The following is a 127,482-nucleotide window of genomic DNA, read 5'->3' on the forward strand; positions in this document are numbered from 1 at the left end:
AAAGGGCTGAGAGCCAGTCAAATGAAAACAGCATACCTCTAAAACTATAACTTCAATAAACGAGAAAAATTGATCAACAGAAATTATCTGTGTGCTTGTTTTGTAACTCAGTTTTAAATTTGAAACTGTCCTAGCCTGGGACACAGGCTTGCTTTCTGGAAGGTAATCTATTTGGGAGCAGGAGTTAGGGATGGAGGAATGAAACAGGGAATGAGGGAGAGCAAATACAAGGACCCATTCTTGTGTTAGCCACCCAGTGGATGAATGGTACTCATGCCACAGGACTTTCTCAAGAACCTATGAAATCCCAGGACCACCCACCCCAAAGGATAAAAGGGGAAGGCATTCATCCACAGACTCCTCATTAGTCAAAGATGGTCCACACCTTTAGATCATGCAGTTGTGAGTGTAGGTGTCCCAGCTTGCAACATCAGAGAAGCTCTGGAGCAGGAGACAAGAGGTCCATGGCAAGGTCTTGAGGAGAGACACTGCCAGGTAACATCCACCTGAATCTGATACAACCTCTTAGCTTAAGTAAAAGGTGGGGCTGAGAACACGTAAAGTGGCATCTGACAGGTGTCCAATATAAAGCCATTATCGGCATTTTGATGTACACCTGCCCAAACACAAATTTCTAAGAACGTAATTCATTCATTCGTTCATTCACGCATAAACCCATTCAACAGACTTTTATTGATCATCAACCATGTGCCCGTCATTGTGTTGAATATGGGGAACAGAACAGTGACAAGACACATACGGTTTTTTTGCTCTCTTGGAGCTTACAGTCTGTTTGGGGGAGTTGTGCATTATCAGATATTTACTGAATTACAGTTGTGATATCTGTTATGAAGGAGAAGTATAGGGTGACATTTTCTACTCATGAGGATCAAGGAAGGCTTCCCTGAGGAAGTGTCGTTTAAGCTCAAATTTGCAGAAGTGGGGGTGAAAAAAGCAAAGCAGGGAAGGAAAGAGTAACTAGCAAGTGCGTTGGAGACAAAAGAAGAGCATGAACAAATACCCTATGGTAGAAAAACTTCAGCTGTCCTAAGAGTAAAGAGAGAAAGCCAGTGGGCCTGGAATGTGGTGGGCGAGGACATGTGGGTGTAAGTCGAGGCAGGAGAGATGGACAATGAGCCAGATCATGCTGGGCTTGATAGGTCAGAAAAATGATTTATACTTTATCCTAAGGTCAATGGGAATCTACTGAAGGGTTTTGAATAAGGGAACAATATGATCAGATTTACTTTTTTTTTTTTTTAACCTAAATTGAGATGTACTGAGAAATATAAACAGCAGAAGCTCATAAATATCACACAGGTATTAAAAAGGAGTGCAGTCTGTAATCACCACATAACTGTAGAGATATAAACAGGATTGTTGATGGAGTGGGAACAGTGTGGGGGATACGGGGACCCTGGAGTCTGGAGAGGCATGTGTAGTTCACCTTTTTGTTTGTTTTTAAGGATTAGATGTTCATCTGATTTGATGCCAAGGCAGCATTTCAGTAAGCTGGGATAAAATCCCCATATAAAACTTTCCCCTTTCTTCAAAAGCTTCAAGAGAAATTTTCTCCTCAAGTCTAACCTCATATGTGGGTGGGGTTGGGGACCACCTACAGGTGTGATTCGAGAGATGCTAAAAGACCACTCCTCCTGTTCAGTGTAAACTTTCTCCGTCCTCCACCAGTGCCTAACATTCTACCATCACAATTTTATTCAGCTAGATTTTCAATTGCCAAATATGCTAGGAAAGAGTAATCCACTGTCTTCTTGGGACTGAGCTGGTCTGATTGCATTTTCTCAGGGATGGGAAGGTTCAAAGCTTTTTGAAACCACTGGCCATGCAAGGGCATGGAGGGGCCATGAGACTGGGTAGATTACAGAGGGTGAACGTGCATGGAACCCAGTCTCCTTTTTTGACATCATCATTTTGTCCTGGGTTGGCCCTGAGACCAGGTGGTATGTATGATATGGATATATGTATATGTGTATGGATTTGTACAGTAAAGATATATTGGTGCACTTAGGAAATATCTTGACTTTATAACATGAAAAGAAATAATAGTAAGGAACACAGGCCCTGGGATTAGACCAGCCTGAATCCAGATCATAAGCTTTGTAACCCTGGGAAAGTTATAGCACCTACCTTATGGGGTGGTTGGGAGGGTTCAATTAAATGATCCATGTAAAGTCTTAATGCTGGTCCATGGCATACAGCAAGTACTTCATAAATGTTGCTGTTATTAAGATTATGTGCATCCTTATGCATGTGTGTGTGTGTACATGCATGTATGTGCAGATGTGGGTATGTAAGAGAGATAGAGGATAAAACGAGACAGAGAAGGAAGGGGAAAATTGCCAACCCTGCAGCAAGACCTCCAGCACTGGAATGGCCCTTTCTAGAGGGGAGGGAACTTCAGGGCGGCCCACAGAGGACAGTGGCTCAGCTTTACTAAGTGGGAAACAGAATCAAGGGACAGCAAAGGGCCTCAAATGATAATGGGCTTCCTTATGGGACAGAATCAAGAGTGGAAATTCATTGAAGGAGACAGGCAAGCAGAATGGAATGTGATGTTATAAAGCTCAAAAGGGAGATATTTTTAAAAGAGTTGAAAGTGGTCTCTAAAATTGACATGGATCAAAATTAGCACTGAGTGCTCAGAGGACAGAAAATTTCACCTGCTCCTGCCTCTAGTTCTCTCTTGTTGTGAGCTTCATGCATGCTTGATTTTTCAGAACTGACATGGAAGAACTTTGAGAAACATGTAAATCACTGCAGTGTTTTTGGACCTCTTAGTCCCCTCTTAAGACTTTCCCAGGGAGCTGTATCTAAGTGCTCTCTGCATAATAAAGAACAGTCATCCTTATGATGAGAGAGAATACACACGTACTAAGAAAAGGAACACCCAGTTTCTAGTCCCAGTTCTGCCCCCAACTCACTGAGCAACTTGATCTCTTGATCTCTCTGGCACAGCTGTCTCACCTGCAAGAGAAGTTGATTGGTCAATTTTGGTCATTATCTTTTGACTTCCTGCCATCCTAGATGGGGTTTAGCTGCCTTGAACCACAACTCCTCCTCTTAAAGTCATACCACCCATGGTGTGGTGGTGAAGAGCACACACCACCTGCCTTCTGCAGGCCGTGACTTCTAGGATGAGTTATTTACCCTCTCTGTGTCTCAGTTTCCTCATCTGTGAAATGAAGGTAAAGAAGAGTTTAGTGTATCCTCGAGTTGTTAAAAGAGTTAAATGGGTTAATATAGGTAAGGCATTTAGAACAGTGTTTGGCACAGAGAAGAGCTACCCTGGTGTTAGGTAGTATTATTGAATACCTTTGTAACTTTACATGAAATGTATTATCGATTAAAAAAAAAACAGGCATTATTTGAGGATATGAAAAGACTACAGTAGCTAGTAGGCAGGAGGAGAGCTAGGGACCATTGCTTTTCCTTGTTTAAAAAGGTCCTTCTGTACTTTGATTTTTCAAGTATGTGTGTGTACATGATTTTTTTTTTAAGAGATTGAGCCAAAAGATCGCTAAAGTCTTTCTCATCTCTAAATTCAGGGATTGACTATGATTTTTAAGAAACAGTATTTTCTAGGTGGCCAGCTTATCCTTGCTATCATAGCTACCATGAAAATGTTTGTCCTTCCCAGGATATCCTTACAAAGGTTGAAAATACACACAATCGCCTTGGCATGTTTATAACTGAGCAGGTTTCAATTCTTGGGTAGGAGAGAAAATGGGAAAGAAAAACATATAAATTTTGTAAATACTTGGCCTTCGGGGCTGGCTTACATTTCACCTCTTACAATCTTTTCCCAGTTACATAAAGGAAAGATCGGTAGCCCAGTGTGAACTCAGAGAGGAGCGTGGCTGGTAGGCGAATGCCCGGTGGCGAAAGTGTTAACAGGGCGATCCCTCCAAATGAGTAAGACTCTGAGTTGTTAAAGTTTTCAAAGCGTTGGCCGCCGCGGCACTTGGGGGAAAAGGAAGCCGCGGAAGCCCGCTGGAGGGAGCAGCGCGCCCCTGCTGAGCGGAGGAGGAGCCAAGCTGAACTCGGCAGAGGGTACAAGCACGAGGTTAGTGGCCCCCGTGTTAGGAGAGGAGTCTCAGGAAGGCAAGGCGCCATCTATCACCCTCGTGGGTCATGTCTGCCCTGCTTACTAGTGAGGGACAGCTGACTTCTTTCCAGGAGACTTTTCTAACTGGGGACTTCTTTTCAGACATCCAAAAGGACAGTTTCTGGAACAAGGCTTGTCTGCAGAACACACACTCACACACACACACACACACACACACACACACACACACACACACACACACACACACACACACACACACACACACACACACACACACACACACACACACACACACACACACACACACTTCCCCTTTACAGGTTGTGTCCACAACCCAGAATTTCTATCCGCTTCAGTTGAAACCAAGAACAATTGTCAAAGTAACTAAGCAGGCTGCACGACTTCACCTTGTGGGAGGAATATTGTCTCTGAGACTAAGATAAACAGGGTGAGGAGGCAAGAAGAAAAAAGAAGAAAGGAAAAGAAAAAAAAGCTTCCAAGTACTGTGGACTGTGTAGTTAAGGCAAAACAAATTTTTTTAAACGGGTTTCTAGTAGAAATTTTTCTTGTACATTGCTAGAACAAAATAGTGGAGGAAGATCTATTTTGCAGGAAACAATTCACATCTGCATGAGATTCTACCTAAACGTATCTGCATGTAATGCAGATAATAGATAAGTTAAATCGGGGCAAAGGAGGAGGAGGAGACAGTTTCACAGAAACTACATTCTAAGGGGGCTTTGATTTGGGACTTGAGACTGACTGTCCGATGCTTTCCCCAGGCAGGGTGAAGGACCCCTTCCAGCCTTGCTGGTAGGGAGGAGCGGGCCGGTTTTGTCTCCCTGCTCCCGCCCTCCACACAGGGCAATGAGCAGTCAGTCCCTGTGCTGAACGTTCCCTCTGATCCTTGCAGCAAGCAGAGTGGAGTCGTATACCTGCTAGCACTGAATCAGAATGAGTCATTTGAAACTTGGGTGCCAGAACAAAGTACTTGCAAACTGCCTTATGAGGCACTGCCTCAATGTAGGTGGGATATACCTCTCGGAGCAGTCACATTTTTTCCGTTCCTTCTTTTCTCCTTCAAACAGGCAGGAAATCTGACGCTCCCAAGAGACCGACTCTGCCCCCTTGACTCAGCTGCCCCTACGATGTGGACCCTGCGTCCCCAGATCCGGACTGGAGTTTTAAAATAAAATGGATGATTTGACGTTACTTGATCTTCTGGAGTGCCCTGTGTGCTTTGAAAAGCTTGATGTCACAGCCAAAGTCCTCCCTTGCCAGCACACCTTCTGCAAACCATGTCTACAGAGGATTTTCAAGGCCCACAAGGAGCTGCGGTGCCCTGAATGCAGGACCCTGGTGTTTTGCAGCATCGAGGCGCTGCCAGCAAACCTGCTGCTCGTGCGTCTTCTGGATGGCGTGCGCTCAGGCCACAGCTCCGGCAGAGGGGGCTCCTTCCGCAGGTCCGGCTTGCTGACCTCGCAGGACGGCAGGAAAAGCAGGACCCACCCCAGAGGTCTGCAAGCCAGTCCTTTCCGGCTGGTGCCCAATATCAGAATCCACATGGATGGGGTAAGAAAGATCTTATTTCCTAATATCATGTCCACTTGGAGGTTGGATTTGTGTCTCTCCCGGGAGCTAAGGATTACCTTCTTTTGGCTAGATTTCAGAGTACCGCTGATAAGATTCTGTGGGAAGTAATCATTTACTGAAACATGATGGAATTCCGAGCCTATCTAATTCGTCCAGGAATTTTCCTTAGAACTGTTAAAACGTCCTAGGCTCTCCTTACTTCTTACCCAGAAGGTAGTTGAATAAGGAAAGCTTTTTAGATTATACTTTGAGTCTTCTACTTCTGCTTTTCTGAGGCCAAACCAGTCCGTGGGAAAAAGAGAGAAAACAAATCCATTTGATTGTTGCTTTTGAGATCGCTGAGAAGTTTCCACATGTCAGGTTTTGTTTGAATTTTACCCAAATCCGTCTTCCCACCCCCAGTCATAAAGCGCTCTTATGAAAATGCTCATTCATAATCTGTTCAAAGCTTTCAAGATACTTGATGCTGGAGATCGTGAGGGAGGGAAGCGTCTATGTGGGTGGACTGATTGATGGCAAAGGCTAGCCCACAAAGTGCAACAGATGTGTGCAGGAGCCCTGCAGATGTGTCTTACTTTACAAAATGAATAAAACACATAGAAAATACACATCAGAGACTTCAGACCCAGACCCAGTCTCCAGCTGCACAAATCACCCAGTAATGCTTTTCCTGTCCAGATAATGTGAATTTCTCTGTCCAGTCCTGCAAGCACACCCTGAGGATTTTATCTGACCTGGAGGTGAGCTGTGTTGTGGGATGTATATAAGGGCATGTCTGGAGAGAAGGACATGGTCCTTGTGAGTCTGGCAGGATTATTTGCACTGTCACCCCTGGAGTGAGTGTGCCCAAGTGGACACAGAAAGCTGTGGCTTGGGTCAGCATCATACTTAGGAAGTCAAAGCTGCTTTCTTTGAAGTCTTACCTAAAGAAGGTTTTAGTACCGGCAGCAGGATCCCATGACTCCCGGCTGTGAAGAGCAGTAGCGGGTGGGAGGATCTTGCACGGACCCCTTCCCCACTCAGGAGAGGAGGCTTGTAATGTGCATTCAGAACAATTTTCTGAAATTTTCCTTCCAAGAACTCTCTCTTCCTTGAGTTCACTGCGCCTTTAAGCCTCCCATGTGGTAGGAGCATGTGTAAACATTCAAAAATGAGAGCGGGAAGAAGCAGGACACTGGTGTGATTTCCTCAGTGCAGAATTTTTATGGCTGTTGTGCTTGTGTGTGTGAACACATTCCAGCAAAGGGCTTGGCATTCCTCTTTAAGTCTCTCCATTAGCCCTAGTCTAGTCATTAATCAGAATCCACAGGCCTGGAAAAGGTGGAGTGGGGGTGGGAGAGCAAGCTTTTCTCAAACATGCCTTGTCTATCTCTGGGTCAGCAAAGCCCCCTCGAATTTCTGAGACCCCGCGGCCTCTCCCCTCCCACACCCTGCAATAGTCGGACTCACCCTTCAGTAGAGTATCATCACTCACTAAGGAAACATGGCCAGACCAGGAGGAGGCAAGTTCCTTATCAGCATCAAACAGTTTTGTTCAGGTTTTCCTCTTTTCGACATGGCTGTGTTGCTAAGAAAAGGTAGCAAAAAACCGATCCACAGCTACCAAGTTTTTGAACCAGAGAGATGTCCCAGACCCTCCTGGCACAGGGAATTGAGATGTAAGAAATAGCCATTAAGATAACTGGGGGTCCCCACTCTTCTGTGGGGTTTTGTAACATCAGACTGAGGTGCCAGGGATGCATCTGTGCCCATCCTTCAAGCTGCTCCAGACTGAGTCCTATCATGTCACAGAACCAAGCCCTAAGGGCTCTTGCTTTCAGGCAGGCCTGGGTTAGTAAAGACGCTCTGCAAAAGAGCAGAGCTGGCAGCCTCCCCCACTGCTCCTGTTACCTTCATTTCCTGAGCTATCCTTTCTTGATGTGGCCCATCTCATTTCCTTTGGGCCTTTCTCCATGGGGATATGAGCAAACCCATTCCTGTACGTAAACATGGCTGTCATTCTGCAACCTGCCTCGACTCTCAAAAATATAATTATCTTTCCTGTATGTGTGAAAACAACGATGCATCCCTCAGTTGAGAAAACTGAAGATTGTTTGGATATCACCCTCTGGTCTGAATCAGAGGAATAGACTTGCATCCTCAGTCAAATTTTCCTGAGTCACTTGCTCTCTCTGCCTTGGTTTATCCAATCTAGTCAACAGCTAGTAATACTTGCTACCCACCCTCCTCCAAATAGTGTGAAAATTATCTTTGCAACATATTCGTATCACTTCAGAAAACATCTGCTATGTAAATGCAAAGCATCATCATTATCATTCATTTAAACTTGCTGTATGACTTTGGGCAAGCCACTTAAGTTTGCTGGGTCTCAACTTAAAATGCTGTAAAATAAGAAAATGTATTGCAAAAACAGAGAGCCACTGTGAGGCTTAACCAATTAGTGTGTGCAAAGCACTGTGAGAGCTTTAGATGAAAGGCATTTTTGGAAGATCATTATCATAGTAAATATTATTATTGACTGTTTATTGTACCCTGCCATGCATGAGGCATTCTACGAAACACAGAAGAAGTGATAGAGAGCCCTTGCAGGAGAGTGTAATAGGTATTATTATTGAACTTGAATTTGTGATGAATCCAGAACAGGATAATACTAAATATAAAGTACTCCCCTAAGAGGACATAAATAACCTGTTGTCACAGGTACCATTTCGTAAAACACCTCTTTCAGAGGACTCACTGATAACCTGGCACTCTGAAAGAGTTCATTTTTAACTTCCTGTCTAGGAGCTTTTTAAATCTGAAGTCTGTTCTGCTCACCAGGCTCATCTAAAAAACAAGTTCATCGAGCTCTTTTTGTTGGTTCGATGGATCTTGTGCCAGCCAGTATGCTAGGGTGGAACCAACAGTCACACCTTGTGGTGCCAGCCGGAGAGACAGAAAAAATAGCCCATTGTGCCTACACGCCTAAAACCCTCCCAAGCTGATTGTGTAAAAAGAAAACTTGAGAAACAGCTGTAGGTTTTTACAGCATGCAATTATTTCAAACCAACAGGTAAGATCAACCAACTCCTGGAGGGCCCCTGGTTGTGCAAATCCCACTGGTTCTTATTTTTCCCCATAATGTAGTCAAACCAAAGGACTTTGCAAGCCTTCAAAAGGATTATGGGTTCCCAAGTAGCTGATTTCTCTCTTCTCACTTCATTACACTTTAATAATATTTCTGAATTAGGATGAGCAATAAAGCAGAGAAACAGAATTTGCAGGATTAGGTTTGAGAAATACCAAAATTCAAATCCTGATTCTGCCCCTCAGTAGAGTATGGGTGAGTCACTCAAACCTCAGGGCCTCCAATTCCCCATCTGTAAATCAGAGATAATAGCAGCACCTTCCTCAGAGGGTTGTTGTGAAGAATAAATGAGATGATTCATATCCCTTAATTCTTAGCGCAGTGAATGGTTCATATTAAGTGCTCAATAAGTGTTAGCTGTGATTGTTATTGAAATGACTCAACACTTTCTACTCTAAATTACACACACTTTTTAAATTTTATATATATATTTTTTAATCAAAGCATAAATTATTTTACATATTTTTAGGGTAAAAATTGACTATCAATAGTTGCGTACAATATGTGATGGTCAAATCAGGATAGTTAGCTTATTCATCATTACAATATGTAATTATTCTTTGTGTCTGTTAACCAATTCCTCATTAATTTCTTATTAATCCCCCTTCCCCTCACTCTCCCCTTTCCACTTCTAGTGACTATAGTTCTGTTCTCTCTTTCTAAAAGTTCAGTCTATTACTGTGATTTTTGTTTCTTTCTCTCTCTTATTGTGTATTCGTTTATTTATTTACTCAGCTCCCACTTATGAGTGAGGGCATGCAATATTTGTCTTGCTGCACCTAGGTTGTTTCACTTAACATAATTTTCTCCAAGCTTGGCAGTTCTGTCTGTAGCTGTTTGAGGAAACTCCATACCATTTTCCATGATGGCTGCACCAATTTACAGTCCCATCAGCAGTGTAGGAGGATTCTCCTTTCTCCACATCCTCACCAGCAGGTGTTATTCTCTATCATTTTGATAATAGCCAGTCTAACTGGGGTGAGGTGATATCTCAAAGTGGTTTTGATTTGCATTCCCCTGATGATTAATGATGTTGAACATTTTTCATATACCTGTTGGCCATTTGTATGTCCTCCTTTGAGAGACATCTATTTTACCCCCCTGTTAATCAAGCACCATCCAGAGATAGTCCTTGGTACCCTGATTTCTGGCATGTTTTGTTTGCCTCCAGTGATTTGTGGCTGTGATTCAGATGCATGATTCTTCCCAGCATGTACTGGCTTTGCAGCTCACTTCCAAAACCCTTAAGGAGCTATGAGTTGAGTCTAGGAGAAGACTTCCTAACTAATTTCACTTCTTCAAATAACAACTTGAAAGGAAAACCATACATAGGGTAAGAACCCAGTTCACTTCTCCAGCATCATCGCTTCTTCATTAACTTTATGTCTTTCCTTTTTTCTGTCTCTCACTTTATTCCCCAACACAAATGCTGCCACCCTGGTTCTTGCAGGGCTGGACTTTCTCCCTGTATTGTTCAGCATCATGCCAATCACACACATTCCTGTTTACTTACCCACGTATCAGCAAGAACACACCTGCCACCTCCAGCACACAGACCAGGTGGCTTTGTCCTAGAAACTTTTTCAGCTGGTGTTAAAAGCAACCTAGGGGAAAAAATGAGGTCAGAAAGCACATCAGGGTATTAAGGATGGGTAGAAACCAGAAGGTGGTCCAGCCCCTTTCCTGGGTCTCAGATGTAGTGTCCTGTGACAGAGCTATGATAACAGATGATGGTTCTTGCTAAATTTGCAAGGGGATTAAGATCATCCCAGTCCCCTGAAAACAGCAGGTAGGTGCCACCTGGGATAGCAAGGACCATATGTGGCAGGTGGAGGCAGATATAAAGGTAGGAGCTGAGGTTTAGAAGTCAGGAAACCCAGATGGTTCTCCAGCTTCACACACATTTGCAAATGTTTTAAAAAACCGAATGGCCACAAATTGGCACTGCTCTCAACCTCTCTCAATGCACCTCTTTCCTAGTTGCAATCCACTCCATTTTATTGCTTGCTATAGTCTTTAAGGATTCATGTTCAAATGGAGCTGGGATTCAATCATTTGTTAGCTGTGAGACATTAGGCAAGTCATTTAACCTCTCTGATCCTCAGTTTCCATATTTGTATAATGGAGATAATAATAGTATATGTACACAATGGGACTTCAAAAAGTTTGTGGAAAAGTGGAATTAAAAGATAAAAATATAAATTTTTTATTTATCAACATAGGCTCCACCAAGTTCAAGACACTTTTGTAAGCAACAATACCAGCCATTTAATCCATTCCTAAAGATCTTAGGGTCCTGGGAATTTAACCATGTCAATGCAGTCTTTTTACACGATTAACTGAAGAAAAATGGGTGCCTTAAAATATTTTTTTAAGATTATGAAACAGAAAAAAATCACAAGTATCAAAATCAGGACTGTAAAGTGGATGCCTAATGATTTCCCATCAAAATTCTCACAAAATTATCTTTGTTTGATAAGAAGAATGAGCAGGAACATTGTCATGGTGGAGAAGGATTCTCTGGCATAGCTTTCACAGGCATTTTCTGCTAAAGCTTTGGCTAATTTTCTCAAAACACCCTCATAATAAGCAGATGTTATCGTTCTTTGGCCCTCCAGAAAATCAACAAGCAAAATGCCTTGAACATCCCCAAACTACTGTTTCCGTGATCTTTTCTCTTGACTGGTCCACTTTTGCTTTGACTGGACACTTCCACCTCCTGGTAGCCATGGCTTTAATTGTGCTTTGTCTTCAGGATCGTACTGGTAAAGCCGTGCTTCTGTTACAATTCTTCCAAGAAATGCCTCAGGATCTTGATCCCACTTGTTTAAAATTCCATTGAGAACTCCGCTCTTGACTGCAGCTGGTCTGGGCACAACAGTTTGGGCACCCATCAATTAGAAAGGTTGCCCAGCTGTAATTTTTCAGTCAGAATTGTGTAAGCTGAACCAATTGAGATGTCCATGGTGTTGCCTATTGTTTCTGTTGTTAATCATTGGTCCTCTTCAGTTAGGGCATGAACAAGATTAAATTTTCCACACAAATTGATGTTGGATGGTCTGCTGCTGGAGGCTTCACAGTCAACATCATTTCACCCCTTCTTAAAACGAGTGATATGTTTGTAAACTGTTGATTTATTTGGGATATTGTCTCCATATACTTTTTGTAAAACATCAGTGATTTCACCATTCTTCCACCCAAGCTTTGCCATAAACTTGATGTTTGTTCTTGCTTTAATTTTAGCAGAATTCATGTTGCTCTGATAGGGGCTCTTTTCAAATTGATATCTTATCCTTCTTAGTGCCTCAAACTAGATCCTGTTCAAAAGTGTTATAACAAGTTAGTACAAGTTTATTTTGGTGCAAAAATGTTTGAAATCCATGCATAGTTTTTCATAATATGCATTTTTCATGAACTTTTTGAAGACCCCTCATATCATAAGGCTATTGTGAGATTAAAATGAGATAATGTATGTAAGGAGCTTAGCACAAGGGTCTGGTACATAGTAGATGCTAATAAATGTTGGCAACAGTAAATAATAAAACAGTGACAATGGGGGGGGCGGTTAGGGGGAAGTAAAGGGCCACACAAAAAAATGTTTACATTATGTAATGATAAAATAAAAAATTAAGTTAAATTTTAAAAAACCAGTAACAATAGAAGAGGAAGTCTACTGGTATTGGAGTTCTTTGCACATACACATAAATATGCAGATATTCCCATTAAAAAATTAAGGAAAGGCGATCACAAAAGGAAGGGGAATTCTTGAAAACACAGAACTGTAAAGATAGAAAACAGATCAGTGGTTGCCAGGGATTATGGGTTGGGGGAGGACGTAACTATGCAGTGCTACATGAGGGAGTTTTGTGGGGGTGATGGAACTGTTCTGAATCCTGGTGGTGGCACTTAAATGAATCTATATATGTGTTAAAAAATTATAGAAATATAAACTAGGAGGAAAAAAAAGTCAATTTTACTGTATGATCATTTTTAAAATAGTATATTTAAAAAGGAAAGGGAACTCTTGTACATTTCTTTTGGTCTCTGCCTGATTTTCACCTGGCCCACTCTGATCTCCTTTCACCTCTATGTGTATTGGGTCAGTGCTATTTCTGAGAGGGACTTTGCTATCACTTAAATGATCAGGGTAATTATTGCAGGTGGACACCTCCCTATTTTAGCCAGCTGTCTGCTTATTACCTGATTCAGTTTTCTCATCAGTTAAAGGTGTCTGGCCAAACAGTGGACAAACATAACAGCTCATTCCCCACAGATGGCCTAAGTTCTGAGCAGATGGGTGGGGCACTTACTCAACCTCGATTATCTGATTATGATTACCCGCCACGTGCTCAGGGGCATGTTACCTAAGGGATTAGCCAATGCGTACTTTCGTGTTGTTAGGAAAGGCTGCCCACCCACATGTCCCTTCACACTGTAAAGGGATTTTGGAGAGAAGGAAAGTGCTTGTTCAGCCCTTGACTCCTGGAGAGCATCCTCACCTGGGCACCACTGCATCACTTCGGTCTTAGCTGGGACCAGCTCAAATACAACTCTAGTCAGTTTTTTCTTCCTTTCTTCCTCCTTCTTTTCGTTCATGCCTGTGCCTTAGACCGGCCCTTCACTAGTTGTTTTCTGTGAGCTCTTAATAGATGTTCCACAAAGCTGCAGGGTCAGACAAACCTGAGATTAAAACAAACCTAAACATTTTTTCTGCAGGACTTTTAGTAACTTTTAGCATGCTAATGAATTGTGAACCACTAAGTGGGAGATTATATAAGAAACGTTTCCCAGATTTCTATGACATTACAGCCCCCACTCCTCCCTCTTATTATTACTTTAGTAATGTTAATTGTCTATGGAACAAAATTTGGGAAATATCTCAGACTTAGTATGTTCAGTTATAATGCAAAATATATATATACGTATTATTGAAACGTAGTTGATTGCACATATCTGTGGGGTACAGAGTTGAATATCAATATTTGTGTGCAACATGTGATGCTCAAATCAGAATAATTAGTATATTCAACAAAATACAATGTAATCATTTTTCATGGCTCTTTACCAATTTCTGCCTTCCTCCCCTTCAGTTCTAGTCTCTCCTTTTGAAAGGTCAACGTATTATTGTGATTGTTGTATTTTCTTTCTTTTTTTATTTATTTGCTTTTTTTTTTTTTTTTTTTTTCAGTTCCCACTTATGGGAGCATGTGGTATTTCTTTTTCTGTGTCTGGCTTATTTCACTTAACATAATTTTCTCTAAGTTCATCCATGTTGCTATGAATGGCAGGATTTCATCCTTTTTATGGCAAAGTCGTATTCCATTGTGTATATAATCACATTTTCCTTATCCAATCATCCAAAATGATGGACATTTAGGTTGGTTCCAACTCTTGGCTACTGTGTAAATAGAACTTCAATAAACATGGGAGTGCAGGTATCCCTTCAACATAATGAGTTTCATTTCTTTGGGTATATATACCCAGCAGTCAGATTGCTGGATTGCATGGCAGTTCTTTTTGTAGTTGTTTGAGGAGGAAAAGATATTTTCAGAAAACTATTTGAATCTACTATCACCACCCTCTGCAGGATTTATTTAGTTCCTATCAGTTTCCAGCTATCAGCACTATGGCAACCTATACAGCAAATGAAGATTCTCACCTTCGCATTGCTTTCTTTCTAATGGAAAGACTAGTTGGCTTTCCAACTAGTCAGTATACATGTATACAAACAAACATATACACATGTAGACATATATATCAACATTAGGGATATTGGCCCTGATTTTAAGGTATTATCTATTACAAGAGTTATTGTCTATTTAGTTATAGTTCTTAAGGGGAAAAAGAAACACTACCATGTTACATGCCCACTGTAAGATACATCCAATTTTAGACATGTTAAGATGTAAATTAAAAAGTATCTTACTAAAGAGTACATATTGTTTTATCCTATTTATATTAAATTCTAGAAAAGACAAAACTATAAATTGTAGTGATTTGGGGGATAATGGAAATATTTCATGTGATGGCATAAAGGTTTATCAAAATATGTCAAAGTGAACATTTAAAATTCATGCATTTCGGGCAACCAAAGGAAAAATAAATAAATGGGATTATTTTCAAACTAAAGAGCTTCTGCACAGCAAAAGAAACAATTAACAGAGTTAAAAGACAACCAACAGAGTGGGAGAAAATATTTGCAAAATATACATCTGACAAAGGATTAATATCCAAGATATACAAGGAACTGAAACAACTTTACAACAAAAAACCAAGCAACCCAATTAAAAAATGGGCAAAAGAGCTAAATAGGCATTTCTCAAAGGAAGATATACAAATGGCCAACAGACACATGAAAAAATGCTCAACATCACTCAGCATTTGGGAAATCAAAACCACACTGAGATACCATATCACCCCAGTTAGGATGGCTAATATCCAAAAGACTGTGAACCATAAATGCTGGCGAGGTTGCAGAGAAAAAGGAACTCTCATACATTGTTGGTGGGACTGCAAAATGGTGCAGCCTCTATGGAAAGTGGTATGGAGGTTCCTCAAACAATTGCAGATAGATCTACCATATGACCCAGCTATCCCACTGTTGGGAATATATCCAGAGGAATGGAAATCATCAAGTCGAAGGTATACCTGTTCCCCAATGTTCATCACAGCACTGTTTACAATAGCCAAGAGTTGGAACCAGCCCAAATGTCCATCATCAGATGAGTGGATACGGAAAATGTGGTACATCTACACAATGGAATACTACTCAGCTATAAAAACGAATGAAATACTGCCATTTGCAGCAAAATGGATGGACCTAGAGAGAATTATATTAAGTGAAACAAGTCAGGCACAGAAAGAGAAATATCACGTGTTCTCACTTACTTGTGGGAGCTAAAAATAAATAAATAATACACAAATAAACTGGAGGGGGAGGGAAGAAGACACAACAATTACAATTCCTTGAATTTAATACGACAAGCAAACAGATATGAGGTTGTTGGGAGGGAGCGGGGAGAGGGAGGAGGGAGGGAGGTTTCGGTAACTGGCCACAATAATCAACCACATTGTATATTGACAAAATAAAATTAAATTTAAAAAAAGAAACAAACCAACAAAATGCACGCATATATAAAAACAAGAACAAACACTGTAAAGACCCTAAATACTCATCAATATTAAATTGGATAAATAAAAAATAAAAATAAATAAAATTTGTGCATTTTTGGTATGTGAATTACAACCTAATAAAGTTAATTAAGACATCTTAGACTCAAGAAATAATGGTGTATGAGAATGTCAGGTGTGAAGGTGGTTCATTTTGAGGGAAGTAAAGCTTAATCAATAAAATGAAACTTCCTGGAGGGGGGGGGAAGGTGGTGTTTTAAAGGTCAGGAAGGATGTGGTCCAGGGATAAAGAGGCAGGGTCTGTTCTTGGCATGTGGCTGCTGGGAAAGGCAGGACAGGGCAGAGATATCTTGAATTAGGATGGAAGTTGGAGGAGAGGGAGGAGGAAACAGATGGAGAAGACACAGGATGACTGGATACCTCTAGGAAGACTCATATCAGTTGCTTTCTCTTCAGCAATCCTCATGCCAAACTGATTCCATGCCATCATGTGGCCTATCAGCTGTATCTACAGCAGCTAGATGGATCCAGTGCAGCCAAGCAAGGCACCTCTGCTGCAAGCAGGTGGCTGAGCTTACTGGGTAACTCCATGTCCCTGGCAAACAGAGCCATTCTTTCCCATTGAAATGGTCAGGTTACCTGATAAGCCTAGCATGTATGAATGACAGCCAGAGCATCCAAACAAGTGGTAGAACACAGGCAAGGAAGGATGAGTCCACTTACCATGAGCAATTTGGGTCTGCGTGAGCCCCCAGTGTCACACTGCTCCAGATTCCCAGCTCAGAAGCTAGAGCACTCACCAAACTGTTCCTAAGTGCCTGCTACGTGCCAGGCTCTGTCTTGAAACCTCACACCAGGGACACTCTTAGGCTCAGACTCCAGGACTCAAATAATAGCTGAGTTCATCTCAGATCTCTGTCATTTCTCCAATCTTTTTTCCAAGCACAAAGAGAACAGTCAGCTCATCTTATCTCTCAGTGCTGTGTTCTGAGCACCCAGCCCACAGCCTGGCCCATATGAAGAACACCAAAATATTTTTTGCATGGAAGAGTAAGTAGACACATTCATGTCTGTGGTAGACTTCATGGAATCATGGAGTAACTCCTGAGGATGCAGAAAAGAACCCTCATGAATAAGCCATTACAGAGCTATGTGGGGAATGAGCATCTCACTGTATTAGGCGTCAAGTCATGTGGTGACCGAAATTGCCTCGGTGTGAATCACCTTATTAAAAACCTTTTTGGGTGACAAACATCACTCTCCAGAAAACACAGTGAGCCAGTTCAAAATCAGTTAATTCATAAATTACTGTCCCTAAGAAGGAAGGGAATGCTACCCCACATATGGCTACATGCCTGCATCATACACAAATGTCATGTGTTCCTTTGATCTTGGGAGAAACACTGTATTTTGAATTGTCACTTAGTCACCAGGACACAGTGACAGAAAGGAAGAGGCTCTAAAAGACTTTGCCACTGAGTTATGAGGAGTTGACCTGGTCTGATATAAAGGGAAGACAGCATTTCAGATAGGAACCGGGCCCCTGGAGCTCTCACGCTGCCAAAACCCTAATTTCATTATTTTTTAAACAATTATATTTTTTATTGTATTAAAATCTATATACTATAAAATCGACCTTTTTAGCTTTTTGTAAGCAGACAGTTCAGGGGCATTAAATACATTCACGTTGTTGTGAACCATCACCACCATTCATCTCCAGAACTTTTTCATCAGCCCAAACCGAAATTCTGCACCCATTAAATAATAACTCTCCATTCTCTCTTCCCTCCAGCCCCTGGGACATGTACATGTATTTTTAAAACTCTTTCTGAATAAGAGGAATTGGTGTTTTAGTATCATTTTACAAATATGTATTCCAATTTTCTGCTGCTTCTGACCTTAGACTTCCAGTGACATAAGTAAACACGATCATGTTGTGATTCAGAGCCAAGGTTCTCTGTTCATGTGCACCGTCTGTGTGCTTCTGGGCAGTTACTTAGCAACCCTAAGCATCGTCGCTATAAAATGGAAATAGTTAGGCTCACCTCACGGAGTTATTGGGAGGATTTAATAAGAAGATACCTTTAAAATGCTTAGCACAAGGCCTGGCACCAAATAAGCTCCTACTAAGGTTAACTGTCTGTGTGTACTCATCCAGATAGTCTTATCTCTTGAAGTGATATCACGTTCACCACAGTTGGACTGGTAGTTCCCTGCACTGTAGACATGGGGACAATAGGGATCATGGCATCATTTGGAGGATAAATCAAAATAATTCATATAAAGCTCTTAGCACAGGGCTAGCCACATAGTAAGCTTGGTGATAATAAATGCCAGACATTGTTATTATTATTTCCCAGGTCTCATTCATTCCACAGACATGTTGAATGAGCCTTTGATGGGGAAGACCCTTTGCCTGGGCTCCAGTGAAGAACAAAAGGGAATGAGACATGATTCTTGTCCTCAAAGAGCTCATAGGCTTTGGGGAGAGACAGCCACATATACTAATAAAAACAATGCAGTTAATAAATCTTAAAATAAATGTGTTCACAACGTGTTAAGAGAGCACAGATGAGAGACTTGTCAACTCTACCAACAGAGTAGATGTATGGAGGACTCACTATGTGTGCGTCATTCACTGGGCTAAGCACTTTTACCTACAGGATCTCATAGAACCCACTGAGATGGGTGCTACTGGTATCTCTACTTTACACATAAGAGGTTTGTGCTCAATAATTAACAAAACAAAATAGGATAGTATGATTACAGATCAAAATTTAGCATTCCTGCCTTTGTGGGGAGTGCTCAGGGAAGTTATTGAGGTTGCACTTTTTTAAACTTCAGATGTTCTGATTCATAATCCTCCAGGCACGACACTGAGGACTTCAAACCTCACAATGCACTGAGAAGCACATACGTTGGGTAGCGAGTCCTGGCCTCATGGTCCCGAAGTTGCTGGCTTTGGAAAATGTGCCTTTCAGGCACCTTTTGCATGCACAGCATGGAGGGCCAAAAGAGGAGGTGAGAGAACTTGGATCATTCACTTTTACCCTTCCTAGAAAGGTCAGTAGGGGAACTTTAGCTTGGAGGCAGGAGAAATAAGGCAAATAATCCAGCGGTGTCTGAAGTAGGCCACCTGAGCTGAGGACATCAGCCAAACTGCCCGTGTGAGGGATGGCACAAATGAAACTATCCACCTCATCAGGCAGCTGCCGCCATGTGGCTGAGGGCAACCCACGCTCAGAGGAATGAGGGTGTCTTCATTCCTCTGCGAAGTCAGCCTCTCGCCTCCACAGCAAGTGTCAGGCTGTGCAGGACTGTCTTTCCTACTGGACTTAAGCTCCATAGGTAAGGAAGTATCTTCCCCTCCTCTGTACCTGAAATGCAACCAGCTTTTACTAAATATTTTAATTATCAAATGTGTAACTTTCACTGTATTGCAAGAAACTGTGGTTAGATTTACCAGCCTTATGCTCAGGAGCGCCTGGTATCTTCTCCTGTGGCTAGAGGACAGGAGGTACACCAGATATTTGGTCCCCAGTATCCCTTCCAGCCCATGTCCTCTTGACAAGAGTGTTTCTTGACTTAAGGCCAGATGTGTTAGGAACAGCACACAGGTGCTTGCATGGGATTCAGAGGTAATTAGGAGGTAAAAAAGAAGTCAAACCAGAATGGAGCCAGATACCAAGGAGAAGACCAACTGACTGGCATGCTGAAGCCTTCTGAGCAGGTTGCCCTGGTTTTTGCAGAATTAAGAATTATATCGCTGTATGCATAAAAGTATTTTAATTGGTTGCCAAGGCAATGTGGCAGAATTGTTGGGCATGGAGCAGGAATAGAACTCTGCAGGGCTGCGTTCAGGAAAGGTGTTTGTCTGTGATATTAATGATCTGCCTGGACAGGAGAAAGGCAAGGTGCAATGAGTCCTATTTGGAACTTTTGCTTAATAAACAGGAACAGCAGAGAGAGGGAGGGGCAGAAGAGAAAACTTCCCTTCCCGGCTCTCCGGAGAAGCAGGAGAGCTCATCTTCCAGATTCCAAATTTCTCCCTGGAGTGGTAATTTCCCATAGATGAGGGAAACCCAAGTAGATTGGTTCTGTGCTTAAAGGAAGGAGAAATAGGGAGAGACAAGAATGGAAGGAGGTAGCAGTGTTCTCTTTCTCTTGAGAGATTATGAAATAATTAAGGGTGTAGGGGCCTATACTTTAACAGAAAAAAACAAACATTTCTCATCTCCTCCTTTTATTTCTCTTTGCATTAAAAAGGAAAATAATTTGCAATTAAACATGTTTTTATTGCATTGGTTTTGTTTTCTGAAGCTTTTGAAAGACTGGGATTTTTTCACAACCATAAAACTTTGCGGTTGAGAAGGATCTTGGGTTTTCAACCTCCTCCCATTCCAGTTACTATCCAGGGTCTGGAGAATGAAGCAAACTTAATCAGGTGGAGTGTTTATTCTGAATGCTTGGGCAAGGAGAGAGGGACCAGGAAAGAAAGAAGCCAGAGAGGAGGTGGATCTAGTTGTTAATCTCCACCTTCATAACTAGTACCATCTGGGAGCACATGCCGGACACTGTGAAAAATAAACATGGTTTCCTTTCATCCTCCCAACAATTCTTGGAGGTCTGAGGTGTTTTCCTATTTCAAAGATGAGGAAATTGCCAGGAAGTGCAGAAATCAGGACTTGAACCAGGTCTGTCTGAATCCAAGAACTGGCCTCTATCCAGATCAGTCAAGGGGTCCAAGACGAGTGTTGTGTTCCCTGGGAACCCTGTGGAGCTTTGCACTGTCTCCCGTTGTTGGCTGGTTCCTGTTGGCACCAAATCGCTGTTCTAATGTTGTTGATAAGCTACATCTTATCTGGGTACTGCTTGGTCAAAAATGTAAGAGTTTCAATAATAAAAATGACTCTAGGCAAATAGAGAGGGAGATGAGAGGGGAAAATTGGGTGAGAGAAAAGAGGAGGGTAAAGAAGGAGAAAGGCAGAAAAAGTACATGTGAGATCTATCAGCACCGCACTCTCCCGAGTGAGCCACGGGCCGGCCCCCAACATGTGAGATCTAGACAGGAGAAACAACAACCAGGGAAGAAGGAGAAAAGGGAGAAAAGGCAATCAGAAATCAAATGGGCAGGGGAGGGATATTTGGGGAGATATTTTATCAGGAGATATTACAAGCTCTGGTCCAGAACTGGTCTGTTTTCCTGAAATGTAAACAGAGTCAGAACAAAATATTTATGTTCCATTTCTTTCAGAAATCCTTCATCTAGATAGGCAAAACAGTCCATTCTCGGTGGGGGGAAACGGAGCCTGAAATTTAGGAAATTCAGCTTCCAATCCTTTGAGCTATCTTAACTGAAAACCAAACATGTAACATGAAATGAATCTGAGAGCTTAACAAATCTTAGCAATTATTATGGTTATGGGAAAAGTCCCAAATTCTCTGAGTCTCAAGATTCCAACATTCCCAATTTGAAATCTGCCATCTTCATATTTTACAGAGTATGCAGAGGATTCAGAAGTATTTGCATTTGTGTTTTTAAGGGGAAAATATAAATTTAAAGGTTTTCAGAAAAATACCTGCCACTTTTGAGCCCTGACAGTCTTCAAGGGCCTGTGCTAAATACCTAACCTGCAAAAGCTCATTTAACCAACAGAGCAACAGATCAGGAAGCTGAGGCTCAGGAGTACTGGGTAGCTTGCCCAAAGTTAGCCACGTAGACTGACTGCAAGCCCACATTCTTCACCATCACATTATGCTGGTTCATCTTGCAGCACAGTAGCTCTGCCTCCCTTATGCAAAGAGTATGCACAGCACATATCTTTTTTGACTTATTAACATGGCAGTAGTAAATTTCTCTCAGGTCATGGTACCAGTTGAAATCTTGCCACTCCAAAACTACACGGTACCAACCTCACATGCAGGGACTGAGTGAGTCTTCTAATTCCTTTGTATTCTAGAATCTCGCCTCTGAAAGAAAGTCTTCCAAGCCAGCCAACCACCTCTCCTATGCTTCGGTGTGCTCTTTGACTTCCCACAGAGAGACCCACACAACAGGTTCAAATCTCCAGTGTAGGGGAGCTTTCTGCACCTGAATGCACTCTATTCCTTCCACTGCTGGGCAGCAATATTAGGAAAGTCTTCTTGAAATTGAACCAGATGAAACACATCAGTCCCCTCTTCCATGGGAACCTACAGCTCTTTGAAGGCAATTCAGGAGCATTGCATCTTATTTTAATAGCTTATTTCTAATCTTATTTTCTCCAGGCTGACATGCTTCACTAAGTTTACCCAGTAAGCTGGTTTTAAATATTCCTACGCCAGGTGGCAAGGTAAAGAAATAGTGAAGAGTGGGCCTCCGAAGTCATAAGAGCTGGTTTCAAATTCCAGTTCTACCTCTCATTAGCTGTGTGGTTGGGAATAAGTCAATTACCCTCCCTGATCCTCAATCTGTTGCTCAATGATGGGGATATCATACAACCTACCCCATCCATTGGCTCTGAAGATTAATTGACACACTCAAGGACTGACTCGTAAATACACTTAGCATATGTTAATGATTTTTGTTATTATTTAGTAATATTATTGCCACTCTTCCTGCACAGGTATCCATTTTATTCCACTGAGAGCACCTGGTCCAGGGTCTAGTTGCTTTCTGTTTAAACCACCCACAAATAAGCATACTGGGGCTTTGTGCAATATGACATCTCTGAAGTATCTCCTTGCTTGAGTTTCAGATCTTTCCAGAAAGAATTGCCACATTCCTGGCGAATCTCTCTTGGGATTCCTTCCCTGTAAAGAGCCTCTAGCCATAACAAACCTTGTTAAAACAACACCATAACAGGAATGCTACTCTTAAAAGCACTATAGAAAAAAGTCTTTTTTTTTTTTCTTCTCTAAGTTCTGGAGAGTATATTTCACATTTTGTGGGTGCATGGTAGGCTACAGATACAAACTGTACTCAGCATAAGGAAGAAATTCTGCATTTCAATAATAGCCACTAGTATTTATTCATTACACAAATATATATGGAGTACTTACTAGTATTAGACACTAGACTAGGCATTAGGATAGATCTATGAACATGATAGACAATTAATGTACACTCTAGTGGGATAGATAAAAAAAAAAAAAAAAAAAAACATGGTCTTACTTGGGTTCTTGCCAGAAGCAGACCCCAAGATGAGGACTGACTGCTCATAGATTATCTGGGAGATGTAAGGACTCTAGCCGGGGAGGGAGGACACCATATAGGGCAGAGACAGTGGCCAATAAACGCGTTATGAAGCCAGCCACCACAGTGGGCGACTGAAGCTTAGTCCTTTGGGAATACTCTGAAAAACAGGGTAAAACTCAGACCTCAGAATTATACTAGCCAAGAAGTGAGAGATCTGGGATATTTTTACCCCCATACCTGTTAGTCATTAGAGCTGCCCCCAGGAACAGAGTAGGTTCTAGAAGCTGAAGGGAAAGCTTCCAACAAAATTGCAGGTGCTGGCTATTGAAAGTGAAGCTGAATTGCACAGAAATGGTAAAGGGCTCTGAAGAGATGTGGGCATAGCACCAACAGCATCACATACACACACATATGCGTGCGCATGCACACACGCGCACACCCCAAATAACCAAAATAATGACAAATCATGATCAGTGTCTGCTGTATAAACTGACTATAGACAAGGGTATGAACCAGAGGATAAAAGGGAAGACCTCCGATCGGGGTGATCAGAGAAGTCCTCTCCGAGGGAGGCATTTGTGCTGATGCCTGAAGGCTGAGATGAAGGCATCCCTGTGAAGAGCAGAGAACTGGCTTCCAGGTAGGGAGAACTTGTTGAGCCTGTTCCGAGTAGGCAAAGAGAACTTGGTGGGTCCTGAGTTCCAGGAATTGAGCGAAGACCCATATGGCTGAGGGGTGATAAGAAAATGAGGTGAGAGGCACGAGAAAGGGCTGCAGAGGAAGGTCTAGAGGGAATAGGAGGCCATGGTAATGGTGGGGGGCTGAATCCTAGAAGCAATGGGAAGGATTGAAGCAGGGAATCACCTGACTTGATTTTCAGTTCAAAATATCACTTTGGCTCCTATGTGGAAAATAAATTTCTGGGGAACAGAATGGAAGCAGAAGACCAATTCTGTTTTTGTTAGTGGGTGGCCTGGACTAAGACCGTGACAGTGATGGAGAGAAGTGGATGGATTTAGGAGCAGATTTGGAAGTAGAAACAGCAGAACTTGCCACAAATTGGACATGCAAATAGGACCTTTTTGTGCCACTAACCTTACTGAAAATTCATTATGCTAAGCACTTCCATTGAATTCTTGCAGCCTCTGTGTAGGCAGGTACTACTATCTTCATCCCCATTTTACAGGTAAGGAAACTAAGGCCCAGAAAGATTAACTTGCTCAAGGTCATACAGAGTAAGAGACAAAGCTGGATTCGACTAAAACTGATGCTCTAAAGCTGCTATATTATAGCATTAAAACTGAGAAAGGTGGGGATCCGCCTGTCACTCCTTCTGAATGTGCATCTCACTGTTCACTTCAACGTGTTCACTTGCAGGATGTTATCAGGCAGAGGGAAAATCGCAAGCATTAAAACCAAAAAACCTATGTTTGAATCCAACTCTTTCATTTGTTCACTGTCACTAAAATTCTCTGAGCCTCAGTTTCCTCCTCGGTAAAGTCATAACACCTACTTCAAATAGCTTTTCTAAACATTAAATGGAACTCTGTAAAGCTGAATCACTAGGTTGTCCCAGAGTCAATTCAAACAACCTCCCTGGGTGCCTCCACCTGGGAGCATAATGGGGGTGAAGTCAGGCTCACATCCCTGGGAGCTGGTACAGTAGACTTGGCTCTAAAACTCAGGGACAGGTTTCCTTCCAAGGGCAACTCATCCAAGCAAATTCTTCTCATAACTCTGCCTAAGGCCTGATCTGAATTGGGTATTGCATCAAAAGCACTCCTAAACCAAGTTATCACAGGCTTTCTTTTCAAATGTCACCTAATGAGGAATCATAGAACAAAGGTGCTGAGAGCTAAAAAGGGCCATAAAGAACACCTGGTCCGAAGTCCTATTATACAAATGTGGAGTGTAAACTTAGCGAGAAGAATGGACTTTCCAAGATCACTCCGTCTGCCAGTGAACAGACCAAGAACTAAACTCCAGCTCCCTGACTTTCAGTCCAAGCACTTTGTATTTTACCAAACTGCCTTGCATCTTGCTTAGGCCATTGTAATTAGTTTGCTGGGCTTGGGCCAGAGGCCTCCAAACTAGATCTCAGCGTAAAGAATTCCATTAGAAACATGAACCCATCCAGATCATGTGTGGTGTTTTGCGATGTGACCTGCTGAGGCACTTGTGGACCTCTGGTGTTCACCTGCAATTTGGTTTGAAAAGCAGATAAGCATTTACATGGTCTCACAGTTTATGACAATTTTGAGCCTCCAAAGGTAATTTCCAAAGACCGGGGACAAGCTATACTGAGAGACACAGAATAAAACTAAGGCAGAAATAAAAACATTTACCTTTTGTAAATGTAATACAAAAGGTATTAAAAAGGCAAACATGGAATTGGCAGCACGTGCCTACAACCTCAAGGATGTCGTTATCTAAAAGCACTTTTTGTGCAACCATTTGCCCAATCCCAACAACTATTTTGGTTTTGTTTTTTAACATTTTAAATTATTTCCAAAGAATAAAAAATGATTACTGCGTCAAAGGGGATGAGCATTTTTGAGACTCCTGATACATAATTTGCTTTCATCTGTGTTTACCAGAACTCTTTTAATTGCAAGTGACAGAAACTACCTCAAACTAGTTCAAACAAAAGTGGGAACTTGTTAGTTCATAGGGTCACAGCTGGTTTCAGGGCCTCTAGGACCCAGATAGTTCTGGCAGATGGCTCTCCTCTGCCTTGAATACATTTCTTTGCATATGTCGCCTCATTCTCTCCATTTGCTGATGGCATTCTCCAGGTTGTGGAGGGAAGAAGGGGAAGCCTCCAGGGTTCTTAGTTGCAAACAATAGAATCCACTACAAGAAAAATATTTAAGCAGAGGCAGAATTAATAAAAAGGATATTAGGCAGTTCACAGAACTTCTGGGAGGACTGGAAAGCCTGATTTGAGGTCACCCTGCCAGGACCAATACCCTAGATGACCAAGTGCTGGCTTCCAGATCTGACCCTGTTGGCACTGAACACAAGGCCACCCCTGGCCCAGTCCCTATTGCTGCAGTTGGAGGTCAACCTGCTTTAGCCTCCACCACTGGCACACAGAGGTGGCGAGAGGTCTTCTGTGGTCCTTTCTTTGGGTCACTAACTCCCAATGTGATACTCAAGTAAGGTACATCTAATTGGCAAAGCCTAGATCCTTGGCTGAAAGCCACACTGAAAAAGCTGGCATTTTCAACTTCTCAAGTTTGAAACAGGTTTTGTCACTCACCAAAACTTGTAAGGTGAGTGAGTTCTCAAACATGGAAAGGGGTTCAGATGCAGGGTATTAAAAATAACCACAAATATGTCCTACAAGAAACGTGGTAACAGAGAGCTCAGACTTCCATAGTTCCAGCTCCACCACCCCAGAAAAGAAGTTAATTCACTTTCAGCATCACGTAATTCAATACCTGGCACTTCGTAAACATCTGTTTGACTTAAATGATCCAGAAGCTTAACAAATGAGGCCTGATTCTAAGCCCTAAGACACCGTTGTGTCTACTACTGACAAAACTAAGATGGAATTAAAGTCCTATGTCCCCCTAGGTGCCTTATGTGTAAAATATCTGTTCCCTGAACTTTTGTTTAAAATGGGCAGGTTAACCTACCTCACTTGTGTTTAACTTTTATGGCTGTCTAATTTCTTTTTGGGGGGGTGGAGGGGAGGGAAATAATATTTCTGAAAAATGAAAACCAGACATTTTTACCATTAGAAATCTACTGAAATAGAAAATGTGATTCTTACATAGGAAGAATATTAACAGGATGTAAAATTGCTATTGGCACTTAAAGATACATTAGCAGGGTCAAAACTGGGATCAAAAAGAACCCAGGAGGCAAGGCAGCTTGCAAATACAATTCTCAGTTTCACTGAATAAAAGGGCAGGAAACTAAAATACAATACCTCAAAGAGCTTTCACAGGTAGTGTGAGATTTGATAGCAGCAAGCAACAGATGGAAATTTTTATACAGATGCTGAAATTAGTTTTGCTAACACTTACTCCTACAGTGAACGGCCACCCAGCCTTGACTCTTGCAAAGTAGCCTGTGGAAATAAAACAAAGATGGCAAACTGATAACATTCTTGAAGATAGTGGATTTTTCAGGAGCTGCTGCATTTCAGCATTTTTTTTTTTTTTTTTTTTTTTTTGCCTCATGTCAATTCCAAAAAGTTTGTAGTAGGGGGAAATCCTGAGGTGGTCATCTTTAGTTGTCACTTAAGGCAGTCTCCACTATTTAGTAATAGAAGTAAGGATGTGGGGACTCATTTGAATCTTCTCATTTCTCAGAAAGGTACATTCTTTCTTTGACTCTTCTCTAACCACTGCTTCTTTCTGGCCTGGGGGGAGGAAGAGAGCTAAGGAGACTGTTATCATCTCAGATATGAATGGAGTAACTAACACTCATAGCATTCTAGGTGCAGGTAGGGAACTATTTCAGGATTCCTTGGAATGAAAGCACTAAAATACCTAAAATATAGGACATAATCACGGTAAATAGTGGTTAAAAGAACTTTAGATTAGATGTGAAAAATAGAAGTCTGGGCAGCCATGTACTATAACTATAGTGGTTTTATCATTTTAACTCAAGTAGCAGATTGAGGCTATTAATTCAGCAAGAAAGAAAAATTGGCCAAGCCAGATGTTAGCCTAAAGTGTCAATTTTTATTAATACTGATTAGACCAAATTATCCAGGAAAATTTCCCTGTGTCAACACAGTGTATCTGCTTTGTATGGGAGGACATTTTCAGCTGCAATTTGCAAAATTTCTTCTCAAACTGGCTTAAACAAAACAAAACCAAAAAAAAAAAAAAGGAGGAGGAAGAGGAGTAGGAGGGGTATTTAGAAGATTGGTAGTTTCACGGAGATTTGAAAGTGGACCTTAGGCACAGCAGAATCCATGGCTTCACAGTCATCTGGATTCTGTATCTTTCTCTCAGTTGCTTTCTTCATTCTCAGGCAAGTTCTTTCCAGGGGCAAGATCCTGGCAGCCAAAGCGTACATCTTAATCTTAGAGAAATTGAGGGTGTTCTCCGTGACAGCTCTGCCAAGGAGACTTCAATTAGCTTACCTCGGGTCCTGTGTGCCATTCTGAGCAATCTCTGTGGATGGGGTGTGAGGAATACTCTGACTGGTCCTGTCTAGGTCATGTGGCCACCCCTGAAACCAGAGGGCTGCACAGGATCAGCTCACGGACACCACAAGGACTGAGCAGAATTACCAGGGAATAAAAGAGAGCTGGTTCACAAAGGAAGAGATCCTGTGCAGACAAATGTCTCAATAAGAATACATTTAAGTCCTAATTATATTTTTACATTTATTAACATTTTATACATGGGAGTTCAAAGCAAAAAGGAACCAAAATTCAAAGTACATCCCAATGCTTTATTATTTCTCTTAACCCTTTGACTTTTTACCCAACCTCTTCATCACCCCACAAATCAGTCTACCAAAGTCCTGCCCACAGTTTTTAAGGTTCTGTTTGAATGCTGCCTCTTTAGAAAATGTTAGCTGGTCCCCGTCTGAGATTCTGTCTCCCTCTTCGGTCCTGTAGTGCTCACCTAGCACTTCCTTCTCCGGCCTATGTCTTGTATTTGTGTGGCTTTGCTTTATGCCTCCCCACGCCACCCCACCCCCAGATTATAAACTCAGAAAACACTTAAAGACAATAAGAGACAGAGAAGAAGGTAGAAAAGGGGCTGTCTGAGTCAAGATGCCCTTTGGACTTAGTTCCTCCTCCGCTATAACACTTACCTCCCTACACTGACATTTATTTCTTGTCTGTTTCTCCTTCTGGACTCAGAGTTTCTTTAGGGAAACAACTCTGTATGGTTCAACTATTCCTTTTTTTTTTTTTTTTTTTGTAGCTTGCACAAAATAAATACTGGATCCACGGAGGGATGGATGAATTCATGGCTTTATGGAGTTAGTTGTAGTTTCTAACGTAAACTTCACCCTTGTCCCAGTAATAAAGAGCTCTAAAGAATGCAGGGATTAAGATCAGCTGCATGAGCAATCAAAAATGTTATACTGGAAGGTATCATAACCTTATTGAAAACACATGGAACACAATACATATAAATTATTGCACAAGAGAATTTGTTTTAATATAATAAACTACTGTTTTATTTGGCCAATTAGACACCCAAGTTCCTGCCACCATCATTTGTAACTGGTTACCAAGACCCCTGAAGACAGGGAGCTGGGTTGAATTATCATTAGGTACCCTTCCACAACCCCATCCCTCAGCTCTTTGATTTCTTGGAATTACCCTTGCTTTGGTTTTTTATTGCTGTTTCTTCATATCACCAAAAAGTCCATAAACTACACATACTTAAGTTATACTGACAGCAAAAACAAGAGGTGAGCAGGCTGTAGAGACTTGCCCCGGGTACATTTTGACTGTGGATCTAATTGATCCACCACAGTGGTCCCCTGGGTTCTCATGAAGCATGCTGCAGTAGAAAGCCATTTTCTTGTACCTTCTAAGAATAATTAAATGAAATGAAACTCATATTTTGAAGCTTGTATTATTTCTGACAAGGCTATTCAAAAAGCAAAAACTAGAAGAATCGTATTTCAGCTACCAACTGCAGTTCTTCGGTTTTCCTTCTAGAAATGGCACTGTCTGGGTTTGTCAATAGTGTTTACCGTCAGGCTATGCCTGATTCTGTAGACAGCCATCAAGGGAATGGTGCTGTGAGTGCACTTGGTGAGCTGGAACTACACGAGACCCAAGTAAATGATCAATTGACATGCTGTGTTAAAAATCATCTTAAAACTGTTCTGAGCCATCGTCATTTTTTGCTGTCCAGAGCCATCATTTTTCTGTTAAACTAAGAGAAGAAAAAGAAAGTAGAAGTTCAACTGTATTCATTTCCACCAACATTGCCTTTTGCACAGAGAGCATTAAACTGGGCATTGTGAAGTTTTCAAAGTTGACAAGAACTAAGATAATTAATGTTTACAATAACTACTCTCAGCCTCATTCATCCTTTCAACAAATATTTATCTATCAGCCACCATATGCCAGACAGATGACTAGGCTATGGATATACAATGGAGAAAAATGTAGATACTAGAAAAAAAATTCTTTTAAGAAAAAAGAACAAAAAATTTAAATATTAATAAAATAGACAACTAAATTAATATTAATTAATTAACTAAAATGTACATGCCATTTCTGCTCTCGTGGAGTGTGAAATCTCATCAGAGAGATGTTAAGTAGTAAAACACTCGAATCAATATATAATTTTAAAGTGTGATTGGTAATGAGAAGAAAAAGGCCTGAAAGCTCTGACCTATTTGAGGAGGGATATTTTGGACAGTATTTGAGGAAGAAGGAATTAAAATGAGGATCAGGGTTCAAAAAAGGTACTTCCTAAAGGAGTGAAGGATAAGTAGTGATAAGCCAACTGAAGCATTGGGCAAGAGTGATGTCGGTGGTAGGGTCTGGGGGTCCTGATCGTCAGCCTCAACCTACCCAGTCCTCCTACCAGGTTCTTGACTCAGCCACAGGAAAGAATTCAAGGGCAGAGTCATCATAGACAGTGAGAACAAGTTTAATATAACAGGTAAGAAATACAGGTTCCATGGAGAGAATGCAGCGTGTTCCAGAGACTGAGCAGGGCCCACACCAAGTTTAACACAAAAGTAAGTTCAGCACAGACATCAAGTCTAACACAAAAGCAAGAAAAACATACTTAAAGGTAAGTACAAAGTGCAGGCTGGCTCAAGAGACGAGCAGCCAGCTACTGAAAGCAAGCTAGATACAAAGCAAAGCATACATGCCTGAGCCAGTGAAGTGCAGTGCAGGTTGCCTCCAGGAAAGTGAGCAGCTTTCATACTTACTCCATCTAATGAATATTCAATTAAGGGGGTGGTTTCCAGTTATGTAGCATTTAGTCTTGCACGTGCTCAGTCATTCTCTTCCTGGAGCATGTTCATTGGTCAGATCCTACCACATGCACCAGGCATATTCAAGAATATTCTGTGCTCTGTATTGAGCATGCCCTGCCACTGGATTTGCATAAGCCAGCCCGCCGGATCTCATTTTCCTCATGTTGGTGCTGAAAATAGGTCTACCTGGCAACAGTAACTTTCCTCAAGGGAAGAGCTCAGAGGAGGGGGCCTGAGACCTGCAGGAGTTGGTGAAAACCCAGAGGTGTGTCCTGAAACCAGAGCCCAGGGAAACTGAGCACCTCCTATATCAAGAATATTTGAGGCAAAAGGAGCAGTAGCTGGTGCAAGAAGAGTCTTGAGGAGGAGAGACTGAACTGTCAGAGGACATGACCTCAGGCCTTCTAAAAAGAGGCAGGAGGGTCCCGGGGGAGGGGGAAGGGAGACAGAGACCCATTAGATTTTAAGGACAATGGTAAGCCACTTAAAAGTTTTAAATGGAAATGGTATGAGCCAATTTACATTTTCTAAAATCATTGTGGCTGCCTTGATGAGAAGTATTGGGCAAGGACAAGGTGGAAATGGGGAGACCTATCGGGAGAACATGGCAAAGACTGGTGCTGGTGGCAGTGGAGACAGACAGAGGTGACATATTTGAGATCTGTTTCAGATACTCCCTTCCCTCAACTGTAAATGTAGAATCAATAACACCTATATCCTGGGTTGTGAGAATAAAGGAAGACAATGTACATAATGAGTTTGTAACCATGACATATCATAAATGCTCAGTAAATGTTAGCTATTGTAGTTTTTGTTATTTTCAGGCCAATGTGAATCATACGAATAAAAACTCACTTCTTTTCTGTATCAAGAACCCTGTAAACAGAGGTTTTAGTTCACAAGAATTAAAATATGCACTGTATATCCAGCATGGCACCAAATGCCACACTGGGGAAACGCAAGAGAAAGATGAGATGTGGGTCTGGCACTCAGAACAATCCAAATCGAATGGGTGGAAATAAAGAGATAATATGAATATTCACATTACAACAGAAGTAATTACCTTATAAATAGGGACTCAAAGACCCTTCAAAGGAATAAGAACTCTTTAGCCTTTATAATTTAGGTGAGGTATGAATTGAAGACTCTTTAAGGCTCCTGTTTAGACAACTGCTTCAAAACAATAGCTTTGTGTGAAGAAAAGCCTCCAAAAGTTTAAGTAAACTCTAAATCGCTGTCAGTTGACTCCTCCAATTTGCCCATTTATGAATCCTGCCCAAGTCAGTCTCTGACCATTAACCGAGCACTGAAAGCAGTCTATTAACTCCATCAGTGAAACAAAGATGCCTCCAGAAAAAAAAGTTTTCAGTAGCCAAAAAGGAAGTAAATATTTATTTTTGTTCCTGCTGTGTTCCAGATCCCATGAGATGGATATTATTCCTCTGCTTATTGTAGAGCTAAGGCTAAGGCCACAGAAACCTGGAACCCCTTCACAAACCCTTCACATGCAGATCTATGAGCTAGGTAACAGGAAAAAGTTCCTTGGAGCCGTGGTTGAAGAAAGAATAATCTTTAATCAGCACACACATATCTAAGAGCTAGGCAGTCCAAAGAGAAACTAAGCAGCTGCCAGCAAAGTAAACATGCTTTATTTTTAGATGGGAGCTCTCCCCACCAGCAGTTCAGAGCTGTTGCTCCACACACACTGAAGAACACACAAGAATAGCAACAAGCTAAAAGTACCTGGAGTGCATGTGCACTAACTCCACCCCCACACAACTTTTTTACAAAGAATGTGCTGCGCCACCCCAACCTGACCTGAGGCAAGGGGGCCTTATTAAACTACTCTATTTTCCTCACAGCTTCTAAACAGGAAACTGAGTCTCAGTGAGGTTGCAGAGATTATAAGAAGTAGAGTAATGTTATAGGAGAGATTATAAATGGGATTTGAACCCCCCTAACACCAGGGTGTAGAGACTTGACCACTCTGTGTGACTGTATCTTTTCTAGTCAACAATCAGAACACTTAGAAACTAAGTTTATGGTGAATTATTTCTCTAGAAAAGATCTTCTTAACTTTACTTTCAGGGGACTCATGGATTCCTGACACTATAAAAAACTGTATGGATGTTTGCCTATAAGCAATTTCCCGAAAGAGTCCATAGCCTTCATCAGATTCTCAAGAAGGTTTATGACCCCAAAATGTTAAAACATTGGCCTACTCTATCAAAATTTAAAATGTGTATACTTATTGATTTAATAATCTCACTTATGAAATATCACTGAAGTGCTTAAAAATATTTGTGCATGGATGCTCAAACATTGCAGCATTGTTTATAAACGAAAGCACTGGAAACAACCCGAAAGCCCATCAGTAGGGACTTAATTAAATAAACAATGACATATCTATGCAACAGAATATTACAGCCATTTAAAAAAATTAGGTAGCTATAAATATTCTAATAAAATGTGTCCACAAAGTACAGCTAAATAAAGAAAGCAGGTGCAGAACATATTTACACATTTTTGTTAAAAATTATGTTTACATATACATGTGTGGGTTTATATGTGCATCGAAAAAAATTCAGAACATAATTCTACAATAGAAATATAATATGAGCTACATATATAATTTTAAATTTTTAGTAGCCACATGAAAAAAGTAAAACAAAGTTGAAATTAATATTAATGATATGTTGCATTTAGTCCAAAATACCACGATATTATTATTTCAACAAGTAATCAATATAAAAACTATTTTTTAATATAAAAGTCTATTAGTGAGATATTTTACATTCTTTTCTCATACTAAGTCTTTAAGATTCAGTGTGTATTTTTCATTTACAGCACATTATAATTCTGACTAGCCACATTTTAAGTGTTCCATAGCCACATGTTCCAAGCAGCTACCATATTGGACACTGTAGTCTAGAAGCATACACATCAATTTGTGGACACAGGTTGTCTTGACAAGGGAGTGGGATTAGAAGAGAAAGCAAAGGAAACATTTACATATTCTTTATACTTTCCATAGTGTCTAGATTTCTTTATAAAGGACATATATTTCTTCTTTACTTTTAAAATATATAATTTTAAAGAACTGTTAGGAGCAGCATACAGGTATCTGAATTTTGTTCCCCGGTGCCACCAGATAACCCACCCAGGCTAGAACTTACTTGATATCAGGGGTTCACAGCCAAGGGTGTGTCAGTACATACATGCTGCTGCCAAGCAGACAAAGCAAGCCATCAAGTATTTATTTAAAATATGCAGTGTGAGCTGGACCCCATAGAGGTTATGGAAAAGCAGGAGGAACAATTCCTGTCCTTGAGTTTAGAATTGTACTGGAAGAAAAGACTTATTTATGAAAAAACAGAGGAAAAAACTCAAGGCTAAACGTTATCACCAAAAAGACAGTATAGGGCTGACAGTGCAATGCGAAGTCAAAGAAAGGGGAGTTAGTGGAAAGTAAAAGGTCAGGAAGGAGGGGAAGGAGGGAGGGACAGAACAAAAGATGTCCTCTATGGGCATACTGGCGCAGGCAGACTCTGGATTCCCCTTCGTCACTGACTGGTGACAGAAAAGTGATGGAGGGTACATTCCAACACCCCCTGATTCTCTACCTGGTGTATGTAGCAGCTACAGAGGTGAGAGGGCAAAGCAGGTTGGAGGAAGGGGGGAATCCAAGCCTCAAGTTGGCAAAGAATACCAGGTAAATCGGGGTTGGGGTGGTCAGTACACACTCTAACGTGGGCATGTTCCCAGGATTGCAGGTGACCTCAGTCAGAAGGTAGCGTTGTACGTCATGACTACATCCTCCCAAAACTCTGCATCATTTTCTCCCCACTCTTTTAACCTGAAAATTCTCTGCTTTCCCAAGAAAGAAGAGATTCAGGTGCAAATTAAATCTATTCATATTGCCTACTAATGGCAGCTAATCGTGACCAAGTACTTACTCACATTAGCTGTACATGCATTAATTTACTTAATCCTCACAAAAAGCTTTGGCAGATGTACCAGTATAATTGCATTTTAGAGACCAGGAAACTGAGGCTCAGGAACATTAAATAGCTTGCTTGCCAGATTCCCACTGCCACTAAGGGCTGGAGCTGGTTTTGATAACCTGGACCTAAACCAATGCTCTTGACCACTATGCTATATCTGCTTTCCTTCCTTGTGTATTGACAGCGCCCTGTCTTACCTTAGTAAAACTGAAGAGACAATCAGTAAAAGAAAAGGAAATGTTATTTCTAATCCCAGGCCAATGGAAACTACATGAGTTCAGAGCTGTGAGGATTTTTTTTAAGAAGGAAGTGAACGTTATAGACTTGTTCTATATCAGAAATTGTTCTGATAATTTCTGAACATGTAATTTTCACTGACGTGGTTACAGATGCAATTTGGTCTCCACGTTATTCTCAGAACAACTGAAAAAAAAGGAGGGGGGAGCAATCTCTTTATGAAACTTTGAGTCATTTGGGGGTCATAAGGAATAGTAAAGGCACCTTGTTCCAAGGATTTCCAAGCCTAAATAGACTCTAGTTTTGAGGTTTCCTTAGCATTGGGCTGGTTCTCCTCTGACCACAGCTCTACTCTCTCTTGCAAGAACACAGAAATTCAGCCCAAAGCAACCTATGAATAGTGCCTGTGCAGCCGCATCTGAACTTGAGAACTCTGCCACATTCGTTCCATCTCCAAACTGAGCCTTTGGGCTTGGGAACTTTTCCTACCCACCAAAAGCTGACCGGCTGGCTGGCTTTATTGACTTTATTGTGAGTAAATGAAGCATGAAGCCAACAAACAAGAGTCTGCCTTTCTCCCTCCCCCTGGACACAGACCTCAGAAGGTGCCTGTTCTAGTTACAGGAGCTGGTTGAGGGAAGAGGGGAAGGGACCAGCACATGTGGGGCTCCCCACATGGGCCATTTCACCTCCATAATGACTGTACAAGTGGGGATTATTATTTCCACTTGGCAGATGTGGAAACTGAAGCTTAAAACAGGCAGGTTATTTTTCCAAGGTCTTCCAGCTGGCAAATGGCTCCAAAGTCTGTGTTTATTCCTCAATACTGTGCTGCTTTCTAGGATGGGAAAGGCCAGACAGAAATATAAATCATTCAGACAAAAGTAAAAATAAAGGAATTGCAGTCATTCCATCAGTCAGTCTGCAAGGATTGATAAGGAGGCCAGCCATGGCCTTCCATGTGCTAAGTGTTACGGCAGGTGCAGAAGAAAAAAACTTGTGGATCTTAGGTGACCCTAGCAGAGTGTAGATAAACAAGGTTATCACCTCTGGAATGGCCAGACTAAAATAAAGCCACAAGGTGAAGACGAAAGATGAAACATCAGGTTTGGAATAGTCAAGAAGTAATAATAATGATGGTAGTGGCTAACAGTTTATGAGCATTTACCAGGTTCTGTGCATGGTATATAAACCATCTCACTTTGTCCCACAACAGCCAAATGAGGTTGGTGTTATTATCATTCCTGTTTTAAAGAGGAGGAAACTGGGCCAAGGTCAGCTACCTGGAAATGGAAAAGATGGGATGTGAATCCAAATCTTTCTCTCTTCAAAGAATATGCTTCTTGGGACACAGGGTCATATAGATTTTGTTCGAATCTTCACTGTACTACTCACTCTCTAATGACACTGGGCATGTTATTTAACTTAGCTTAGCATCAAATTCATCTGGAAAATAAAAATAAAATAAACCTTTGACATGAAATTTTTAAAAAGAAAGAAAGGAAAAGAAAGGTTGTGCTCTTAACTATAGGAGGAGGAGAGGACAGAATATTCCAGCATCCCATCAGAATGGAAAGGCTCTGTCTCTGCTCTTCAGGACAGATTGGGTTGCCACCTGCTGAGGGAGTGAGTACAGAAGCAAAGGCATTAGAAAGACGTGCTCCCACTATGCCCCCCTCCACACACACACACTACTGCCCTACTCCTTGTATATCAGGCTCCAGGGTGCCAGTGACTGCCCAGAGCCATAGGAGGGACAGTGGACTGGAATTGACATCCTCTACCAAACTGAGCACTGCCTCAAGAGGTGAGTGTCACAGGAAGTACAAGTGTCTGTTGGACCATCACCCCAGATGTGGACATCTGCTCTGTAGTTGCTCCTATATCCGTTGTACCTTTCCAGGAGATACAGGGGCTGCTTAGATTATCTTTACCCCTGATGGTCTGGCATCATGGCAAATCACATGGCCTATTTGATAGAAGGATTTTGAGGGTAAGTGGGGCCAAGTGGAGCTGGGGCTGGCAGAGTACAATACTGTGATTCTAGTCTGAGCTCCATGGGAGCAGGACGTTGTCCTATTCGCTGCTGTATTCACAGTCCCAGGCACACAAGTAGACACAAGAGATACAACAGGTGCCAAGGTAGGAAACTTGCCCTTAAGAAACTCGTGGTCCAGTGCACTGAGGCAGACATGTAAGTATGTTATGAAAATGCAGCGTACTGAGGGCTATGACTGGGGAAGTAAAGAGTCCCGTGGAGAGACACCTGACCTGTGCTTGGGAGTCAGGAAAGCCTCTCTGGAATAAGTGACATCTCAACTGGGGCTTGAAAGATGAGTAAGAGTTAGCCAGTTGAAAAAATGACAAAGAGGTTTCAGAGCAGAGGAGCAGCAAGTGCAAAGCCTCTGAGGCAAGAGAGAACTCAGAAAGCAGAGGAAGAAAGAGGAACGGTGAAGCTGAAGAAGTTGACAGTGGCCTTTAAGCCATGTTAAGAAGCCTACTCTTTATCTTGGGGGGAGTTGGAAGACTGCTGAAGAGTTCTGAGCAGAAAAAATGACTCATTTAGTAACTGGGCATTACCAACATTATCTATCCACGCCATCTAGGAAAGACAATGGATCTGAAACCAATTGAGTTTCTCTCCAAAATAAGTCTTTTGAGTCTCTTTCACTCTTTCAAGCTTTTTGTACATATGTGGTAGTTGTTGAAATGTCCCAAAACAGGTTTATCCTTTTACGAAGGATGAGAAATTACTGAAATCTCTGTTGGCCCTTATAGAAGGAAAGAGATAGTTCTTCCTTTACACCATAAAAATAACTGCAGCTTCCCTAGGTCTTTCTCTGAGGGTACTTGAATCTATTCAACTCAACTCAATCTGTTCTCTGGCTTTTTGTTTGTTTGTTTTTGTTTTTGACCTTAAGACAAAATTGCCCCTCCTAAATACTTTAGCAAGGGATATATGAAAGTGGTTCTACTGCATTTTCTACTTATGACATGTATGTGGTAATTACAGAAGTTGTGAAGTAGCAGTAGGAAAGGGGAGAGAAAGACTTGGAAAAGTAGGCATATTCATTTTCTGTGCTGTGTAACAAATTACCATAAATTCAGAGGCATGAAACATCACGCATCTATGATGTCACAGTATCTGTGGATCAGAAGTTCAACACAACATAGCTGGATCCTCTGCAATCAAGGGGTTGGCCAGGTCAGGGTTCTCATCTGGAACCTCAACTGAGGAAGGGTTCACTTCCAAGCTCACTCAGAGTACAGTCAGAATTCATTTCCTTGTGTCCATAACACTGAGGACCGAGGCTACTTGCTAGCTGTTGGCTGGAGGCCACCTTCAGCTCCTAAAGACTGTCCTCAGTTCCTTGCCATATGGACCTTTTAACATGGCCACTTACTAATACAAAGCCAGCAAGGGAGGGAGTCTCTAGCAGGATGGAGTCTCATGTAACATGACCTAATTACAGGGTAGTGATATCTCCTCACCTTTGTCATGTTCCATTGGTTAGAAATAATACCTCTACACTCAAGGGGAAGGGATTACACAAAGGCCTGAACACCTTTGTGCATGGTGGGGTTCATGGGGGCCACATTAGAGTTTCTGCTACAGATGGATAAGGAAGGGAAGGAAAAAAAAAAGAGCAAGGAGAAGAAAAGAAAAAATAGGAAAAAGGAAAATGTCTCCATGTATATATAGCATTTATTAACCATGTATTATGTACAAGGTACTGCACCAATTACCTTCACATGCATTTTATTATTTAATCTTCCTCCAAACCCTGTGTGATAAGTGTTACTACTATGACCATTTTGCAAAATAGAAAAACCAGGATTCAGAGAAGTAAAGCAAGTTTCCCAAGGTCACACAGTGTAAAAAGTAAAACCAGGATTCAAACTTGTTTCTGTTAGACTCCATAGCACAAGTTTTAACTATCATGCTATAGTTTAAGAGGGGTAGGGGAAGGAGAGAATAGGAGAATAAAAGAGAGAAGGAGAAATAAGAGCGAACAGAGCTTCTAAATATATGCAAATTTGTTCCTAAAAGAGCTGGCAATCAATAAGGAAACCTGTAGGTCTATGATATATTGAATTGGTTTCAGGAGAATGACCCAATTAAAAAAAAAAAAAAACAATCTTGAACTGAAGCCAGTAGGACCACAGATGAGTCTCATACTTCGGAATCCTTTTCTGGCCCACCTGAGATTTTCAGAACCTAGAGCCAAACACTATAGCCAAGCTGTGTCCAGAACCTTGGAGACTCCTGGCTCATCAGGCAGCCTCCTACACGCATATTCTGGCAAACTTCTTTGGGAGCACATCTGGGCCCAGGCAGCCAGGCTGGGCCCTAGGCTTGTTTTTCACAGCTCATTTGCAATGTCCCGTTCTATTCCTGGACACTCTGTTCTTCCCAGCTGACACTGGAGCTCAGTTTCCCAATAGCCACTTTAATGAGATGGCTCCAAAAGTGCTACTGAGCTTCAGTCCTCAGAAGCCAGTGTTTTCCAACACGTTCTCTAAGAAGGATGGCTGAACATGGCACATCTCTGATTCCTCTTTTAGTTGACCAAGTCCCTTGGGGCAGGAGGGCATACTTGTTTATAGTGGACTCCACAGCCCAAGCTTTAACTACTATGCTATACTGTAAGAGGGATGGGTAAAGGAGAGAAGGGAGCAGCTGTGGGCACCATGGGAAGCCTCCTCGTGCAGAAACAAGGTGACCCACAGCAATGGGAGAGAAAGGCAGGTATCTGGAAATCAGATCCCTCTCGTACCAACTCAGGGCAGGCAGGTCAGCTAGTCCCAAACCCTACTCCAGCTGCTGCACTATTTGACTTGACAAAGCCACTGGCTGGCTTCCTCTGTACGCTTCCAGTCCACCTACCCAGGAGAGATGAGCAAAACCATTGATCCTGTGATTCACAGTCAACCCTGCTAGAATCTAACCAAGCAATAAACTTGTACTGAGTTCAGACTTTACCCAGGGACAATGGAGCCTCAGTAGAGAGTCAAAGGAAACAGAAGACATTGTATTCTCACACCTGGGGCAGCGCCTGATGCTATCATTTGCTAGCTGTGGGACTGTAGACAAATCCCTGCTCTGTGCCTCATATGTCTCTTATCTACAGAGGGAAGATAATAAGAAATCCTACCTCATTGATGGTTGAAAGGCTTAGACGAGATACTACATTAGGACATAGTACTAACTGACCAATAAATGTTACACGTAGTAGGCACTGGAGGAATGAATGGTGTTGCCTTTTTTGCAAAGCTTGAAATCTGCTGTGAATAGCATATACCAGTACCTCACCATACAGCTCACATACGGTAGTGACAGGTTACATACACACCAACAAAGAACATTCCTTTGCATATGGTGGGTTTTTAGTAAATATTTGTGGAACATTAATTGACCTGGAATATTAAGCAACTGCAATAGAGAAGCCACGTCACATAATGCTACATAGAGAGGGATAATTAATAAATGCAGGATACTGCAGAGGACAGAGGCCAGGCTTTACCCTCAGACTCCACCACTTATTTATCAGCTGTGTGACCTTAGGCAGGTTACTTTGACTCCCTGAGCTTCAATTTCTTCAACCATAAAATGGCAGTAATACTGTTGTATTTGCCTCACAGGCTGGTTGTAAGGATTGAATGAGATATTGCACCTCAGTGCACTTTAGGCCAGTTCCTGACCCACAACAAACACTCAACAAGTAATGACTTTTATTAGCTACTTTACAGACTAATAGAGTTAAGAAGGAAAACAAAATGGGATTTTCTGAATGCACTTGCCTAAAGGCTAAAACAGTAACTGCTTGGAAACCACCTTAGAGCAGTTTCACTCTCCAAGTTGAGAGAGAGAGTGCCTCATTCAAGTGCCTGATTGGGAATGTGAATAATCTAGTTCTAACTAGAAAACTCAGTGAGAAATGGAAGGTATTAGTTACTGACTGATAAAATATCTGAGCTGGATAGAATCTTAGACCATGTTGACCAGAGGCAATTCCATCACTGTCACATAGTTAGCCCAGGCAAGACGAGGACGTCAAACAGAATCTCGCACCCCTAAGCCATCTAGTTGACAGCTAGGCTCTATACCCAGTTATCCGAAAGGTTCTCTCAGTTATAGGTCATTTGAAACCATCTAGAGCTGACCCACTGTGTGATCTTGGGCAAGTCCTATCATCTCAATTAGAGCCTGTGATTAAAGCATGCTGGAACAGAAAGACCCTCTAAGATTCACCCACTCACCGCTTTCCCGAGTCTGATTTATGCCCCTATTGTCGATACGCACACTGGGCAAAGTAAGAACTTGTTACTGTGATGTGCATATGTGTCATAACAGCAGCACACAACCTAGGCTGGCCCACACCCTCATCGCATTTGCAGATGAGAAAAATGAGTCTTGGTGAAGGTCACCTGGCCAGTTAGAGGGCAAGCAATGGGCAAGCTGGGGCCAGAGCCCTTGTCTTCTCCTAGCCTGGGCTTTTTTTCTTAGACCAAACTACCTCCTGCACATGCTATAACAAAAAAGACAAGATAAGCTAATGGTTGCCCATCACCTGCACTGTGTTCTTTTGCCCAGCATCTACACTTTGCTATTTGCCCACATACTAAAAGGAAGACAACAGTTATTAAACACCAAGTATATGCAGTATTGATGTCTTGCTTATGTTAAATTCTCATCACACACCTACAGTAATAAAAGCTAGTATTTATTGAGTACTTACTATGTGCCAGCCACATCTCTAGGGGCTTTACATGTATTTGTACAAGGTACCCAGCCAAGGAGGTACACTGGAGGCTGAATTCAGCTCTGCTTACTAAGTTCTGAAATGGGGCCACATCAGCACTGTGGCATGAGTGCTTCTTTGTCGAACTCATCTGCCCAAAGAGATGCCCTTTCCAAATATACACAAGGCATGCATGGATGTGCAGTGGAAGCCTTCCAGCATCTCCATATGGCTGGTTCTATTACCATGAACTTGCCAAGATGTCACATCTAGCTAGTGGTAGAGGAAGGATTTGAACCCAGGTGTCTGGCCCTGAGCCCCTATTTGGCCTTCCTGAGTGCAGCTAGAGATAGGCCATAATGTTACATACACATACACCTTGAGGACAGAAATTCTCACTGCCACGTTCACGGAACCAGCTTGTGTCTAGAACAGCATCAGCATACACAGGCAATCAGTACATTTTGTTGACTGACTCCCATTTTACAGATGAGGAAACTGAGTGTTAAAGAGGTTAAATGACTTGTTTAAGGTCACATGGATAGGAGGATACAGAACTGGGATTTGAATGCAAGTGGATGACTTGAACATCCTTATTCTTTCCACAATAACATTCTGTCACTCATAAGCATTTGTTGAGTTTATTAAACACTAATTCCGTGCTCAGGAATGTAGGCTATACGGATTTCTAAGATTTAGTCCCTACTCTCAAAAAACTGGGATTCCGATTGTCTGCAAGAATCCATGCTCCTCGAATCACATTCCCTGATTCCCTGAATCAGAGCAAGTCCAAATGGTACATTTTAAGGGAAGGATGCCTTTTCTGTCTCCCAAATCCGAGACTATAAAAGTGGCCACTAAAGTCCATTGACTTGGTCTGTTTCCTCATACAGCATAGGCTGGGTGTATTCACACAACATTGTTGCAGGGAATAAGTTAAATCTGTGCAGACATGGGGTAGCCAACTCCCCATTGTGGCTTCTCTAGAGTCCTTTGCCGCAGTGTCCTCAGGTGAGTTTTTATATATATCTCCATGCTTTTCTGCTTTCTCCTCCATCTGAGGGTTTTGCAAAAAAATCTAGAAAACTAGATTGGAAAACTAGATTGAGCTTCTAAAAGCAGCAATCATTTCAGTAAATAAACATGTTCTGATTAGGAACATTAATTCAGGGTTTACCTCATTTTCCTTCCTGCTTTTGTTTTCTGTAATATTTAGAAGACAGGAGGTAGTTAGAAGAGAAAGGTGGTAAAAAAACAAACAAACAAACAAAAAAACCCTCTAAATTCATTAGTTGAATTCCAAAGGACTGTGTGAGCAATCTCATAATAATCCTACATCAATACGAAAGAAGTTGTAACTAGTTCACTTAGGGTAATTATAGGGCAGCTTTCTGCCAGGTTTTAAAGATAGACTTTGAAATGTTTCTTTTTTCATTTGCCTCCTGCTGTGTATGGGGAGAGGCTCAGGCTCCTGGGATACCCGCCAGAACTAAACGGGGGCCAACTGGAGAGAGAGGCACCAAGATCTGGTTCCTGTTTTCCTGCTGGGAACATAGATATCCTACCAAAATGGTCTCCTGTGCAAAACTCAGGGCCTAGAATCTAAATCCTGTCAGAGAAGAATTGATAAAGCTATGACCCTAAGTGAGATTATGACAAGGCATTTAGCAGAAGTTTCAGATTTTGCACCAGACAATGGTTTTTAAAATGTGGTCCCCAGACTGGTCCCACCCCAAACCTACTGCACAAGAACTCTGGGAGTAGGTCCCAAGCGATCTGTGTTTCAGTAAGCTCTCCAGGTGATTTCAAGGCACCCTGAAATTTGCAAATCACTGCTCTAGAGACATGATGTTGAAGAGCCTGTCCAGGAGATAAAAGTAACTTTTAAAGAGGGATTTATTCAAAGAAAGCATATCTACATATACCCACTCAAGACCTTTGGAACTGGGCAGAACCAGGCTCTGCCACTCACCAGCCATGGGGCCTCAGAGAAGTTGCTTAACTGCTCTAAGCAGTGGTGTGCTGGTGACTGTTAACAAGTGGCTCTCTAGAGAAAATATAGTGTTTGCTTGTTTTCATGGTGTAAATACTCCCATCGTGGCTACTTTCAAGCTATCAACATGATGTCAGCCAACTTAAAAAATTCATGGAAACTCAACAATTGTCTCTCATAAGCCTTGGGAAGCTGGCACCTGCACACCACTGACTCTATTACTCAATTTCCTCATCTGTTAAATAGATGATTAACAGTATTTACCTCATAGGAGTTGTTGGAAGGTTGAAGTGAGGAAATAGTGATGGCAGACCATTACTGAGTACTTAGGTCTGCCAGGCACTTAATATGCATTATCTCATTGAATTCTCATAATCATGAGATGGGTACTATTATTCCTTCCATATCATATGCGAGAAAACTGAGCTGAAGTAACTGGTCCAAAGTCACACAACTAGCAAGTGGGAGAATCTGAATTTGACTCCAGAGCCTGCCCACAGAGACATGTGTATAGAGCTCTCAGCACAATGCTTGGCACAGGGTAATGCTCAGTAAGTGGTAGCTAGTATCAGGATATAAATGAATTTCCTAAACACTCTCCACTTTGGAAGTAAGAATGAACAGTTTGTGCTGGATGCAACATCTCAGTCGCTGAAGACACACCCATTTTCTTCCAGGAGAAAGGTCCAGGTTGCCCCATGAGAGAGCCAGCTGTCAGTTATTCATGTTACTAGATGATGAGATGTAGCTAATGAACAACCTCTGTGATCTCAGCAAGTCAGACTCATTTTAGCAGTTTTAAGCTCCTCCCCTCCCCAGATCAATTAGGTGTATGTTTTTCCAGGTTTTATCAGTGCTTATATACCAATATGTGTATACACACACATGCATAGCTTTCTATTGGCTCATAGTATACCTATGTTTTTTTTGGCAATGTGCTTTTTTAAACTAAGAATATATCATGGCTCTTTCCCATGGCAATCCATACCAAAGAACTCATTCTCTTGAAAGCTGCTTAGCATTCTACAATAGTTATTTACCACCAGTTATTTAACCATTACATGACCGAAGGACATTTAAGGCTATTTCCAGTTTTCCACTATTATAAGCAATCCTGCAGCCGCGATCTTTTACATATATTCTTGCCTTTGTCAGTAGGGGAAATTCTTAAAACTAGGATTCCTAGGTCAAAGGGAACACAGAGTTAAATATTGACCAATGTACCCAAATAGCTTCTCAGTGTGAAATTTTAAGTTCCCAATATTCAAGAAAGAAGGTGTCTGTCTGCTCATACATTGGTATTCCCTGACGAGTTTTTTAAACATTTTTATTATGAAAATTTTAAAATAGAGAAAATAATAGTAAACCCCTATGTACCCATCCCCCAGCTTCCACTGTTATCAATATAAAACCAATCTTATTTCATCTATACCCCATTCACTTTTTCCATCTACTAGATTAAGGCAAAATACTCATATCTGTAAACACTTGACTATGTACCTTTAAAAGATAAAGATTCTATTTTTTAATATAACCTCAATACTATTATCACATCTAAAAATACCTTGATATAATCAAATATCCAATGAATGTTCAAATTTCCCCAATTACCTCATAATTTTTTAATAGTTGGTTTGTTTGAATCAAGATCCACCAAGGTCCCCACACTGCAGTTGGTTGATATGCCTCCTAGATATCTTAATCTCTAGATCCCCTCCCCTCCACCAACATACCTCCTCTTCTTTTTTTTCCCATGCAATATATTTATTAGATGGATTGGGTCATTTGCCTTGTAGTTTCCCACTTTCTGAATTTTTCCTATTGCATCTCTGTTGTGTTATTTCATATGTTCCTCAGTTCCTGTATTTCTTGTAACTGATAGATCTAGAGCTGTGCTGTCCAATACAGTAGCCACTAGCCACATGTGCCTACTCAAATTTAAACTTAAATTAATGAAAAGTAAACGAAATTTGAAATTAAGTTTCTCAGCCGCACTAACCACATGGCAAGTGCTCAATTACCACATGTTGGTAATGTCTACTGTACTAGACAGTACAGAATAGCATGTTTCCATCATGGCAGAAAGTTTTATCAGACAACAATGCTCTAGAGGCATCTTCAGATCTTCTCAGAATTGTTAAATTATTTTTTCTCATATATGCTCAAAGGCAAACATCCTGAGGTTTGTATTACCAGGCAGGCTCAGGTAATGCAAAGGAAGTAACTAATATGTGCCAGAGTCTACTCCTGCCTGTTTTAAGTGGCAGTGCCTGTGTTTATAGAAGATGATTAGGTATTTGTAAGAGTGCCTCAGGTATGTATGAGATTCTGTGGTGATAAAAGGTCAGCAGTTCCCTAGCATGCAAGCAACCCTGACTCTTTTCTGCCTCATCAGAGGGAAATTGAGGGAATCAGTGCTAATCTGTAATGCTCAGTCTTGCAATTATTATAGGATGAGTTGGTTCCAGGATATTCCTAAACATTCATCCTTTCATCAAGGTGCAGGTGCTTCTGGAGGCTTCTTCCTGACTGTGTCTTTGTCTTGGCATGTGTGTAATGAGCACATTTCATAGCACACCAAACAGGTTTTTCAGCCTGCTTCTGTGACACTTTGCAAAGCTCAGAGGAACCATGTCGAGACAGAGTAGATGAGGACCTGCAGCTAGCCAATGGAGAAGGCTGGCTGGCTGTGCATTCTAGCAGGAGCCTCCCCTGGTACCTGAGAAAATCTCAACCGGTCTGTGAGGAAATGGATGTTCAGGGGTTCTGAGAGGAGGTAGTATAGAAAATTTGGAGTTAGGAGACCGTCATTCATGGGTTTATTCATTCTAAAAATACTTATTGGGCCAGACATTGTGCTAGGCACTAGGATCAATGATGAGCTAGAAAAAAGTTTCTGACCTCATGAAGATTACAGTCTGATGGAGGAGGCAGATAAATAAACAAGCTATTTCAACACTGTTTGACAAATATCACAACAGGGTATTAGAGAGTGTTATAAAAGCATGTGGGAGAGATCCCTGACCCTGACATGGACATTCAGGGACATGACGTTTAAGCTGAGACCTAAAAGACAAGTATCAGCTGGGTAGGAGAGGGACAGAGTACAGTGTAGAAAGAATATTCTGAGAAGAATTTAAGATATGAGAGAGCATGAGACATTGCTGGTACAAAAAGATGTTCAGTTTGGCTGCAGTGGGCAGCATGAGAGGAGAATGGCCAGACATAAGAGTGGACAGGTAAGATCTGAGTAAATCCTCACTGCGTGAGCTGAGGCAAGTCATGTCTCCCGTGCCTCAGTTTCTTCTTCCATCAAATAGGCATAATAGTACTTACCACACAATGACATAGCAAAGTGACATAGCAAAGATATTTTGCAAATCATAACCTAAAATCCCAGTTGTTGAAAGGCAATGATACTAGTCTGGAGCAATCCTTCACCTCTGGAGCAGGTGTGACTTATACAGGGAGCTAGGTAGTGGTATGTTGGAACCAACTTCTACCAGCTTGCACGAGGCTATAGGCACATCTCCTCCCAGCACCACATTCAGTGATGTCACATTGGTGGCCAAGGTAGGAGTACTTACACCATGGAAATTTGCAAACACTGCAAACCAGAGCCTTGGTTTTTTGGGGGGTTTTTTGTTTTTGTTTTTGTTTTTGTTTTTGTTGTGTGTGTGTGTGTGTGTGTGTGTGTGTGTTTGAGAGCTGGTTTACGAGCATACCACTGACTGACGGTGAAAGAAATGAAAAGAGTAGGAACCTGGAGCAGCAGTTGTTAAAGATATCTACCTGCAGCAAAAAGCAAAAAAAAAAAAAAGACTTTGGCACAATTTTCGAATGAGTCAATAACTCTCTGCCATTAGAAACAGGCCCACCAAAGCTAGCCCTTAGGGACAAGAACAGGAGGGCCACTTCTTCATGCCAACCCATTCCCAGACATGCCAGAGGAGTGTCAGTGACACCCAGCTCATGGAACTGAGGTTGGAGCCTCTCAGATCAACAGCTGCTGAGAGCTGCTTTCTTTGGCTCACACGGCCAGCGATAAATTGGATTTCAATGTTCTGAATAGGCAGAAAAAGATACCTCCTTGCTCATTCCTGATCCCTTTGCTGGAGCTGCCAGCTGGCATTTTTCGTCACTCATCATGGTTGTGTGCAGTGGAGATTATACACAGAGTGGGAAAGAAAAGTCTGCAACAAGTGGGAGTCTACAAGGCAAGTACCCATTGGAAAAACTGAGCTATAGATGTAGCTCGAAGCATATTTTATTTTATTTTTTTTTTTTTATTTATTTTTTTTTTTTTCTTTTTGTTTTTTTTTTTTTTTTTTTTAATTTTATTTTGTCGATATACATTGTAGCTGATTAATGCTCCCCATCACCAAAACCTCCCTCCCTTCTCCCTCCCCCCCAACCATGTCCTTTCTGTTTGTTTGTTGTATCAACTTCAAATAATTGTGGTTGTTATATCTTCTTCCCCCCCCCCCCGGTTTGTGTGTGTATGTGTGTATGTGTGTGTGTGAATTTATATATTAATTTTTAGCTCCCACCAATAAGTGAGAACATGTGGTGTTTCTCTTTCTGTGCCTGACTTGTTTCACTTAATATAATTCTCTCGAGGTCCATCCATGTTGTTGCAAATGGCAGTATTTCATTCGTTTTTATAGCTGAGTAGTATTCCATTGTGTAGATGTACCACATTTTCCGTATCCACTCATCTGATGATGGGCATTTGGGCTGGTTCCAACTCTTGGCTATTGTAAAGAGTGCTGCGATAAACATTGGGGAACAGGTATACCTTCGACTTGATGATTTCCATTCCTCTGGGTATATTCCCAACAGTGGGATGGCTGGGTCGTATGGTAGATCTATCTGCAATTGTTTAAGGAACCTCCATACCATTTTCCATAGAGGCTGCACCATTTTGCAGTCCCACCAACAATGTATGAGAGTTCCTTTTTCTCCGCAGCCTCGCCAGCATTTATCGTTCATAGTCTTTTGGATTTTAGCCATCCTAACTGGGGTTAGATGGTATCTCAATGTGGTTTTGATTTGCATTTCCCGGATGCTGAGTGATGTTGAGCATTTTTTCATATGTCTGCTGGCCATTTGGATATCTTCCTTAGAGAAATGCCTACTTAGCTCTTTTGCCCATTTTTTAATTGGGTTGCTTGTTTTCTTCTTGTAAAGTTGTTTGAGTTCCTTATATATTCTGGATATTAATCCTTTGTCAGATGTATATTTTGCAAATATTTTCTCCCACTCTGTTGGTTGTCTTTTAACTCTGTTAATTGTTTCTTTTGCTGTGCAGAAGCTTTTTAGTTTGATATAATCCCATTTGTTTATTTTTCCTTTGGTTGCCCGTGCTTTTGGGGTCGTATTCATGAAGTCTGTGCCCAGTCCTATTTCCTGAAGTGTTTCCCCTATGTTTTCTTTAAGAAGTTTTATTGTCTCAGGGTGTATATTTAAATCCTTAATCCATTTTGAGTTGATTTTAGTATACGGTGAGAGGTATGGATCTAGTTTCATTCTCCTGCATATCGATATCCAGTTATCCCAGCACCACTTGCTGAAGAGGCAGTCCCTTCCCCAGTGAATAGGCTTGGTGCCTTTGTCAAAGATCAGATGGCAGTAAGTGTGTGGGTTGATTTCTGGATTCTCTATTCTATTCCATTGGTCAGTGTGTCTGTTTTTATGCCAGTACCATACTGTTTTGGTTATTATAGCTTTGTAGTATAGCTTAAAGTCAGGTAGTGTTATGCCTCCAGCTTTATTTTTTTTGCTGAGCATTGCTTTGGCTATTCGTGGTCTTTTATTGTTCCATATAAATGTCTGAATAGTTTTTTCCATTTCTGAGAAAAATGTCTTTGGAATTTTGATGGGGATTGCATTGAATTTGTATATCACTTTGGGTAGTATGGACATTTTCACTATGTTGATTCTTCCAATCCAAGAGCATGGAATATCTTTCCATCTTCTTGTATCCTCTCTAATTTCTCTCAGCAGTGGTTTGTAGTTCTCATTATAGAGATTTTTCACCTCCTTGGTTAACTCAATTCCTAAGTATTTTATTTTTTTGGTGGCTATTGTAAATGGGCAGGCTTTCTTGATTTCTCCTTCTGCATGTTCACTATTGGAGAAAAGAAATGCTACTGATTTTTGTGTGTTGATTTTGTATCCTGCTACTGTGCTGAAATCATTTATCAATTCCAAGAGTTTTTTTGTAGAGGTTTTAGGCTGTTCGATATATAGGATCATGTCATCTGCAAACAGGGACAGTTTGACTTCATCTTTTCCAATCTGGATGCCCTTTATTTCCTTCTCTTCTCTGATTGCTCTGGCTAGTACTTCCAACACTATGTTGAATAGGAGTGGTGAGAGTGGGCATCCTTGTCTAGTGCCTGTTCTTAAAGGAAAAGCTTTCAGCTTTTCCCCATTCAGGATGATATTGGCAGTGGGTTTGGCATATATGGCTTTAATTATGTTGAGATACTTTCCCTCTATACCTAACTTATAGAGGGTCTTTGTCATGAATGAGTGCTGAACTTTATCAAATGCTTTTTCAGCATCTATAGAGATGATCATATGGTCCTTGTGTTTGAGTTTATTAATATGGTGTATCACATTTATTGATTTGCGTATGTTGAACCAACCTTGCATCCCTGGGATGAATCCCACTTGATCGTGCTGAATAATTTTTCGTATGTGTTGCTGTATTCTGTTTGCTAGTATTTTAGTGAGGATTTTTGCATCTATATTCATCAAGGATATCGGCCTGTAGTTTTCTTTTTTGGTTATATCTTTACCTGGTTTTGGTATCAGGATGATGTTTGCTTCATAGAATGAGTTTGGGAGATTTGCGTCCGTTTCAATCTTTTGGAATAGTTTGTAAAGAATCGGTGTCAATTCCTCTTTGAATGTTTGGTAAAATTCTGCTGTGAATCCATCTGGTCCTGGGCTTTTCTTTGTTGGGAGCCTTCTGATAACAGCTTCAATCTCATTTATTGTTATTGGTCTGTTCAAATTTTCTACGTCTTCACGGTTCAGTTTTGGGAGCTTGTGTGTGTCCAGAAATTTATCCATTTCCTCCAGATTTTCAAATTTGTTGGCGTATAGTTGTTTATAGTAGTCTCGAATGATTCCTTGTATTTCAGATGAATCAGTTGTAATATCGCCTTTTTCATTTCTAATTTTTGTTATTTGAGTCTTCTCTCTTCTTTTTTTTGTTAGCCATGCTAATGGTTTGTCAATTTTATTTATCTTTTCAAAAAACCAACTTTTTGATTCGTTGATCTTTTGAATTGTTTTTTGGTTTTCAATTTCATTTAGTTCTGCTCTGATCTTAATGATTTCTCTCCGTCTGCTAACTTTAGGATTGGATTGTTCTTGTTTTTCTAGTTCTTTAAGGTGAAGTGTTAGGTTGTTCACTTGCCATCTTTCCATTCTTCTGAAGTGAGCATTTAATGCAATAAATTTTCCCCTCAATACTGCTTTTGCAGTATCCCACAGGTTTTGGTATGATGTATCATTGTTTTCATTAGTTTCAATAAACTTTTTGATTTCCTGCTTGATTTCTTCTTGGACCCATATGTCATTAAGTAGAATGCTGTTTAATTTCCATGTGTTTGTATAGTTTCCAGAGTTTCGCTTGTTATTAATTTCTAGTTTTAATCCATTGTGGTCTGAGAAGATACATGGGATAATTCCAATTTTTTTGAATTTATTGAGACTTGATTTGTGACCTAATATGTGATCTATCTTGGAGAATGATCCATGTGCTGATGAGAAGAATGAATATTCTGAGGTTGTTGGGTGGAATGTTCTGTAGATATCTGCCAATTCCAATTGGTCTAGAGTCTTGTTTAGATCTTGTGTTTCTCTACTGATTCTTTGCCTAGATGATCTGTCTAATATTGACAGTGGAGTGTTCGGGTCCCCTGCTATTATGGTATTAGTGTCTATTTCCTTCTTTAGGTCTAATAGAGTTTGTTTTATAAATCTGGCTGCTCCAACATTGGGTGCGTACATATTTATGATTGTTATGTCTTCTTGATGGATCAGTCCTTTTATCATTAAGTAGTGTCCCTCATTGTCTCTTTTTATGGTTTTTAGTTTAAAGTCTATTTTGTCAGATATAAGAATAGCCACTCCAGCTCGTTTTTCTTTTCTGTTGGCATGGTAAATCTTTTTCCATCCTTTCACTCTTAGTCTGTGTGAATCTTTATGGGTGAGGTGGGTCTCTTGTAGGCAGCATATAGTTGGGTCCTGCTTTTTGATCCAGTCAGCCAGTCTGTGTCTTTTAATTGGGGAATTTAAGCCTTTAACATTAAGAGTTGTTATTGAAAGGTGTTGATTTATTCTTAGCATTTTATTGGTTGTTTGGTTGTCTTAGGTGTCTTTTGTTCCTTGCTTTCTGATTTACTGTTTGGTTTCTTTGTTTGTTGGTTCCTTAGTTTGTAGATAGTGTTTTTGTTAGCTTGTTTTCTCTTCATGAATGCCATTTTTATTGTACTAGCGGGTTTAGATTTTTCTTAGGTTTTTATGGCAGTGGTAGTTATTTTTCAGGAACCAAACCCAGTACTCCCTTGAGGATTTCTTGTAAGGGTGGTCTTGTGGTAGTGAACTCCCTCAGTTTTTGTTTGTCTGAGAAATATACTATTTGCCCCTCATTTCGGAAGGATAGCCTTGCAGGGTAGAGTATTCTTGGTTGGCAATCTTTGTCTTTTAGTATTTTGAAAATATCATCCCATTCCTTTCTAGCTTTTAGGGTTTGTGATGAAAAGTCTGATGTTAACCTGATTGGGGCTCCCTTATAGGTGATTTGACGCTTCTCTCTTGCAGCTTTTAAGATTCTCTCTTTGTCTCTGAGTTTTGCCAATTTGACTATGACATGTCTTGGAGAAGGCCTTTTTGGGTTGAATACGTTTGGAGATCGTTGAGCTTCCTGGATCTGAAGATCTGTGATTTTTCCTATACCTGGGAAGTTTTCTGCCACTATTTTGTTGAATATGTTTTCAATGGAATCTCCATTTTCCTCCCCTTCTGGAATACCCATGACTCGGATATTTGAGCGCTTGAGGTTGTCTGATATCTCTCTCAGATTTTCTTCCATGTTCTTGATTCTTTTTTCTTTCTTTTTGTCTGCTTGTGTTATTTCAAACAGCCCATCTTCAAGTTCAGAGGTTCTCTCTTCAACTTCGACAAGCCTGCTGGTTAAACTCTCCGTTGTGTTTTTTATTTCGCTGAATAACTTCTTCAGTTCAGCAAGTTCTGCTACATTTTTTTTCAGGACATTGATTTCCTTGTATATTTCCTCTTTCAGATCCTGTATACTTTTCCTCATTTCATCATGATGTCTAGCTGAGTTTTCTTGTATCTCATTCAGTTTCTTTAGAATTATCACTCGAAATTCCTTGTCAGTTATTTCAAGGGCTTCTTGTTCTATAGGATCTAGAGTATGAGATTTATTAACTTTTGGTGGTGTACTTTCTTGATTTTTTGTATTTCTGGTGTCTTTTTTTTGGTGTTTATTCATTGTGGCAGGGGGTTTCACAGTCCACCGGTTTAAGACTAATGACTAACTAGGATGTTGCTGTGGTTGCCAATTTGGTATGGCTCCCGCCGTGACTGCTCAGTTGGCCTCTAGTGTCTTGTGTGTGTGGTTGCCTCGGGTCTTGGGCTTCTCCGGGGATCCACCTTTCTGGTCAGCTTGTACTCTGCTGGGCTGGTGGATCACGTACCACAGGGTGTGTGATCTCTGTTGAGCTTTCACTTTCTGTACAGGACTTCTCCCCGTTCCGTGTGCTCTGGCCCAGGCTGTTAGATCGTGCAGTGGCGACCCCACCGGGTGTGTGGTTTCTGTCGAGTCTCCGCCTCCCTGGCCGCACGTCTCCCCCCTCTGTGCACACTGTGCTGGGTTGGGGCGTGTCTTCTGCACCCCTCGTCTATCAGCTGGGCCTTCAAGACCCTGCTCAGCACCGCCTCGCCCAGGAAGTCTACCAGGTTTCTGCTAGGCACAGACGACCGGTCTCTCTGGGTGCCTTTGTAACACTGTGTAGATCTTTCTCGGGTCTTGTTCACCTTTGTATCCCCCCGGTATAAACCGAGTCTAGTGCCCGCCTGCAGCCTGCTCTCCGGCAGGTTCAAGCGGACCTGGGAACTCTCCTACCACACTATTCCCAACCAGAAATTCGTTAGGCTTTTTTCCAAACTGGTGGTCGCAGAGATGGTATCTGCCTCCCAGTAACAGGAAGTTTACCAGGGCCGGAGTCCAGGGTGTGGTGGAGTGACAGTCGGCCCGCCCGTACTTCCTAGCCCTCCCAAAACTGGTCTGGACGCCCCACACCCCCAGCCCTGCCAGAGAACCGTGGAGGGAGTGGGAGAGGAAGCCGGCCCGCAGGGTCCGGAAAGCCCCGCGCCAGGCCAAGCAAATGGGCTCAGTGATGGCCGAGCAGGGCGGAGCTGCCCGCACCTGGGAAAATGGAGGCAGCACCGGGGCAGTGAGTGGCCTGGTGGTGCAGTCGGGGAGCCGCGTGGGCAACCACCCCCCGAACAGAGCTGTGCCAGGGATCACTCACAGTGCTGTGCCAGGTCGGGCGCTCGCTCTGTCTCTGGTTTGTTGCCTTCCGTGTTCTCGGCGCTGCCGCCTCGGGCTGTTCAGTCGCGGCGCCGCTCGGGCGCTCCCAGGAGTCTTCTTTAATGCCGGCCTGAAACCTCGAATCTTGAATAGGGCAGCTGGCCGCCTTCAGTGCGGCCCCAGCCTCCGGGATCCTGGCTGCATCCACAGCAGCCCTGGCGCCGTGTTCCCTGTTTCAAGACTCGCTTTTGCAGCTAAGAAACAGTTCTTTTCCTGCTCCACACTTCAAAGCTGTTGCCTGTAAATGAGGCAGCCTCTCCTGCCGGGGGCAAAGTGGCGGTCACCCCCCACGACCGGCCAGCAGCAGCAGTCCTCCCTTAAGAGATGGCCAGAGGAAGGTCCACAAGTTTCCCGGCTGCCTGAGGCCCAGTGGCCACCTTTTCCACCTCAGCTACTCCGCGCCAGCCGCCACAGCCGCCGCCATCTTGAAACCCTCGAAGCATATTTTAAATAATGGTCCTTTTTAAAGGATGGCCTAGAAAAATACTATATTTATCTGTGGCTAGCATGCCTAGATACTCTCCAATCTCAGGAAAATAACTAGTTGGGTATGTTGGAGTTGTTTGTCAGGACTAGCACTGACAAAATATCAAAGTTTGGGTTGGGTTTAAGTGGCACGGTGTGATTTAATATTCAGCTATTTATTTACTCATTCATTCATTTGTTTAACAAATAAATGGGTGCTTACTAGGTGCTGCTAGAATGTAAGTCCCATAAAGGCAGAGATTGCATCTGTCTTCTTTATTGCAGGCACTAAGTACATTTTTGTTGAATGAGAGTGGATGGCATCACTTTGCAAAGTATAGGGGGTATAAAGATGAATAAGTCATAGAGCCTGATGCCACAGAGTTCACAGACTGGTATGCAGACAGACAGGTAAACCAGCAATTACAAAACTGCGTGATGAGTGCTATGATAGGGAAAGTATAGGACACGGTGGCACACAAAAAAGGGAGACCCAACCCAGCCTTGGGGGAGGAGACAGAAAAGAATTCTGAAGACAAAGAGGTAGAGAACATAGATGACAATACCAAAAATATTGGCACCTATCTGGATATGACTCTATGGAAGAAGAAACTGTCTGCATATTCTGCAATATCTCATGTTCCTAAGGAAGACTATTGGCTCTATCTCAGAGTAAAAAATGATTGCAAATAACTGCTTGAATACTTCTATAGCTTAATCATCAGTGATGTTTTCCATTTCTTGGGGATTTTCAGAGGGCTTCCCAAAATTCAGCCTTTCTACTGAAGGAAATGACCCTATGCCCAGTAGGAAAGATGACATGTGGGCTTCGGCATCTCTCAGATGTACAGCCACTCACTCCTCCCATGAAGGCAACTCTATAGGCAGGCAGGGTACATCCTCTCCAAGGTCGTGTATGTCCCATTGGTATAAATGGGAGGAGTGCTCTGAATTTCAATTTGAAAGAGGCGGACAAATTGAAGATTTCAGAAGGTCCTGGTGGTAAAAATCTTGGCTTGAAGGACTCATGAACTGAGAGGGAAGAATTTTAACTTCCCAGGGCTTGGTGTCTCCAAGGGGCGTGCCAGGCTTTTTCCTTTGGTAACACCAAATTAACGTGCAAATAAGTGTAAATATGCACATGCCCACACACATGCATGAGCACACACACGCAGGGGTTAAAGGATGGAGACTAACTAAGAAGCAAACTATTTGAAATCAAGAGGAAACTTTTTGACAATGGAGAACAAGGCAGCCACTTTAGCTCTCCTTCTCAAAGTCATTTTCCCCAAGGGCCTGGAAGTATTCAGGCTGTGGCACCTTTACCCCACTGGCAATTCTAAGGAGGACCCTATATACAAAAGTAGAGAGAAGGGGACAGTGAACCACCTTCTACCCATGACTCAACTTTCAGCAATTATCAAAACATCTTGCCAGTTTGGTTTCATCTCATCCAGCACCTTTATTTCTGAAGCATTTTAAAGATACTCCTGGAGCTTTAACCATTCACCTTAAAAAGTTCTGTTATCTTTCGAGTTGGAAAGAATGGTAAAAATCACCTTCTTCACTTTGCAGTTGAGAAAACAGAGAGGTTCAATGCCTCACCCGAGGACACAGCGTGTAAGTTGTGGGTCACATGTAGGGCCACCTTCAGCCCCCAGACCAGATGGCCCCATTATCAGAAATGTCCCACAGTCTTCCTAGGTCATGAAATCACTAGTCATTCCTCCTTCAGTTCCAGAAACCTCACATGGAGGGGAAGGAGAGAAACAATTCAGAGGCGAAAGCCAAAGCACAGCAACTAGAGGTTTGGGGGGTTTTGTTTGTTTGTTTTTTCTAATCCAGGGGAGAGGTGGTTGTGGGAGGGTCATTTGATTGATTTTTCCACACTCTGCATGGTGGATTTGGCTCAGTTTCTCAAACCATGTGGAAAAAGATTCACCCATCAAGGACCACAGCGGTTGGAAAAGCTCACTTTGGAAGCAGGGATAATGGAAGAGAACAGAACCACCTCCCAGGCCGAATGAGATCGTGCTTCTCTTGTCCTTCAGGCTCTCATGCACCCCCACCCTTCTCCATGGGTGCCCTGTGCCCTCCTGGGGGAAGAGACAGTGACAGAAATGCTTTGGTTCCCTAGGGAGTTCAGTGCTATCCCTTTATACATCTCTGGGACTTGGCACCCAGCCCATTTCAAAGCAATCCCAAGCTATTTTTTTTGAGAGCCAGCTTATGTTTGGAGCCAGAGATATGGCTATGAGCATGTCTGGGATGACCTCCTGTGATGGAGAAATGAGATCTCCCCAAAGCAATCTCAGAGAAATGTTTGGAGAGAAAAAAGGAAGGATGCTAATGGTGGCCCTGAAAAGGCACTGCCAATTAGGACCAGCTCTTTCTCTGCCCGCATGGTGTAATCTCCTGCTTTCTTTGCCTTTTTCTTCCTAGAGGATCTCTAGAACTCAGGAAGGAGGCAGAAGGAACCAGGGGGAAAAGGCTGGCATATCCTGGGTGTTTGATTAATATTTGCTTGAAGAAGGCAGGGAGAGATGAAGAAGGAAAGGAAGCCTGTGAATCTCAGTGCTCTGCTGAGGACTGGAAGACAAGAGACCTCAGACAAAAGACAAGGGGAGAAGAATAAAGAGAGAGACACATGACAAAAGTCACAGAACGGAATAGAATTTTATATAGAGATATAGATCCAATAATAAGAATCTTCCTTACATTAATTTCCTTCCCATCTCTCAGTATCTTTCATCTCCATAACATTTACTCCAACTTGCAACTATGTATTTATAAATTTGGTCTTTGTTTCCCCAGCTAGATTATAAGCTCCATGATGGGTTTTGTACATACCTGGCATAGTTGGCACTTAAAATATATTTGTCGAATGAAAAAAATGAATGAATGACAAGTAGGGCTGGGGAAGTCAAGCTAGAAGGTGTAAGAGCAGGCTCATTTAGGCAAAATATCTAAACATCCTTATTTATTAAGCATTTATTTGCCAGGCATTCTACTAAGTACTCTCCATGGCTTATTTATCTCATGAATCCTGTCAACTAACCCATGAGGAAGTGTGTTCAGGGTTCTCAAGATTCAGTGATTCACTGCAAGGGCTCACAGAACTCAGCAAAGCTGTTATACTCACAGTTGTGGTTTATATATGCCAACAAATATAAAAACGTGAAGGAAATGGATAAATTTCTGGACAAATACAAACTACCAAGGCTGAACCAAGAGGAAATAGAAACCTGAACAGAACAATAATGAGAAATGAAATTGAAGTAGTAATCAACATTCTCCCAACAAAGAAAAGCCCAGGACCAGACAGTTTCATGGCTGAATTCTATCAAACCTTCAAAGAAGAATGAATACCAATCTTTCTCAAACTATTCCAAAAAATTGAAACAGAGGCCATTCTCCCAAACTCATTCTATGAGGCCAGTATAACTCTGATATCAAAATGAGACAAAGGTACAACAAAAAAAGAAAATTACAGGCCAATATCCTTGATGAAAATACACACAAAAATACTCATCAAAATATTAGCAAACAGAATGCAACAGCACATCAAAAGATCATACATCATGATCAAGCAGGATTCATCCCAGGGATGCAAGGATGATTCAACATAAGCAAATCAATAAATGTGATACATCACATTAACAAAATTAAGGACAAAATTCACATGATCATCTCAATAGATGTAGAAAAAGCATTTGACAAAATTCAACATCTATTGATGGTAAAAACTCTCAACAAATTAGGTATAGAAGGAAAGTATCTCAACACATTAACAGCCGTATATGACAAACCCACCAAAAATATCATCCCAAATGGGGAAAAACTGAAGGCTTTTCTTTTAAGAACAGGAACAAGACAAGAATGCCCTCTATTACCACCTCTATTTAGCATAGTATTGGAAGTACTTGCCAGAGCAATCAGGCAAGAGAAAGAAATAAAGAGTATCCAAACTGGAAAGATGAAGTCAAAAGAATACAGATTAAAATCAGCAAATGGAAAAAGTCACACAAAGGGCATTATATGAAAGGCAGAGTTCAGGAAAGATAAGACATGATTCCAGTAGTCCTCTCCCAGTGGAGTCATGCAGACAGCACTGACTTCTCCCAGCAGCAATGCATGACAACACACATGAAGTATTGCCAACCAGGAAAGCTCACCTGAGACGTGGTGCCCAGGGATTTATTGGGGCTTCCCATGTGGCTTCCCTTAGTGTCTAGCCTCTCCAGAGGTCTACTGCTTGGCCCAAAATCCCCACCGTAAATCACAGTGTTATCTTAGACTATGCAATGTGACCCAAAGCCCCCGGGTAGACAAAGTCTCTCTGATTAGGCAGGATATTCTTTTTCTTTTCTTTTTTTTTTTTGGTGGCTGGTCATTATGGGGATCCAAACCAATGACCTTGGTGTTAGAAGTCTGCGCTCTAGCCAGCTGAGGTACCAGCCAGCCCACGATTTTCTAAAATGTTAGAGGTTACCTCCCAGATCAAGAGCCAAACCTTTTGTTGGAATGTGCAGGGTCTGGGTATTCCAGACTTGCTCAGTTTACTGCACATGGAAGTATTAGTATTTACCCCAATTTGTGGATGATCCAAACCAAGTATCAGGGATGATAAATGATGTGACCAAAGTTACAAAAGCCAGAATGCCAACCAACATTCTACTTGACTCTAATGTATATGTTCTTAGCTATTGCACCCTAGTACCACCCCTGAACAGGTAACACTCTCTACAAAAAAAAAAAAAAAAACAAAACCTGGTCTCAAATATGAATGCTCAGATTCAGGAATTTCCACTTGGGAAGATCAGAGTACCATGAGCTTTCTGGTGGTCTCAAGCGCCAGGCAGTGAACGATCTGGGATTTGCCAAGGCCAGCTAGAGCTGATCCTCCTTTTGAGTGAGCATTTAAGGGGATCTCCCTCCTCACCAGAGGAGAAACATACACAAGGGCCAACCAGTAATATACACTGCCCCCAACTAATCCGCTCCAAAAGGATTACCAGCATGAGTGAGGGAGGCAGGGAGGCAGGATGGCTCAGTTGGTCAAGCAGCAACTAGGACATTAGGATGAAGGACAATTTGTGACCCCTTGCCTCGCCTGTAGAGTGAAATCACAAGGGAAGTCACATTTACCTTACCCAGCATTCCCAATGCATGTTCTGCTAATTCTGCAACATGTTCCAGATGCAAAGACACTAATCACATTAACAAAGTAAAGCTTCTGAGAAGCCAGTCAGCAAAGAAAACTAGGTGACTTTGTTTAACTCAGTGTTTCTTGTGCTAGAATATGGAACCCTTTTTGTCTGTGTATATAACAGCAAATTATCAAACTTGGAAGCAATTCAGAAAATATGACCAAACAATCCTTTTTTTTCCAAGTTCATGCCAATATCTTCTTTCAAATAATTAATATCAGCCATATTTATTAACCTTGCATGCATCCTTTTCCTCCTGGATGATTCTTGATTAATTACCAATTCATTCATTCATTCATTCATCAAACATTTATTAAACACCTACTGTATTAGTCCGTTTGTGTTGCTATAACAGAACATCTGAGACTGGGTAATTTATAAGAACAGAGGTTTATTTGGCTTACGATTCTGGGACAGCTGCATCTGGCATGGGCCTCAGGCTGCTTCTAATCATGGCAGAAAGTGGCAGGCAGCCAGCAAGTACAAGCAGATCACATGGCAAGAGGAAGCAAGAGAAGAGAAAGAGGGGAGGTGCCAAAGTCTTCTAAACAACCAGCTCTCATGGGAACTAATAGAGCAAGAACTCACTCATTAATCCCCCCACCTAAGGAGAGCATTAATCCATTCATGAGGGATCTGCCCCCATGACTCAATCAGCTTCCAACACTGCCGCATTGGAGATCAAATTTCTACATGAGTTTTGGTGGGGACAACACATCCAAACTCTATCACCTTCTTTTGTCCAGGGTTCAAAAATAGAGATACAGAGGTGTTTCAGACACAAATTCTGAATTCTTCAGGAGCAGACAATTGATAGCCTGTGAATGATAACTTGAGGCAAATGCCACGTTGGTTTTTTTCCTTGGCTTCATTCTCCAGTTATGGGCAATCTCATGGCCAGCTCAGGTAGGTAAGTAGTTAGCTCAGTTGATTTTGCTTCCATCTGATGCCAGGAATAGAAAGAAACAGGCCAACCCCTTTCTAAGCCAATGGAAAGTGTCACCAGTGTGTGGGGAAGAACTCATTAAACAGTAGCAGGTCAGAATCTCACCCCAGCTCTGCTTTTTCCCTCGTATGTGTCATTGTGGTGATTCTGCTCCACTTGGGCTCCTTTTTTTTAACCCTGTTTTCAAAATAGACCCCCTTTCATTTTTTTAAATTGGAAATAAGCTCAAGGCTCATAGCAGCTGCATCTCCTACTGTTTCTGAATTCTTTTATTTGAATATTTCGTTTTTATAAGATTTTGTTATTTCTGTGTTTTGATCATGTATTGGTCAGGACTTGCTCAGTTTCAAGTGTCAGAAAAAAACTCCATGTGGTTTAAGTAATAAACAATAAATTGGAGGTATGATCTCATTTAACTGATTAGCCTTCAGGTACAGCTGGATCTAGGAGTTCAAACTTTATTGTTAAGGCTCTAGCTATCTAGTTACCTATCTATCTTGCTGTATCTCTAGCTCTACTGCCTTCTGCCTTGCTGTATCTCTAGCTCTACTGCCTTTCTTTCAGAAAGATGTGTCTACTGGTAATCACCAATATTATAGTCCAATATTGTGCAATATATTACACTGGTAGTCCATGGCCTACAGTCTGAAGGCTTGTGATTCAAGAGTAAAATATACTCTTTCTCAGCATCTATATTTCAAACCTCAGGGAAGGTACTAATTGGCTCTGATTAAGGCACATGCCTGCCATGTACCAATCACTATGCTGGGGGGATTTGGGTACTCTAGCTGGCTAGCCTGGGCCACATACCCCTGTGTGTGCAGTGTGACCAGAGTGTATGGCATGCCCATCAGAAGACAAAGGGAGAACAGGTGGTTCCTCTGAGAGGGGGATACTTGGTGAAGCAATAATATAATTTTACTACTGCTATCTCTGCATGCCCTTGTTTCTGGGTTCTATGCATTATCCCTCCATCAAAATCATGATCTTTGTGGCTCCCAGACACTACTGAGGAGACAAATGAGTAGACAAATTACAGGAGCATTGAAGTCTTAAGCTTTTCAAATCTCAGAAAAGGAAAGCTTTTTAGGCATACACAAGCTTCCATTTGGATTATCTGGCTTTCTGGAAAGCACCAGGAAAAAAGTGTTTGGTAATGACTTGACCATGAGACTTCCACACCTACTTAATCTCCATGCCCCTTACCCCTGCACCTGCAGAGAGGGAAAATAATTATGGGTGATGAAATCTGTTACCAACAATACAATGGTGGTAGCTGATGTGGAACTTGGAATCATTTTTCCTGGAGTGAACAGTTGGGGACCGGATAGAATCAACCAGCTGAGTCTCTTCAGGTGCTTAACTTTTATGTGAGGGCTCCAGAGTTCAATAATTCATGCTAATACAGCCAGCAGCAAGCAAATTGCATTCACATTCTATTCACGTTTTGATTACAAAACAGAGCTCCAAATGAGTTTTATGATGGAAAACATACTAGGTGACTTGAGCTGGATGGAAGACAATGGGAGTGGTAGAAACACCCGGGCTTTGAGGTCAAATGAACAGAAATCAATCTTGAGTCTGCCGTACATTGGCTGCATGACCTTGTCTGGTGATCATCTCAGAACTTCTGTTTCCTTATCAGTAAGTTAGGTTAATACCAGCTATTTCATATTATTTTCAGATCGTATAAATTAGATTATACAAGGAGAGTGCAGTAGAGCAATAATGTAAAAAAATTCTGTGGCCTGGCAGACCCCCAATAAGTGTTCCTTTCCTGCCCTCCTTCCCTCTCCCCCTCCCTTTCTCCCTTCCTTCCCCCCTCCACCCTTCTTTGCACCAGGGAAGGCAATGTTTTCTATAAGTATTAATGTAGAACTGAGAATACCAGCGGAGGGGTTATCCAAACTGAAGAGAAAGAAAATGAAGAGGGTCTTCATGGTAAAAATGGAATTTATAATTCACTTCCACAATATTTACCTGTGTTGAGGGGAGATGGAGAAAAAATGAAGAGGCTTGGGCAATTAATAGTACTAGCTCAAGTTTTCAAAGTTTAGGCATCTTCAAAGGAAGTTAAGCATTTTGTGCAATTTTAAAGTTTACTATACTCTCTCGGTAATCATTAAAATAGGTAAGCCACTTACACTGAAAATATCTTCCAGAAAGGAAAGGAAGAAAGCAGGTTAGCAATTTACAAAGCCTACATCAAAACTCCATTGCCCCCATTTGAGTTAGAATAAGATATAGCTTAGATCAGTAGCCTCATGCTTGGATGGAGGGGGAGCTTGATAAAAATGCAGCTGCTTGAATCCCACTCCAAGAAATTCTGATCAAGTAGGTCAGAGATGGGGTCGAGGGATTTGTATTTTTAACTTCTCCCAGGATTCTGTTATAGGTAAACCACAGACTTCATTCTGAGAAACATTGGCTTAGTTGTTATGAGCTTGGGCTTGGGGATAGACCTGAGTTCAAATCCTAAATCCAGTGCATTCTAGCATTGTAAATTTAGGCAAGTACTAACTTCTCTGATCCCCAGTTTTCTAATCTGAAAATTGGAATTAGAAATAATACGCATTTCAAAGGTTGTTTTGAGAATTAAATGAAATACATTGTAGAGTGCTTAGCACAGTATCTAGCATATAGGAACAAGCACTCAAAAAATATTAGCTATTGATATTATCATTATTAGGCAAAGCAGAGGGGCTTGGATTCTTTTTTTCTTTATCTTTTCATTCTTTCTTTCTTTCCTTTTCTCTTCTTTTCTTTTCATAAATCTGAAAGAAAAATGCATTAAGCAAGATGGAAGTGTATTTAGCTTTTAGACAAACTGGCAGTGAAGCAGTCCAGGATGGGCATGGCAGTTCTGCAGCCCAGGCTCCTTCCTTCCCTACTGAGGTGTGGCCCCAACCTCATTGTTCAAGATGGCAGCAAAAGTTCTTGGAACCATGTCTGCTTTCCACATAGCAGGATGGAGGAAAGAAAAAAGAAAATCAGTCACTTTCTAAAGATTGCTTACACCTCATTGGCCAGAACTTAGCTGCCAGGCAGGCTGGAAAATGTGACCAGTATTCCAGACAGTCATGGACCCAGGAAAATGTGGTCTGTATTGCAATGGAAAATAGAGCAGAAGGAATATGGAAGGATAACTATTGCTCCCTGACGTACCCAACCCTAGGAGTCTAGCAGATTTGAGTCATTCCCCAGAAATCCTCTACTCTCATCCTGCTTCTATCTGCTTATTTCTCAGGTAAGGATCATCTTGCCCCCCCCCCAAAAAAAAGATAGTTGCATGGTTTGCTTATTGTATTCAGCTTGGCTTATTTTCTTCCTTAATTTTTCCCATATCTTTTACTCCTCACAGAGAGTAAGCAATACAATTGTTTTATTATAGAAAAGTTAGAAAACACAGGTAAGCACATAAGAAAAAAACTTTTTTTAATATTAAAAATCTTACCACTTAGAAATAACCACTCTTAAAGTACAGGTGTACAGCCATCTAGCATTTCCCCAGGTAAAAATATACATACATATTTATAATGAAAACCTAGTCTCCATCAGGATTTTTAACCTTTTCTATTACACTTAGTATGAGTAATATTCGATGTTATTAATTATAGATCAACATCATCAATTTTAATGACTTCAGAGTTTTCCATTGTATGAGTGTATTTTAACTTATTCAATTTCCTGTTTATATTCACAACACTGTGTTAAACCCCCTAATACACACATCTCTGCTCACTTGCTCACTTGCCCACCAGTTTCCCAAGGATGAGCTGTGTTCCTGTGGTTTTCTAACCCGCGGCAGAAAGGCACAGCTCCACTCTCCCATCAGCAAAGTAATGTTAGTCCTTGTCTCTACCCCTAAGCTGCTTGGAATCTCGAAGAGGTGAATTCATGCCTCCCCATACCCCATTATGAATAGCAAGGCTGCCGCGGTGAAAGGGGACTAATTCGCCTCACTGCTCAGAAAAGCACAAAATAAAATAGAATCCCAGGTGACTGAAGGCCTTTCTATTACACCTAAATTGTTACATCTTCCAGTTTGCCAAGCTGATTTCAAACAAGATCAGAGTGAGGCCATTTCTGTGTGGAAAAACCAGTTTCAATTAGAAAAAAAAAAATGCATTTGACTGAAATGATTATTTAGACAGAAAACTGGTTTGACATTGTTTCTGGAGCTGATTTTTTTAAAACTGATGATTGATTTCTGACTTTTTTTTTAGTCTCAATTAAGCTTCCTAATGATCCAAACTGTCATGAGGTTTACACTTTCTAGAAAAAGCTCAAGACAGACATGTCACCTCACTCTCATTTAGCACTTTCTATTTTCAGGTGGTTTCCATGTCAATTTTCTTCCCCTTGACACTGATATCGTTAGCCTTCCATTATAAAGGGTGATGATAAGGCATGCCATTTATTGAGCACATACTATGTGTTAGGCAAGATGCTAAATGCATTAGGAGTTTTATTTATTCCTTATAACCTTCATGAGTAGGCATTCTATTAATATCCCCATTTTATAAATGAATAGTGTTTAAGGAAGATTAAATAACTTGACCATGGCTGCACATGGGAAAAGAGGTGGAACTAGACTCACTCAAGTTCACTTAGTTGTGGAGTCAAGTTCAAGACCCTGTTCCCGGCATATGATTAAGAACAAGGGCTCTAGAAACAGGTAGCCTGATTTTAGATGCCATCCCTGCCATTCCCCAGCTGGGTCACCATACACAAGATACTAAACCACTCTGTGCCTCAGTCACCCTTTCTTATAAATGGGAATAATGAGTGTCTATCTTAGAGGCCTACCTAGATTAAATGAGATGATCCACACACACAGTTAGCACATAGAATGTGCTCAGTAATTAGTTATTAACATTATACCTTTTGTCCCTCCAGCCTCTAAGCTAAGCACATATTTTATTGGTCTGTGCCACTGCAGGTACCTCGAGCAAAGGCCTTATGCAACTACAGAGGGCAAAATCCTGGTGACCTGAGATTTAATAAGGGAGATGTCATTCTCCTCCGGAGACAGCTCGATGAGAATTGGTACCAGGGGGAGATTAATGGAGCCACTGGGATCTTCCCAGTCAGCTCCGTGGAAGTCATCAAGAAGCTGCCCCAGCCACCCCCACTCTGCAGGGCCCTCTACAACTTTGACCTACGAGACAAGGATAAGAGTGAGAATCAGGATTGCCTGACCTTCCTCAAGGTGAGATTTTGGGTGGTCACCAAAGTCACTGGGCACCACGCAGAGACTGTGACAGAACCCAGAGTTGTTTGATATTTGCTGATTTTTAAAAATTATGTATATTTTATACATAAATCTATATATGTATAAGTATATTATGTGTGTGTGCATAATTCAAACTACATGGAAGTAAAATACCTAGAGAAATCTACTAATAAGAGCTTGATAGAAATCCTTAAGCCTTTTATATTGCAATTACAAAAATTAGTATTCACACATTCATTCATTCATTCTACAGTTACTTTTGAGCACTTCCTGTTTGTAGGCACTGGGGGTAGAACATGAACATATCACAGTCCCTGCCTTCCTGGCAGAGTAATGGGAAAAACAATAGATAGAAAATTACAGTTTCGTAACATGCTATGCAAAACTACATCTCCTCCCTCCTTTCTTTCTTTCCTTTTTTTTTTGATGTGCGTGTGTGCGTGTGTGTGCGTGTGTGTGCGTGTGTGTGTGTGTGTGTGTGTGGCTACTACAGGGGCTCCTACCTCTTCATTATGCATCTGTAAGGGTATTCTTGTTGACTAAGTTATGGTCACCTAATTCTACTCATTTACAGCATTCTATTTTATAGTAAACATAGCATTCAAAACACTCCAAACACACAATAACATATTCATACCTTTATACATGAATAACTTCTTACAAGATATATTTTCCAAGCAGGCTAATTACCCTAAGATTTTTTGCCTTTTTTTTTTTCCCATTGGATGATTCTTCACCATTTGCAAGTTACAACATTACCTGAAGTCTAGACTACCTTAGCTCTCTGTGTTCAGTACCTGTTATTCCTTAAACATTCAGATTCTTTCATAAAAACCAAAGTTGGGGATTCTTTGCTATTTATGATAAGTACATCAAATGTAAATACAAGGGCGGCACTGCTACATTAGCTCAGGAAAGGTCTTTTGTCTTGTAAAACATTTTTATTTCACCACTATCAAAAATGAGATTTCCTTTAGATTCCCTCAAACTAGATAACCTCTCTGTCTTCCATATTTTGAAATAATGATTTGTATTATTGTCTTGGCACCTCAGAGTGAAACTACTGAGGAAGGTCATTCTATAGCCCGAACTATGAAATTTATACATAGACTACAGTTAGAGGGAGGTCAGTTCAATTCCACAAACATTTATTATTTACTTGTGCCAGGCATTAGACACTGAGCTCTGGGGACACAGCTGGAAGAAGACATAAGCAGACATTATCTGCTTCTCTGATCCCTCTCTGGGAATTTGCAGACTCCACATGCTCACCATTTCTAGAGCCCACCATGTGCCAACCTGGCCACTAGGGATAAACAGATAAGTCATTGTCTCTAACAAAGCCATTTGCATAGAGGAAGAAACAGACACATAAATGGAAATTATCATGAAGGAGCCAAAAGAGAGGATTTGATCCATTCTGGAGGACTGTGAAATCTCTAGGTCTTCCTAAACTCAATATGTTCACTAGGAAATCTCATGGTCTTCCTAAACTCAGTATGTTCAAATTACACTCAAGATCTTCCCTCCCAAAGCTGCTCTTTTCCTAGTGCTTTCTCTCTGAGTAAATTGTACAATTTATTTACACATTCATGTACTAATTCATGTGTGCATGTATTCAAGAAATAGTTATTGGATGACTACTAAAGGGGACCTGCTGTGTTAGGTGCTGGAAACAACAGAGATGATCAAAACAGACACAAGCTACACGCGTGGAGTTTATGGTCTGATAGGATGGACAGGCATTAAAGAAATAATAACCTATAAATGTGTAATTGCAAATGTGTAACAAAAAGCTAAGAAAAGATACAATGCAGTAATGAATTTAGATTTGGAATTAGTCTAAATTACTGAGGAGCATGGAACAGAGGTCAGAGAGATCAGAAGGTCTTTAGTGAATAAATAGCACGTATTTAGATTGACGAACACGTATGGATATGGAAAGGTGTTCCTGATAAGGTAGTAAGTAAAAAGTCAATGTGTCCTGTATGACTTCATTTGTATGAAATACAAGAATAGGCAAAATGAGCGTATAGTGCTAGAAGTCAGAATAGTGGTTACCTCTTGCCAGGTGGTAGGGAAAGACACAAAAGAGCCCCTGGGTGCTGGAAATGTTCTATATCTCGATCTGGATGGGGGGTTCATGGATATATTCAAATGTAAAAATTTTTCAAGCTTTATTTATGCACTTTATTGAATATATGTGTGTATGTTTTTTAAAAGTTTTTAAAAAGTCAGTATGTTTATATGTCTGTATGTTTTTTTGATAGATAAGAATCTTGGGGGGAAAAATACGTTAACCAGCTGTTAATAGTGGTTGTACCTATATTGTGGTAGAATTTTTTCCTTGTTTTGCTTATCTCTATTTTTCAAATATTTCTACAAATTCACATATAATCTTGTATAATAAGAAAAACTTGGGTAGAAAGCTGCTTTATGTTTGATATATTAAAAATCAAATAGGTTCTGAAAAGTCTTCAAAATGAGAATGAAATTCATTCTTCCTTTTGCTAAGTTAAAGGTGTGTCTTCCTATGGCTTCCATCTTAATTTCTCTATCTGAATAATTTAAATGAAAAGCTGGATTCTGCTAGTATTTGAAAATTAGAAACACTTCCAAGTTTTCCTACTGGATTCCATTGATCCTCCAAATTATTTCTACTCCCTTTGTGGTCTTGGTGACCCAAATATTGCCTTTTACAGAGAAAATTCATTTTAGGAGGAAGATTTCTTAAATAAATCACACAAGAGCTATCTTTCTTGCATCTTATGCTATCTGGGGCTCCAAACTGATCTCCACTGAGAGCTTTTACCACCTGAAAACTGAGAGTGAATGCTGACCATGAGACTTTCTCTTTCAGGATGACATCATCACTGTGCTCAGCCGGGTGGATGAGAACTGGGCAGAAGGCAAGTTAGGAGATAAAGTAGGCATCTTCCCTGTCTTGTTTGTAGAGGTACGTGAGTGTCAAGTCTACATCTGACTCAAGCTTACTCAAAAATATGCATGTGCCCCAGTGATGCCTGAGAGCAATTCCTGTTTGATATGAGGCTTATTTCAGAACTAACTAAAGTCTCTAAAAAAAAGATACCAGACAATAATTCCCAATTCTGGCAAGAGTGTGGGGAAATAGGCCTTTTCCATTTGCTTATGGGAGTGTAAATTAGTGAAATTTCTCATATCCAAACTCAAATAAACTCATATCAAAAAATTTTAAATGTGCATCTCTTTCAAGCCAGTGATTCTACATCTAAGAGTTTATTGTAAGGAAATATTTAAATAAGTATGTAAAGATATATATATACAAAATGTGCAAAAATGTTCACCATAGCATTGTGTATAATGGTGAAAAATGAGATAACCTATACATCTAACAATAAATATTTAGTTTAAAAAAATTACAGTCATGAAAAAATATGTATCCATTAAAAATAATGTTGAAGAATAATATTTAATATCATGGGGTATTTGATATTATGGAAATATTTAGGATTTATTGTTAAGTTAAAAAATAAGTTTAATGGGTATAGAAATTCAGATTTTCAGATGAAAAAGTTCTGGGGATCTGTTTCATATCAATGTGAATATACTTAGTGCTACTGAACTACACACTTAAAAATGGTTAAGATGGTAAATTTTATGTTATGTGGTTTTTAACACAATAAAAAATAAGTTGAACTATATGAAACTAGCTTTATAAATATATATATGTATCTATAAATGGATAAATGTCTAAAAGGATATGTACCAAAATATTAACAGTAGTGATCACTAGATAGTGAGATTCTAGATGATTTTCATTTTCTTCTGCCAGCTTGTATTTTCCAAATCTTCTGAAATGAGCATATATTTATTACTTCTCGGTTTTTTGTAAGGAACCTACTTTAAAAAAAAAAAAAAAAAGATAGCCCATCTCTTTCTCCATTATAGTAAAATAACCTGTAGTCCCTAACCTCACTATCAATGAGCCTCACCCCAGCTTAGAGCAAGTCATTACAAATTTCAAAGACAGGTTTCATTGTTTAACTGCATTTTTGGGTGCTTACCATGCATAAAACATTAAAAATGAATAGTGGAGAGCCATAAAAGATGTAAAAGGAGTGCTCTCTGCCGTCTAGGAGTGTGAGTGAGAACAGAACAGAGGCATAATTGGGGGAAAGGGACCAATTATTTCATTCATAAGAGCCAAAGCAGGTTCTGAAATGAATGGTGAATCCAGAGCATTGTCTAGCTTTCAAGGTCCTCTGTACCCCCTCTACTCAATCAGTGTTGGAGGAATGAATAATTGAAGGGAGGGATGGAAGAAATGTCCAGAGAGGCTGGTCTTCTTACTGTCACTACTAAATGATATTCTCTTTCCTAATGTTATTTCTCTTGCTGGGACCCCTTCCGGGTACCCCCACCCAATTCTCTCCACCTGTTCAAATTTCACTCAGTTTACAAGGCCCAGATAGCAACGCTTTTTCTCCATAAAATTTCAGTAACTAGTCTAACCCTCAGTGGTCTTTTTTTCTCTCTGAACACCTGATGGGTGTGTTGGTTGTACTTCACAGGCTAGCCTGACACTCAATGGGTACTCCATAAAAAAAGTAGCTTAACAAGTGAACAAATGAAAAACTATTTTAAGATGGTCAGAGTTACCAGGAGAAAATTTAGAGAACAGACTATTCAGTGTGACCCTGTCCTAAACATATATTTAATCATTTAATTAGCTTTTCACTGAGTGCCCACAATGTTGGGTCCTTTGCTAAATTCTAGAGATACAAGTCAGATATAGGTTCCTACTCTTAGAGACTGTGAAGTCAGATATTATTCAGGTAATTATAAGCATGATGGATGATGCAAGAGTGAAGTAGAGGGAACTATGACAGGGCATGATGTGCAACTTACTTGAGTAGGGGGTCCGCAAATGCCACTTAAGCCAAGATCTGACAAATGATTAGAATTCGCTAGGTAAGTATGGAGAAAAGAGAATGCTCTTTTTTTTTTTTTAAGGGAATAAAGGTAACATGTGCAAAAATTCAGCAGGTTGAGGAAGTGTGGCTGATATGGGAGCAAAAGAATATCAGAGCTGGAGTTTAGAGAGCAGAGAGTAACAAAAAATGAAGACAGGGAAGTAAATGGGAGACTGATCACAGAGGGCTTTGTAAACCAACCTATATGGTCAGGATGAGCAAGGTTATGCTGTTGTAATAAACAGCACCAACATCTTAGTGGCTTAACAAAGAAAATGTTATTTCTCACCCACATTACACATTCTGCGGATGGTAAGATGCTCTGCTCACATTGTCATTCAAGAACCCAGACTAATAAGGCTGGGCCATCTTATAGCTGCACCATCTGGAACACTGGCAAATGCCATGTTCAGTTTACAACCTATTGGCCTGAACCAGTCACTTAGCCCATCTGAGTTCAAGTCAGTTGAGAAGTGTTGGGGAACACATGGAATATTTGGTGAGTATCATTGTCTCTGCCATAACATAAGTCTGGATTTGACCCAAAGGTCAATAGAAGCCATTGAAATGTTTTAAGTGAAGCAGTGATTTGGTTAGATTTGGGTTTCTTAAAGACTGCTCTGGCTGCAGTGGGAAGAATAATTTGAAGAGGAGAAAGAAAATAAATAGATCAGTTAGGCAGCTACTGCATGGCTTTATTAGGAGATGATTATGGCTTAGACCAGTAGATTGGAAAAAAGTTGACAGATTCAAGGATCTTTCAGGTGGTAGAACCCACAATATTTGGGAATTGACAGAAGTGGAAGAGGAAGTGGTCAGAGACAGCCCCACTTTCTGATTTGTGTGCCAAGGTCAGTGGTGGAGCCATTTGCTGAATCAAGCAACATTTGATGAAGAGGAACAATTATGATGATTAGGAGACAATGATTAACTCTCCAAGGACAGAGACCCTCTTCAATTAGACCCTAGTGGACACATAGGAAGTGCTTAAATTTTTGTAGAATTTTTTGCTTGGCATCCTGGATTATTTTGAGATGTTTATTTATAGCTCTGGGGGTAATTTTGTTATCCATTTCTGAAACACTTTTTTCTAAAACTTCTACATTTAATGATTATTCATTTGGGTTCTCTCCCTACCACTTCACCTCTAAAATTAGTGATTGCAAGAACCCTCAGGATTATCATCAAACTAGCCACTGCTTCATTTGTTTTCCTCATTGGTAGGAGGGGGAAAAGATAACCAAGTGGTTGCTCTAACCTGGAAACCTGGTTTTCAAAAATTACTTGAAATCTAAGTTGGGCTTTTTAAAGCAATACTTAAATTTTGACTCCAGTTAGTTTATTAAGACTAGCACTTGCTGAGAACTCTTTAAATAAACTTTGAATTACTAGTACCATGCAAAGCTATGGAAGGAAGGAAGGCTTTTGTATGAGGGTGACGTGTTTTTTTGGCATAAACAGGATTTTTCTTGTTAATGTATCATTTGGTTTATTGAATTGCACCTGCATAAAAAGGTGGTAAAACAAATGCTGCGCTTATGCCCATTCTTGTCAGGACTTCTCCAACAGGGCATGCCTGGGTTATATGAACCTGCCCGGCCCCATGAACCTCAAGGATACTGTTTCAAAGGAGTGGGTGTGAATCTAAGAGACCTGCAATTCTTCCCCGACTGAGCTATTAATCACACTGGCAGAGGACAGGGCAGATGGAAAGTCTCACCCAGGCACTTGGTCAGTGTTGCTGAGAGAAAAGCTGATGGTGGTGTTCACCTGGGGAGAGAACAATTAGGTCAAAGCAGAAAACATTAACTTATTTCATTGTAGCTGTGAATGGCCATAAAGAACTTTACTCATTCAATTCAAAATGTATATTTTCCTCTAGCTGGGTGAACAATGCAGGGATGGGTGCTCTGGGGAGTATAAGGCGTTCTTTCTAGTCCAGGCTGCCACTGGAGCTTGCCTAATCAACGTTAATAACTTCCTAATTGGTCTCCCTGCTTCTATTCTGAGTAACAGACAAGATGAGCTTTTTATTTATTTATTTTTATCTATATGCATTAAAATTCACTTTTTGTTGTCCAGTTCTATAAGTTTTGATAAATACATACAGTTGTATAACCACACCACTATCAAGATACAGAATAGTTCCAGCAATCCCCCCCCCCCAAAATCCCTCATGCTACCCCTTAATAGTCAATTCCTTCCCTGACTCCCAATGCCCTGGCAACCACTGATCCGTTTGCTGCTCTTATAATTTTCTTTTTCTAGAACGTCATATAAATACCATCATACGGAATGTAACTTTTTGAGTCTGGCTTCTTCATTTTGCATATGCATTTGAGATTATCCATATTGTTTCCTGTATCCGTGCTCATCCCTTTTTATTGCTGAGTAGTATTCCATTGTATGGATGTACCAGCGTTTGTTTAATCAACTCATTAGTTGAAAGACACTAGGGTCGTTTGCAGTTGTTGGCAACCGTGAATAACACTGCTATAAATATCTGCATGCAAGTTTTTGAGTGAGAATAAGTTTTCATTTCTCTTGGATAATTACATAGAAGTGGGATTGCTGGATCAGATCCTAAATATGTATTTAACTTTGTAAGAAACTGCTAAACTATAGCATGCACTTTTAGAAGCATAAATCGGATCATGTCATTTCTCTGCCTAAATCCTGCCAAAGACTTCCTATTACACTTAGAATAAAGTTGAAGCCTCCCAGGCTCTTTGTGATCTTGCCCCTGCGTATGTCTGTGGGCTCCCCCTCCTTTACCACCTTCTCCTCACCTGCTCTGTTCTAGCCCTCTCTCTGTTTCTTTCTTCTGCCCTTTTCCCACTATCTTGTAATCCCTCTGTCTGGCATGTTCTTACCCCCCTTTGCATGTGGCAAAGCCTCTTACCATCCTGAGCAGAACGCGTGGATGAGAAATAACATTTTCTTTGTTAAGCCACCGAGATGTTGGTGCTGTTTATTACAACAGCATAACCTAGCTCATCCTGACCATATAGAATGGTTTACAAAGCCCTCTGTGATCTGTCTCTCATTTACTTCCCTGGCTTCTTTTTTCGTTGCTCTCTACTCCCTAAGCTCCAGCTCCAATATTCTTTTGCTCCCTTGTATCCATATCTGCCACACTTCCTCATCCTGTCAGACTTTTGCACGTTACCTTTATTCCCTAAAAAAAAAAAAAAAAAAAAAAAAAAAAGAGCATTCTCTTTTCTCCATACTTACCTAGCAAACTCTAATCATCTGTCAGATCTTTAATTGTACATTTCTATGGGGTACCACTTGTTGTTTCAATATATGCATGTACTATATAATGATCTAATCAGAATAGTTAGCATATCTATCACCTAAACATTTATTATTTCTTTGTGGTTATAATATTCAAGATCTTTTCTGTCTATCTTGGCTCTGTCATTTATAAGTCACCTCTCCTGGGACTCAGCTTCCTTATCTTTAAAGTGTACATAATAATGCTCACTCCTCTCCTTGATGAGTTTTTCACAACATGATAAGCTTCTTGAGAAAGGAACTACCTCTTCTTTAAAACTGTATATCTAAGCTATTTTAATCTTTTGCACAATACCACTAAATTTTTTTAAATGGGCATATTTCTTTTTACCCCTGTAGTTGAATTTCTAAATTAGAATGAGAAGTGGTTTTAGACGGCAACTGGTAACAATGGAAATTTAAGTAATCATCCTGAAATTTAAGGGTTTTTCACACAAACCCTTGTTTTGTCAACATATTTCAGATTTCCAAAGAAAATGAACCCACAGGGTCCCTCAGTGGGTAGGATACTCAAAAGATATTTCTTGTGGCATCTGACCTGGCTTCAGACTAGCCTGTGTAGGACTTAGCTACTCACATTAGGTCAGGAAGACTAACACCTCACTGGACTTTTCACCTTTTCAGCCAAACCTCACTGCAAGACATCTCCTAGAGAAGAACAAAGGCCGTCAGTCATCCTGCACAAAAAACCTGTCCCTGGTGTCTTCATCTTCCAGAGGCAACACTCCCACCCTCCGCAGGGGCCCAGCGTCCAGAAGGAAGGGGCCGGGGCAGTTCTCCATCACGACAGCCTTAAACACTCTCAACCGGATGGTCCATTCTCCTTCGGGGCGCCATATGGTGGAGATCAGCACTCCAGTGCTTATCAGCTCCAGCAACCCCTCTGTGATCACCCAGCACATGGAGAAAGCAGATGTCCTTCCCAGCACTGCAGGGCAGGTAGGTTATAAACCCCTGGGATAAGGGCACCTTGAAGTTGGGCAAATGATTCACTCCATATCACAAGCAATATTTGATGTTTAGTACTTGTTAAGCATCCATAATGCATTAATGATAACTAATGTCATATGTATTGCAAATCAGAGCTGTATATACATGATCTCATTTCATCCTTGAACAGCCTGTGAGTTAGATGTTACTATTATTATCCCTATTTTACAGATGAGGAAACTGAGGCTTAGAGGGGTTAACAACTCACCCACGTTCTCACGGATACTTTTCTTTTCCATGCTAAGTGCCATGACATGGTTCCTGTCCCTTAGAGAATGTCCCTCCAAGGAGTTGATAGCCCCCATTTTCCAGAGAGGGTTTTGGCCTCACACTTTGAGATTGTCCTCTGGCAATATATTAGGCATCCTGTGGAAAGAAAGCAAAAGAAACAAAGAGAAACTGTGGGGTATTGTGTGTTCTCAGGACTGGCTATGTAATTTGTGAGGCCCGGTGCAAAATGAAAGTGAGTCCTTTGCCCACAACAGCAGAGCATTAAACCAAGTGAAGGGCCCTGTGCAATTACACAAGTCTCACACCCATGAAGCCAGCCCCTGTGTTTTCCTATGGAGCACCTAATAAGATAATGTATGTAAAGTGCTTAGCACAATGACGCCTGGCACATGCTAAGTACCCAATAAGCATTAGCTCTTAATACTATTGTTATTATTAAACCTGATCACTGAGTTGCCAACTGAAGAGAAATAAGCCAAGGAGCAGTTGTGGCAATCCAGGAACTGAAGAACTTCTAACAGTGTGTGGCTGTTCAAGCTGAAGAGTACTTTAAAATATGAAGGAGTGGAGGACTGAGGCAAAGTCCGTAAGAAGAACGGCATGTTGGGTACCCAGCTTAAAACAGTCTTTGGGAACATGCAGGTGGCAACTTGAAAAGACAAACCTCAACTTGCACTGATGTATTTTTTTTAAGAAGCTGTAAATCTTGTTTTTAAACATGAATTTCTACCTTGGGATTAAATGGCTTAATTGAACTCTAATCCCTTTTTAACAAGACAAGGAGGAAGGAGAAAGTCAAGGGCTTGTCAGAGACCTGTGTGCTGGTCTGAAAGGAAAATGATTACCTCCTATGATACTTTCTATCTGAAGCCACTGTCTGGATCTCTAAGATAATGGCTGATCGTGTAATTCTGCCCTCCAACTGCACTACACACACACACACACACACACACACACACACACACACTTTCTCCTCCATATACACGCTCCTGGCATAAAAAACAAAACTTCCTACATACACAGTCCAAATACTTTTTTTTTTTTTGGCAACTGGCCTGTACAGGGATCTGAACCTTTGATCAGACACTTTTTTACAAGTACATACATACTTTGTGCCCAAAGTTTTCCTTCTGCCACAGACACACATGCACACTCTAAAATGGGGGACTGGTGATTCACAATTAAGCCAAAGAGTCACAAAATTTTCTGAAACCATTCTTTATATATAGATGTAGATATATAAAGTACAGCCCACACTCAGTAGACATAAGCTAGCTCACTCAGCCGTAAGTCAGCTTTCCAAAAGGTTTAGCCAAGAGTCATTTTCCTTGTGCCTTTCTAATTCTTATTCCTGATCATTTACCTCATCTAGGTATTATTACCACTTTACAGCAAGGTAATTAAGGCCCCAAGAGAAAAATGATTTCGCCAAGTTCATGCAATTAGTAAAGAGTCTGGATTGACCTTAGAATTGTCTAATTCTAGGACCTAAGTTCTTGGCACTACACTATGCTTCAACAAAGACCACATCAGGCAGCATCGTTGTGCCAGTGTAGTTGATCCTGGATGTCTGCAGCCTCCGTCTCTTTGGCTGTCTTCACTTGACTCCTTTTTAACTCCAAGGCCATCCGGCATTCTCTTCCCCACCCACCCCTCAGTAAAGAATTTGCTGTAAGTCTTTTGCACCTGAAGAAGGCTTTCATTTTCTATCACTTTGTCCCTTTATGAACTACCAACTGTGTCTAAGCATTGTGTGCGGTGCTCAAGGCACCAAGAATAAGCTGCTCAAGAAAGTCACAGTTTAACGGGGATTTAAAAAATAAATGGCCAACTACAGCAGAGGAGGTGCTCCCTAAATTGGGAGGAAAACCCTGGTGGCATCCACCCTGACTTAGGTGGTGTAGAAACTCAGGAATTAATAACACAGAACTGTACTTGGAAAGTTGTTCCCTTTTCAGTGTTTCACAAGCCCCCTGATGATATCAAGAAGGTCTTATAGTTTGGTGCTAGTCTGTCTTTAACACCTCTCTAACACTTGTTAATCTCTCTCTATAAGGAAGAGAGAACAAGGTATCAGGCTCAGAGCTTCGCACAAGCTACTGCCCATCTCTAAATTGAATAATATTGTATGTTTTTCTTGTGTTGTTTGATGGTAACCTTTCATATCTTACAAACAATACTAGTTTCATGTTCACAGAAGTATATGAAAATTTTTAAGTACTTTGTTTAAATTTTAAACACTTGTTTCTTTTTTAAAGAACAGTAAGTTAATAAAAGGATGAGTGGTAGGTGGATATGGTAAAAACTATGAAGATGGGACGCTGCACAGTGTAGAAAACACTGACCTGAGCAAGTGCATGCAGAACTAGAGCATGTATGCAGTGCCGTAGAAGCAGAGAGGAGGGTAATATGTTAAGTTCAGTCTTATGTCCCCTGGGAGAGGAATATTTGAATATTTGAAGTTAGTCCCTTCTGTGACTATGGAATAAAAAGTCCAGGAAAATTCCTTTAGGGAAGGTGTAAAGAATGTCCAGGCCCCACCAACTAGAAGGAGGGATGTTGGGGAGTGAGAAGTCAGCTTTCTAAAGTAAGCTCTGAAATCATCCCAGTTAAATAGCCTGCTTCCCTCCTACGGTAGAGACAAGTCTTGGATTGTCCCTCAAGTCTTAAACCTAAAAGGTAGAGATTCTTACCTTTTCATAAAGAGAAGCCAGACCAAGGAATTTTGTTTTCCCATTGTTGTCATGTCTTTCCACCTGGGGGAAGCCACTTGACACTTCTGGGTAAAGTGTCAGGAAATGACCTCAAAGATGACCTGCAAGTACAGACTGAAAGCAACTATCCTTGAAAACTATTCAGGCTTAGACCCGAAGACTCTGAGTAGGTTCGGTGGGAAAATGAGGGAGAGGAGGTTAAATGGGTGGGTTGGAATGAATGTAGTCGGCCTTGGGAGAGTCCCAGAGATTATCTCTAGGCGTGTGCTGAGGAGTGCCTTAGAAGGAAAAGTCAACTGTATGGAACACGAGTCAGAAAAGAAGTCCTTTAGCAATGCCTCTTTGGGGGAAGTCACCCATGCAAGGCTTGTTCTGGTGATTCTAAGATTGACGTGGTTCAGGTCATGCAGCCTGCTTGTCCCCTGTCTCCCACACTCACAGAACAATGAGGATTCTTGTTTGCTGTAACAGTGGGCTTCCTAAGAGGGTCTGGTCTCCCAATATACCCTCTTCCTCCCCTCCACCAAATCCCCTCCTTTAGCCTCCCTCCCCCTGAATCACAGATCCAGGGGAATAGAACTGCCCTACTAGAAAGCTCTCTTTCCCTCACCTCCTACATCCAGTTATCAGCAAGCTCATCTCACCACCTAAATAGTTATTGCTCCTGTCTATTCCATCCCATGGAGTTAGTTTTGGTACTCAGCTCTTGCCTAGACTGTTGATCCAGCCTCTTCATGGCCTCCCAGAGCCCATGTCAATCACTACGCCTCACTCCACCTGACTTGTCCCACCCCATCCATTCTTCTAATCATGGCCTCCATAACCATCTCTTGAAAACCCAAATCCATTCAGCCACTTCTCTTACCCAAACCACCAATGGTTCCCATTATTGAGTAGCCACTAAAGGCCAGATCATTTACAAACATTATGACTATCTTCACAACTGTTCAGAGTAGGTGTTGGAATGCCCATTTTACCAAATGTGAAAACTTTGCGACAGAAAGATTAGCTAATTTGCCCAAAGTCTCAAAGATAGAAGCTAGAGGACAAACCTGTGCTCTCTCTCCTAAGTGAGTTCTTAATATGGCATTCTAGACCCTCTGTGGTCTGGCTGCAGTCCACTTTCCAGCACCCACAGCCCCCCACATACACAGGCCCACAACACTCATGCACACACACGCATGTATAACAAGCACATACACACACACAAGTTACAGTGGTCTGCTCGACATTCCTAAGCACAGTATATACTAAGCCACCTCTTTGCTTTTCATCCTTGTGTCCAGAACAATGCCGGCATTAGTCTGGGCAATGAATGAATGTTTGTTGAATAAATAAAAGCTGTTTCTCCTAGAATTTATTTTTAGTGCATTCACTTTTTGCAATCATATCCTTAGCCCAAGGCCCTATATGTCCATTTCTCCAAGGAAGCTCTTACCACCTCTCCCCTGCAGAATTAATATCTCTCCATGACATTTATATGTTCGAACCTATAACATCTTCTTTGTACTATAAGTACCACATATATATCTTATAATCATGCTCCCTAGATTGAAGACTTCTAAAGAGCAGGGATGGTATTTTATTTACTTAGGTTGCTGTTGAGTTTCCAAATCTCTCTTCTGATTACTCAGAAAACAGAAGAAATAAGAGAGAGAGGGAAAAGGCAGGTCACTCAAGTCAGTGTAAGAAATGCAATTCCCTCCCACCCTCTTCCATCCCGTGCCAGAATGATAGTGACAAGTCCACGCATCTTTCCTGGGCTCTTGGGAAGATGAGCTGTCATGCACCATTGTTAATTCTGAGGTCTATAAAGCTGACTCTCCTTTTAACCCCATATTTGAAATATTCTGTATAAAGCAGTTTCTAGGCACTTGAACCATTATAAGTCCAGATCCTTTCTCAGGAGTCACTTTGTCCCTGTCCTTCATGGGGGTCTCCCAACCCAACTTTATGGTACTCAGGACTGCCATGAGGTGGTTTTTACTTAGTATTAAGGTAATTTATTTTTTTCCTTTGGACACCCTCTCAGTGAAAATTTATGTTTGAGATTCTTAGCTAATCCTCCTTCTAAAGTAATTTACAGAGATAAATTCATCCTGTGCTTATATTCTTATGTGGATATCTCCCCATATAAATTTCTTTCATTTTACAACTTTCACTCAACAAACCCATACACATATAACTGACGTTATCAGAGCACTTAGAACCGAGTAGTCCCAGAGAGTTATGGGTAGGGAAGGGAGAAGACTCCATGAAGGGAACACTGTCCCTTCAAACCATTCTGCTCTGTGTTGTCATCATCTGCCCCATGGTGCCTTCTATGGTGCCTCATCGGTGTTTGAAATGTGCTTGTTAAATTTTCAAGAATGTACCCCCCAGATGGAGATAGCCCCTTAAGCTGTTGTCATAAATTACCAGTTAATGCCTTAGCAGGTGTTCACTAGCAGACACCTGACAGCAGGAAAGGACCAGAGGGCCCCTGCCCCACTCTGTTCTGCCAAAGCCCCCTGGTAAAGAACTGTCATGAGTCACCGGAAAAAACAGAAGAAGAAACCAGGCCAGACTTACTCCCAAGAACCTCTTTCCCAACCCAGCAGTGGGGCTTTGGACAAGTCAGTAACCACTCTGAGCTTCTGTTTTCCACCAGAAAATGGGAATAACCCCTACCTAACAGTGTTTGGGAAAATCAAAAGATGGAAAGTGGATGCAAAGTGCTCTGATTATTGTTGTTAATTTTTAAATTTTTAGCAGCCAGAATTTCTTAGCAGTCAGTTGCTAAATTGCTCTTCAATCCCTATCCTGTACATGTTTTTGAACTTTTTATAATAGAAAATTTCAAGCATATATAAAAGTTGAAACAATAGTATAATAAACCCTCATGTACATACCACCTGTCTCAGCAATTATTAACTCATGGGCCGATCTTATTTCACATATATCCTCACTTATTCACCTGCTCTCCAACTGGATTATTTTAAAGCAAAGTCCAGATATCATATTATTTTCACCATAAACATTACAGTAGGTGTCTCTTTAGAAATATTGTTATTCAATATGAGTTTTGGAGGGGAAAAAAAAGAAATATTTTTAACATAACCATGATACAATTATCATACATTAAAAAATGAACAATAATTTCTTAAAAACATTAAATACTCAGAGTTCAGATTTCCATATTTGGCTTACAATGTTTTTTACAGTTGATTTGTTCAAATAGGATCTAAATGAGGTGAACACCTTACACTGTGTTGGTATGTCTCTTAAATTTCTTTCATTCTACACATTCCCTCTCTCTCTGCTGTTTCTTGCCATGTACATGTTAAAAAAAAAAAGTCGCTTTTCCTGTTGAATTTCCCACATTCTGGGTACTGCCAGTTGCATCTTTGCAGTGTTGTTTAACACATTTCTCTCTCCTCTGTACTTTCTGTAACCTGGCAGTTAGATCCAGAGGCTTGATCAGCTTCAGGCTTGATTTTGGGGGGACAAGAATACTTTCACAGACAGTGCTAAGTACTTCCATTTTGGTTTGGTTTTGTCTTGTTTTAAGTGTACAATTCAATGGCTTTTAATATATTCACAGAGTTTAGTATCTATCAACATAATCAATTTTAAACATTTTCATGGAGTAATCCTTCAACTCCATCAACTCCCCAATTCCCCATTTCCCCGCACCCCAGCTTTAAGAAACCTCTAATTTACTTTCTTTCTCTATGGATTTGCACAGTATGGGCATATTGTATAAGCATACAATATTTGGTCCTTTGCAGCTGGTTTCTTTCACTTACCATAATATTTCAGGTCATCCATGCTGTAGCATGTCTTAGCACTTTGTTTCTTTTGATGGCCAAATAACATTCTACTGTATAGATATACCACATTTTGTTTATCCATTCATCAGGTAATGAACATTTGGGTTTTCTCTACTTTTTGGCTATTATGAATAATGCTGCTGTGAACATTTGTGTGCAAGTGTTTGGGTAGACATATGTTTTCATATGATTATACACCTAGGAGTGGAATTGCTAGATCATAGAGTGACTCTGTGCTTAACTGTTTAAGAAACTGCCAGGCATTTTCCAAAGCCATTGCACTATGAACGGTGTATGAAAGTTCCAATTTCTCCACATCTTCGTCAACACTTGTATTATTATCTTTTTATTACAGCCATCCAAGTGGGCATCTCATTGCAGCTTTGGTTTGCATTTCCTGATGGCTAATGATGTTGAGTATCTGTTGATGCATTTATTTGGCATATGTTCTTTGGAGAACTGTCTATTCATATCCTTTGCCCATTTTTTAAATAGAGTTATTCGTCTTGTTATTATTGAGTTGTGAGAGTTCTTTGTATATACTAGATACAAGTCACCGTATATCAGATACATGACTTGTGAAATCTCCCATTCTGTGGGTTGCCTTTCCACTTTCTCAGTGGTGTTCTTTGAAACACAAAACTTTTTAATTGTGGTGATGGCCCATCATCATAACTACCCTTTCCTTTGTTGCTTATGCTTTTGTTGTCTTATCTAAGAAACCATTGTCTAATCTAAGTTCACAAAGATTTACCCCTAGATTTTTTTCCTTAGAAAGAAAAAGCTTTATAGCTTTAACTGTTACATTTAGATTTTACGATCTAGCTGGAGTTAGTTTTTGTATATGTGGTGAGGTAGGGATCCAAATTAATGTTTTTGCTTATAGATATTCAGTTGTCCCTGCACCATTTATTGCAAAGATGATTCTTTTCCTATTTTGTTATCTTGACAGTCTTGTTAAAAATTAAGTACTTCTTTTCTTACTGCAATACATCAAGAGGCATATCCATGATTGCCTCTCTTTTTGCATTAAAATTCATTCAAATTCAGGTGGCAGGTGCCTCATTCATTATATGCTTCCCCACTGGCCTTTCTCCTAATGGTTTGAACATTATTTCATTTGGAGTTGCCAAATGGTGAAGTTCAGATCTATCATTCTGAATTTTTTTCAGCTACAATCCTTCTATAATATAGGCTACTACTTTCTGAGAGCTGACTGTGTAAGACACTGCACTGTGAGCTTGCCTAAACTGTCTCACTGTGATCTCCACACCTGCACATCATAAGCCCTCAACATATATTAGGGAGACTCTTGTCCACAACCTTGTCCTTAACCTACCAATCTCTCTCTCTCTCCCTCTCTCTCTCCTCTCTCTCTCCTCTCTCTCTCTCCTCTCTCTCTCTCTCTCTCAACACAGGACTCATTTCTCACCACCTTCCCGCCTGGCATGTTTGCCATCACAAACTGCTGCCCCTTTTTCCACTGGCCACTGCCAGCTGGACTGATCTTCCCCTGCCTGCCCATGCCAATCTCCTTGTTTACACCCTTATCACTGCCCTTAGGCTGGCCTCTGTGTCCTGGCCTCTTTGGTCCCTGTGTTCCCTCCATCACCCCTCCTGAGGTCTGGTTCCCATACTTGGGCCAAGAACAGGAGAAAAAGACCTGGGTTTGTTCAGCCTGGAGAAGAAAGGGCTTCAGCGCTGATGCGGGGATGGGCGATAGCTTTATTTTTCCAAACTTGGATTTATATACTAGTTTTGCATTCTCAGAAGAGAAAAGGAACATAAATCAAAACATGAGGGATTTGGGAAGGTACAATGAGAAATATCTCCTATCACATAGACTGTTAGAAAGTAAATACTAAAAATGCTAAAGGAGCCTGTGGAATCTGTTGTTATTATTGTTGTATTTGGTTTGGTTTTTTTTTTTTTCCCCTGTAGAAGAAAGCAGGAAATTTATAAATTTGTCTAATTCAAAGTGTTTTATAAATAAAAACACTTTGAGTTAGACAAAAGTTTTTGTCATGGCTTTGCGACCTAATAACTAAACGACACTGAACTAAGTACCTAACCCGTTGAGCCTCAGTGTCCTCATCTGCAAAATGGGGTCAGTCTTTCCATGCAGGATCTTTGCAAGGATTAACAATAGCTCAATAAGCTGTAGCCATTACTCTTATCCTCCCCTTCTTTCCTGCAAGCAGAGTTTTTAGAATATTTCACCATTTGTGTGACTGAAGAGTGTCCCTAACTTAAGGCAGGAAATGAGCCAAATATCTTCAAAAATCTAGATGCACCTCCAATCTGAATTCTCTAAACTGTATTTTTCACAACTACTAGCAGATATTGGGGGGAGGTGAACTTGTCTCATTTTACATATAAGAGAATTAGCAGGAAAAGGTACTTCCTTAATAGACTCAAGTTCTTTCCAAGCAAATTACATCAATAAATAAACTAATTGCAATTTAGAACAAAACTAAGAGCTCCTATAGTATGTCACTGAATGTCTCATCCTTGAGCCATGTAGTCCCAAGCTGCATTAACCATTATTTGCACAAGAAAAGTGATGGAAACATCACCAGTTAGGCTTAAGAGAACATGAACCTAGTGCTCCCCCCACATTGACTGTGTGACCCTGGACAAGACATTCTGCCTGTCCAGGTCCCAGTTTTTTTTTGTTTGCTAAATGGAATGGCAAAATTGACCTGGTAGAGTATTATGCAGCTTAATTAGTTAACAGCACACTCTAAAGATAGATAACTCCAGGGAAAAGCCATTACTATTATTTAATTAATGATGGTCATTGTTAATGATTCCTCCTGTCTTCTGCTCAAGCACACATTCACCTGAGAGACCTGTTTTGTTTTGGTTTTTTCTGCCTACTGCAAAGTTTGCTCAGCCCCAGCAAGCATTGGGTACGGTTCTTCTTTGAAGCAAAAAGCTTTTTAGCAAAGAGCCTCTTGGCACAGGCAATATAGTGAGAAAACAAAAATATGGGCTTTGGAGTCAGCCAGATCTGGGATGGGACTCATACTTCTTCTTACTGAACTATATGACCTTGAGCAAGATAATTAATCTCTTTGAGCCTCAATGTTTATATCTATAAAATGGGACTGATGGTGGTAATTTTCGTAAGATTTCTGTGAGGACTAAACGAGACAATGCATGTAGATGAGATAATGGCCAGGGTTTAGCAGTGGTAAATGGCTCAATAAATGCTCAGTCTATTATTATTATTATTGGATCAAGCCAGGAAGCTATAACCATCCCCCACCCCCACCACCTCAGGGCTGGCCTGTGCAAACAGGCCCTGCTGAGAATGAGATTCATCAGCCACACACTTCAAAGGAATGATCTGTTGGAGCCTGCCTTGGAGCGCAAAGGCTTCCGAAAGCCCCTTTGCTTCCTTGATAAGCAGTGACAGTTCCAGAAGTAGGAAAGGAGTGTGACTTTTGCTTGTATCTAGGGGGCTCCTGGGGCAATTGCTCTTGCTTAGCTCAGACCTTCAGTGTAATCCCATGTGAACCCATGTGAGGGAAGCCAAGAATGAATGCTGGAAAAAAGACTTTTCTAAAAAAGACTTTGGACAAAAGAGACCAGGGTGGAGACTGAGGTAGTGCCAGCCATCTGTCCACAATTTCTATATGAACCTTTCAGCTTTTTCTGTGATCCCTGTCCTCACCAATTGAGTGTCCAGAGCCTAGAGTGCGCCCTGGTTTCCAGAGCCACTCACAGCCTGCCGCTAACCCAGTCAACAGAAAATTGTTGGATGCACCAGGCACTGAGCCAGGCACAGGTGACATAATGAAGAAAACAGACGGTCCCTACACTCAGAGAACCTCCAGGCTAGCAGGGAAGACAAATACTAAACAAAGTGTTAGAATAGTTGATTTCAAGACTGTAAGTGTGCAAAGTGCTGTGTGGTTCAAGGACAGGGAATGAAAGGAGTCCGTGATGGAGGGCCCACCTAGTCTGGGAGATCCAGGAAGCCTGCCTGGAGAAGGTGATCTTCAGGCAGAGACCTGAAAGATAATGGAAGTCAGCCAGGTGAAAAAAGGGGGCAAGCTGAGCTCCTGCATGTACCTTTCTTTCCTTAGCCCCTGAAGCCCAGTCCCCTTATATTAAGATCACACCAGGAAGCACTGGCTCTCCTGGTAAACAGTGACACCTGCACTACTTGGGTCCCCAGCCCTGCCCAAGATGCCCGAGGTCTTCTGGGAAAAAATCTTTCTGGTTTCTGGTGACTTAAGCAAGTTTGGTAATTAACCTTGCTTGCTTCCTTGATTCAGCATTTCTTCAACGAGAGGTTAAACTTTACATCATCGTTTTGTCCAATTAATCCTGGCAGGTGAGCCACTGAAGAGACCCAGCCCTGTCCGGGTGAAAGAGGGAGCGGCCCAGCCTATGCCTCAGACATTTTAACACAGACTCTTTAGCTCTGAGAGCTGTGGCAAGGGTAATTGATATCCAAGGCCACTGGAGCTTACAACACACACGCAGAGCACACACACACTCACAGAATTCAGACCGAGGGAAAACAAGAGAAGCAAAATAAAATAGAAGGGCAGAGGAAGAGAAGAGCAGTGTACAGGGCAAGAGTCCAGGACAAGGAGGATAGTATAAAGACACATGTGGGGCACAGACAGATCTTTATGTGTCACATGGCACAGTGACCTTGGCCATGTGGCTCAACCTTGCAAGACCTCAGTTTCATCATCTTAAATGAGAAAACTAATAGCATCTTCCACAGAGACCTGTTAGGCGATTGAATGAGATATTCACGTAAGCAAGGGTTTCTCAGCCTCAGCACTACTGACATTTGGAACTAGATAATTCTTTGTTGTGGGGGATGCCCTGTGTTTTTTAAGGTTTTTAGCAGCATCTCTGACCTCTACCCACTAGACGCCAGTAGCACCCACCACCCACTTGCAGCCATGAAAAAATGTCTTCAGATATTGTCAAATATCCCCTGGAGTCAAAATCATCCCCAGTTGAAAACCACTGATGTTCAGGATGTAGCACAGAATAAATGGCAGCTAAGCCAAGGCCTGTGTGAAGAAAATGCCCTTTCTGGATAGCCACGGCAGAACATTTTTTCCAAACACATACTGAGAATACAAGGGCTTTGGAGAAATCTGAAACTTTCCAAGAGTGTGAAGGGTAGATTTACCAGTGCCCTGTCACTGGAAATGTGCAAACAGAGACTAACATGCCCCCTGACTGGAGAAGTCGAAGGGATCTGTGTATTCAGTGGATTGCTGGAACGGGTCCACTTACCACTCCTTGATAGTTCAAAGGGAAAGAAACTCATTGTGTGCCAGACGCAGTACCAGGGTCTCACATACATCCTGGCCTCTATGAGTATAGTTAATAAATGTTATTATTTCCATTTTAGATGGAGGATCTGAGACTCAGAGAGGCTAAGTAACTAGCTCAAAATTACACAGCAAGTACATTTCGGGGTTTGGATCAGAACTCAGGTCTGACTATCTTCCGAGCCCATGCTTTTTCCCTACACAAGTGTCTCAGTGGGTCACCTCACATTGCTAACTCAATTGTCCATGATAATATTTTAGGAGAGATTCTGGGGCAGCAACCAGGCCCATTGGGAAGGAATAGTGGGATTGATTAGCTATGTCTGTCATGGGCCAGGGAGTAGGAAGTGGGGGCTCAGGGGCCATGTGTTTGCCATCCCCACACAGGACCACAGTCTAAGTCAGTGATTCTGTATCATCCTTTTTTTTTTAATGGCATTATCTGGGAGCTATGATGGATTAGGGGGTACATCCAGGTTTGTTCAGCAAATAAGCTACTGTGCTGTATGCTTTCTCCAGACAGAAACTGAAAATCAGGCCTTCTTCATAAGAGAGAGTTTCTATAGAGGACACAAAAGGGGTGTGTTCTTCAACTATTTTCATGGAAAAGCGAGATGTGGGTCTCTTTCACAACCCTTTGTTAATGCCACAGGAATTTTTTGATGAGTGACAATGTTTTAAGAAAAGAAAACTAAAGAAAAGAAAAGAGAAAATTCTAAAAAAATGGGCCACTTTCTTTCATTGAAAAAAAAAAAAGCCTGTTTATTGTATTTCAGAGCACAAGCTTTGGGAGTTACAATATCCATACTTCTCCCTCTCTTTCCACCCCAAAACAATCAAGCCCTGGTGGAAAATTGCACAACTAGATACGTAGTAAAACCTGCTTACATATGCAAAAAATATTGCAAACACCAGTTTGTCTGTTTCCAAGATGCTTTGGCTAAGCAAGCCCTGCTTTCTCACGCTGAGTTAGGGCAACACTGAGGACATAAAGGGCAGAGTCAGAAACAAGAACAAATTGTTCCCACCCACGGGGCTCAGCTCAGGCTCCCTACCCGAGCTCTCACACCTTTCCCGCTGCTGCCCACCCGAGCTCTTGTGCCTTTTGCCGCCACCTTTGACCAGACCTAGGCCAGCACTAATTAGAGTCTTGCTGCCTTCGTGCTTCTATGTGCAAATGTGGTGCACTTACCACGTGTCAGTCATGCATTCACTTGGTAAAGATTTCCTGAGTCCCTATTATGTGCCAGGCGTTGGGCGTGCACTGAGGAGACAAACCCGAAACAGACTTGAACCAGACATACACTGGGTCAAAGAGAAAGTTCACTATTTAATCATTCACCTGCATTAATTTCAAGTGGGTAGGACACTAATGAGGCAGGAGAATGCCTGTTGTTTACTTTCAAAGTCTTATTATCTGTGCCTGGAATTAGGACCTTGCTAGGCCCTCATCTCTCTACGTAAGAAGAGACAGCAGGAACCAGGGGAAGGACTACCCACCCCAAACTATTTCCACTATTGGCAACTGGAAATTATCCACTGTTCATCATTACTTTGAGCTAAAACAGGATTTGCAAACTACAGCCTAGAGGCCAATGCTGCCCGCTGCCTGCTTTTGTATGGCCAACAAGTTAAGATTGATTTTTTTACAGTTGGGAAAAAAAAGAAATCAAAAGAATACTCCATGTCAGGTAAAAATTATATGCAATTCCATTTTCAGTGTTCAAAAATTAATTTTTATTGGCACACAGCCAGGCTCATTCTTTATATGTTGTCTGTGGCTACTTTCATGCTACAACAGCAGAGTTACACCATATGCAAAGCCTGAAATACTTTTTATCTGGCCTTTTACAGAAAAAGCTTATTGACCCCAAGTCTAAAACAGTGCCCTTTCCTTCTTCCTGTACAATTCAAATGCCCGCTAGTCTAACAACTTCTGAAGTCTCTGATGACTTTGTGAGGATGTGTATTGTATGTCTGGTCAATCTCAGACCTGCAGGAAGGAAGGAGCATAGGGTCCCGGGGAGGGGACCATGTGAACCCCCACAACTGACCTACGCCTTCAGGTGGATGTCTGTCACTTCCCACCTTGTTTTGGAATTTACCTAAGTGTTGTCTTATTGCCCTCAACTCCCAAGGACAGGGTAACTGGTGCCCCCCTGACTCCTCCAGGGTTAAGCCCAGTTGAGCTTGGCATGGACAGATATTTAGCAAATGTTTGTTGAATTTGTGAGTGAGAAAGTGAGTGAAACCCAGTGAATATATATGTACCTGTGTATATGAGCCAATTAGTATAAGCAAGAAACTGAATCAATGAATGAAGGATTGTGATGTCGGGATTTGATGAAAAGAAAAAGATGTGAATAAGCATATGAGTGGGAGAATTCATGTAAGAATGAGGGATTGAATAGAGGTAAGTGTGTGAGTGAATGAAGGAGGGAGGGCTCTATAAGGGCAGGTGAGTGACAGTGATGCAGGCTATGGGGTCTGTACAGACCCACCTACGGGGGATAAAGAGTGTCAGATTCTGCTGATCTCATCGTCTCACCTTGCTTGCTCGCTCATGCCCTGCCAGCCCTGAGGATTTTGAGCTTAATCAGTGTCCTCCCTTGATGAGGACATGCTTGTCTGTGCTTTAGTGCTTTCAAGTCTGGACTCTGTCAGAAGGACAGTCACCTGCACCCACAGGCTCCAGTCCAGGCAGCCATGCCTCCTAGACTGCAAGGCTCCCATGTGTGGAAAAACTATGACTTCAGCAGATGTGTCCCCACCCCATCCCTTCCATGTGCCACAGCTGAATGGGACCTACCCAAAAGTTGAGTGCCCCTCAAAGGCACACATCCAAATGCAAGGATGGGCAACATGTTGGTTTTGGATGAACTTCATAGCTAAGGTCATCCTAACCAGGTAGGAAGATATGGAATCAAAAACGCCCTACCCAAAGCAGGTCTCCCCTGTTATTCTATCTCTCTGTCCTTTATAACGCATGCTTTATTAGTCTGTTTCCCTGCTTCTTGTTTTGTGTGTTTTTGTTGTTTTGCCTGCTCCCTTCCTAGAGGACAGAGCCAGTCACATGGGAAGCTGAATAAATATTTGTTGAAAATTAGTGAAATGTAGACTGGAAAGCAAACCAACAGCTCAAATCAGCTACCAAAACATGGTGCCTTTTCCAGTAGTGGAGCTTGGCCTGACTCTGCTGACAAGCCCCGTGGGTGACCTTCAGCAAGCCATTTCCCTTGTCCTGACTCAGGAGATTAACTGAGATGATTTTTAAGGTTCCTTCCAGCTCTCACATACTAGGATTCTAAAGCCAGGAGAAGGGGCTTCAGAGTTTTCGGGATTCATATAGTTAATATGAGCCTGTATCCCCCGGCCACAACTTTTCTTTTTAATTTATTTTTTTCTTAATTGACCCATGATAATTGTATATATTTATGGAGTACAATGTGATATTTGGAACATTTATACTTTGTGCAATGATCATAGAATGATTAGCTTATGTATCACCTCAAACATTTGTCATCTCTTCGTGTTGGGAGCATTCAGAATCTTCTTAACTAGTTGCTTGAAGTTATACACTAATTTGTTGCTGCCTGTAGTCTCCCTATATTGCTATACAACACTAGATTGTATTCTTCCTATCTCTTTACAATTTTGTATACATTGACCACCCACTCCCCATCCCTTCACTCCCTCCTCTTATCCCAGTCTCTTGTATCCACTATTCTACTCTCTACTTCTATGAGATCAACTTTTTAAACTTGCACACATGAGTGAGAACATGTGGTATTTCTCTTTCTGTGCCTGGCTTATTTCACTTAGCATAATTTTCTCAAAGGTCATCCATGTTGCTACACATGGCAGAATTTCATTCTTTTTTACAGCTGAGTAAAATTTCATTGTGTGTGTGTGTGTGTGTGTGTGTGTGTGTATGTATTTCTTTATTTGTATATATATGTATACACACACACACACACACACACACACACACACACACACGCCCCACATTTTTTTTTATCTAGTCATCTATTGATGGACATTTAGGTTGGTTCCAAATCTTGGCTATTGTAAATAGAGGTGAGATAAACATGGGTGGGTGTGCAGGTATCCCTTTGACATGTTGGTTTTCTTTCCTTTGGACATGAACCCAGTAGTGGGATTTCTGGATCATATGGCAGTTCTAGCTGTAATTGAGAAACATCCATACTGTTTTCATTAGTGGCTGTACTAATTTGCATTCCCACCAACAATGTGTAAGAGTTCCCCTTTCTCTGCATCTTTGCCAGCATTTGTTATTTTCTGTCTTTTTGATAATAGCCATTGTAATTGGGGTGAGATGATATCTCATTGTGGTTTTCATTTGTATTTCCCTCATGGTTAGTGCTGTTGGGCATTTTTTCATATACCTGTTGGCCATTTGTATGTCTTCTTTTGAGAAATGTCTATTAAGCTCTTTTGCCCATTTTTTAATTGGATTATTTGGTTTTTTACAGTTGAGTTGTGTTCCTTGTGTATTCTGCATATTAATTCCTTGATGGATAAATAGTTTCCCTAGCCACAACTCTTTTAAAAAAAATGGCTATTACATAGAGGATGGCTGTTTTATCTGGCCTTTGACATCTCTGTTTTGGCCAATGGCCATTTGAGCATCATGCATGAAACAATTCAAATTCTGTCATTGCTCTCCCTCAGGCCTTGCCAAGCTTCTGCTCAGAGCCAAAGCCCAGCCTCACGTCTGCTGCCTATGCCTCATTAAAGTCATAAAAGTGTGCCCATAAAACCTTCATGAGAGAAATGACTGGGGAATCTCTTCTTAGACGTCTTTGCAGGGCTCCCAGAAACTGGGCAACCCTCCCTGGCTTAGCCCAGGAAATGAAGTACAGAGAGCTACAGAGCTCTTGTCTGAGGGTTCCAGCCCTCACTGACTCCTGCCCTCTGAGAACCCTCCAGCCCTTATAGCTGGCACCTCTAGACTCTGCCTGCAAATGCACACACTGCTCTGTGTATTACAGGTAGGGCCAAGAGGGCTGGCTCTGAAGTCACACTGTTTAGGTTTGAATCCCAGCTCAGCTTGCTTGCTGGCTCTGTGGCCTTGGGTAAGTTACTATATCTTTTTGCCTAGACATTCTCATCTGTAAAATAGGAATGATGATAATAGCATCTAGCTTTTTAGTTTGTTGTGAAGAGTACATGGGATAATAGAGTGTTTAGGAATGTGTGGCCCTGGCAAGTATTCTGTAAACATTAGCTCTGGTGGTGGTTGTGATTTCAGAACTCTGTTTTGGTTTTCTCTATCTTATCTCAGTGAAATTAGACATTCCTTAAGGGCAAGTACTATGCATTCTTCTCAACCCCTTTTCATCTTCGCATTGCCTCACCCAGCACTCAGACACTCAGAGAACTTGTCCTGTTAAAGGGGACCAGACATTCCAAACCATCACTCTCCAAATGTTACAGGAGGTGCATTAGTCAAAATCCACGGGCACTGGCACATAGCCTTTTTTTGAGAAAAATGACACCATTGTTTTGTGGGAAATCATTGGTTGGGAAAAGAGGCTGAGTTAGGAAACATCAAGGAAAGGTAAAGAACAAAAGTAGACCCCACCCCCAAATATACCTCGGTTGTTTTGCATTACCAAATTAAGAGAGAATTGGGAGAAGGGTAAACAGTTTCTTCACATCTGTCCCAGATGGTTTAGATACTGACCTTCTTGAAAGCAGACTCAGTAAACAGTTATTGAATGTCGAGTTATTGTTCTAGAAGCTGGGGGTACGAATGATAACTTTACATTTGTTCTAAGGACGGGCCCAAGTTAGGGATTCCCTTCTTCTTAATGCAAGTCCGTGCTTTCATTCCTTTTTAGCACAATGGGATAAAAAAATCAGAACACCTGGAAACAGATTATCTGAAAGGTTACTCTCCCTTCATTTCTCACCAGATGCAGAGCTCTGATGCAGGGCAGGGCAGCTGAGCCTCTGCCTCCAGGCAGGTGAGCCTCTGGGGGCAGCCAATCAAAATGGTTTAAATCTAATGTGAGACAGTGAGGGACAAGCTTCTCCTGATTTCTGCAGAACCATACAAAGCCAGCAAGCATACTATCCAAAAGGGACTTAAACAATGGCTTTGGAAATGTCACGTCCATTTCACTTGTTGCAGATCCCTGAGCATGTCTCCAGAAAGGATACCCAGATCTTGGTGGACTTTGCAGTCATGTTCTATTAATCCCGTGAGAAGGAAAAATTGTTATATGATCAACCAAGGGCTCAGCTTCAGTATGGGGTGTTTCCCCAAGAGTCTCCTGTGATAATAATTCAGAAGAGGAAGGCAGACTTGCTAAAGGGAGGAATCAGACAGTGTTTCAAGATACGATGACAGCATCAAATACCCTGGTTTCTAAGATTATAAATCATTTATTGAGGGGACTCAATTACTCAAAGGGAACAGAGACAACTGCTTAGATAATGTGGGGGGTGGTGAGTGATTATTTTTTATCTTCTTTTTAAAAATGTCCATTGCTGTTCCTGTAATATCCTTTGAGAAATTTTTAAAATAATTGAGACAACAAGCGCATGGAAAAAATAAACTTTCTGAAGACACCAAAATGAACTTGATGTTGTCAAATGATTTCTGGGCTCACTAAATTTCTTAGAAGGGATCTTTTCTAATTAACTTTTCTTTCAGTCTGACTTCAGTTTGCTTCACCAGCTATCTCCCCCAAAATGAGACCCTTAGATTTTAAAAATTGACAGGTCCTCAGAGAAAAACGTATTAAAGCTCAGTTAAACCAGATGAAGGAATTTAGGACCACCTGGGTTAAATGACTTGCCCATGGTTACATGGTGAAAGAACAGCAAAGTGGGGACCCAAACCCAGGGGACTCTGAATTCAGAACCCAAGTTCCCAACAGTTATGCTATATGGTCTCCTCTTGACTGTTTTCGGTCTGCTGCATTCCCCCACACATCTCTCCCCATCGTCAATTTTTCTTACCTTCATTGCCACTCTCTCCACCATAAAAAGCCACTTTCTAAGGACTTAAGATCATTTCATCTATATCAGAAGTTAGTGGAGCACAGAAACGTCTACATGTTCAGAGATTGCCTGTATTAGTTTGTTTCTGTTGCTTATGACAAAATACACAGAACTGGATGATTTATAAAGAAAGCGAAATTTATTGCTTACAGTTTCAGAGGCTGGGAAGTCCAAAATCCAGGGAGCACGTCTGGTGAGGGTCTCATCTTGGTGGTGACTACAGCAACTCAGGGTGTCACACTGCAAAATGGTGGATCACAGAGAGACTAACCTCCTCATTCAGTCTCCTTTTAAAGCCCTCCAAACCACACCTATGACCACCATTATTAATCCATTTACTATAGCATGGTCCTACAATCTAATCACCTCTTCAAGGCCCCACCTTTTAATTACTGTAATAGGATTTCCCACCCTCAACAGTTACACTGGGAATTAAACTATGGGGGGACATTCAACCCAAGGCAATGCCCATCTTTGGGATACTCTTGTCCAGAAAATGTGAGGGCAGGACCCTGGCATAGGGCAGATAAGAGATTGGGCACACAGTCTACACTGTCAGTGAGAACAGTGGCCTTGTAACCAATCCCCAGTACCTAGCATGGTGCTTGGTACCTGGTAGGTAGATGCTTAACAAGCATCTTCTGTGCATAAATACCATGAGGAGACCCACAACAGACTTAAGAGGAACTTTGCTTGTCTAGATTTCTATGGCCTTTAATGAGGCCCAGTGAGAGAATTTAATTATAGTTATTGCCTAACAGTTATTTCTTCAAGTGAACTGTTAGGACTAGGAGGGCAAGGGTTATAATTAAGGTTTCGGTGTACCCTGGCATTTCAGAAAGCACTAACAGCACACACCCTTCAGACCCTACTTTGGTGCCCAAATCCTTCTTCGAAGGCATCAGGCCCTTGAGCTCAGGAAAGCACAAGGTAAGAAATGGCAGAGGGAATGGTGGGACAGGGAACACCCTGTGCCCAACCAAAGGACCCAGCTTAGGGGAGAGGATTTTGTCTTTGTGGTTTGAAGTGTGAGTTGCATTTTCTGATTTTTCCCAAGAAGCCAGTGCAGAGCATGGTATAGAGACATGCCAGACCTCACCCTTCTGAAGCCTCAGAATATCTGAGTCAGTCTAGTGTCAGGGAAGAAAGAGTCCTAAATACCTGTCCCACATACACAGGGTCAGCCACCCATCAGTGGGTTTTCCTCAGAGGGAATCTGGCTGGCCCTTGTGTCCTAGAGAATGAATCTTCTGTTCTTAAATCCAGTCCTGCAAAGAAAGTCCTATCACCAGCTTCTTCTCCCCACACACCTGCCTTGTATGTCTCCCATCTCATAACGGTGACAATTGTGGCCATTTATTGGATACTTCATATGAGCTAGACATTATACAAAGCACTGTCATGCATATTCTGATTGAATCCTCACAAGAATCTCATGAGGTAGCCACTATTATTACACCTTTTATAGATGAGGAACCTGAGGCCAAGAGGAATTAAGTCTGAGCCTCATACAGCTAGTAAGTTACAGTGCCAAAACTCATACCCAGGCCAGACAACCCCAAAAGTTCACTCCCTTAGCCATGGCTGCATAGTGTCTCACAGAGCTACAAAAGTCCACCTAATCAGTGACTGTCCCCAGGGGGGTTTTCTTGAATAAGACAGTGGGACTTTGGAGTTCTCTAAGGACTTGAACTGACATTATGGAGGTCCAGTTGGCTGTGGTTTTCCAAGCCTCTGTGTAGATGTCCCAAGTATCACCATTTTCCCCAAAAGAGGCCACCAGGTAAATGCTCCCTCAGTAATTTATTTTCAACAAACAGGGTTTATGAAAAGAAACTGTCTTATATCTGGTAACAACTCTTGGAAGCACTTCAGAATAATGTCATAACCATTAAAGAAATTAAATCAGTAATTTAAAATCCCACAAAGAAAACCCCAGACTCAGACAGATTTACAGGTGAGCTCTTTGACAATTTCAAGGAGGGGATAAGCCAACTTTTGTACAAACTCTTTTAAAGAATGGGAGAAAAGAAAGCATTTCCCAACTCATTTCGTGAGGCTAGGATATTCTTAATATAAAAACCAGAAAAAGACAATATAAGAAAGGAAAAGTAGAGTTCTTCCTCATTCATGAACAGAGGTGCAAAAATCCTCAAGTGTATATTGCAAACTAAACCCAGGGATGTATGGAAATGGAATACTTCTTAATCAAGTTGAGTTTTTCCGAAGATTGAAAGGTTAGTTTAATATTAGAAAATTAATTGATGTAATGTATCACATTAACAGATTAAAGGAGAAAAACCATGTGACATTTTCAATAGATGTAGAAAAAATGTTTGATAAAATTCTATATCCATTTATTATATATATAAAAAATCGTAGCAAACTAGAAATAAAAGGGAATTTCTTTAATGTGATTAGTAGAATCAATCTAAAATCTACAGCAAACATCCTACTTAATAATGAAATGTTGAAGACATTCCATTTAAGACTAGAGAAAAAAGATCAGAATGCCCATTATCATATTTTTATTCAACACTGTCTTGGAGGGCCTGGCCAGCTCAGTAAAATAGGAAAAAGACAATAAAAGGTTATTTGAAAGGAAGAAACATAACTGTCACTCTTTGCAGATGTCTATATAGAGAATGCAAAAGAATCTAGAAAAATATATTGGGAATAGATATGAGCTTATCAAGGTTACTTGATACAAATCAATATAAGAAAATCAATTGCATTTCTCATATACTAAAAAGAAAAATAGAAAAATAATTTTTTCAAAAGATACCATTTACAGCAGCAACTAGATTTTTTAAATCCCTAGGAATAAATCCAACAAAAGATGTGCAAGCCTTTTATCTAGAAAATTTATAAAACTCTATCAAAAGATATTAAAGAAGACTTAAAATAAATAGAGAATTATGCCATGTTCTTGGATAGGAAGACTCAGTATCTTAAAGATGTTGTTTCTCTTCAAATTCATCCATAAATTCAAATCCCAATGGGTTTGTTTGCTGTTTGTTTTTATGGAACTCAAAAAGTGATTCTAAAATTCAAATGGACAAACAAAAATTAAGAGGCAAGATACTTCTAACAAAGAAGAAGAGGGATTTTGGTTGGGGTGAAGAGTGGGACTTACCCAATCAGATACCAAATTTTATTTCAAAGCTGTAGTAAATAAGATGGCATGAATTTAGCATAGAGATTCTATTAAGCCAGTGGAACATGCTAGAGAACCTAGAACAGACACAGCATGGAGACATGATTTATGACAGAGCAGGCTTTGCAGATCAGAGGGGAAGGTTGAACCATGGTGCTGGGTTAATTGGGTATCCGTGAGGAAAAAGATGAAATTGGATTCCTCCCTTGTCAAAAATCAATTCCAGGTGGATTAAAGACTTAAAAGTGGAAGGCAAAACTATAAAACTTTTAGAAGACAATATAAAAGTATATCTTTATGACCTTGGGATAAAAAAAAAATCTTATTCAAGATTGTTTATAAGTGTGAACCATAGGGGAATATATCATAGATTTGACTAGATTAAAAATAAGAACTTCAGTTCATCAAATACCACAGAGTAAAAACACAAGCTACATACAAATAATTCATATCTAAAATGTTAGAACTCCATAACTTAATAAGAAAAAAATAAATAACCCAGTGGGGAAGGGGGAGACAAAGGACATGAATTGGCATTTCATATGACAAGAATGGCTCACAGACTTTGGGGAAAAAAATTTTAAGCTCATTGTTCCTCAAAGAAATTCAAGTCACAATGAGATAGCATTTCACACCACCAGATAGGAAGATATTAATGCTGGGCATTACCACACGCCGGTAAGATTGTGGGGTAATAGGAATTGTTATTCATTGCAGGTGGAAGTGTAAATTGTTACAGCCACACTGGGAAACAATTTGTTATTACCTAGTAAAACTGAACAGGCTCATATCCTATGGCCCATCAATTTCACTCCTGAATGTATATCATGGAGAAACTCTTGTATGTGTGCACAGGGGACGATGAATGTATGAGAATATGTACGAGAGTGTTCATAGCAACTTCGTTCATAACAGCCCCAAACTGAAAATCACCTAAATGACACAAAAATGACAGGATGGTTAAAGGGAGGTATAGTTATACAATGAAATATGAGACAGCAGTGGAAATTAGCCAAAAATACACACAAAAACTTATTATGCAAAAGATGCACGTCACAGAATACACACATTGTTAAGTCCATTCATAGCATGTTCAAAAACAGGCAAAACTATGCAACGTATTGTTTAGGGATGTATACCAAAGTGGTAAAAAAAAAAAAAAAAAACTACATACAAAAATGCTGGAATGAGTAACACAAATTTCAGTGGTGTAAGTTACCTCTTGGGGGAGGGAAGAGGTCTGAATATGAGGAATATGCAGGGGGCCTCTAAGTACAGTATTCAATTGCTATTTTTATTCTATTTCTTAAGTTGGGTGTATGTATATAGGTGTCAGTTTTATTATTTTCTTTAAATGACACATAAAAGTATATACACTTATTGTTTGCATAATGTATTTATAATTTAAAGATTTTAATTACAAAGGAAAGTAACAGACAAGAGTAAGGGAGAAGGGGAGGTGCAAAAGTGAAGGGTGACAGAAATAGAGCTGAGAAAAGAGCCCACTGAGGTGAAGGGGTGAGGAGGGGTGAGGAGGGGTGGCAGAAGGCGAGGCTGGAGAGGAAAGCAGCAGTCAAAGCACAGAGAATATTCCAAACTTGATGACTATTTGGGAACTGTAAATTCAGTAGTCTCCACAGTGTTATACAATATTACCCCTGCTGACCTATCCGTGTACTTCAGGATTTTTTTTTTTTTTTTTTTTTTTTTTTTGAGGTAGACCTAAATGGACCTGCTGACAGCTCATAAATGAGTTCTCTTTCACAGACAGTGTTTTTTTTCTCAGGACAAATAAATAGCACTGGGTGACCGCTCCTTGCTCATCAAAAACAGGGATGGTTTGCAGGCTGGGCTGGGTTGGAGACAGGTGTAGATAGGGAGCTGATAGCAGTCTGGCACAGGAGTTCCAACTCCTTTGGCACCTTGGCTCTGCAAGGGAAGGGAAAAGAAAAACAAACAAAAACAACTTAATATTCCACCTGCCTTCAGACCTATTCCATATTACAAGGGACATTTGACAGGGAAGTGGTCATCATATCTACGAACATAAGCAACAGAATGTTGCATTTGGCCACATGGTTTTTTCTGGGAGGCACATACATGCCTTATACACACGACCCCTTTAGACACATTGAGATCTGGAAATGACAGGCATTAACCTTGGTGTTCTACAGAAAGGGCTCTGAGCCTACGGTCCTTGCTTCTGGTGTCAACTTGACTACTCATTCATTGTCCATCTCCAAGAAATCATGAAATTTTTTTTATCTCAGTTTCCTCACCTGTAAAAATGGGTTTAATGAAAATGAAGCCCATGTGTAAATTAGCACTGGAGTCATGACCTCTGAGAATGAAGCAGCCATCGGAGGTCAAGGCAAGCCTCTCCTGGAAGCAACCACAGCATCTTGACCTTCCCCACCCCAGCACAAACCATGTGTATGTAATTACAGGTTTGACTGCCTTCCCGGTATACACTGTGCTTCCACATGGGAATGTAGGCCTGTGCATCTTGTTTATTGCAGTAACCCGGTAACTAGTACAGTGCATAGGACCTGATAAGGTCCACACATTGCAATTACTAAATGTGGCTCTTAAGTCTTTTGTCATCTATAGGGGGAAATGAGCTTTTAACTTGACAAAGTCAGATGGTCAACTCCATCTGACTAGTGGTGGGTATAGAAACTACCCAATAATACCTAATTTTCTATGTCTAAAATGCAGCCCTTCTCCCAGCCCTGAGGTGAACACTGTAGGTTCTAGGCCCTTGCTAACTCCTGAGAATACCAAGTGCAGGAACATAACCAGCCCTGGAGAAATTCACACTCTATTGGGGAAGTCACCTCATACCTGCCAAATTACTAAAAGGCAAGAGCCCTGGAGAAAATAGCTGAGTGCCACGGCATGGGTCAGGGAGGAGAAAAGCAAACTTAGATTTTGGAAAGCTGGTGAGGTTTTTCTCTAGAAGAGAAGAAGCAGGTTGCTACTAACATTTGTCCCCATCCCCCACCACATTCTTGGATCCTGCTCTTAGTCCAAGACCTAGCAGGGCTGCTCCATAAAATGAGGTGCCCCACCCACCCCATCCCCACACTTTGCAGCAACTAATCTCTTTGCAGATCAAAATAAGTAATATTTACTGAGCACTTACAGTGTGCTAGACCCTGTACTAAATAATTTACATGGATTATTTTATTTAATCCTCATAACAACTCTGTGAGAGAAACACCATCATAGTCTCCATTTTACAGATTTTGAGGAAATGGAGGATCCACAGAATTCGATCATTTGCCTAAGATCACAAGTCCTGGTACATGGTAGAGCCACATGCCTGAGTGCCAAGCTAGACGGCCTCTCCAGACTCTTGAGAGGGGGCTGCATTCCTGATGGTGAAGGCAGAGGGGCCAGCAGAGTGTTGCAACCACTCTGTGCCAGGCTCCATACCCCCTTACCCCTCACTGAACATCTGAAACCTGGAAACACCCAGAGGCCACACGAGCTGCAGTTCTTCTATGATTGATAAAGACTTCTTTTAAATGAGTCATTTCCTTCAAAAGGGAGGGGAAAAAATGCATTTAGGTTTTAGCAGAAATGTCCACCCTCACACCCATACCCACTCCCTGATCTTGCTCAGGTGCCCGAACCCTGTGCCAGGAGGCATCAGTTGCTGGAGGACCTCACATCCAGCTCACTAACCCCTTGTGGCACAGGCACCTGAGGTCACAATTAACCCCAGGGAAAGGAACACCTGCCCACCCATTCACGGAAAGGCTGGGCCTCCTGTCTTCGATCCTAGTGACAGGAACAGGCTTGCCTTCTCAGAAATTGGCCATCTGTCTGGTTGTCTTCACTTACCGGGTGGGGCCTTCATTGCTGTTTGATCTGCCTGTCCTCCCTCCCACCCAGTTTCTCTCTTCCCTGCCTTTATCTATCTTGCTCTCTTTTCCTGTCTCCCCAATCAGTCATTCATCCAAGTCGTCTGTGCTTTCTTGATTAAGCCCCTGATCCAAAGGGTCCCACTCTCAGTGTCTGTCCTACTCAAGTGTTCCCTGCCATGAGGGTCACTTGTTAGCTACCCACTATTAAGGTGAGCTGTTCTCTTTCCTTTTCCTGACCACTCCAGAGTTTGAGCTGAGTCTGGCTAAGGCCACTTGGATATTTGCTGCCAACTAGATAATGTATTCATATTTTAAATGGCTTTATTAAGGTATAATTATGTACAATAAAGTTCAACTGTTTTCAGCATACAGTTCAGTGACTTTGGCAAACGCCTACAGCATGGAATCAGTACCAAAATCAAGACATAGAACATTTGCATCAACTGCAAAACTTTTCTTGTGCCCCTGTGCCGTCAGACCTCTCTCCTCACCCCCGGCTGCTCTTGGCAACTCTTCATCTGTTTTCTGTCACTATAGTTCTGGATTTTTTTGTTTTTTTTTTTTTAGAATTTCATATAAATGGCATCATGTACTACATAGTTTTTTGTGTCCTGTGTCTTTTACTTATGATGTTGTTGAGATCCATCTGTGTTGTCTGCATGTATTGCTGAGGAGTACCCCACTGTGGTTATACCATAATTTTTTTTTTATTGATTCACCAGTTGGCATCTGGGTTGTTCCCAGTTTGGGGCTAAAATGAATGAAGTGACTGTGAACATTAAGGCAAAAGTTCTTGTGTGGACATGTTTTCATTTCCCCTGGGTAAATGCTTGCGAGTAGTGTGGCAAGTGCATATTTAATTTCATAAGAAATGGCCAACCTGTCTTCCAGCATGGTTGTACCCTGTTGCATTCCCATCCAAAGTCTACAAGAATTCTAGTTTCACCACATTCTCACCGGCCCTCAGAATGGTCAGTCTTCTTAACTTTAGCCATTCTTATAGGTGTGTATTTGTGTCTCGTGGCAGCTTCAATTTGCATTTCCCTGATAATTATTAATGTTGAGCATCTTTTCATGTGCTTATTGGCCATTCAGAATATCTTCTTTTGTGGTATCTTCTGCCAACTTTTTATTGGGTTATTTTTCTTCTTATAAATGTATTGTTAGAGTTTCTCCAATCCATGTTTTGGGGTTTTTTGTTTTATTTATTTTTTCTCCAATCTGTGTTTATCTCCCCCTTTTATCCTTTCTTCCTCCCTCAGTCCCTCTGGATCTGTCTTTCTCCAGTTGTGTCTCTGTCCCAGTTTAACTCTGCACGTCTCAGGGCCTCCCACTCTCTCACCCTCTCTCCTGCCTCCTTCTCACATTCTCTCTTTTGTTCTCCTCCAGGACATCTCAAAACCTGAGAATCTGACATCCTTTCCCATTCCATATTAGAAATAACTCCATCACAAGCCCCCAGATTTCAGTCCTGGCCAGGGTCATTGTTCCAAATAGGGGGAAATACTCCCGTCCCCAGATGAAGGCCCAGAGAAGTAAAAAGAGCCTGATGTAACGGAGGGGTAGCTTTGCATTCTGTCAACTTCCTCCTCTCTAAATGATTAATGGTGTTTATGAATAGAAGTACTTTTTACTCAAACATAATGTTGGAAAGTCAGGGGTGTTAAGTGAAGTTCATCCTGCTTAATCAGTGGCCCAACAGTCTCCACAAACATAAGATTAGTTGTTCATATAACAAGGCTCTCCCTTGGCACCTCTCCTAAGTCCAGCAGGGATGTACCTTGCCCAGTCATAGGGAAGGAGCAGCTATCCCAAAGCCAGCTCCTTTTCACCTCTGTTTGAGGGACCCACTGTAACAAAATTTGATTGCAAAGTTCTGAACACTTTAGGCAGTGTTAGAGTACCTCAGATGGGTGGTTGTGCTATTGAGAGCTTTATTGAGTTACAATTCACCTACCATACAATTCAGTCATCTAAAATGTACAATTCAGTGGTTTTTAGATATTCATAGATATGTGAATCCATTACCACCACAATTTTAGAGCATTGTATCACCTCAGAAAGAAACCCCATACCCTTTAACTATCACCCCCATATTCCCTATCCTCCCAACCCATGGAAACAGCTAATCTACTTTTTATCACTATAGGTTTCCTATTCTAAACATTTCATATAAACAGAATCAAATAATACATGGCCTTTTGTGTCTGGTGTCTTTCACTTAGTATAATGTTTTCAAGGTTCATCCATGTTCTCACATCTGTCAATACTTCATTCCTTTTTATGGCTGAATAATATTCCATTGTATGGATATATCATGTTTTGTTTATCTGTTCATCAGCTGATGAACATTTGGATTGTTTCCACATTTTGGTTATTATGAATAATGCTGCTGTAAACATCTGTGTATAGGTTTTTGTGTGGACATAAGTTTTCATTTCTCTGGAGTATATACTAGGAGTGGACTTACTGGGTCACATGGTAATCCCATGTTTAATCATTTGAGGAACTGCCAGCCTGTTTGCCAAAGGGACTACACAATTTTACATTCCAACCAGCAATATATGAGGGTTTCAATTTTTCTACCTCTTCACCGGTTACACTTCTCACTGTGTAACAGAGATGGAAAAAAGATTACTCAAAGCAAGATGAATGCAATGAGAAGCCCAAAGGACTGCACCTCAGCAACTCTTCTGTTAGAAGGAGAAAACTGGGTATAGCCCCGATTCAAAGTTAGCTTTTGTTTTTTATTGTAAAGACAAGGAAGTTTCACAAGAAAAACCCGTTGATTCAATCATTTCAAAAGTACACAAAGACATGGGCAATGTGACAAAAGTTATCTATGGCTAGGTATAGCCTAAACAATGGAAACTAGTAACGTCATTTAAATTAACATGGTGACATTCCAAAGTACAATTTGTGAAAAGCTAAATTGATAATACTGCAATCATTATTTAACCCAAAATATAACCTCTCCCCAAATGATTTAAGCAAAAGTTATGTTCTTCTGATAATTGTCTCTAAAGTTTTCACCAACAAACAGCTTGCTGTTAGCAAATATTTTTTTCGCATTTTTCCCTATAGCAATTCCTTCAACATATTTTAACAATCAGTATGTTAAATAGTCAAAGTACATAATCCCATCCCTAAACAGTGATTAGAATTGATTAGATGGGCTTTTGCCATGCCATCTGTAGACTTTTGTCCCCTGGCCAGAGACTTTTGTCTCATGCATGCATTACCTAAAAACCCTATCTAAAAATCAACTGAAAATCAACATATACTTGACTAGAATTGATTAGATAGGCTTTTGGCTCTGGCTGTGGACTTTTGTCCCCTGACCAGAGACCTTTGTCTCATGCATGCAGTACCTAAAAACCCTATCTAAAGATCAAGTGAAAATCAAGATTTCTAACCCTCTACATTCACCAATACTTGACTGTAATGGTTTTCTGATCCTACAGCTAGATCCTTGAAATCTCACACATACATACACAACCACACATACACTTACACAATCATTGACACAGGTACACACACAAAGCTACATACTTGTTCATAGCTGTGTACACCTCGAGTTCACATATATACACAGAGAATCTCATACAGATATTTACAATCATATATACAATTTCACATACATATAATCACATGCAGCATGCATACCTATCAACCCATAGATTACATGTGTGAACATAATCATATATACAATAGACCAGTGCCATCACACATGTACATATAACTGCTGTGGGTTCTAAGTAGATGTACATGTTTGCACATGGAACCAGAGACACATGCACTCAGTAAAGTACACAAACACAAATATACAAATAATAGTTGTACCCACAAAAGTATAGTTTTAGAAAGGTTTCACTAATCTGTGGTGTACTAGGTAGGAAGACCTTTTCATTCATCCATTCATTATTCGTTTGTTCTTTAAGCTACAAGTACATACCGAGCACATAAGAAATACAATGATGAACAAGGCTGACATAGTCCCTGCCCTCGTGGAACTTAGTTTCGTGGGGAGGATGGCCAGTGAATAAACAAGGAAACAATCACGGTCTGTGATACGTGCCAAGAAAGAAATAAGCAAGGCAGTATGTTAGATTATAGGCAGAGTCCTAGGATGGTAGGCAGTTTCTAGGAACTTTTATCATTGTTGTTTCCTCTCTCATTATAGAAAAGGGAAAGGGATTCAGATTCCTCTTCTACAAGTCATTGGATAAGCTGCCGTGTGTGTGTGTGTGTGTGTGTGTGTGTGTGTGTGTGTGTGTGTGTGTGTGTGTTTTAATACGAGCAGTAGTCAATAAGAATGTGGCTCAGAACCTAGACTCTCTGATTTTAAATTTTCTTTGTTTTGTATGAGTTGGGTGACCTTTTTTTCCCTCTGTGTCTCAATAAATCATCCAAAAATGGAAATTAAGATAGTACCTTTAATAAGGATTAAATCAGCTGATACTTACAAACCACTTAAAACTGCCTGGCAAGTGTTAAGTTCTGAACCAAAGTTAGCCCTCATGCCATTTTCTGAGAGCAGGTTTTCACAGAGGGTAGTGAGCCCTGGGAGATGGCTGGGGTGGGGGGTGAAGAGAAGCCCGGCAGTGCCCTGTTGACTGCAAATCAGAACACTCTTTATCCTACACCATAGACGAGCTGTCTTTTGGAATGAGGCCCTGTCATGCCTCCCCAGCAGGCCCTAAACCAGTCTATCCGCACCCTGCTGTGCCCACAGCCACAAACCACAGAGAAGACACATGACGGGTGACAGTGGCCATGGTGCTTGGCTTTCAGCTGCATCAGGCCTTTCTGTAGCAGTTCTGTTTGCTGTGGGCCTGGCTTGTGGCACTCACTGGTTCTGCTGGTGTCTTTTCTGTTTGTGTGTCTGTGTAGGTCAGCACTTTCCATCCCGCACCTGCCTCCCCAGGACATTCCACGGCCATGGTCAGTCTGCCTGGCTCCCAGCAACACCCGCCAGCTAACATGTGAGTAAAAAGCTCTGCCTGTCACCCCAGGTCCTGGCACCCAGGGGTCATCTTTGCCAGCCCTCTGCCTTCGAGCATCACCACTCCCAAACCATCCCATCCAGAGAGACAACAGCTCCCCTTCCTTTACCACCTCCAAATGAAATGGGGAAGACACACATCAGCAAACCACATCATCCTAGTCCACTACTTCACAAAAGCAGAGAGAGACGAAGATTATGTACCACAACATCACTGGGAGATTGGGAATTGAGCAATTTCAGTTGTCTTCCTTTAGATTCAAAATGTTGAGTCATAAATAGTTGTTGCTTTAGTAATCAGCAAAAAAATAAATATAGCACTACAGAAAGGAATAAAAACTTGTAGATGGGGACACTCCCCTGGCCCTTTTGATAAAACATTCAGTGTCTCAGAGTCCTTAGAGTCTGGAAGGGCTCCCTACTGTCTGAGATGCCTGAGGGCCATATACTGGTGACCCTTGAATCTGGCAAGCCAAAGTGACTTTAGTGAGCCACTATTCTCACTTCCACAACCTCACTATTCACTATGGTCTTCGCACCCCCGATTTATACCTGGGTGCTACCTGCCTGCTTCCTGTGTGGACTTCAGAGAGCAAAGTCTCTGCTCTAACCCAGTGACATTTTTGCGATGTCACTAGCACATTCCCTTGCATCCCATCATGCAGCCAGTATTTCATTGTATGCCAAAAGATGAAAATAACCCCTGCTTCCCACTTCCCAATGTCTGCTTCCCTGCAGAACTTGCCTTATTAAGCTAGTTCCTCAGACCACTTCTGGGAGTCAAACACACGCCTACTCTCAAGAGAAGGAATGGGTCAGAGAAGCTTCTATGCTGACCTCTCATTTTCCTGAACCTTGCTGGCTGCAACCACTTTCTCGTGGGACGTGCCACGCAGTAGTGAGAACGCATCCTCGGTAGAGCTGTTACTTCCGAGTTTGAGACCCATCTCTGCCACTGATTCCTGGTCGGCAAATCCTTTCTCTGTTGAAGGCCAGTTCCCCCATTGTTGGCCTGAGTGGGTAATTTGCAGCTGTGTGGTGCTCTGTGGGGGAGGAGGAGGAGGAAGAGGAGGAGGAGGGAGATGGACAGGGCAGGGATCAGGGCCCCTCCGCTGCTGTCTCAACAAGGTTTACTACTTTTATCAGCCTTTCAGGTTGAGGTTTCAATATGAAAAAGAGTTGTATTGCTAACCACTGGACTGATGGGCTCTCTGTCTCCCCTGCCATTTGCTGGCTCTCTGCCCTCCACGAGGCATGCTCACCTTCTTCCCTCACCAGTCCCTGTGTCTTCCCAGGTTTGTAGCCCTGCACTCCTACTCAGCCCATGGACCTGATGAGCTGGACCTGCAGAAGGGAGAAGGTGTCAGGGTCCTGGGGAAGTACCAGGATGGCTGGCTCAGGGGCATCTCCTTGGTCACTGGGCGAGTCGGCATCTTCCCAAACAACTATGTCATCCCCATTTTCAGGTGCGTCCCTTTTAATCTCAGGCATTGGGAGGTCAGGTTGAACTGATGCAGGACTCAGTGCTCTTCCAGACTCTAGGCTAAGAGATAGCTTTTGCCCTAAAACCCCCCAACTCTTTTAAAAATTAGCAAAAATAGTTACCTTGTTTATAGCTCTTCACAGTTTACGAGCACTTACACATATTTCAGCTCATTGGCTATGTAAGGTTACAGAGGAAGACACTGATGTGCAGAGCTAAGCAACTTGCTCAAAACTTGATGTCAGGTTTTCTTCTGCACAAATCCCAGAAATCCCACTTCACATCCAACACTCCATCTAGAGGCATGATGGGAAAATGTGGTCAGATGACCTCCCCGGAGCACCTTGGGGAATGTCTCAGATGCTAGACCACTGAGCAGAGTTTCCATGAACTCAGACCACTAACCTGTCCATCCACACCCCAGATCAAACACTAGTTACCATGCAGGTCCTCTTCCCTCATAGCTTTTCCCAATCTTGTTCATTTTGTGACGTGCCTATTAATTTAATTGTTCCCCAGTTTGTCCTGCCACTTCACACCACAAACACAGATACACACAGACCCCAAAGCTATCCATGAGTCCCCCTTACTCCACCCCTCATCAGCCCAGGCAAAGCCTGTCTTGAGGCAGTGAGGCCATCACCACACATCAAACACTGTCTTTATGACATACCAGAGGGTCACAATTCCAAGCAAAATGACAGTCCCATTGTACTTTGTGAGGGTCAGACCTGGGGTTATATGTCCACTTAGAGGACCTTCATTTAGGCAGGGCACTGTGTCCGGAGGAGGGCAGCAAGGATGGTAAGGAAATAGCAAACTACATTATGGGAGAAGCCTATAAAGAAACTAGAGTTATTGAACCTGTAGAAGACAAGGGTCAGAGGGATCGTAATAGACTGTGTAGACCACAAAATAGATTCGTTCCATGAGTGGCCAGTGGAGTGGACCAGTGGATATAACTTAGAGAGAAGATTTTGGTTCATCAAAAGGCTACATTTTCCAACCCATAGATTTTTCCAACCAGGCTGGCTGGTAAGGAGGAGCACAGGCAAAGTCTATATCCCCACAGATACAGGGTTGCATAAAAAGATTTTTTCACATGGCAGAAAGTTGGGATAGAAGACCATAGTTATTCCTTTCAATGGAAGGCTCTTGGAATTTGTAATAAAGTTGCAAAATATCCAAAGGCAAACTAATATATCTATAATTGATGCTACAAATCATTTCTTCAACAAATATTTATTGAGTGCTAACTATGTGTCAGGCACTGGAGAAATACCAGTGACAAAATATACAAAATTCCTGCCCACAGGAGCTTACATTGTAGTGGGAAAGACAGATAAAAAGCAAGATATATAAGTAATATATATTGTGTTAATGATAAGAGCAAAGATGAAAAATCAGGAACGGAGGATAGAATAAGTTGTCAGGGATGGCCTTACTGGGAAGTAAGTGGAAGGAATGCAGGAATGAGGAGGCGAGCCAGGTGGGTCTCCGCGGGAAGTGCATTCCAGGCCAGAGGAAGAGCGAGCAGAAAGGCCCTGTGGTAGTAGTGTGCTGACATGAAGGCTGCTAGAAATGGATTGAAGTGAATGAGGGGGAGGTTAGTAGGAAACAAGGTCAGAATGGTGATGGCAGCCAGATCATGTAGAATTTCTAGGTCATAATGAGGGATTTGGCTTTAGCCCTATTACAGGGTTTTGAGCAGAAGACTGCCATGATCTAATTTATGTTTAACCAGAATTCTTCTAGTTGCTGGGTTGAGAATAAATGATAGTGAGGAAAGGATAGGAGCAGAGAAACTAGTTAAGAGGATATTGCAATAATCCTGGGGAGAGGTGATGGGGAATTGAGGCAGGGTGTTAGCCATGTAGGAAAGGAGAAGTGTGGTTAGATTCTGGATACACCCTGAAGTTAGAGACAACAGGATTTTCTAGAAGATTGAATATTGGGTGTGAAAGAATAGAGGATTCAAGGTGAGTCCAAGTTCTTTGCCCTGATTAACGGGAAGATGGAGTTGCCTTTTACTGAGCTGGTGACAATGAAAACTGTGAGAGGAGCAGGTTTTGAGGTATGGAGGGAAATAAAGGTTTAGTTCACAGCAGATTAAGTCTGGAATCCCTATTAGTAATTTAAGTAAAGATGTTGGTAAGCAGTTGTGTGTACAAGCATTTAAGAGAGAGCTCCAGGCTTGAGATAGTGTTAAAGCTGACACTCAGTCGGTTGTATTGAGAGAGTGGCAGTGGCCCAGCAGCCAAAATCTTCAAGGAGTGAAGGGAGAGACCCAGAGGGTCAATGATGCTGCAACAAGGTGGGGTGATAGAGTCTGATAATATGAGTAAGCGCTGGGAGGTGTTGAGGACGGTAGGGAATGGCCTTTGTGGTTAGAGGTGGGGAGAGGATGAGGATGGATACCTGCTCAAGTTATTGAAACAAATGATTTCCATACCTGCCCAATCGATGCCAGACGAACCGGGAAGCGAAGAGTGACAATGAGGAGCAATTTTTTGCATGGGATCTAACATGAATTCCTAAGGCCCATGCCTACTACAAGGGCATTTGCTTATACACTAGGCCTTAACCCAGAATCCTGAATAAGAGCGACCATATATTTTGTCATCTAGGCTAGGACACTTTTGAGCAAGTATAAACTGAGACTCTTCTGGGAAAATCAGGACATAGTTACCCTAACTAGAATGCATGTAGGATTCCATCCCAGTGTATTTCAAGGCTCCAGCTTTCATTTCTCTCCTTCTTGGCTTTTCTCCTGGATAGATCCATTGTGTTCCTGGGCAAGTCATGAGCATCTGTACTCACCCCCTCTGAGATGGCTGCATGTCAGACTAGGGATGGAGTCTCAGCACCACAGGTTGCCATTGAGTCCACACCTTCCTCCCAGCTCATAGAAGTCTGAGCATATACATATTACTGAGGTGCGGCCACTGTTGAGGCTTGATTTTGCTGATGGGAACCAGCATTCCCAAGAAGAACAAGTCCCTGTCAGAGTATATGCTTCTGAGAGCTGTTAGGTGACAGAGGATCTATTCTTTCTCATTGTTGGTGTAATTTCCTTGATGGGCTCTGTGATGCGAAGAAAGTTCCTGTCCCCACTAATCTTGGATGTAAATGACATGTGCCAAATTTGTCTATCTGGGTGCAGCTAACCCTTGTTATTAACCACCCTTTCCACTGTGGGGGAAGAAATGAACTTCCCACTTGTCAGAGATGAATAATGCTGTCCTTTGTCAGCTGAGTTTCTGCTACTATTAGCAAGTTACGTGTAAGAACCGAGTGGGTTGGACTACCTGTGCGAGGCCCCTTTCTGCTCTTCTATTGTGTATTTCAGTTCTTCCCCCCAGTCTTTGTTTTCTGTTTGCAGTGATGGCTCCGCACTGCAATGCAACCCCTTCGGTGTATAGCACAGCCTTTTATAAAATAACCAGGGCTTGAAGCAGCAAGGTGCTCCCTGAGCATTTAAACTTTTGCTCTTATTACCGTCCTCCCCTAATGAACTGAGCCAGCCAGAATTTGGGGATTAACTATAGACTAGAATCGACCAAAATGCCAGGGTTTAGATTTAAGATTCAACAAGGGAAACTTTTTTTTTTTTTTTTTTTTTTGGCTTTTTCGTGACCGGTACTCAGCCAGTGAGTGCACCGACCATTCCTATATAGGATCCGAACCCGTGGCGGGAGCGTCACCGCGCTCCCACCGCCGCACTCTCCCGAGTGCACCACGGGCTCAGCCCTAACAAGGGAAACTTTTAACCACCAGGAGAGGAAAAGGCTACTGGAGACATCCATTGGCTCAAGTTGTACAGAACATATGTGAAGTTTTCATCTGTTCAGCATCGAAACCCCTCCTTAATAGCACCAACATCCCTTTGAGTCTCCTACATCATGTGTAGTCTTGGTGGGAGGCAGATATTTTCTCCCTTTTCAGAGGCCAAAGAAACCAAATCCTCCTTCTCCTCAACCATCACCCCCACTAAGGGTCAGTTTCAGCCAATCTGACTCTCCTCCTGGGGATTTTGAAACATGAGCAAGGGAGGGAAGGATGTGGGCAAAGTTGAAGACCATTCATAGCAAGAGCAGCAGCAGCAGAATCAGATCCAACTCTTCCTGCTGCAGATTCCTGCTGCTGAGCTTTCTGCAGCCTCCTCAGATCCTCTTCCCAAGTCCTTAGCTTCCCCTCTTTCCTCTCAATAAATTCCCCTCTGCCCAGTAATCCAGGATATTTCTGTTTCTTGCATCCTTCACAGACACGTATGCCTACCTCATGTCTCATGGGTGGAGAAAAATGACAGATGGGCCACCACTCATTGGCCTTTAACTCTCTACAGAGAACTATACAAAGATTGTCAAGTTCCAACCTTTCTCCCTACCAGGGGGCTGCTGCTGGTGGTGAGCACAGTAGAGCTACTGTTTGTAATGTCCCTTTTGAATACTGGGCACACTCTTAAGGGTGAATATCCCAGATACAGAAAAGGACACAGGGACCTGCATGGGGGATCAAATCAGAGGCAACATCCACTTCTCCTACTTAAGTCCAGAATGTCTTTCAGTCTTTCCATGTGGAAAACAAGGGCTATAATGTCTGCAGGTCTGAGGCGTCATGGGGATTAATTAATACAGCAAAGTGCTTTGATGTTGGAAGAAAGTGCTAGGTAAGTGCTGAGCTTTTTGCCAAAAGACATAAGGAGACTCAGTGTTGGATGAGAGACCTGGAATTTAGGAGTTCCTGGAATCCAGCCCAGTGCTGGGCTCAGAAAAAATGAGGTCACACCTCAATCTATAAACAGTCATTCAAAGAAGGGACTGGTGGAATAGGCTGGCTTGGGCCTAATTAGGTGTATTCTGTCCTTGCTGCTGCTGCTTCTGCTGCTGCTAGCAAGAATTTTGGAACGTGTCTTTCCTGTTGCTAATCCATTTTGCAGCATCCAGCACCTTGAGGCCTCTGTTCAAAACACAGGCAGATCAGCTGCACTCTGCCATGGGAACCAGTGCTGGGGATTTCTCTCCACTGCCCAGGCCTCACTTCCAGAATATAGTCTGACCTCTCACTGATGGACAGCCCCAGTCCTCTTTGCTGACCTCACCACTATGGGGACCAGAGGCAGGTTGACAGCAATGGACAGAAGTCTCTTTGCTGCAAGCATTAGTTCCTAAGGTTTTGGCTACATGTACTTCTTGGGCAGCATGAGCCACAGTTAAATGATGCCTTACCTATCTTCATACAACACTGGCTCATTATTAAATCACATAGCATTTTTTTAATAAAGAGAAAAGGGGAAAGAGGATAAATGAGGGAAAATGACCGAAAGGAAAACCTGGAGGCATTGACAGGAAGGAAACAACAAGGGCACCTCTGTGCCAGGGCCTTGGTTGAGTTCGTTATTCCCAGGGAATTAGCAGAGGTTCCTAAATCAACAGAGTGACAAGGTGATTGATGGACTGCTCAGTAGGAGATGTGATGTTGAAGCTGGATTGGTAAAAGCGCAAGAAAGGCATGTAAAATGACAGCTACTCCCCTTGGAATTCAGGGAGTTACAGGCTAGAAACAATGGACAAGGCATTGTTGTTTTGTAAAACTTTAATACCATCTTGAAATTCATAGCCCAAGGCTAAAGAATTAGGGTCTTATGGAGGCATGTGTAAGGCCTACCAGCTGCTTTAGTTCATTTATTTCAGGCAGAATAAAGGGTTTTTCCTGCTACCAAATGATGAATGCTCTAATGAGCCAGGAGGTAGTGTTGCTCAGTGGTAAAAGCAGAAGGCCAGCTTAGACCTGGGTTCAAATCTCAAGTCCAGTAGTTGCTTGGGCAAGTAATTGTAAGTGTCTAATTTTTTAATCTCTAAAATAGTGGCACTGATAGTACCTACCTCAGAAAACCAGTATAAGGAAACCGTAAGATTATGTGGGCAAAGCACATGGCCAATGCCTGGCTTACAGTAAGCACTCAACATGTTAGCCAAAATGGCTGGCACCAGTGCTGAATGCATCATGGCAGCCATTCAACAAATGCTTATTACTCAACACTATATGCAGAACACAGAGATACAAAAGTCACATAAAAAATCTCTGCCTTCAGCGAGTTTAGAATCTAGTGGGAAATGTCACTGAATGAACAAGAAATTGCCACTGCAAAGCAAAATGAATACATGTGCTCTGAACTGAAGGGCTGAAGGGACGTGGGGTGAGGAGTGATGAGAGGTGGAGTGAAAGATGATGAAATGTAAGCCTTCTCATCCCACCAAGACCTCTCCTGCCCCCGCACTGCACGCACCTACCAGGGTGTAGGGAAGTGGGCCTACGTAGTGAAGCCCGCGGTTGACAAAGAGTGTAAATGGGTAGGAAGAGGGCAAGGAGCGGCCACACTCAGCATTGGTTGGGAGCTGATAGTTTTATTAAATAGGACTCTTGACTGAACATTTTCTTTTTCTATTCCTTCTCTTTTAAAAAATATGTCCAACAACCAGAAAGACCTCTAGTTTTCCAGATTCCCGGAGCCCTGGTCTCTATGCCACATGGACATTATCTACCTCCTCTGTGTCCTCCCAAGGCAGCATTTCAGACAGTGATTCCCGGCAAAACCGTCCTTTCAAATCTGTCTTTGTGCCCACCGCCATCGTCAACCCCGTGAGGAGCACAGCCAGCCCCGGGACTTTAGGACAAGGGTCTCTCCGGAAAGGGCGGAGCAGTATGAGAAAGAGTAAGTGGTGGCAGCGAGGTACGTGCCTAGAGCTAAGTGCTGGGGGGGAACCGACCTGGGTACATCGGTGCTTTCTGCAAGAACAGGATTTTAGCTATAAATGAGCCTCTGCAAAGGGTGCTTTACTATTCCCAAATGATGAGTTGTTTTATTGAGCGAAGCCAGACCAACGCATGATCGTTGGGTCACTTCATACTTCAGTGGATGGATAGATAGACAGACACACACACACATACACCTGTTAATCATACTGCACTGCTCTGCATCTTGCTTTGATTTTTTACCCACATAACATCCACATTTCACACGTGGTAATATATATAGATCCTTCAAACTAAGAACCATGCTTTTTTTTTAATCTCTTAATATTGAACTTCTACATAAGATTCCATTTTCAGGAGTTCTAAAATGTGTTTGAAACATTAACTGTTCTACAAAACATTAAGGTTTATATTCCTACACCTCTGTTAGAAGAAGACAACAAGCCAAGCACAGTAAATACAATTTATTCTATAGCCTCTGATTTAAACTGGGCTCTGTAATCCCTCTTGTGATCTTAAATGATTTGACCTGAAAATGCAGTATGACTAGTCCAGGCAGAAGAGGAATGTGTGTGGGACAATAAGCCACACAGGAGAATTCCCCAAGAAAAAGAAAGCAAATGTCTTAGCTCCACCTGTCCCAGTGCTTTCTTCTGACAGCCTGCTTGACCACTAATCCCACTACTCTGGCCACTTCCTTCCACCTAACAGTGCCTTCTCCTTCCCCTTCCCCTCCTTTCCTCCAACTCCCTCCTCCCACATATACAAAATGTTGGGTGGGATACACAACAGCCTTGGGGAAGGGACTGACCTCATCAGTCTTCAGTTTTCTCATTTGTAAAATAGAAATAAAAATAATACCAACTCATCAGGGTTACTGTATGGATTTAATAAAACAATCCATATAAGGCTGATGGCCCAGTGCCTGGCACATAATAATCTCACAAGAAGCACTAGCTTTTTATAGTATCGTTTTGTTAGAATTGTCATTGCTAATACAACTAAGCACAGATCATCTTTGGTTCACCCAGAGCATGAACTCACTTTGAGTTGAAATGTTCACACTCAGCCTAGACCACTTAGGGATGCAGAGAATTGTGGCCCGTCCACAATCACTCATGCTCTTTAGTAACCCTCTCTACCTTTGTGCAAATCTTGACCGGCTTGGAGCGTTAACTGCTTGTACTATATGCACGTGTAATAAGAAAGCATTAAATCTCTTGGAAATTAGGAACCAACAAGATAAATAGACAAGGCATAAAACCAATTTTTCACATGCTTACAGAAGCCTAAGGACATGTCTTCCTGGAGTTGCTTTGACTTCCAGGTCCTGGAGGCTTTCTCTTTCTCCCTTTTCCCAAGGTGAGGCTGGTCAAGCTATCAGTCTCCCCAAAGCAAAGAGAAATGACAGCAGAATTGACCGTGTACACCTCACAGGGCTGTCAGTAGAAAAATAAATATCTAAATTGAAAGGTCAGACTTGCATAAATGGCGACCGGCCTGCTTGCAGCATCTAAGAACGCCCGCTGTGTTTTAGCAAAGCATTCTGCTTTTCACGTTCACTTCTGGCTTGATGAAGAGTTGTCACAGTACAGATGTGGCCTTGGCTCAGGCACTCTGTGCTGGACACAAAGGACTTTGATTCAAACACATGTCCCTGGAGTGTCATGAAGAACTGATAACTCTGGCTGGGACATAACCTATGTCTCTCTAAATGCTAGGAGACCCTGATGGAGAAATGGCCTGCAGTGTTTCTCAGGGGCGTCTCCTCCAACCCCACAGAATGCAATGAATTCCTGATTCCCCAGGTCACCCACAGGATGTATGCCCAAATAACAAGAACCCTCGTGTTTTCTAGAGAATCTGAGGGCAAAGACATCTCAATTTAAAAGGAGAAGGAGGAAGAAGAAATGGAGGGGGAGAAGGAGAGGTAGAGGGAGTTTGGCAAAAAATGAATTCCCAGACCTTGCATTTTTAGAGCATGCTATCCTTTACCCAAAATTAATGACAGCTGACAAGCATGGGGCTTTTATTATGTTCCAGGTGCTATCCTAACACTCTGTAAACATCATAAAATGCAACCCTTACAACAGTCCTATGATGTACTGTTATTATGTCCAGTTTACAAATGCAGGCTCTGAGGAGCAACGAGGTGACGTGACTTACTTGGGAGGAAGTCTGATTCCAGATCCTGTGTCATGAGACTTTGCAATGCTCATCCACACACAGTCCTAACTCTGGGATGACCTCTCCAAATTTGACCTCTGTCTGGCTTCATGCTTGTCTGGCACACAAACTGTCACTACTCCCTGCTGCCCCCAGCAAAAAGCAACCCCTCCACCACATGCCTGAAGCTCCTCTTAGGGTTTTCTTCATCGAGTAGCTGGTCAGAGTTCTCTTCTCCCCCCCCACTTCCCTCCTTCCCTTCATCTTTTGTTTCCTCTCTGGTCTGCCTGCCCCTATGTCTGCTTCTCACTGCGACACTCTCTCTGCATGTCTCTCTTCTACACCCTCCATCTTAAAGGCCTGGAGGGAGAGAGAGAGAGAGAAGGCAACATACCTTTGACACCCTCTGCCCTCCACACACAACATTCAGCTAGCCAGTTATTTGCTGCCAGCATCAGCAAACAGCACTAAAAAAAGAATAAGGGCACCTTTGAAAGACCCCGAGAGAATGTAAGTGCAGCCAAATTAGGAAAGCACTTAACTATTCTTGGATATCAGGACACACTGCCTACCCAGCCCCGACCCAACCTGCTGTCTGCTGCCCCTGTTACTAATGTCTCTGTCATTTAATTCCCCAGATGGATCCCTGCAGAGACCCATCCAGTCGGGGATCCCCACCCTTGTGGTGGGCTCCCTCAGACGCAGCCCCACCATGGTCGTACGGCCTCAGCAGTTCCAATTCTACCAGCCGCAGGGGGTCTCCTCCTCACCCTCAACCATGGTGGTGGAGATGGGACCCAAGCCTGCTCCCACTGGGGAGCCTGCCCTCACGTGCGTCACCAGAGGCAGTGACACCAGGATCCACTCGGCAGCCAGTTCCCTCATCTTGGAAGGCAAGGACATCCCCATCAAGAGTGAGCCTCCACTCAAACCACCTGCATCTGCCCCACCATCGATCCTGGTGAAACCAGAAAACTCAAGAAATGGCATCGAAAAGGTAGGAGTGCTGTGACATTGGGTGCCCGACTCTTGAGATCCCTAACACTACCCTAATGCTGTCCCGGCTTCTGAGATTTTTAGCATTGGTGGACAAGGAAGTAAAATCGTAGCCCTGAAAGAATCTTCACACACAACACCCCCTACTTGCTCGCATCCTCATCCCCACCCTAGGCATGCTACTGGTTCTCCTTTATGCTTCCCGAATGTTTTATACGTTCTTATTTTGAGGCTGGCTTGGAAAAAAACATGGCCTTGGAATAAGACAAATCTTGATTTGAATTCCAGCTCTGCTGCTTGCTGCTGGGTGACTTTGGCCAAAACACTTCATCCTTCTGGAACTCTTTTTTTATGTTTGGCCTAATCTGTAAAATGGGGGTAAGAAGAGTAATGGCCAGATAGAATTGGAGTGGAGATTAGATGAGATAAGATATGTGAAGTGCTAACATAACACTTGACACATAATTATTCATTGTATAAAAGAGGCAACTGAAGCACAGGAGAATTTAAGTGACATCAACGTCACACTGAATGATAACAACTCCAGCAACTAACTTAACTGTGGCCTCTGTGGCAGAAGTCAGATTCATTAGTTTCTAGTCCAGGGTTTTCCCCACTAGAAGACATGAGTTTTTGTGAAGTCTTTTAAAAAAGACATGTCTTTTATAAAAACTCTTATGTTCTGAATAATATGTGGGGAGGAGGAGGTAACATTAAGAAAATTAGGTGATGCTCATTGCTGTCTCTTAGTTTATTGAACATCACCACCACCACCACCACCACCATCAGCATCACATCACCATCAGCATCACATCACCATCACCACCACCATTATCACCACCAGCACCACCACCATCAGCATCACATCACCATCACCACCACCATTATCACCACCAGCACCACCACCATCAGCATCACATCACCATCACCACCACCATTATCACCACCAGCATCACCACCTTTAGCATCACATCACCATCACCACCACCATTATCACCACCAGCATCACCACCATCAGCATCATCCCCATCACATCCCATCATCACCATTATCACTGCCATCACATCACCATCACCACCATTATTACCACCAGCACCAGCACCACCACTACCATCAGCATCACATCACCATCACCACCACCATTATCACCACCAGCATCACCACCACCATCAGCATCACATCCCATCATCACCACCACTATCACTGCCATCACATCACCATCATCACCATTATCTCCATCACCATCATCACCACCATTGTCACCACCATCAACATTATCACTACCACCATCACATCACCACCGTCAACATCACCACAACCGTCACCATCATCACCACCATCAACATTATCATCACCATTATCACCATCATCACATCACCACCATTGTCACCACCATCAACATTATCACTACCACCATCACATCACCACCGTCAACATCACCACAACCGTCACCATCATTACCACCATCATCCATTCCCCTAAAAATAGAAAGAGGATGTGGTTTCCTCCTATTTGTTAAGCATTTACTGAATACTAATGACCTGGCAGGCACTGCTGAGTACTTCACATGTCCCATCTCATTTAATCCCAACAGCAACCCTCTGAAGGAAGTATTATTTTCATCCTCTCTTTAAAATGAGGAAATGGAGGCTCAGGAAGTTAAAGAACATTACCCAAGGCCACACAGCTGGCACATATGAGTGTCTGGAGTAGAGTCCAAATGTGACACAAAAACTCATGCTCTTAATGCTAAGCTATAAGCTTATAGGGAAAGACATTTGGAAAAAGTTAGCACTGACTAATATAAATGTTGAGAGTTCTTATTCTGAGTTATAGTATTAAATCATTCAAAGTTTTTCAGGCCCCAGTTGCTCATTACTCCAAGCTATGAGATACAGCCCTCTAACTATAAGCATTTAGTAAGTGCCCGGACTTCAGAGAGATAATAATGAGGGTCAAAAAATACAAAGAAACTCGGGTTCTCAGTGGGCACACTAGGATCTAATTTCATGGAAAAAAAGAAATCATTCCTAAGCAGTACCACAGAACACTTTATCAATCCCTAAGATAAGGATTGGCCAAAGCAAATACCTATAGTGCCAGTCAGATATGTAACAGGTTAGAAGAGGTGAAGGAAGAGAAAGAGAGATAGGCTTGAGCAAACTGGAGACCATGCATCTCATAAAAAGCAAGTGCCAGAATGGGGCATAGGCCCAGTGTGCCAGAAGTTTGATTTTTCAAGAGACATATGAAATCCTGATTTTTATATGCAATCTTCCAATTTTTCTGTGTTGGCAAGTAAGTCAAACTCTCATTCTGCAGGCTAAATTCAGCCAGCAGGTGTCCAGTTTGCAAACTCTGCTCTGAGGACCTATAAGGTCATTATGAAATCTCTAAATGGAATCATCAGGAGAGGCCTCAAGGAAAAAGTGGGACTTGAGCTGGGCCTTAATGGTCAGCAGAGAGAAGAGAGGAAAGGTGAACTTTTATTTCCTGGCAGGGATTGTACCCTCTTGCCTCAGGCCCTTGTCACAGGCAGTTGCCTACCCTATTTCTCCCAGATAATTCCTAATTGTTCTTCAACTGAAAGAGCTCTGCCTCCAGGAAGACTTCCCCAACTATCCCCATTCCAGCTACATTCTCAGCATCTGACACTTCCCCGCTCAGAGCACTGGTTGTAATTGTCTGTCATGTGGGTGAGTTTTGTTCACCGTTCAACTCCTAACACCTAATGGAGCTCATGATGTATAGGAGACACTCACAGTAGACACAATACTCACCGAATGAACACACAAATGAGGCATTTCAAGTGGGGCAAGTGAAGAGAAACAGCACGAACCAAGTCCCAAGGAAAATAGCACATGTCCTCCACCTCACCCTGTCCCTTTGCTCTCTTTTCTCTTGCAGCAAGTCAAAACCGTGAGATTCCAGAATTACAGCCCTCCTCCCACCAAACACTACACCTCCCATCCCACCTCTGGAAAGCCTGAACAGCCAGCCACCCCCAAGGGGTCCCTGCCCGAAGCAGCCCCCTCGGGCCCAGAGATGACCATCCTATTTGCCCACCGAAGCGGCTGCCACTCCGGACAGCAGACAGACCTCCGGAGAAAGTCAGCTCTTGGCAAGGCCACGACTCCGGTGTCCACTGTCTCAGCCACTCAGACCGTCTTTCCCAGCAAATGAATCTACGGGTGGCTTTTCCTAGACCCCAAAGAGGTGAATTGCATTTAAATACAGTCTGCCTCCACTGAGGGTGTCCTGCTGTTCTTTGGGGAATCGAGCATGGGTACTTATTCTGCCCATTTTACCTCCAAGAAAGGAAAGGTGGGCATAGGGATTCCTGCCATAGGTGGGAGGAAGGATTGTGTGGCCTTCCAAATATAATGGTTTGATGCAGCACAGTCCACTATTCAGACCAAGGAGTGGGAGACAGCCCTGACCACTTTGCTCCCCAGTATGGAGCATGTGGCCCCTGTGTTCTGTGTAGAATTTCTGTGGTATCCTAAAGGGGCTTCAGCCAGGGGTATGATAGTGGTGGGATTGTTGGCCTTGCTTCTTTGACCTTATCACCATATTCTTAGCAAGCACTAGAACAGCTTCTGCTGGGGCTTGTACAGTGGCCACTAATAGCTGCCATGTCATTTTCCTCCTGTAAGGTCATAATCTTGCCTGCAAAGGGAGAAATTTCTGGGAGGGGTATGAAATGTATGCTTTGAACATTCTGAGAACCCACTAAAACTAAAGGCAGTCAGCTTCCTGAGTTTGCTCCACTCAAGAAAGTCAGAGAGAAAGCTGACCACCACGTACCAAAGATGATCATAATTTAAACTTTTCAATCTATTTTCCCACATATAATCCTACAGGATATATAAGCAGGAAGCATGTAGCTGGGGATAGGACCATGTATGGTATTATGGAGAATTAATTCATCCTGGCTCTATAGTCTGACTTCCCCAAGAAAACAGCATACTGAAAACAACCTTGTGTGGGGCTGAGTTTAGATATTATTCTGCTTGCATTGCGGCATTCTCTACTTCCCCTGGTTTCTTCTCATTTGGGGCAGACTAGTCGTTTTACTCCTCAGGTAACAATGTTGGTGAGAATATGCCAGTCCAAGGCTGTGGTAGGGCGCTTCCTGGAGGAAAGCTGCTATAAGAGGGACTGGACAAAGACAGTTGAGGAAAAGGGGGGAAAGAAGAAGAAACAGGAAGGGTAAAGAAAATATGAAGGAAAGATGGGGGTATGTATGAGAGTAAGAGAGAAAGATGGAGGATTGAGAAAGAGTACCAAGGAAGGGGGTCGGGCAACCTTGACATTCCTGACAGGTGGGGAAAGAAGGGCCGAGTCTGCAGTGGAAAGGGGACAAAACTAGGTCATGCCACTAAGACGGGGCTGAAGTGAGCAGGACTAGCCAGGCACCGCCTCGTAAACAGGGGTGAGGAGGCATCCCAGGGAACCAAAGCAATGCTGTAAGATAACCCATTAATTCTCATTAAACTTAATTGTTGTGTTTTAACATTTATTGCATGCCCATCAATATGGGCACTTTAATGCATAAACGCCATTCACTACTAAGGCTGGTTGCCATAAAAAAAAAAAAAAAGAAAAGAAAAGAAAAATGTCAGGTATAATTAGACCTTTCCGTAGAGAGTTCTTGAAGGTCCTGGGATTCAACACATATCTTTTACATACCCACCCACACACTTTGCAAACTGAATGGTCCACAGACTGTTCCAGACCTTAATAAAAACAAAACCATAATCCTGCCACAGAATACTGCATATGTGTCAGAACTCCGGGGCTGGTAGAGCCATCATGGTAGCATGTTCGAGCATTTCTATGAGATACTGACCCATGTGTACAGCACAAAATCAACATGCCCAACCCATGCCTTGTTAACTGAATACAATAACCCAGATGGAGAGACGGGATGAAGTCATAAGGACAGGGAGGTATTATACAATTTTTCAAAACATGAGTACCTAGGGATGCCTCTTGGTGAGATAACAATGAATTTAGCAATTTACACCCAGAAGGGCAGATAAATGACATGACCAGCCTACCAAATATTTAGTCTATACCTCAATGGATCCAGTTAAGTTTCAACTTTTGTGGCTGACAAGCCAGTTGTTTTAGAGCAATGGAGACACAATCCATGCCTTCCAAATGAAACAGAATACTCTTCCTATTGTCCATTGTCTCCATAACCTCTCTGAGAAATGTAATGACTCCACGGCTTTCCACCCCCACTTCCTCCGGCCTTTATACCCAAGCCCAGCATCAAATTCACTCCCTCTCGAACCAAATCCCATGTTTGTTGAGTTTTATGAGGGTTTGAAAGGGGTAGGAGATGTTTCCAAGTAAAAGTTGACTTCACCAGCACCTTCAACTCATTTCTTCCACCGACATGTGTCTGACATTTACTGTGTGCTGGGCACTGCAATGAGGACAATAGACACATCCTTTCATGTAATTTCCACCATAATCTTATAGGGCAGGTATAATTGTCCCCATTCCATAACCAAGGATACTGAGGCTTGAAGGTTCAATGCAGATGGTGGCAGAGCAAGGATGCAGACTCAAACTATCTGACTTTAAAACTTGACTTGAGACTGTGCTATATGAAACGAAAAGGCATCCTTGACTTCCAGAGGACTTTGGCTTAGTGCAATCTGGTTACAAACTCAGACTCTGCTGCACACAGACTTGGTTCAAACCCTCATCACTTTCTAGCTATGTGAGGCTGAGCAAGTTACTTAATCTCTGGGAGCCTCATTTTCTTAAGCAGAAATAATAATAGTACCAATCTCATTGGGCTATTGTGACATTAAATGGGATAATAATACAAAGTAACCTAAACAGCACTGGCACATAGTGAACACTTAACAAATGATAGACTTGGACATTTTTAAGAAAACAAGCTGTTGTGATTCTAAGAAATCCTTATTGATTGATTGATTGATTGATTGATATCTGGGTGAGAAATTCTAAAACAAGGTCATGCACAGGACTGTGGTGCTAAAAGAAGACTGACATAGCCTAATCCTGGAGGCCAGGACACAGTGTAAGTTGAAGGACAAGTGAGAGTCAGATAGACAAAGTGGCGGGAGAAATGGTATTCCAAGCAAGGGGAGAGCTTTGGCAATAAATGTAGCAATCAAGCCAAGTTCCCTTGTACTTAAAGGAATCCACTCCTTCATGGAACATTCCAGAGATCCCAGATACAACCCTACCACCTCAAGTCTGAAGCAGAAAATTGCATCATGTGAAGGCTCCACCCCCCAGCTAAGATTCATAAAGTCCCTAAGAAGGGTACCCCTTTGCCCCATGGTCAGACCCTGGCACCTTGGTGCTATGTAAGGTGCTGAGGGTGGGATTCAATTGGGGGAAGGCAGGGGACATCCAAGAGGTGAAAGGCAGGTCACAACAAGCTGAAGACAGACTCTGAGGACCATACTTGAGGAAATGGCCTCGTTAAGCAGTATTGAGAACCTCACTTAGGACTTGTTTCCTTCCCTTCTTGTGTGGGACCATCCTCACCTCCTCTACCCTTCACCCATCCCATGGGCTGGGCTTTTGGCACAGAAAGAGTTTAGAGCAATGCCCCCATCTGTGACTTGGTGAGGTGCAGTACTGACCCAATACCCAATGACTTCCAACGTCCCTTGAAAAGTCAGAGAGCCTGTTCATACCAGGCCTGCATTCCTGAGCAGCAGCAATCCAAAGGGCTGGATCAGCGTTAAAATGGCTTCAATTAGATGGAATTCGCTCTTCAATTTGCCACCGCCCCACCGGCTTGCTTCACTTAGCCACATGACCTGCACCTGAATTAGGCATATTCCCCCCTAGGTATTCTACGTGAGCTGGACTCCATCTCTCAAGGCATCATAAACCCACGAAAGCTAGAGCAGACTCCTTAGAAATCAGCTGATCCAGGGCACTCAGGTCCCAGGAGTGAAGTGAGCCTAGTCTGGGCTCTAGTGAGCTTTATTCAGTAGTTTTGAGTTGGGTTCTGACCATCTGTGTTTTTAACAAGTTCCCCAATGTGATGCACATAAAGTAAGACGATCTATTCCACCTTCCTCCTACTGTACAACAGAGCTGACATTCAGCAGAAGTATGGTTACACTGGTCGTTAAAATGTTGAAATAGGCCTGTACTGATGGGTGAATAGCAGATGCTCTGAGCTCCTCAAGGCCTCCTGCTCTCACACCCTGGACCTTCCCCCAGCTCCTCTCCATAACTCTACCACCCAGCAGCTAAAGGACTCAGACAAGATGCAGCTGAGACCTCCATCGGTAAAGCCCTTCTTCATTCCGATTGCCTAGTGCCTATGCCATACCAGTTGTTAAATATCTTGACTGTTATCATGTAGCACAGAATGGGGCCCGGAGAGGTCACACAGAGGCTGAGAGCACTGCTAGCATACCCAGCAGTCTTCCCGAACCCATTCTGGCCACTGTCCAGCCCTTGATAGTCACCTTCTCCAGGCCCTCAGCCTAGGAAAGAAGCTGACTGGGAGGGAGGGCAGTTTCATGCTTGCTAGTCTACCTTTTTTGTCTAACCCCTTAACAGGCTTAAGCAATGCCTGGTAGCTTCCCAGTTTCTCTGGCATCGATTGGACACATACGGAAATCATTTGTTTCAATAAGATGAGTAGGCATCCATCCTCATCCTCTACCCACCTCTAACCACCCAGGCCAGCCACACATCCTCTGGACTCCATTCCTGGGAAGTGAACAGCTGTGCCAAGCAGAATGGCAAAGTCCTATCAAGTCTCTCCAGTGGGGACCAAGTGCTTAGCAAGCTGGGACAGAGCAATGCCGGGGCCAGCAGCTGCTAACACTGATGCTTCTCTTGTTTATGTCTTGAGAGAAAAGACCCCAGTTCTCCTGAGAGAAGAGGATGTTAGTACTTGCAGCAACTTCTCTCGTGACCATGAAAGACAGTCACTTACAGAATCTGTTTGGCAGCCAGGACCAAATCAGAGAAGTTAACTCCAAAGATCCTTGCAGCAGGTTGTTGTCATTTGGAATAAATCATGCAAGGACATTTTGCTTGAAATAGATCAATGTTAAATGATCCAGCCGTTTGGTTGCCAGGCCATAGTATTATGTCGTTGACATGAACAGAAACAAAATGTTCCCAGGGGGCCCTCTGCCAACTGATCTACACCTTGCCAAATAGAATGCAGCAGAGGTGGGACCCAAGGTATGCCTTCAAGTCAAAGATGGCAGGTGGTGTGGGGGGTAGGGCATGGAGGAACATTACAGATTCATCCATCCATTCTCCCATCCATTTATTCAACAACAGTTATCCATCACCCATTTTGGACCAGGCTATGTGCGAGGCAATGGGTATATAATGGTTAACAGAACAGTTAAAAATAGATGTGGCCCTCAAAGAGCATTGTTTGTTTCTTATTAATTTTTTCTGGATTTGGGACCTCCTTTCTGATTTCTTCCCCTTTTTATTGTTAAATGTTTCATACATAATACATATATACACACATATATAATTATATGGGATCATAAATAACCATATACCTGCCACCCAGCTTTTTAAAAAATAGTAATTATCAATATCATTGAAGTCCACAGTGTGCCTCTCCCATTACCATTCCTTTCCTCCTCCCCTCCCCCAAATTTTTTCACATCCACTACCCTGAATCCCATGCTTATCATTGCCTTGTAATTTTCCCACATATGTACCATATGGAATTTTCAAGTGCAGCCCATAGAGGTACTCAGTAAACATTAGTCAAAGCAAATATTGCAAGCAAAGGCCACAGATATTCTGCCTGAGTACTTGACCTCCCCTCTGGCTTCTGTCACTGGGATTCTAATGCTTTGATTCATTACTGGGAACTGAGATTTTGATATACCAGCATGTCTGCTTTCAGGAGGTTCTAGTTTAGATGAATTTTTACAAGAATTCTTCCAAGTACAGATGTTTTGGGAGACTTTGTTGCTTCTGACTGGGGAAATACGGGTTGTAGCTGTGGCCAAATTGTTTGAATATAGACATTTTTAGGCAGCTCTCCTCTGGGCCTCGCCTGGCACCTATGGGTAGCTGACTGCAGAAATTGAAAGCAGCTTCTCAGAATTAGAAACTGAAAGAGATCTTGCAGCTGCTACTGCTGATAAATTCTCATAAGAACCTTGTGAGGTATGCAGGGAAAAACCAT

At 41.8% G+C, this 127,482-nt stretch overlaps 1 protein-coding gene across 1 annotated transcript; it reads left to right on the forward strand.

The window, feature by feature from the left end:
- Positions 1-5,281: 5,281 nt before the first annotated feature.
- SH3RF2 (SH3 domain containing ring finger 2) lies at positions 5,282-121,479 on the forward strand. Its single transcript, XM_063087810.1, has 9 exons — positions 5,282-5,659; positions 66,224-66,493; positions 69,378-69,473; positions 75,394-75,708; positions 106,783-106,874; positions 108,190-108,360; positions 114,860-115,092; positions 117,938-118,296; positions 121,203-121,479. Exons 1-9 carry the CDS (start codon positions 5,282-5,284, stop codon positions 121,476-121,478), a joined length of 2,190 nt encoding a protein of 729 aa, XP_062943880.1. The 3' UTR covers position 121,479.
- Positions 121,480-127,482: the final 6,003 nt, after the last annotated feature.

This window comes from Cynocephalus volans, chromosome 2, assembly GCF_027409185.1.
Source record: "Cynocephalus volans isolate mCynVol1 chromosome 2, mCynVol1.pri, whole genome shotgun sequence".
In the NCBI taxonomy this organism is placed as follows: domain Eukaryota; kingdom Metazoa; phylum Chordata; class Mammalia; order Dermoptera; family Cynocephalidae; genus Cynocephalus; species Cynocephalus volans.

Excerpts from the sequence above, each read along its gene's own strand:
- SH3RF2 (XM_063087810.1), top strand. The coding sequence starts at position 5,282 with ATGGATGATTTGACGTTACTTGATCTTCTGGAGTGCCCTGTGTGCTTT. Across the intron at positions 69,474-75,393 it reads TCCCTGTCTTGTTTGTAGAG|CCAAACCTCACTGCAAGACA; the intron begins GTACGTGAGTGT and ends TCACCTTTTCAG. Across the intron at positions 75,709-106,782 it reads TTCCCAGCACTGCAGGGCAG|GTCAGCACTTTCCATCCCGC; the intron begins GTAGGTTATAAA and ends GTGTCTGTGTAG.